At 38.5% G+C, this 144179-nt stretch overlaps 4 protein-coding genes across 14 annotated transcripts in view; 3 read left to right on the forward strand and 1 right to left on the reverse strand.

Annotated features, from left to right (window-relative positions):
- The first annotated feature begins 12928 nt into the window (after positions 1–12928).
- Positions 12929–38194, forward strand: LOC148865019 (uncharacterized protein At1g03900-like). The gene is made up of 3 exons (XM_088977511.1): positions 12929–13994; positions 35785–36072; positions 37825–38194. Exons 1-3 carry the CDS (start codon positions 13512–13514, stop codon positions 37894–37896), a joined length of 843 nt encoding a protein of 280 aa, XP_088833637.1. The 5' UTR covers positions 12929–13511; the 3' UTR covers positions 37897–38194.
- A 6323-nt stretch (positions 38195–44517) lies between these two features.
- Positions 44518–57239, reverse strand: CHR8 (chromatin remodeling 8). Of its 4 annotated transcripts, none has more exons than XM_088980607.1 (7): positions 57001–57239; positions 54564–54711; positions 50424–50978; positions 49832–50231; positions 46263–47740; positions 45700–46170; positions 44518–45575 (listed from the first exon to the last, which is right to left on the reverse strand). In XM_088980607.1, the coding sequence occupies exons 2-7, from the start codon at positions 54654–54656 to the stop codon at positions 44886–44888; spliced, it is 3687 nt and encodes a 1228-aa protein (XP_088836733.1). In that variant the 5' UTR covers positions 54657–54711; positions 57001–57239; the 3' UTR covers positions 44518–44885. The 4 variants fall into 4 exon arrangements, with proteins under 4 accessions (XP_088836733.1, XP_088836732.1, XP_088836734.1 ...); XM_088980606.1 differs by having other exon boundaries at positions 46263–47743; XM_088980608.1 differs by having other exon boundaries at positions 46263–47743; positions 54476–54711; positions 57001–57149.
- Positions 57240–57880: 641 nt separating this feature from the next.
- Positions 57881–72224, forward strand: ABCI19 (P-loop containing nucleoside triphosphate hydrolases superfamily protein). The gene is made up of 6 exons (XM_088981680.1): positions 57881–58090; positions 58932–59092; positions 69103–69154; positions 69532–69668; positions 71256–71342; positions 71434–72224. The coding sequence occupies exons 1-6, from the start codon at positions 57922–57924 to the stop codon at positions 71719–71721; spliced, it is 894 nt and encodes a 297-aa protein (XP_088837806.1). The 5' UTR covers positions 57881–57921; the 3' UTR covers positions 71722–72224.
- Positions 72225–96309: 24085 nt separating this feature from the next.
- The window catches only part of LOC148865022 (uncharacterized), a 50324-nt gene continuing 2454 nt past the window's right edge, over positions 96310–144179 (forward strand). Inside the window, exons 1-15 of one of the 8 annotated variants that reach the window (XR_016110931.1) lie at positions 96335–96529; positions 96689–97031; positions 97117–97479; positions 105728–105902; positions 128384–128467; positions 128552–128793; positions 128899–129115; positions 129655–129734; positions 129822–129906; positions 132190–132321; positions 132419–132532; positions 132631–132678; positions 138544–138581; positions 141129–141213; positions 141855–141911. Coding sequence is in view for 6 of the 8 variants with exons in the window: in XM_088981681.1 (XP_088837807.1) it covers positions 97262–97479; positions 105728–105902; positions 128384–128467; positions 128552–128793; positions 128899–129115; positions 129655–129734; positions 129822–129906; positions 132190–132321; positions 132419–132532; positions 132631–132678; positions 141129–141213; positions 141855–141911 (1537 nt within the window). In the remaining 2 variants the exon portion in view is untranslated. Of the gene's footprint in view, positions 96530–96639; positions 97480–105727; positions 105903–128383; positions 128468–128551; positions 128794–128898; positions 129116–129654; positions 129735–129821; positions 129907–132189; positions 132322–132418; positions 132533–132630; positions 132679–138543; positions 138582–141128; positions 141214–141854; positions 141912–144179 lie in introns of all 8 variants that reach the window. The other 7 variants (XM_088981682.1, XM_088981685.1, XR_016110932.1 and 4 more) reach the window with 7 other exon arrangements.

Below are 144179 nucleotides of genomic sequence, written 5' to 3' on the forward strand. Positions count from 1 at the left end.
GAATCATCAACATTTATGGTTGTATTGCCATCATACACAATGTAATTCACTAGCTCTTACACATTGTATGTTAGGATAAAAATAATATTCATAAATAATCTTGTTTGAGTTTATCTTTATGATGTGTTTTTTTTCTTAAAAATTTCATTATTTGTTGTCCATTTTTTGCCTCTTTATAATTAAAATCATGTTTATATGCTTCTTGTTTACTTAGATTTAAACTAAAGTCTTTTTGAAAATTTAGTTCATTTTGGCTTAAAATGGGGTTAAATTGTTCTTTCAATTCTCTTGTTGATTGACATTTCAAGATATGATGGAAGTGTTCTTCTATTATTGGTTATTGTAACCTAGAAAATAATAAAGTAAAATAAATTATAGAATAAATATAAAATAAATAAATATTTTTTAAATTGTATACCTATGAAATTATGAAGGAATACATTTTATATTGGACCATCTGTCAACATTAGATATATACTACACTACTTTGTATTTCCATTCATGCTCCTAACTCCTAATCGAATTTTTGCTTTAGTTATGATTAAAATAATAAAACATATATATTAATTCAAATCAAATAAATAACATGGTTCAATAAAGTGATAAATAAAATGCTTAATAGTATGAAAAGAATTACTAGAATAACTATGGGTTGTGGTTGTTGGCATTGTAAATGACTAATTCAAAATGTATACCATAACCGCATTATAATATCGGGGATATATATTTATTATAGATTCTTATGTTCAACCATCATCTACACTTATGGATATTGAGAATGTTGGTTAATAGGATATTGACACTTGATTTTTTTTTTCAGTGACCCCTCATTAGTAAATCACGTGTTGAATGTAATTTTTGAATAAGTTCAACAAAGCTGATACCCTTAACAACTTGATACACCTTACTACGTCTTGACGCATACTTAGAATTATTATTATTATCCTTCAACTCTCCAACATAATAACATATTAAAGGCATAGATGACGTATTATCTTGAACATGTCACCCTTTTTTTTTCGATATTTTTGTCTATAAGTAAAAAGAATAAAATGATTTAATCTTAGAATATAAACATTAAATTGATTTAAAAAGTATAAAGACAATATAGGATCTATACTAAGGATGACTATATATATATATATATATATATATATATATAGAGAGAGAGAGAGAGAGAGAGAGAGAGAGAGAGAGAGAGAGAGAGAGAGAGAGAGAGATGTTCATGGGCTAGGTAACCTAATGGTCCGGCCTAGCTTGGCCCCCGGACGGGCTTGACCATGAATTTTATAGCCCACATGCTTGAGTGCTTGGCCTCGGGCCTAAAAGCTCTGCTCGATTATTTTTTGGGTTGGGCTTGAGATTTGTTAAAAAAGCCCGATCTGACCCGACTTTTATAATTTCTAACTTTCTAAACCCTAAATCCCTAATCCAACTAACCACTTCCCAGTTTTCCCATCAATCTAACTTCTCATTCTCACTCTCAGAGCCTCAGTTACCACTCTCAGAGGCAAACTCACTAACTCAGGCATCAACGAACTCATGCACTGACACCATCAATGATTCCCCTCTCTCTCTGTCTCTCTCTCTCTCTCTCTCTCTCTCTCTCTCTCTCGTTATCTTTAGTTTTTGGTCTGTTTTAGTTTTCACTCTCAAAGCCTCAGTTCCCACTCTTAGAGGCGAACTCACTAACTCAGGCATCGACGAACTCACTTAGGCACCAATGCCACCAACGATTCCTTTATCTCTCCGGCAGTGACCAGGTTCTCTCTCTCTCTCTCTGTTTCTCTCTCTTGTTATCTCTAGTTTTTGGTCTATTAGTTTTAGCTCTGTTCAAATAAAGTTTTAGTTTTCATTCTCAGAGTCTTAGTTCTCACTCTTAGAGGAGAACTCAGACATTTTGTTCTATTACTTATCTTCTATTTCAATCGTAGTATTGTTACTTGATTATATAATTCGATAGTTAGAAAAACCTTTTCAACGATCAACTAAAAAACCTAATTAACAACCCAACTAAAACAATTCATACCTAATCAAGAATGTAATTTCTGCCAACTTCCTACTAAAGCTTTCTCCATCAAAACCTAATGCTTAATCTAATTCTCCTTCATATGAGCATAATTCATAAAATCCTAAAAACTATCAATGGAATCCAGGATTGGAATAATGACAAGTAAGTTTGCAGATTCACACCTAGATGACTTAATGGACATTCTTGTTAGATTCACCACCACACTATATGAACCTCAAATACAACTCCAATGGATATTCTTATTGAACATTAATTATTTCATGAATTTAACATGATTCCTATATTTGTACCCATGTTACCTTCTTTTGACTTTGAAAGGGAAAGTTAAAGAGGCTAGGTATCATGGTTAGTAAGTATGTATGATACTTCCTGATTGTGCGCGATCTAGAAGCTCCTAGTTGGAAGATGATTTGTACTTTAGTTGCGTGGTGAGTTGGACCAAGCTGCAAGGCAGAGGATCAGAGAACCCGGGGTGACTAACTCGACGAGGTCGCTCTGATGCTTAAGTTAGTACTGTATTATGGTTGTGAGCTAAAAGCTTGAGCGCTAGAATGCTAGTGAGCAAATAATTGTGCGTACCTGAGTCTTGGGGATTGATGCCTTTATATAGTTTGGGCTGCAATGAGTCTCACGAAATGTTATCGGGGTCTTCGGCCTGAGCCATAGGGGTCCGTTTTGCTCGAGAAGGCAGGAACCGGGCTAATTGATAGGGGTTACCATTTCCCTTTGATTCGGATGGGATGAAGTTAAACCTAACGGTTACGCAGCATGATCCTGAAAGGTTCAGAGACAGTTGGCAAGCTCCTAGGGATCTTCTACGTGTCGCTTGACTAGCCTCAGTCATCCGAGGTGCCCTGAGCTCGATGCCATGTGAGGTGGCTGGGATTCCAAAGTAACTAAACTTGTCGAGGTGACTGTGGTGCTGAGTCATCATTCAGTTGGTGGGCTACATTCACGTGTCCTCTATTTATCAGGTCGGGCCAAATCACCCCTCATCACTTCCATCCAGTTCTATCTCCATGCTATGAAAATAGAGGTTTTTGGAATGTCATCCCTAAATTCAAAACAAAGAAAACAAGGGTTTTGGGAATGTTTCTTGAATTGACCCTATAATAAAAACAAATATTCCACACCACTTGTACTAAGTAGTAACAAGATAAGCTCTACCCATCAAAGCAAAGGTATAAAGAACTAATACAAGGTATTATATCTAAAAATATGGATAGTTAGGCTAATAAGAAACCATTTAAGGGTCCTGTATGGTTCAAATTAGAAGGATTTTAAAATACAAAAGGTATTTTGTGTTTCTACGCTCTAAGGTGCATCCTTATTGGGGAAGCATGTAAATATATATCCAATATTTGTATTAACCCTTTAGTCTGTATTGACATATTTGAAGGTGCATTCTTAGTTGAGATTGAGTAAAGGATATCACTCATGGGTAACCAACATAGAGCTGTCAATGGGACAGGTCCACTTAAATACTTGATAAAACTAAACCAACTGGACTATACTGGTTTTGGTTTTAAGTTTTATGTCTCGGTTATAAATTTATAATTGTCTAGGTTCTAGTTTTGAGTTTTGTTTTCTAATACTGATACATCCCCTCATATTTTGAATTAGACTTGGACCTCCCCTCTCATATTGATAAATCTTGATATCTAACAATGACAAAGAAAATGACTAATATACCCCATATTAAATTTGAAATTAACTTGAATAATTATCATCATTTTCAACATCGAATAGTGAAAACTTCATCACCACTCTACTACATCCTGTTGTCATTGATGAAATTTTGGTCACACCTATAGGGGTGTATTTTCTTCTCTCTGAAAAGCATTACCATCTTTCAATCTCTTATGGTTGAAGTTGCAAGTTAGACATTGAAGTTATAGGTTTGCTTTTCTCTTAAAAGATGGTTTATTGTATTGTATTGTTATAGATGGTTTCTTTCCCCTTTTTTTTTGTATTTTATCTTTTGTTTATTGTGTCCATGATTTTGTGCTTGTTAATGAGGGACCATTCGGTTTTCGGATGATGCTACCAAAATCTTAAGTTGAAAACAATAAACAAGGTTTTACCATTTTTTATTGAATATACTTGAAATTACAATAGTTAAAAGTTTTATATGATTGTAAATAAGTTATTTAAAAGCAAAAAACTATAATTTAATGGTTTATATAAATTTCAAAATATCGAGACACACTTGGAAACTATTGACAAATGATGGTATAACTAAAATGTGAAAAAACAAAAAAAAACTAAAATGTATATGGATATACATTAATTTTAAAATAATTAATTATAACTTCTCTTAATATTTATTAATATATAAATTTTAATAATTAATTCTAACATTTATTGAAAAGCATACACTAAGAAAAAGAGAAAATTTACTTAAAAATAAAAATGCATAAACCTATAGCAAGCAAATGAGTGTGGCTTAGTGGTGAACCTTTGGTCAGTAAAAACTAATGGCTAGGTTTGAATCTTATTATTGCTAAGCTTTGTAGTTTTATAGTAGCAAAACAAATTTAATGAAAGAGAGGATATTAATTAGCAAAATTAATGAGAGAGAATTCCGATTAGGCACTAAAATTGAAATTCAAATTTAAAATTATGCATTAATTATATGAGTAATTAACTAATTAATGTGTGAGAGAGAAATTATACTTAAACATAGGAGTAAATACGGAATTAATGAGAGACAATTCAACCTTAAATATAGTTTAATGAAATTAATGAGAGAGAAGGGGACTTAATTGTATTGGACTTGTTTTGGTCCCGTATCGACCAATACAGATGTGAAACAACCCTATACAAGCCCATATTTGTTTGATACATACGAAAAGAAATGCTATAATGATTTTTATATATTTTGTGTATCGGACTTGAACGAAAATGATACATATTGGCTAATACGATCCAATGCATTGCAAAATTTTGAACCTTGCCCACACCCCTACCACACAACCCCATACCCCCACCATACACCTTAAAACCCTACACCATACACCATTTGATATATTTATATAGCTCTTCACAAGTTAAGAATTTTTTTGTCCCTTTGCATTTAGATAGTCCAAAACACATCCATAGGAAACATTCTCCAAACATTTTACCATTGCTAGATAAACCTAGTCAAGGTGCTGGTGGCCAGAAAATGGTTCAAATGAGTATGCTCACTAAGCAATGAAAGAAAATAGGATCTTTTGTTTCCTAGTATGCATTTCAGAAGGGACAATTTGGGGGATGTGATGTTTTTTTTTTTTTTCTTTATATTTGTGGACAATTCGATAAGCTTTATATTTAGGGATAATGAGGTTTTAACCATAACATATTTTCGCTATAGTGGTTCCTTTTAAAGTGTTAATTATCATTCTTGATTGTAACCAAGTTTATATATTTAGTGCTAACTATCATTATTTTCCATATTCTAAATTATTGACTAATTTCAGTGCTTGGTTCAATATTTGCATTAGGAAGAGGAAAGAACTAATTTTAGTGCATTATGTTCTAATGGTATTGGTCTATTTGCACATTAAAATCAATGTTGCAACCCTAATATGTTATCTTTAATTTAGGTACTCCCTTATGGAAATTGGCTTTGAAGCCAATTTATTGATTTTCTTGTTAAAATAATAACTGTTGCTGCCCTTTTCCCATTCATTTTTACTTTGATTGATGGAGAGACTTCAACAAACAAACTATTAGAGAATTTTTGGAACCTTAATTTAATTGTTCAATTAGTGGAACTTCTAGGACACATATCAAACTATGGAAGAAGGTGAAATAGTCATCAAAAGTCTTCCACATCTATTGCAAACTTGTATGCAGATGGTGAAGGACATTTGGAGTAAAATGGTTGACATTTTTGAAAATTTGAGTAAAAAATGGGTAGGACAAACATAAAAAACCTTCACCATTTTGTCAAAGGAAACTTGTAAAGAAACACATTCTTTAAAGTAATATTTTTTTTTTCATTTTCAATAGCATATTCTTCAAGCACTTAACAAATTGAGCTTGAAGTTGTTGCCCCACACCAGTGACGAAAATTAGCATAACGGAAACTAAATAGCCATGTGTACATATTAAATTCATGCATGTTAAACTTCGAGAACATAGAGTTTAGCCGCACATAGGGAATAGCCACGCATGTATACTAAATTCATGGGGAGATGTTCCCATTGTGCATTTGGATGCCCACGCTTGCAGAGTATGTGTAGGGTCTTTGCTTTATGGAGATCCCATCACACCCATAAGATGCTACAACAACACATTAGGAACAAATCCTGTGAATGACAACACATAAGCATGCTACAAAAGCACATTAGGAACAATTCCTGTGAATGACAACATATAAGCACGTTACAGACTTATAATAGCACATTAAAAAATTCATGTATATATATATTTTTTAATTTGGACATCCGGCTAGCACCCTTCATCATTAAAGTTATATGTAATCAGGTTTCAATATTTTAATATTAAATTAAGCTAACAATGGTTTTTGGATTAAAAATGCTTCATTAATTAATATGGGATGGTGAAAGTTAAAAACCAAATTCGTTAGAGGCTAGCATCAATCAAATGTGATTGAAGACAAACATGAAACACATATGTTATAAATAAAATTCATTGAAGACATACATCAAACATTCTTGTTACAACTCAAATTCATTTAATGCATGCATCATAAGCTTTTATTACAACTTGAATCCAATCAATAACCACATCAAACACTTGTTGGTGTAGGGCCTAGGCTTTAGGATTTAAGTTTAGGTTTAGCGTGTTAAGGTGTAGGGTGGGGGAATGCATCATCTGGGCAGGGGTGGCTCGGCTAGTGTGCTAGGTGGGTGGATTGGCGTGTATTTGTGTGCGGGCTGGGTGTGCGCGAGCGTGCACGGGCATATGGATGGGTGTGTGTGCCTATGGTCAAGGCTTTGGTTGGGTGTGCACAAGCGTGGGTGGGCATTCGGCAACGAGTGCAGGTTGGATGTATCGTGATCTTGTGCATGTGTTTGACTGGGTTCTTATTCACATTTCATTGAACATGTGGTGTTAAATTACCAACACTCCAATTTTTTCAATACATTTCATCCATGGTCATGACTAAGACATTTTCCAAAAATAATAAACAAATAAATAAAAATAATACATTTCATACATGTTAGTACTTGATTTGACATCCCAATGCAATGAATAGGTTTTTTTTGCTTGGTTAAAACTTTAAACACCAATTGTAGTGGTGGGTTGGATGTCAAGGATCAAAATTTGTTCATAGTTACCTTTTCTTGGTGAGGGGAGGTTTGTGTCCACATGTTGTAAAAAAGGGCATAGTTTGAATTTAAAAAAAAATTAATCCTCACATGATATCACATGGTAACAAACATGGATGTAAAATTAACATATTGGAGGCTTTTGTCTTCTAACGTCATCATTGAGGGGATGTCCAAGTCTAATTCCAAAAACGAGGAGATGCTTTAGTATTTAGGTGAAAAATTAGGGGAGGTTTAAATCTTTTACCCTTTTTTCCTGTTCAAACTAATTATGTGCAAAAACATATAAAGGTCTCATTGTTTTCTTGTAAATTTTGTTATACTTTATGTCTAAATGGGTTTATTTTGTTTGAATTGAATTTGCTCTTCAACATTGATTCATATTTTTTCTTACAATGTGCAGAGTTTGAGTTCATATGTGGGAAAAAAATAAGTTAGATTATTCTCTTATTTTTCTTTTAATCCCATCCAATCATGTGATTTTAGTTAGGTGCTTGTTATTTTCTTAACATTTTTCTTTTTAGGTTGATTGCTAGAATAATCATCTATCATGTGAGATATAGAAGTTAAAAATCTCCACCCTCTTTAGCTTTTGTTTTTATATATGTAAAAAATTAATGAGAGTTTAACTTGTAACTCTAATAATAGGCACCATTCAACCCAACTTTAGTGATAGACATGAGTACACATATTTTAAACATTGTCATATAGAATTAATATGAGTGATCAAATTCAAAAAACCATTAACTAAATTGGATTAGAATTCAAATTTCTATAGCAAGTAGCAACCTATGAAATAATGAGAAAGGCCACATATAAATAGACTCTACAAATCTTCTACCACAGTTAGGAAGTCATAAGAGACAAGTTAATTGCTTTTGAAATCTATCAGGCTCCCTTACAAGGGTCTGGATGTAGTTGGCATGTATATTTGTAAGGGGGGTCCGGATGTAGTAGGCACATTAGGTAAACACAATGAGTGAGCACGTAATAGTTGCGTGACACATGTCACAATTAATGTGTCTTTCATTGTTTTTATTTTTAATTATCTTGACAAAGATAATAAAATAATGAATAATTTCTGTCTAACCAAACAAAAACATTTGGATGAAAGACACATTAACTGTGACCTGTGTCACACAGCTATTACGTGCTCACTCATTGTGCTTACCTAACGTGCCTACTACATCCAGACCCCCCTTACATATATACATGCCAACTACACACAAAGTAAGAAATGAATCAAAAATATAAGAACGATATAGATACACAATTTAGTAAATGCTAGAGAATGAACAAGAGGCACTTAGAGTCTCAAGGTTATAATTCTTGACAAGTTGATTTGTTAATGAAACTTGGAAGGGGTAGTTGGATGTGTTGGGCAAGGCATTAAAGCTCCATCTTCATTGTCAACTTGAGCATGGCTTTACTTGAGTGGGTCATCATGGGTGTTTCAACCAATTTATGGAATAAGAAAGCAAGCATTCTTAAAGTTTCAATTGCCTATCCTTTTAGCGAGGGATGGATTTTAATTTACCAATGGAATTGTCAAAGAATTAAGGATGGATAAGCCCTAGAACCATTTTATTCCTACAAACCATAAAGCCCACTTAGAATTTGTATTACAATTAGTTTTAATAGAGACTAAACAAAGCATGAACAAGCTATGAAGAAGAAGCCATTGAGATTAAGATTTGAATAAGAGATTTTATTATTTGTTTAAAAATCAAAGCAGAGCATGGAACTATAGTAGATTGAACCACTAGATAGAGCATAAGAAGATATTGATGACAACAAAGAAGAAGAAGAGGAAAGTGGGGCTTACATGTTGTTCATCAGCTTCAACTTTGTTAAAGGCAAGGAGAAGAAACCTATCACTGTAACTGGCAGTAATGAAGCTCGTGGAAAGACAACCAACCAAAGAATGAAAGAAGAAAGACTTGGAATAGATAAAAAGCAAGTAGTGTATGCGAAAGTCTAGAAGACAATTCAAAAAGGAGATAGGGATACAGAGAGGGTGTGAAGAGGAATAAATGAGAAACACAATTTACCCTGTAGTGTGGATATTGTCTTCTTCCTCTTCAAATTCATCCTTGTAGTTTTAAACACCTCAAAATCTTTCTCGCAAGGGAAAAAATTGAATGCTGGAGCTGTAAAACGGGTTGTGCCGCCTACAACCCAGCACAACAAAATGCAGGCCATGGGGCTTGAGGTTTTAGGTCCATGGGTCGGCATGACCCAGCCCAACATGGCCAATATATATTTATATATATTATATATTATATAATATAATATGCATATCATATGATATATAATAATTATATAATATATATAAAATTTTGTTTCCAATTATATTATATTATATTATTTTATTATTGCATATATAAATAATTGTATACATCAAAATTCATATAAAATAAAATTTTAAGAACTTTTTTTTTCTATTTTTTAATTTATGTCAAAATTTTCATTACTTTTCTTTCAAAATTTTTAAACAACTTGGCTTTGCCCGATTCGTTGCTCTATCTAGCCCAAGACTTGGCTTGCGGACTAGCCTGGCCCGTGGCACGACATGGGCCCGTGCAAGCTTGGGCCATGGGCTGTGCCGGGCTGACCCCCCAAAGTATCCCATGGGAGGAAAGCACAACCCAACACGACCCAATTTACACCTTTACTTGGAAAAGAGGAAAATCAAGTAGAGTATGTGGGAGTCTAAAAGGGATAATTTCATCATAAAAATTAGGGGTGCAACTTTTTCGGGTTAGGGTTGGGATTTTGTCAAAATTTGAATGGACCCAGTCCAAACTCAATACATTGTAAACTGTTAACTCAGGTAAACCCCACTTGCACCCCTAATAAAAACTCAATTTGTCTATTGATCAAACTTGGTCATTTATTTTGAAAATAATCCCTTAATCCTAAAACTTCCAGGATTTTTGAAATTATTAGGGATAATGGGAAAATACTCTTCATAGCTTCTTTGGACTTATTTGTGTAAATAGTTCATATAGAGCAGAAGCCAGTGGTTCTATTACAATGCTTAAAAAATAAAATTATGTGACTAGACTGAATTAGGAGTTTGAACTTTGATTGCCATCTCACCACTCTGTTCAGGTTTACTACACACTCTTCATTGAAAATGAGATACATAAATTAACGTATATATAAATAATACATAATGCTCATAAACTCTATATACACATGCTCTTCTGCTAGTTCAAGTAAAAAAAATGGCAACTAGTTTGTTATCTCTCCAAAGTCCTCACCTAAAGTGTCCAAGTCCAACAAGTCTCCAAGAATTATTACAACTAGTGAATGACCCCATACTAAGTACATGGAATCAATAATGTTAAATTTATATTTATCAATACTTTAAATAATTATTAAAATTTTAAGAAATATTTATTTCAATAAATAGCTTTTCAATCATTATTAGAATATGGATAGTTTTCTTTTGTTATGATAAATAGATGATTAATGATTAACTGAGATTGATAAAATATAGACAGAAGTGATTGTGGATAATCACTTTTGCATTTTCTTAAATTTTTAGGAATAAATTGAAAATAGTAGTAGTGGGTTGTGCATTTTAACTGCAACTTCTGAGAAAATGCCACATGTGACATATCTATATTTTTAGAAAATAAAAAGCCACTTGTCTGAATAGTAATAGTGGACTGTGTTCTTTAAAGCCATTTCTCAAAAAATGCTGTATATAAATTTAAAAAAAAGTTTGGACGATAGCCTTAAAACCTTCCTTTAAAAAAAGTTTGGAGAGCCAATGGTCAATGTCCTTTATCGTGGGGCCGCCAACGTAGCTTCCGGTGCAAACCGCACCATGTGCCGACCGAAAATATTTGGCTGTTTACATTCCATAGCCCATGCTGTTCACAGGACTCTCTTGTTTTCACTTCCCACTCTCAGCTTGGTCAGACAACACGTTAATTAATGAGTCCATATCTTTTAATTACAAAAAAAAAAAAAAAAAATTGTTTCAAACACATTTCAATGTGATCCATTTCCACACATTACAGACATCACACGTCTTTAGTGTCGTGGTGAGATATATGGATACAGATCATGTTGGAAATGAGTTGGGACGGTTTTTTGTTATAAACATATCTCATCATGTAAACTCTGAGCTGATGGCTTATGTTATGAGCTATGATGAGTCACCACCACGTCAATGTTCAAGACTCGTGACTTACGAGCTAGAATTCAGATTTGATCCCAATGCAGGATTCCAACGGCCATTGTAGTTGTACAATGAAAACTAGTTGGGACTTGGGATGGTTACCAACAAAAGAATGATTCCAACACATTTCATACATGGTGGGTCCCAATCTATTAGATCAGTTGGTAAGTTGGTAAGGGTAGGAATGTGTTTTGTTGGCAGAAGATCCTAACTCGTCTAACACCACATGTTAGATGAGTGGAAATCTATTATTAATAAAACACTCCTAACACTGTTCCAATAGAACACTGCAGCGGCACAATGAGAACATCTCACTGTGATAATTTGTTGGGACAGTATTGGCAGCAGATCTGGACTTCATATGTTCCCAATAGAAAATTAGATTTCCTTGCAAAATTGGTCCTCACACCCACCATTCATAGCCCTTGCAGCACATTGGGAATATTTTGGTACTTGAATGTTTTTATTCATGGGAGATGTTCCTAATGCACTGCTACAAGTGATGGGAGATGGGTGTAAAGACCAATTTAGTGAGGGAATCCAAACTCCAAACATGGTGGGTCAAAGTCTTTAGGGGTTTTTATTTTTACTATACAGTCCATCCCAACAAATCTTAGTTTCACCATACAGTTGGATAGGTGTCGGTTCGGAATTGATGCCAATACACAACTGGGCATTGGTGTTATAGGCAAAGTTATTTAAAATTTTGAATTGTTGTAGATCTGCAGTTGATTTCAGAATTCTGAGATGGAGTCCAGTCTACTTATCACAAGTCTTTATAATGGATTTCAATTTTATAGTGAGATGTATAGTATCATATGACACTAGAAGGTGTTGGAAGTGTTTTTCAGTGAGAGCACATCTGATCTTCAAATATCTCCTTTGTCCATGGTGAGACGTTCTCCGGCTATCAACATACGGTGCCAATAACGTCCTAACAAGCCATTGCAGATACACCGGAAACATCTTCTATGAATGACAAGAGAGATGTTCCCATGTGTGGCTGCAGTGGCCTGTTGGGAGCGTTTTGTTGATAGTTGATCCCTGCCTATTATCGATGTACAGTTGCAATGGTCGTTGGAAACCAGATCTGAACTCTGAACTGCTGTGCTGTCAAATGTGGACAGCCAGAGATTCTTCTGTGAAATAACCCCCACTGGCTCGATGATACGAGGTTACAGTCGGGTCATCCATAACCGGCTCCTGGGTCGAGTTTCCGTTTGAGGTGAGCTGTGTTAAAGCCGACGACGATCTAATCTATTGATATGACAGTATTAAAATATTTATTGCAGTCTTAGCTGAGCATAGGCGTACGGCGTACCATATATGGGTCGGGGCATTTTCCTTTTATCTATCCGGATAGGAATTTATCGGGTCGAGACAATCCGTTCAAAATCCGGTCCGCTGGCATCATCCCTAGTCGCAACTCGCAGCTGAAAAAACAAAGGGAAACCTGGACTTGAAAATGAAAATTACAGTAGAGATGAAGGGTAATATGGTAAACAAGCTTCTGCCGCTTCCCTGTCTCTCTCCCAAATGCCAAAAGCGAAAACCAAAGATTTGACCTTCCAAAAACACGCTTCATTCCTACGTCTCTGCAACTCAATGAAAACAATAAATAATAATAGGTTTCCACCGAAACATTCTAACTCTACATCAAGATAATGTGAAAGCCACTGTAAAATTCAATTAGAATCCGCAGTTTACATTTTCCAATCCCTTCAGTCTTCAACCACCTGATCTCCCTTTCCCAATTTCCCCTTGAAAACCCTAAAAATCTATCTTTTTATCTCTTCCAGTTTTCTTCTAATTCCACAAGGGTGGCTTTTGTGTATCCCTGAATCATCAGTAATTGCTCTGCTGCTCCGTCTGATCTAAACCATCTTCTTGTTTCTTCATTTCCGTCAATACCCAGTTCTCTAAATGTTTTTTTGAAAGAGACGTTATTTCGTGAATATCTGTTCAAATTCGCTGCACATTGCACTTAAATTACTCGGGAACCATGTCGTTCGGGGAAGAGGAATCGTTCGAGCACACCCTTTTAGTTGTTCGCGAAGTGTCCGTCTACAAAATCCCCCCTCGGAGCACGAGTGGTGGTTACAAATGTGGAGAGTGGCTCCAATCTGATAAGATCTGGTCGGGGCGTCTTCGTGTTGTTTCGTGTAAAGAACGTTGTGAGATCCGGCTGGAGGATTCCAACTCCGGTGAGCTCTTCGCCGCTTGCTTTGTCCTCCCCGGGCAGAGGGAGAATTCCGTTGAAACTGTTCTCGACTCGTCACGCTACTTCGTGCTGAAGATAGAGGATGGGAGGGGCAAGCATGCCTTCATTGGGTTGGGATTTGCAGAGAGGAATGAAGCATTTGATTTCAATGTTGCACTATCGGATCACGAGAAGTATGTAAAGAGGGAGAATGAGAAGGAGTCAGGAGAGGCCAGCGAAGACTGTCAGATCGATATTCATCCTGCTGTGAATCACAGGTTGAAGGTATGATAAACAGCTGATCATCCATTTTCAGCTGAATATTCTGTTTTACATGTAAAACTTAGATTCTATAATTAGAACAAACAACCAATTACTAAGTATCAGTAGAGGGGCTCAAGAGATTGGTGTTTCATTTTTTCTTAAGGCTAAACTCCATTAAGTATGTCAGTGGAAGGTGGCTCTTGTATATGTCTTAATCTTTTCTCTTTAATGTGTAGTTTTTTTAGTGAAGGGCCATGTCAGTTATCTATATATATATTTTTTTTTTGAATTTGATTTGGCCGATTTGTCTAAGGGTGAAGTAGCAGAAGGATATTTAGAGTAGCTTGCTAGAATGTGAACTAAGTCATCATAGTAAGGGAACCGTTTATTCACAAAATTCGTCATTACCCTTGGTAGAAAGCCTAGTGGTATAAAGTTGCCATGTGCCGCATTATCTTTCTGCTTGAGCTCCTATAAGTCAGACTGCCAAAGACATCACCCAGGCGTTGCTTGCTGAATTGCAGTATGGACGGATCTATTAGGCCCCAGAGGAACATGCTATTGGTAATCCCTGAGATAGACGAGCTGCAGGGAGCACCATGAAGTACAATTCCTATTGGGTAGCTTGTAGTATCCTTTAAAGATTTGTGATCAAATGGTCTTTTGATTACTAATAATGCAGAGGCCTCTGTAATACAACTTGATCCATAGGTGTAGAGGGTCTAATTGATGCTTAAAACAACAGTACAAAAGAAAAAAGATAACCACCCAAAAAAGGTGCCTATGTTCTAGGAGATTGATATTCAGTTAGCAATCAACATCTCCATATCAAGATGCTTCCACTTTGTTTGGAACTTTGATATCCCCAAAACATATTCCTATTCATAATGGAACCTCACAAAGGATTACTGAAAAATTCAGTTATACCCAATGATAAAAAAACCATCCTATTGATAAAAATAAATAAAAAAACCATCCTAGCTCTAGGAGCCAGAGTTCAATGTGCTATTGAATGAACTTAGATAAACTGAAGCTCTGAAATTAAAGAATGGATGAGCTCTTCAGGGCAGTTGCACATGAATGGCTTAGAGGAATTCAGCTATCTATATTTTCATCAGGAAAAAAAATTCTGAGCAGTAAGTTTCTCTTGTGCAGCCATCCAAGCAATTAATTTTTTTCTTTGATTGTTAATTCATTCCAGGTATATCTTAGATCGATTTGTCCCAACTAGCTTGTAAAAATTTTGCTGTTAAAATTGTTATGATCAGTTTGATGTGCAGAGGCTGTAGTGTGGTATCTAACCAATGCCTTGATCAGATTTGTATTGTGTCATCATGGATTTCAATATTATTTCCTTCCATGGTTGATATAAAAGTAACTATTTCTGCCATCACCATCTGGTAATGAGTTTTATACCTTATAGTTGGTTGAATTCTGTTGATATGTGTTTGAGACCCAGTTATGGCCCAATCTTCCCATTAAAGCAACTCAAATGTTTTTCTAGTGCTCCATGGACAATTTGGTTTATCCATTTTTTAAATCTCCAAGTAAGATGATGTGGGGCACAAAGGAACAATAACATATTTAATTATTCTAAGATTTGGGAGGTTGGTTCATTTCTTTTATCAGAAAAAGGAAAATATTAATGTGAAATGAAGTAAATAAACAGTTGCAAAACTCAATATTAAAAATGCAATTTGTACATTACTAATTCTCTCATCTCTGAACCGCGTTCCTTTTACAGAATATATAAAAGCCCTCAACTTGGCAAAAAAAAAGTCCATAAAATTTTGTCCTTGAAATTTCTCTCATTATAATACAAGGCCTATTAGGGCTGTAAACAGATCGGATTCAGCAAAATATGAATCAGATCCAATTATTGAAAACTTACATCCGAATCCAGTCAGATTTGAAGACCTTGGATTCGAATTTGAATCCTAATGGACTTGGATCAGATTCAGATTTAATCTGACTCTGCTTTTTCAAATACAAAAAATTAAAAGTTAATTACTTTTAAACTTTTATATATAATAAATTAATGTAAATATAACATACTGAATGCATTATATATAAATCATATATAATATAATATAAAAAATTTTATTTTTTATAATTTGAAATATAATTATATAAATTTTATATATTAAAATCAATAAATATTGTAACATAATTGGATCCAGCTTTTAATCGGATTGGATGGAGTCAAATCCGAATTCATTCCGATTATTAATTGGATGCAATTTGCAAAATCTGAATCTGATCCAATTATGCAAACACATCATCTGAATCTGGGATAATCATATTGAATGTTGGATTGGGCCGTGGAGTTTCAGGCATCACTGACAGGCCTAAGGCCTATGCTGGAGAATTGGATGAAATAGCTGATCCATGAACAAAATGGCAACCCAGTACATGAGGCTCCCGCCAATGTGGGGTCTGGCGTCTGGGGAGGGACATTGTACTCTGCCTTACCCCTGCAGATACACAGAGGGGTTGTTTTCAAGATTTGAACCCTGGTCATCCTGGTCACAAGGAGCAACTCAACCAATGCACCAAGGCCCACCTTCAATAGGTGATCCATGAACCTTGTTGCAAAATGGTTTAGTTTAATCTTGAGATATGTATTAAAATGAAGGCCAGCAATTCTAAACTGTGAATCTGCTTGATTCTTCCATGTTCTGGTTGGGGATTTCCTCACTCCAAAAACCAATCCTCTCTCCTTTCAGATATGTTTATTTCCTCTGTTTTTTTCTGGCAGTTCCTGATTTAGATTGAGGCCACATTTGGAATTTGCACCGGAATTTGTGAACTGACCTGGTGATATGGATCAGAAGCAGCTCCTTTCTGAGACTTCCTGGAAGCTTTTCAAGTCTATGACTGGTTTTCCTTTTATCTCCTTTACATTTTGACCCTCAAGGATCTTTGTAAATTTGCTTAATATCAGTGGATCCAACCATTAGGAGTCAGTGTCCCGTCATTGCTTAGCCATGTTTTTTGTTTCAAAGTGATTGGATCAGACTATCAGTGTGTTTAAAATTAATTTTTATACTTTTAATTAATTTGACATTCATTTGATCTTTAAGCAGGCATCAAACTTAGGAATTGAGCCTTAGTTGTTAAACCGCATGCTGTTGGAGGCTCATTATATTAGTATATCAACTAAACTTTACATCATAATTGAAGTGTATACTTTCATCAGCAAAAAAAAAAGTATATTTTCTGGAAGAATGGAAATGCTAATTGGTGTATGGATTATCTTCGCTTATGTTTTGGAAGTATGGAAATATATATACTAGTATATCATAATTGAAGTACAACAGTAGTGGGTTCTGCATCTTAGACATGTGATCAAATTAAAATTTGATGGCTGCTCATTTTGGAATCCAGGAAGGCACCAAGTTTGTGGTGCATTCAAAAATTCAGGAGAGCTTATCTTAGGTTATCTGTTATAAAAAGATTATCCTTGCTTATTCAAGATCTGTTGGCCACTGGACTTAAGCTCTGATAACACAGTTAGCTCTTGATTTGTAGTTATGCTCGCCAGGTTGTCACGGGGATAATCTTTGGGGCCCCGTGCGGCACTCGAAATGGGCGAGTAAGCCTACGAAACAAAGCAAACACACACAGAAAGGCAACAAGAAGGCACACTAATTAGCAAAAGGCTACTTGTATTGCATTAATCAGTGGTAAGCACAAGCACACAGTACAGTGTCGAGGGGATCTCGTGCTTAACCTTTACACGCTTATGAGCTCACTCGACTACCTACCTCCCCTCTAAGAGTACGTTAAGTTTTTGGGGGAGTGACAATATGAAACATCAAAATAATGGAAAAGCATACTAAGTAATTACAATTACGCCATTGGCGGTCCCCCTTACAAAATACAAGCAAAGCCCACCCATGACACACATGTTGGCACCATGAAAGCACGTGGCTGGCACTCGGATGGCTCACTGTAGGTGCTTGATGGCGCGATGAAGGAGTCACCCGTGACATTCTCCCCCACTCAATTCGATCTACGTCCTCGGAGATCGGCTTCGGCTGGTCGCTTATAGTCACTGTTGCGGAAGGAGGGTTCTTCTGCTGCTCCCCAAACCTGCTGTCGTCCAAGGCCGATGTGTATATTTTGGTGGCATGGTCGGGTTGGCTCATTCTGTTGGGGTTTCCTATGGCTAAGTCCTTTCCTGACAGCCTCAAGGTATGTTAGTGGCTGATCCTGTTTGGCTAAGGGGTAGGTTTGGGCCAGGTAAGGATCAAAATGGTGTTTTGGATTATTAAGGTGTGGATTCCCATACATTTTTCCCCAAGGGTATCTCACAGGGCTACTACGGGAACTAGCCTTAGGGATGATGTGAATGTGGTCCCTAGATGGCTTGAGTGGCACTCGCTCTCCCCGGTGATTGTCGTAGTAGATGTGGGCAAGGTTTGACACGGCCTTGGGTCTTCTTCTGTTGGGCCCACCAGTTGCGGGCACTTGCGGCTTCTGCTGTGAAGTCGACTGCTGCTGATGTGGTTGGCATTGAAGCTGATGTTGCTGTTGGTGTTGACTTGGGCGCTGACATTGGTGTTGGCGCTGAAAATGGACCTGTCTTGGGGGTGGCTTCTTCTTGGTGACGACTTCCCAACCGGTTCCTGTGTCGATGTGAGGTACATGACAGGGGTTCTTCCTTGTTGACGCCGAGCTGTCTTCATGGTTGATAGTTTCTTGGTACAACTGCAAAGCTGAAAGCTGCTTCCCAAGTATCTGCAAGGCTGACGAGACAGGAACCATGCAAGGGAAGTGTTCATCCAGAATAAGCAAACTGTTGATGTGTGGCATAAGTGCTGCTTCCGCCTGCTTGAGGAACTCCACTCCAAGAACTACCTGAAAATCATCCAAGGGAACCACAGATAGATTGATGGGTCCTTTCCATGGTCCCACTCGGAGTTCTACTCCACGGGCCGTGCCCTCTACTGCCTTGGCCCCGGAGTTGACAGCCTTGACCCACCCAGTTTGTTTGGTGGTGGTCAAGCCGAGTCGCTTTGCCTCCGCAAGCGAAATGAAGTTATGGGTGGCCCCAGTGTCCACCAAGGCTTGGATCGGCCTCCCGCCGAGGGTGATGTCTACATAACTCAGTCCCTTGTGGGCTTTGGTGGGCCGCTTTGATGTGGCCTCTTTCTTGACCATGGCATTGATGAGTTGGAGGGCACCTACTCTGGGCGCCGCTGTGGGTTTCTCCTCATCGCTCTCTTCACTATCACTGAGTTTGGCGATGAGGGCAGTTATTTTCTTTCGAGTTGGACAGTCACTCGTCCAATGCTTCCCGTTGCAAAGGTAACACGGCGCAGGAGGAGGTCTCCTAGAGGATTGGTGGCCCTGGTAGCTTGGGCCTCCTTGTGGTTTCTTCCCTTGCTGGTAATTGTAGGGCTTGTTCACGGGCACTGGCTTCTCCTTTGTAGGGGTTGATTGTGGATCACCCTCACTCAAACTCCTGGTACCTGGGCTGGATGGTCTTTGCACATCTTCCTTAGGTGTTCTCAGATCAACAAGCTGTTCAGCTATGGCCATGGCGGTGGCAAGGTCCTCAACCCCACGTCGCTAGAGTTCAAGTTCAGCCCATGGTCTGAGACCGTCCATAAAATTGAACAGAAGATCCTTGACATAGTCGTGTAGTGATTCTTGATGTCTGAGATTCTTCATTCTTCGGCGCGCCAAGTACTCCACATTTTCTGGGTAGAACTGCCGCTTGATCTCACACTTGAATCCAACCCAAGTGTCGATGGTACGGATTCCACGTTCAATGTCTTGGCAACACCTACGCCACCATAACATCGCGATATCAGTCAAATACATAGCAGCTGTACGTACCTGAGTTTGGTTGTCAATGATGCCAGTGGCAGAGAAATATTGCTCCAATTGCCACAAGAAGTTGTCAAGCTCCCTAGCATCCCGAGCACCCGAGTAAGGTGTTGGCTCTCGGATCTTGATGTTCATGGAAGCTAGGGTGGAGGGAGTGCTTGGTGTGTTGGCCACTGCCCTTATTAGGAGAGTCATCTCATCTCTCATCTCATCCAATTGCGCTTGGAATCTGTCTAGCACGCCCTGTAGGCTGCTTTGGGAAGGCCCAACTCCCGAATTCTGTATGGTGGTGTGCATGTCTCTGAAGGTGCCATTGAAACGTCCTTCTAGTTCCACCACTGCATTCTCAACCGTCTCTAGGTTGAGGTGGAGTTCATCAACCCGATCTCGGGTTTCTCCCACTGTCACCTCGCAACGTAGGAGGCGCATGTCCACGGTAGCTAGTTGGTCGACTGATTTGTCGCGCTTGCTAGCTTTGGTTGTACGCCCCTTTGGGGCTTGTGTCTTGGTAGGGTCGTCAAGTGGCGCTTCGTCAGTGTCGTGGCCTTGAATCCGTCCATATGGTGTGTCATCGGAAACGCCCCAATTGCTCTTCATTGGGTTGATGTAGGGACGAAGACGGTCCAGAGTATTTGTAGGAGCACCTGCTCTGATACCAACTGTCACGGGGATAATCTTTGGGGCCCCGTGCGGCACTCGAAATGGGCGAGTAAGCCTACGAAACAAAGCAAACACACACAGAAAGGCAACAAGAAGGCACACTAATTAGCAAAAGGCTACTTGTATTGCATTAATCAGTGGTAAGCACAAGCACACAGTACAGTGTCGAGGGGATCTCGTGCTTAACCTTTACACGCTTATGAGCTCACTCGACTACCTACCTCCCCTCTAAGAGTACGTTAAGCTTTTGGGGGAGTGACAATATGAAACATCAAAATAATGGAAAAGCATACTAAGTAATTACAATTACGCCATTGGCGGTCCCCCTTACAAAATACAAGCAAAGCCCACCCATGACACACATGTTGGCACCATGAAAGCACGTGGCTGGCACTCGGATGGCTCACTGTAGGTGCTTGATGGCACGATGAAGGAGTCACCCGTGACAAGGTGGCATTAGACCTTTTTGTATAGCTCTTTTTGAGGGATCCTCTCCCTCCTTTTAATACATACATACATATTTTTGAAGAGGGGGAGAAGTGGAGAGAGCCGAAAATTTGGTGTTGTTCCACAGAAAAAGGATTTTGCATTCTCTAGATGCTTCATTCAGCTGAGGTGCAGGAGTACTAACAGAATCATAGCTGGTAATTGGACCATGGTTTCTGCACCACCATATCCATGAAGTTAGATCTGTGGTTTCTGCAGTGAGCATCTTGTTCAAATGGATTCCATGGATTGGTGGATGCATAATGTACTAGGAAGAGCAGGTGGTACGGGCATATGGTGGTTCCATCAGTGAATAACTGTGTTCTTTGAAGTATAAAAAAATTCTTTTTTGAACTTAATTTTGGGTGTAACTGTATGTAAGGTATTTATGAAAATAATACCCAAAACTATGACCGTGACTCTGGATTGTGGGGCAGAAGTGGAAAAGAGCATGAATTCCACAATTTGGTGGAGAAAGGAATATCTACCTCCTAGTCAATCTATCATCCACTGAATAATGGAACTTGTGGCATAAAATCTATTGCTTTCTATATTCCTTGAGGCCCATTTTTTAGAGCTGAGCACAAAGCAGATAGATATGGGGCATTGTTCTGCTGCCCCTCTTTGTCATTTCATCAATAATCCAAACACAACCCAAATGTTCTCTAAGTAAGCTGGTCAATGTGTTCCAGACAAATGCAAGACAAAATTGTGTGGTGGATGGTCATGTATATAGGTGTGCATTATGTATTGGTATATATTTATGATAAATAAATCATCCCTTCTAAAAGATCAAAACACCTTATCACAGGTAGTGATGCTTAAAAGGACATTTTTACTTACACACACAGAGCTGCAGGGGGCACATTTAACACATCCATCAATGAGTGGTGGATATGAAGCGTTGGAATGTGAGAATTGCACATTGGCTCAAAACTATGGAAGAGTTACAGAACTTCTTGTCTCCTCCATTGATAACATAATTAAGGATGGAATATGGTGGCCCTGTCTTCCTTCTCAAGAGTTATTTCTCTTTCCTCTTGGTCTCCCTTCTTCTAACGTTCATAAAGCTAAACTTTGATGGGAGCAGCTTAGATAACTTGGGTCTCTCTATTTTTAATGAAATCATTTCAGTGTTGCTGATCAAAAAAAGGAAAAAAAGGAAAAACTTAGATAGCTTGGGAAGATCGGGAATTGGAGTTGTTTCAGAAATCATGGAGGAGCTTTTTTGATAATATACTTTGGCCCTACTGGCATGGGACAGCAGTTCGGGCTAAATTGCATTCCTTACTCTAAGGGCTGACTCTGAGACTGGTTCTTTCCATGGGTTATAGCATAGTTGTCAAGGGGAAGCCTGGGTCACCTATTCTCAGGAATGCGGTAGGTAGGCCGTTGGAGATGGGAGAGTTTGTGGAGGTAGGCCGTTGGAGAAAAGCCTTGAAGATTGAAACTAAGGAGCTGCTATTTGAGGAGCTGAGATTAAATGGTCAGCTGAGCTTGAAGATCAGGGAAGCAAAGAGAGGGATGGTGCTGTTAGAAGGGCTGAGGGTGATAGAAGGGTTCAAGGAGTTTGTAGAAGGTGCAAGTAACAAAGGCAAACAAAATTGTTGGAAAGAGTTTCTCTCAGAAACTGGAAGAAGGTTTGTTGTAGAATGTAAGAGAAACCTTAAAGGTTATTTTATCTCTTTGACAGAACTTTTTGGCAAGGGAAGAAAGCAGATGGTCTGCCTACCAGAAGGAAGGAAGAGTCAGGGCTGGAAGGCAGTTCATGGGGTCTTATGTGAACTGCTGCAACGCTTGGGTGCTAAAAGAGAATAACAGTAAAAAGGAAGATAAACACTTCTACTAGTCTGGTGAGAAATAATAAGCAAGAGACTCTATTAGTGACAGCTGGGGCAGGCAAATACAGAATGGGAATTAACATACAGAGAGGAGATTGGGAAAGTAAGCTGATAATTAAAGCTTCAGCTCATATACTAGACTGGAGGAAAGTTGCAGATCTGTTAACAGCAAGTTTAAAGCTGAAGAGTACGTTTATTTTAACACCATTTGAGAAGGATAAGGCTGTGCTGGATCTGCTTGAGAATAGAGTAGAAGTTGAGGCATTAAATATCCAAGCTGATCTTGGAAACATCACAGTATCAAGATTGTGTCCGGGATCAAACTCCAAAGATTTCTTTGTTGAAGATGGAGTGCTGGTGCATCTCTTAGGCCTTCCCTTTAACTTGTGGAAGCAGGAAGTTGCTGAAGCCATTACTTTGATGTGTGGAGGATCTTTAGGAGGTGCCTTTTGGGGAAACCTTTGTTCAGCCTCCATTTTATTGAATGGTGTAAAACCTGAGGAGATTCCTCAAAAGATTGAGGTGCTAGTTGAAGGGCTTTGCTATTCAGTGTGGTTTGCCTCATCCTTTGAATCGGTGCTCTGGAAGGAGGCTCGTAGGGAGGGAGATGAGAAGGTTGAAGAAGTACTGCATGGCAAGAAGGGATTGGTTGATTCGAACAAGAGAAGAACTTTCACAAAAATGGAAAAACAAAGGCTGGAGAAACAAAAGGGTAGCATTCAGGGGGTGGGTTTTATGCGTGTGGGAGCAGTGAACAGTCTGGAGGGTGGTAGGTATTTTGCACAGGTTGTAACCGGCACCAACCTGACCTGTTTGAACAAGGAAAAGGAGCCGGTCCAAGGAAGAACTAGATCGAGACCGGATAAAACCAAACCGAGCCTGGGGTCGGATGCGTGTGACCCTTTTAAAAGTCACGTGAGGTCGTGGTGGCTTAAGAATGGGCCAAAGCCAAAGCCCATTTGAAACGTTTTGGGTGCGATTAAAGGCCCATTTGGGTCGGCGGGCCCGATCCAGTGTTTTAAGAAGGCACGTGAGCCTTTAATAACTCACGTGATTGGGAACACGACTAAGATAGACAATGCTAATGGTCTATCATCATCCCTAGTCGCGAGACAAGGTGGAACACGCGCAGCGCCAGAAAACAGAGAAGAAGCTCGACCTGTAGTGGGTTTCCCGACGAAGGCTGAAGGAGTTTAACCCCCTGCGACGCTCCTCAGAGAAGCCGAAGCCAAGTTACATTAGGGGAAGATCTAAAGAGAAGGAAGAGAAGGATGAAGGCTGGGCGCAGTGCAGTGAAGGTGAGGAAGATTCAGAGGACTGTTCAGTTGATGGTACTAGTGTGGGCAGTGCAAACGACGAAGGCAGTTGCGCTGGAGGTGACATGGATGGGTGGAATATTGCAAGTTTATTTCAGGGTTGACGATGGTAAGCGGTTCAACTCATTCCCAAGACCACAGAGTGTGCAAGGAATATCAGAAGGGGCAAACCGGGTGAACCGGAAGCAGAGCAGGAACACACCATGAAGGGGTGAACCAGGGGTAGAGTGGAAAGATCACCAGGGTGACCAAAGGACAGAAGTACTTCCCGACCAACTCAGGGAGATAAATATTAACAACCTCTGGAACAAGAGAGGGAGGTAGGGAAAAGTCCTTTTTCAGCTTGTCCATCAGTCCCAGGTAACCAAGTGATTTCGGTTTGTGCTACTAATGTGTCTCCAGTGTCTTTGGTTCCAGATTTCGTTCTTGTTCCATGTCCTGTAGCCCATGAATACCGAACCAGTAGACGGGCTCTCCGAGGAGGGAGAGACCGGAAGGAAGGAAGGAAGGAGGGAAGGTGCCAGAAGGAAGGTTTAGGAGTGAAAAAGTATGGGAAATTATTGAAAGAGTGCTTAAGGAAGTGGAAGGAGAGCTGATCTGGAGAAGGGAAGGGGAGGTAGGAAGAGGGGAGGGGTTAGTGGAGAGGAGGGAAAGGAATGAGGGTAGAGATGGAGAGGACTACGGGGAGAGAGCAGGGTTGGAGGGAGGTAATAGGAAAGGGAGGGTGGTTGGAGAACAAAGTATAGAGGTGGGACCAGAGGAGAGGAAGAAAGGGCAGGTGGATAGAGATGGAGGGGATTTTGTAGGAAGGGTAGGGCTGGTGGACCCGGTGAGAGAAGACATGATAGTAGAAGTTGTAGGGATGCTAGGTTGCAGGTTGAAAGATTTGAATGTGCTGAAAGAAAACTTACAGAAGAGGAAGGAGAAGATCAGAATAAAGAAGAGGAGATTGAGTGAAGTAGAGAGATTGAAGAGGGATATAGAAGGAGACAAGAGGCTCGGGGTAAAGGGAGACAGAAGGAAAGGGGAAAGTAGTGGTAGGTGGCAAGGGGTTTAAAAAGAAGCGGAATGAAGATTCTTAGTTGGAATGTGAGGGGAATTGGGAGTGCAAGGAAGAGGGCGACAATAAAAGAGGTAATAAGACAGTGTGACCCAGACATTGTGCTGCTACAAGAGTCTAAGAGAACTAGTTGGGTGGCTGCTCCCTCGTGGGGTGCTTCCGAGGGGATTGTAACAATGTGGAAGAAGGATATGGTGGATGGTCTGGAGGAGCTAATCGCTTTGGATTGGGAAGAACATTGGGGAACCTTGGCTTCTGGAGCTCTCCCAAGGGTGACCTCAGATCACTGGCCCATAGTATTATGTAAGGAGGAAAGAAGGTGTGGAGGTCCTACCCCCTTTAGATTTGAAAATATGTGGTTACTTCATCCAGGGTTTACTAACAAAGTGAGGGAGTGGTGGCATGATTGTAACCCACTGGTGGAATGGGAGGGGATGAGATTTCATAAGAAACTACAATTCTTGAAAGCAAGAATCAAGGAGTGGAACTTGATGGAGTTTGGGAAGATAGAAGAAAGAAAGGGAGATCTGATGGATAAGATTGAAAGCCTTGACTCTAAAGAAGAAAGGGGAGAATTTGGAGATGAAGACAGTGATCTCAGGAGAGATTTGAGAAGACAGCTAGAGGATTGTCTGCACAAGGAGGAAATTAGTTGGAGGCAAAAATCTCGGTGTAAGTGCCTGCAAGAGGGAGATAGAAACACTAGGTATTTCCATTCTCTTGCAGATGGCAAGAGAAGGAAGAACTTTATCTCCAAATTGGTAGTAGATGGAGTCAAGTTAGTACAACAAGAGGAGATTACCAGGGCCTATGTGGAGCACTTCAAATCTATTCTAAGAAGGCCTGTGAGTAGAAGGGTGTGGGTAGAAGGTTTGGACTGGCCAGATGTAGGGGTGGAGAACAGGAGAAGGTTGGAAAGAAGCTTTACTCTAGAAGAGATCAAGGAGGCTGTGTTTTCTATGGATAGAATAAAAGCTTTAGAGCCGGATGGTTCATGTTAGAAAACGTGGGGTTACTAGTGCAGATCTATATGTAGTTGTGTAAAAATAGAATTGTATATATTCCTAGGATTGTGGAAGGATTGATTTAGAAAGTTTTTCTTTCTATTCTTGTACTTTCTATTTTCTTTTCTTTCTATTTTTTTCTTCTTTCTATTTATTGCATCAACTTACTGTATAAATATGTTGATTGGCAATAGAATGAAATACACCAGTATTCTACCATTCCAAAACATGGTATTAGAGCTCTAGGTTTGTCAACCTTGAGATTTTTTTCGGCCTTCATTGCCAGTTTTTCGTGTTTTTCTCTTCTGGCCTTTAGTGTTGATCTGTAACCAGAAGTGTTCCTTTATTCTCCTTTATTCCGGCCAGTTCTTCCCTCCTTTATTCTCCTTTCCTGCTGGCATTATTTTTCCTCCATTAACAATGTCCAACATGACTGCAACAAGTGCTCCCGTCCAAACCGATGAAGGAGCAACAAATTCTCATCCTCACACTGGTGATTTGCAAAATATTCAGACAACATATAGACTGAATGGCCAGAACTACTTGAAGTGGTCACAACTAGTGCGTACCTATTTGAAGGGAAAAGGAAAAATTAGTCACCTTCTTGGAACAGGGCCAAAGTTGGGCGAGCCAAATTTTGATGCTTGGGACGAAGAGGACTCCATGATTATGTCATGGTTGTTGAGTTCAATGACACCCGAGATCAATGATAATTGTATGTTTCTTCCCTCTGCAAAGGCTATTTGGGATGCTGTCCGACAAACCTATTCCAAAGCCCATGACGCTGCTCGTGTCTATGAGGACAAAGTGAAGACAGTGGCGGCCAAACAAGGGAGCAGAAGTGTTACAGAGTATGCAAATCTGTTGCAAAATTTATGGCATGAGCTTGATCATTATCAGGTTCTTGAGACAAAGTGCCCTGATGATGCTGTGATCTTGAAGAATTTTATTGAAAGAGATAGGGTGTATGATTTTTTGGTCCGACTGAATGCTTTATTTGATCAGGTCCGAATACAAATTCTTGGCAAAGAAGAAGTGCCTCCATTGAATGAAGTCATAGCCCTTGCCAGAGCTGAGGAAAGTCGCCATGGAATCATGCTTGAGCCTAAAGATCCTGAAGGCTCAGCCATATGGCAAGGGGAGGAAGATACAGTGGTTCAAAGGGTGAGAACAATCACAACTTGGCTCGTGACACAACTACCCATGACTCTAACGATAACCTTTGGTGCACCTATTGCAAGAAGCCCAGACACACAAAAGATTGGTGCTGGAAACTTCATGGGAAACCTCCCACATCCAGCAAGGAATGGGGAAATCGAGGAGTTTCAAAAGGAGTTCAACAGGCCCATAATGTCTCCACAACCCCGCAGCAAGAACACTCAAATCAGGGACCATTTAATGATGAAGAAATTGAAAGGCTAAGGAGCTTCCTGGAATCCTTGAAACCAGGAAGTGGTTCTACCTCTCTTGCTCTCTCAGGTGAGTCTTTATCTCTAGGATTACATGCCTTGGCTAGTGTTTTTCCATGGATTCTTGATTCTGGAGCTACTGACCACATGACACCCTCTTCACTACATTTTCTCACCTATACACCTTATCCTAGTAATAGAAAAATTTTTGTTGCTGATGGTTCTTTCACCATAGTGGCAGGGATTGGGAATATTCAAATTACTCCATCCCTATTGCTTAAAAATGTGCTTCATGTTCCTAAGTTATCCACTAGCCTTATCTCTATACATAAACTCACACAGGATGTGAACTGCAATGTTGTGTTCTTTCTCTCTTACTGTGTATTTCAGGACTAGGTTTCGGGGAAGAAGATTGTACTTGCTAAGGAAAGGGATGGACTCTACTACCTTGAAGCAACCAGCAAACCATCTCACACTGTTATGCATGTCACACACGAGTCATTCTTATCTACCTCCAATAAAGATTTAATTTGGCGTCATGACTTCCGTTTCGGTCATCCTTCATTTCCTGTTTAAAAACAATGCTTCCTTCCTTGTTTAAAGGAATTGATGTTGAAACCTTTCATTGTGATGTTTGTGAACTTGCTAAGCACAAAAGGATTTCTTTCCCAATCAGCAATAAAAGATCTTCAACTCCTTTTTATTTGATTCATTCGGATATATGGGGCCCTTCTCAAATCCCAACATTACTGGTTCTAGATGGTTTGTCACCTTTATTGAGGATTGCACTAGGGTCACATGGATCTTTCTTCTCAAGTCTAAATCTGATGTGGGTACCATTCTTCCCAACTTTCATAACATGGTCCAAACTCAGTTTGGTGTGAGAATTAAAAGGTTTCGATCTGATAATGCTACAGATTATTTTAATCAGAATTTGTCCCCATTTTTTCAGAAAGAAGGCATTGTGCATGAATCCTCCTGTGTTAACACTCCCTAATAGAATGGGATTGCTGAGAGGAAAAATGGCCATCTTTTGCAAACCACCCGAGCCTTTCTCTTTCAAAACTGGGTGCCAAAACAATATTGGGGGGAAACTGTCCTTACTGCTACATACACCATAAATAGACTACCATCTAAAGTTCTTGACAACCGAAGTCCAATACAAATCCTTTCTCAATTCTACCCTAATATTCGAACCTCAAATAATCTCACACCAAGAATTTTTGGCTGCATTGCCTTTGTTCATGTCCATAATAAGGGAAAATTGGATCCACGTGCAATCAGGTGTGTCTTCTTGGGATATTCCCCAACTCAGAAAGGTTATAAATGTTATTATCCAGCCACCAGAAAATTCTACACCTCCATCGATGTCACATTTGAGGAGGGACAATCCTTTTTCACTCAACCTTATCTTCAGGGGGAGCCCTCATTAGTGGAAGATAAGGCCTCGGATCTACTCTCCTTAGATGTATTACCCTCCTCACAGTCATCCAACCGTCAAGAATCACATCCCTCTCAGTCACAATCCTTTGAGCCCCACATTCCCGAGTCTCAATAAGAGTCAAACAACCCGACCATTGAACCAAATTCAGACACTGTTAACCCCACCAATGATGTGCATGATGATGTGAGATATATGCAGGTTTACTCTAGGAGAAGATTCTCTAAATCCCATAAAAGTTTTCTAGCCAGCCTTAACACCATTCCAATTCCTAATACTCTAGCCGAGGCACTTTCTAATAAGGAGTGGAGAAAAGCCATGAGAGTGGAAATGGAGGCACTAGAAAAGAACAAAACATGGGAAGTTGTGGATATACCAAGAAACAAGAAGACTGCAAGTTGTAAATGGGTGATCACAATTAAGTACAAATCTAATGGGTCGTTAGAAAGGTACAAAGCACAACTAGTAGTCAAGGGATATACACAGACTTCTGGGATAGATTATCAGGAAACTTTTGCCCCAGTAGCTAAAATGAATACAATAAGGGTGTTGCTGTCTTTGGATGCTAACTATAATTGGGATTTGCAACAGTTTGATGTAAATAATGCATTTTTCCATGGTGATCTAGAAGAGGAGATATACATAGACATTCCATCGGGTTTTGGAGAAGGCATTAAGGGGAACAAAGTTTGTAGGTTGAAGAAAGCACTATATGGCCTCAAACAATCTTCGAGAGCATGGTTTGAAAGGTTTACAAAGGTGATTCTTAGTACAGGTTACAAGCAAAGTCAAGGTGACCACACATTGTTTATCAAACACATAGCCTCAGGGGGAGTTACTGCACTATTAGTCTATGTGGACGATATAATCGTTACTGGGAATGATAAAAAGGAGAAGGAAGCATTGAAAAATCCAGAGAATTTGGGATAAAAGACTTGTGGAGACTAAAGTATTTTCTCGGAATTGAAGTTGTACATTCTAAACAAGGCATTTTTAGATCCCAATCATAAACTTGGAGAAGCCAACGAGAATTCAAGTGTAGACAAGGAGATGTTCCAAAGATTGGTTGGAAAACTCATTTATCTTGCACATACACGATCAGATATTGCATACGCTATAAGTGTAATAAGTCAGTTTATGCATAATCCTAAAGAAGTTCATCCGCAGGCTGCTCATCGAATTCTGCACTATTTGAAAGCCAATCCAGGAAAAAGAATTTTATTTAGAAGAAATGGGGGACTGGCTCTTGAAGCATATACAGATGCCGATTATGCAGGATCTCCAGTAGATAGACGGTTCACTTCCGGTTACTGTACCTTCTTGGGAGGAAACTTAGTCACTTGGAGGAGTAAGAAGCAAAATGTAGTGGCTCGGTCAAGTGTAGAGGCAGAATTCAGGGCTATGGCACAAGGAGTGTGTGAATTACTCTGGTTGAAGATAATTTTAGAAGACCTGAAGATTCCACGAGAAGAGCCTATGAAACTATATTGTGATAACAAGTCAACCATCAATATTGCTCACAATCCTGTTCAACATGATAGGACGAAGCACATCGAAATTGACCAACACTTTATAAAAGAGAAATTGGACAGCAAGTTGATTTGCACTCCCTATGTGTCTACAAAAGGACAACTAGCCGATGTACTTACTAAAGGACTCAATAGTACAGACTTTCGAAGAATTATAACTAAGCTAGGAATGGAGGATCTCTATTCACCAGCTTGAGGGGGAGTGTTGGAAAACGTGGGGTTACTAGTGCAGATCTATATTTGATAGTTGTGTAAAAATAGACTTGTATATATTCCTAGGATTGTGGAAGGATTGATTTAGAAAGTTTTTCTTTCTATTTCTCTCTTTCTATTCTTATTCTTTCTATTTTTCTACTTTCTATTTTCTTTTCTTTCTATTTTTTTCTTCTTTCTATTTATTGTAGCAACTTACTGTATAAATATGCCGATTGGCAATAGAATGAAATACATCAGTATTCTACCATTCCAAAATAGTTCACAATGGCTTTTTGTCAGGACTGTTGGGATATCTTGAAAGATGATCTCTTGCGAGTGCTTGAGGAGTTTTTCAGGAGAGGAATTGTCAATCCGGGTGTGAACTCTACATTTATAGCCTTAATTCCAAAAAAGAAAGATGCATCCCACCCGAAGGATTTTAGGCCAATTAGCTTGCCCGATATCCACACAATGACACCGACTGTTTCACATTAGTATTCTACCATTCCAAGCGAAGAAGGTATTGCCCGATATCATTGCACACTATCAAGGAGCCTTTGTGAGTGGAAGACAAATTACTGATCAGATTTTAATTGCTAATGAGTGTGGAGAACTTTAAGAGGGATAAGAAGAATGGAGTGGTTTGTAAGTTGGACTTGGAAAAAGGCTTATGACTTGGTGGACTAGGATTTCTTGAGGAGAGTTTTGACTAAATTTGGGTTTGGGGCTGGATGGTGCAAGTGGATCATGGGTTGTGTCAGGAGTTGTCATTATTCAGTGCTAGTGAATGGGACAGTGGTAGATTTCTTTCCAGCCAGTAGGGGTATAAGACAAGGAGACCCCCTGTCTCCTTTCTTGTTCATTCTAATTGCGGAGGTTTTGGGGAAACTAATTCACAGAGCATATTCTAGGGGGCTCATTAGAGGCTGGAGAGTTGGGAGGGTGGAAAACCCCCTCACTCACTTATAGTTTGCTGATGACACGATTCTATTTTGTGAAGGCGGTAATGTGAGCTTTATCAGGAACTTGAAGTTGGTGATACAACTGTTTGAGCAAATGTCTAACTTGAAGGTTAACCTTGGGAAAAGTTGTATAGTGGGGGTGAACTTGGAGGAGGAAGAGCTCAGGGAGAGTGCTGAAGTGTTGGGGTGTGAAGTTTCGGGGTGGCCTTTGAACTACTTAGGGTTGCCATTAGGTGATAATCCCATGAGAGAGCTTTTGGAACCCGGTGGTGGAAAGATTTGAAAAAAGACTGGTATCCTGGAAAAAGAACTACCTCTCTCTCGGTGGGAGAATTACACTAATTAAGGCCACGCTTGCTAACTTACCCATCTTTTTCCTATCGGTGTTTAAAATCTCAGTGAAGGTTGCTAACAGATTAGAGAAGCTTATGAGAGATTTCCTGTGGGAGCCAGGAGAGGAGAAGAGGGATCACAGAGTTAGCTGGGAGATATTATGTGGGAGTAAGTCTTGTGGTGGCGTGGGGCTTGGGAGTATCAGGAGAAGGAATATGACTCTGTTGGGGAAGTGGATGTGGAGATTCCCTATGGAGAAGGAGAAGCTATGGGCTAGAATAGTGGCAAGTATACATGGGCTGGAGAACAATGGATGGGACGTTGGAATCAGAGCTAGGACCACAAGCAATTCTCCTTGGAAAGCCATTCATGACCTGTTACCAATTTTCTCCCCTAATATCAGGTATGACTTGAATTCCGGTAACTCCATAAAATTTTGGAAACAAATCTGGGTGGGGAGCGCCCCCTTTAAAGGATCAATTTCCTTCTTTGTATGCTCTTTCTGATTTGAAAAATGAGTCGATGTCGTCTTTCATCACCCTGTCCTCTTCCACTCTTGGGATTGGGTGGAACTTGGGTTTAAGAAGGGATTTGAGGGACTCAAACCTCGACAGTATTTCGAGCCTTATTGCACTTCTTGATAACGTTGTCTTAGACCCCACTAGGGCGGATTCTAGAATTTGGACACCTACCCCCAATGGCATCTTCTCTTGTGCTTCGTTCTTCAAAGTCTTAAGTCAGTTCACCAGTCCTACCTTCCCCCCTTTCCCTGTTGGTGAGGTTTGGTGCAGAGCAATACCTCCTAGGGTTGGTAGTTTTTGTTGGGATGCCTATCTGGAAAGAATCCTCACTGGTAATCTACTCCAAAAGAAGATACCCAATAGTTGCTTGTCACCTCAGTGGTGTGTTCTATGTAAAGCGGATGGGGAGACTGGTTTTCACCTATTGGTGTCTTGCCACTTTGCGAGGTCAATTTGGGATTGGGCTTCCTCCTTATTTGGATGCAGTTGGAATCCCCCATCAGACTTGCAGGGCCTTTTCTCCCCTACCTTTTTCAGGTGGCGGATAAAAAGGGGAAGGATAATGTGGAGTGGACTAAGGGCTGCAATATGTTGGACATTGTGGGAAGAAAGAAACTCCAGGATATTCTCAGAAACCCAAAGAGGAGCAGCAAATCTGAGGGCTATCATACATATTAGGGCGGTACAGTGGCTGAAATATTTGGAACTATGCACAGATTACACTGTGGATGACATGTTGAGGAAGTGGACTCCCCCACCTAGTGAATTGCAAATTGCACACAGACCAAGTCATTAATGAATGTGGACTCCCCCACCTAGTGGATTCTTGAAATTAAACTTTGATGGATGCAGTAGGGGAAATCCGGGGCAATCGGGGATTGGAGGTGTTTTTAGGGACGAAAATGGGGTAATCTCTGCCATGTTCTTAGGCCCAATTGGAGTGGGTGACTCCCTTAGAGCTGAGATCTTTGCAGTTATGGAAGGAGTCCGGAAAGTTAAGGAGTTGAACATCAAGAAACTCATAATTGAAGGGGATTCAGAGGTGGTGATAGGGTGGCTGACTAAAGATCAAAATGGTTTATGGAAGTACAACAATGAGAGGAGGAAATTCATGAGGCTGGTGCGGGAGATGGAAGTTAAGACATGTTGGATTGAAAGATCAGCTAATTCCCTAGCTGACGGTTTAGCTAAACAAGGGGCAGAAAGGGATTCACTATTTTGGGCTAAGCTGTAACTTTAGTGTCTTCTTTTCTCTTTTCTTCTTTTTTACCTTTTATGAGGCTCTTTGTGGCTCTTGGAAGATAAGTATGTTTGTCTTCCTCCTGTAAATTTTCTACTGATGATTTAATGAAAGTGTTATTGATCAAAAAAAAAAAAAAAGCCTGGGTCACCTATAGTGATGTTTTGGGGAGCTTTTTTGTATTTCCCATGTAGAAGTTAAAGTTAGCAAAGCTCTGGGATTACTTACCTTAGGTGGAGAGGATTATGCTGGGAAGAAATTTGAAGAATTGGAAGAGAGATACCCAATGCCTCGGAGGGAGAATGATATTGTCCCTGAAGAAAATATTTCAAGATTAAACAATGATGATGGTGAAGCTCTGGAAGCAGATTAGCTTTTTGAGAAGAATTCAGTGTTGGAATTAGAAAGGATTAACAGGGAGACCAAGGATATGTTGGAGATAAGGAGGGATAATCTCACAATCAGAAGATTGGAAAGTCAAAAAAGGCATCAACCTGTTTTGGTGTCAAATGTCTTTGCTAGATTAAAAGGAGGATTATTTGGGATTGGTCCAAAGAAGAAGGTGATGAAGTACAGGAAAATCCAAAGGAAGAATTAGAGGGATGCATGACGCTGGATGGGAGATACCTGTTCTAGCTTTGTCTTTGTTTCTATTTTGGGTGGTTTGGTTTTCCTTGAGTCTTGTAGTTGTCAGGTTGGATTGTGGGGTTGCTATTGTTTTGGTGTCATTGTTTGTTGGTTGGGGAGTTATGGTACCTGGTATCTATCTCTTGTTTTGTTGGGTTGGGCTTTGATGATAAGTTGGTGGGTTCGGAGATCTTTTGTCTTCTTTTTCTCTCTCAGGTGACTTCCGGTCACCTTCCTTGTATTTCTTCCTTCTTATTTTAGCAAAATTTATTTTATTATCAAAAAACATAATATACTTTACCTTCTCTTTCTCTCTCTCTCTCTCACAAAAAAAAAGCATAGCCTCAAGTATTTCAGAAAAGGTATAGCTCTGCTATCAGGTTCACACATAGGCGATAACATTAGCACTTTACAACATGCTCAACATAAACACGATAAATTGAATAATTATGTGAATTTTATATTGAAATTAATATATTTAATGCCTATCTTCTCAATGACTATGATAATTTTCTATGTTTTGACATGAAATTTATAGTTATTTGATGTGTTATTGCTAGTTGTCAGCACAAATGATTGTTGGTTACTATTGCAAAATAAGAAATCAACTTAGGATTCAGGGTTTTCCCCTTGCAAAACTCAAAGCCTATGTGGGTGCCTAGGCATCTAGGTGCTTCCTGGGCACCGATCTTCTGCCTTGGTGCTTTGAAAACTATGGGCCGTAGCAACTTAGAGGTTGAATACTTGCATGTGGTCATAAGTTGGATGAGGGAAGAGATGTCTCTCACCCTTTAAGGGAGACATGGCCTGTGGCTTCAAGCTTAAACCTTTTTAGATGAATCCTAAGGTCTGCAAACTCCATAACTGATTCCATTGCTTAGAAGTTGCATCAACTATGATAAGACCAGGGAAGCTTGATCGAGATGGTCTGTCAATCTTAAATGAAGATAAATGGGTGCCTAAGTGAGGAATAAGTTGTTGCAAGTGGAGAGTCTTGAAGGACAAGAGGAGGGCTGAATGATCATGAAGTTATGCTGCTGATCCCACTAGTTGGTGTGGTCTGTTGCCACTACTTAGTGCTGGCATAAATTGCTCTTTGTCTTTTGAAGCGTAAAATGTCTGTTGATGTTAATTATTTACATGTAACCTTTATGTGCTACTTGGATTGTCAAAAGGGGTATGTTTTCCTTGTACAATTAAGATTTCAATGTTAGCTACAGTTCAATTTCCACTTATTTTTTGTGTTTGCTACTTATCAATTAAGGAAGATTTTGTTCAATATGGTTCATTTATTTTTTTAGACTTAACATGCTTCTTTTTGAAGAACTGATATTGTGTTTGGATCCTAGGAAGGTGAGACCATCCGAATAAATGTGAAGAACAAACCAACTAGTGGAACTGGCATGCTTTCAGCTGCTGGTTTGTCTGGTGCTGCTTCAGGTGCTGGGAAGGCTAAAACTTTGGGCCTTGCTCCACCTCCTAGTGGGTATGGAAAAATCAGATCCCCTCTTCCACCCCCGCCGAATGACCCTGCTACAGCTCGGATGACCTCTGGAGGTCAGGGTATTGGTCTCCAGGGTTCCAAGGAAAGTGCAAGGCACACTACTGATCCTTTGTCAAATCTTTCTCAAGTTGAGGTATGCCTCTACTTATCCATCTTTGTTCTTGTTTGGGTTGTGCATCTTATGTGTACTGAACATTTACATGCATCATCACATGATTTCCTTGGTTTGATAACTGAAGTGTCGCATCACTGGCAATACTGATAAGTCTCAAGGCTGTGTTTGGTCTGACAGAAAATAAGAGAGAAATAGAAAGTTGAGGGAAAGTTTTTAAGGAATTTTTGTGAAGTTCAGTGAGAACTTTCTCGTAACTTTTTATTTCTATCTTATTTTCTACCAACCCAAACATAGCCCAAGGGAAATAGACTGGCAAAGCAGATAAATATCAATTTTTCTTGGGTGTGTAGATAAGACAATGACCTGGCTGATACTTTAGCAAAGCAAGGAATAAGCAGGGAACAATTATTTTGGGTCCCCCTTGATTTAGAATAATGTAAAATTTTGTTTCTTTGGGTCTGGGTGGCTGTTGCCAGTCTAGGTGTTTATGGGATGCTTTAGCAGTTTGTAAATAACCATTCTTTCATTATATTAATAAAGTTTGTTATTCATCAAAAAGTGTCACAATCTACCAATAGAGGGGAGAATGGAATTTATGAACAAAAATACATCCAAAGTCTTGCTGTGGTGGTAAGAAAGTATGTGGCTTTTTTGGGGGGTTTTAATTGTGTTTCTCTTGCCACTTGCTGATCTAGCATAATATGTTACCAATACATTCAAATTAGGAATTAAGCTTTTTGTCCTCATCTTGGATGCTAAAACTAATGTATGAAAGCTTCAAAGATTACACTTTTTTTTTTAACTTTTCTGCTATTTTTAATTTTATCTACATTCATAACAAAGTTCATGTCTTGTGCTTGAGAACTTGGAGATTAATACATATATAATTCGACATGTTACAGAGTCTTAATATTGCTGGCAGCAAGCAGTCACAATTTTGTTTCACCAAACGATGAAAGTCTCAGATCTAGATTGTGATTTTGGAGAATTGTGGACTTCTTTTTTTTTTATCAATATTTTTTGTGGACTTCTTGATTAGAGTTTTTTTTTTTTTTGAAAAAAGTAAAGGTAATTCTAATAAGCTGTAAAACGCATAGTACAACAGTCTTAAGGTCCACCCCACACACAGGCAGCACTTAAAGACATAAATGGCTATAGGATCACATTAGGTTTCGCCTGGTTTGCACTAAGGGCATGGTTGCTGAACTTGTTTTTTGGTCATTTTTGAAATCCATTTCAGCGTTGTCAGTGATTTCTAGTATTGAGATTAATTAATATTGGAGGAAGTGCTAGAACTCTTCATTTCAAAGTACACATTACTTGTCATTTGCTAATGGATTCACTTTTGAGAGACATCAATGTGCTTCAGTCTTTCCAGTTTTACATGTGGCCTAGTATGCCCCTTAATGCATCAGTCATGATTACACTGAGGATGGATGATTTTGATTCTTTGGTTTGTAGGATATTCTTTCTGGTCATTGGTTGTAATTTGTTTCAGACAGTGATGTTTAATTGTCAGTTGAATAGATGATGTGTGGCCATTATTTTGAAGTAAGAAAATGACAAAAGTATTGTACTTTGAAGATTGAGAGACAGGTAGTGCACTTTAATTTGATCAATAAAATTGGTGCTTCTTTTCCTGTGCATTTTTTTGCCTTGGATGTATTTTTCAGAGGAAAATGTTCTTATATCCTCTTTAATACCATGTTGGGATAATGTTTAAGGAGCTTGTCTTATGCTTTTTATATATTTGATTTCTTGGGTTCACAGAAAAGCCTACCATCCACAACATCATCTGGCCCAACAAAGAGCAGCACAGCAGCAGGGTGGGCAGCATTTTAATTGTGTGAGCATTTCTTAAATTTGATTGTTCACGGCTTTGGGGTGAGTGAAAAAAAGTACACTTTGGGACGATGAAAGAAACAAAAAAAAAAAAAGAGGGAGAGATCAAGTGAGAGTGAGGCATCTTATACTACAGATTTCTTCTATAAAAAGAACAATTTCTGATGGGATATATTAATTGTCACTATAAGCCTTTTTACAGATGTATAATGGAGACACTAGTTATTTACATTACTAGTTGTGTTGCTTTCTGTTACTTCTGGTTCGAAAGATGGTCCTATTTTCGTGCATTGAAAAATTATTTGGTCTCTTGCATGCTTGGATCAGTACTTTCAGTTTCAGGTGGTCTCTTGTATGCACATTACATGGATCTGAAAACCATCCACTCGAGATGGTCTTTTCTGTGCCCATTTGCTGCAACTAATGCATCTTCTGGTGTTAGTTGTGGCAGATCCGAACAAGCTACTGAGGGGTTCCTGGACCTTAATGCAATTGCCGGGGCTTATGCAATCGGTGGGCCTATGCCGTAGAAAGATGATTTAACCGTACTTAACTTCTTGTTATGAGGGTGCCACTTTTTCCCTAAATATTTCTGATTGGTCAAAATTCTTCCGGTATCATACCCTTCGGCATCAGAGAAAATTGCCGTGATTAATTTACCAAGTGGCTTAGGGAATAGGCTTGGCTAGCAGCCTGAATCTGATAAATCTTAACAAGTTCACACGAGCTTTTCAATTTCAACTTAAGGCTTACCTACCGTGAGTCTGCCACTCAACCCGAATAAGTTAGAGCTGTCAATGGGCCAGGTCTGGTCTGGCTAAACCCGGACCCGACCCAATAGACAAATGTGCAGAACCAGTTCCAAACAAGATCCTAATGGGTCTATAATCAGCACCATTGGGTCTGGCCTGATAAGATCTGATCATAATTGAGGGCCACACCTGTAATTTGACAACAAACCTACTTATGTGCTAAATTGACTCGTCTGAACATTATGATAATATTACAAATATATCATGGGAAGGTAATTGGTAACCGACCTTCGTATCCTGATAATAGAAACTTCGTGTTTGAATTTTCCCAAAGCTTTTAACCATATACTTGCAGCCTGACATTCTGCAAGTATCCGTTAGCAAAAGTGTTGAGACCCAAACACTCCTTCCAGAATCCACTGGGGAGTGGAGCAGGCCACCACCTATCAGCCATTCATAAGGAGATAGAGAAGACAGGCGATAGAGCCCCATAATTAGTTATACTCAGAGTTGGTTACTCTGCCGCCAGAGGATATTCCATCCATGTTATTTGCCAGAGTTAGTTACCCAGAAATCAGAGTATATTCCCTTTGATATTACACCTGTAGGCCAGTTATATAAGGCCATCATCATATAATGAAAGCAATGAATGATTCTCCTTAATTTTTCTTCTCCCTGAGTCCAATTTATTCCTTCATTCCCTTCTCTTTTCTCTCCATCTTCTGTTTCAGGAGGTCAAGCCCCCCTCAAAGAGGCTTCCGAGGTGAGTGGAAACTCACTAAGTTGGTATTAGAGCCAAGTCACAGACCAGCTATGTTGCAGACAAGATTCTCTACCATGGAAGATAGAGTCGACCAACTTGAGATTGGGTTCCACTAGGTACTGAACGAACTCAGGGATTTCAAGGTGGTCATCTCTAACCTCGCCTCTCAACAACAGTCCGGCGAGACCAGTCATCCAACAAGGGCTGACGCCTCTGCTTCTGGTAGCCAAGGAACTGGGAATTACCCCGCCGGAAAGGTCACTAAAATCAATTTTCCCAACTATTCCGGTGGAGATCCCATTCCTTGGATTTTCAAAGCAGAGAGATTCTTCGAGTACCATGAAACCCCTGCACACTAGCGCGTCACCATCGCCTCCATTCACCTATAAGGAGACGCTATTCTCTGGCTCCAGTGGTATCGACAAACCCATCCTCAGGTAACTTGGGCGGAGTTCACGGAAGCTCTGTGCATCAGTTTTGGGCTGACGGCGTTCGTGGATTACGACGAACTCCTCACTCGACTAAAATAGACTGGGACGATAGCGGACTACTAGCTCGAGTTCGAAAGAATGGCGACCAGGGTATATGGATGGCTAGAGAAGGCCTTGGTAGGGTGTTTTGTGGGAGGTCTCAGAGAAGACATCCACTTGGAAGTGAGAGCTCTTCGACCAGCGACAGTCATGGCGGTAGTGGGTATGGCTTGCCTGCAAGAAGAGAAGATCGATAGTATGCGTAGAACCAAGAAGCTATCCTACCCGAATGTGAGGGTTCCCTAGCGGGCCGAACAACAACCCATGAAACAAGTTGGGGATTCTCAGAAGCCCATTTTGCCCAGGCCCACTGTGCCCTTCAAACGCTTCTCGTCGGCTGAGATGCAGGCCCGACGTGAGAAGGGCCTCTGTTACAATTGTGATGACAAGTTTGGATCGGGCCATAAGTGCAGAGTCCAACGAGTGTTTCTCCTTCAGACAGAGGAAGAACCGGAAGGGACCGTCCCAGAACACGTAGAAGACTGTGAACTGATCTCGGATGAACCTAAACTTGTTGGAGCCGAGATCTCCTTACACGCCCTCATGGGCCTCAACCCTCTTCAGTCCATGCGAGTAGAAGGAAGGTTGGTGGGCCGATCTGTGATGATCTTGATTGACAGTGGCTCTACCCCGAATTTCATCACTTGCCGATTAGCAAGGCAACTAGGTATGACTATACAACCCACTCCACTCTTTTCGATCTATGTGGCTAATGGAAGTCAACTATTATGTGATGGTGTGTGCAAGAAGGAAAAGATCCTTATACAAGGCCACTATTTCGTGGTAGATCTCCACCCATTGGATTTCTCAGGGGTTGATATTATTCTGGGAATTCATTGGTTACATGGCTTAGGGCCTACACTTTGTGATTGGGCCAAAATGACAATGGACTTTTATCAGGATGGTCAGACTTGCCATCTACAAAGGGTGCGGCCTCCGAGTCCCCAAGGTGATACCGTAGCTTCCATGTTACGGGCCTCCAAGGATACCGGACAGCCCTTATTTATGCACTTAGGCATGCAGCCCACAGTTCCAACTTTAAATAATCAAGGCTGTGACCAACCCATGGAAGTCCAACACGAGGCACTACGATTGATACTCGATTAGTTTGGTGATGTGTTCCAAGGAACCAAGCCAATTACCTCCACCCCGGGCCCATGACCATCAGATACCCCTCTTACCAGATTCTAAACCGGCCAATGTGAAGCCATATAGATACCCCTATTTCCAGAAGCTAGAAATTGAGAATGCAGTAAGAGAGCTGATGAACAAGGGGCATATACAGACTAGCACCAGCCCATTTTCATCCCCTGTACTCCTAGTAAAAAAGAAAGATGGTAGTTGGCGGTTTTGTATAGATTACCAGGCCCTAAATCAGATTACATTGAATGATAAGCTCCCGATTCCCCTCATTGATGAATTGTTGGACGAGTTAGGAGAAGCACAGGTGTTCTCCAAATTTGACCTGTGATCCGGGTATCATCAGATCCGGGTTCACCAGGCCGACATCCACAAGACAACCTTCAGAACCCACGATGGCCATTATGAGTTTCTGGTTATGCCGTTTGGACTCACAAACGCCCCATCCACCTTCTAGGCCCTCATGAATGACATTTTCAGGCCATTCTTAAGGCAATTTATTTTAGTATTCTTCGATGACATTCTGGTTTATAGCAAGGATTGGGACACCCATATGGAACATCTGACACTTACCCTCACCACTCTGAGGGAACATCAGTTACATGCCAAAATGACCAAGTGTTATTTTGGACAAAAACAGGTACAATACTTAGGCCATGTGGTTGCAGTAGGGTGGGTCATGGCAGACCCAGAAAAGATAGATGCCATCCAAAAATGGCCCAAGCTCATTACTGTAAAGGCTATCAGGAGTTTCCTTGGGCTTACCGAGTATTATAGGCGCTTCATTAAGGGGTATGGGCTCATGGCCGCCCCTCTAACGCGTTTGTTGAAGAATGATTCTTTCGACTGGGCTGATGAGGCCCAACGGGCCTTTGAAGACAGTTTCGAGCCCTCCAGTCCTTACTCTTCTGGACTTCACCCAGCCCTTTGAGATAGAGTGCGATGCCTCAGGTGCAAGGGTAGGGGCCATCCTGATGCTGAAGGGACAACCCATTGCTTACTTCAGCAAGGCCCTATCAGTCGCTCACTAGAACCAGTCCACTTATGTCAAGGAGATGATGGCAGTGGTAATGGCAGTCTAGAAATGGCGAGCATACCTATTGGGATGCCAGTTTATCATAAGATCAGACCAACGAAGTTTGAAGTATATAGCAGAACAAAGAGTGCACACCTCGAAGTAGCAAAAGTGGTTTAGTAAGTTGATGGGCTTCGACTACCGAATAGACTTTAAACCTGGGCCCGCCAACAGGGTAGCTGATGCCTTATCGCGAGTAGAGAAGCTGGCCCAACTAACTTACTCTCAGCCCAGTTTTCCCTTGTTTGAAGCTATACGGCAAGAGGCAAGGACTGACCCGCAGCTGCAGGACATTAGGGAAAAACGGAGGCAGGACCCTTCCCAGGTTGCAGGTTACCAAATTGTAGGACCAGACCTCTTCTTTAAGGGTAGGTTCATGATTGCTCCAAATTCCAGCCACAAAACTAAACTATTGAAGTTGTTTCATGATTCCACTTTGGGGGGACATTCAGGAGTGCTAAGGACTCTAAAAGGCTCAGCAGCCACTACCATTGGGTAGGAACGCACAAGGACGTGCTACACTATGTATCCGAATGCCAAACCTGTCAACAGCAAAAATACTCCTCACTGTCTCCCGCGGGCCTTCTACAACCCCTCAAGATTCCAGAGCAAGTATGGGAAGACCTCTCCATGGACTTCATCACCGGACTTCCTTGTTCTTTAGGGAATGAGGTTATCATGGTAGTAGTTGACTGCCTCACCAAGTATAGCCATTCCTCTGCCCTGCCTTACCCTTACACCGCAGCAACAATGGCTGACATTTTCATACGGGACGTCGCAAAATTGCATGGGACACCAATATCCATTGTCTTGAACCGTGATCCTGCCTTCCTGAGTTCATTCTGGAAGGAATACTTCTGATTGCAAGTAACCCAATTGCACCCATCCACAAGTTACCACCCCCAAACGGAAGGACAGACTGAAGTTCTTACTCGGTGCTTAGAAGCCTACCTGAGATGCTCCATAGGGGAGAAGCCCAAACAGTGGGTCCACTGGCTTCCGTGGGCAAAATACTGGTACAACACGACTTATCAGTCAACGGCAGGAATGACACCCTTCAAGGCTCTATATGGCAGAGAACCTTCTCCCATATTACCTTATGAATTTGGGTCCGCTAAGGTGGCAGAAGTAGAGACTCGCCTACTGGAAAGAGACGAGATCCTTAGACTGCTCAAGGCCAATTTGATTAAAGCCCAGCAACGGATGAAGGTCTATTATGACTCTCACCACCGCCCACTAGAGTTTTAGGTAGGTGATTTTGCCTACCTTAAGCTCCAACCTTACCGCCAGGTCTCAGTGATGAGACAGGCTTGGCACAAGCTAGCTTCCAGATATTATGGGCCCTATAAGGTGCTGGGGAGAGTGGGCCTTGTTGCTTACAGATTGGACCTCCCTGCTACTTCGAAGCTTCACCCAGTGTTTCACATCTCACTTCTCCGAAAAGCTGTGGGGAATCATACCCCTATCTCACGCAACTTACCCCAATTTACAGAGGAAGGGGACATTTACACGGAGCCTATCAAGATTGTGGATTTCCGATAGGTTCGGCGAGGAAGGCAGGTTGTGCCAGAAGCCAAGGTTGAATGGGCCAGACTGCCTCCAGAAGAGGCCACTTGGGAACCTTATCTAAGGTTGAATGAGAGGTTTCCCAACCTATACCTTGAGGGCAACGCCAATGCTAAGGGGGGAGGAACTGTTGAGACCCAAACACTCATTCTAGAACCCACTAGGGGAGTGGAGCAGGCCACCACCTATCAGCCATTCACAAGGAGATAGAGAAGACAGGCGACAGAGCCTCACAATTAGTTACACTCGGAGTTGGTTACTCTGCCACCAGAGGATATTCCATCCATGTTATCTACCATAGTTAGTTACCCAGGAATCAGAGTATATTCCCTCTGATATTACACCTGTAGGCCAGTTATATAAGGCCATCATCATATAATGAAAGCAACGAATGATTCTCCTTAATTTTTCTTCTCCCTGAGTCTAGTTTATTGCTTCCTTCCCCTCTCTTTTCTCTCCATCTTCTGTTTCAGGAGGTCAAGCCCCCCTCGAAGAGGCTTCTGAGGTGAGCAGAAACTCACCAAAAAGACTCACAAGGCAAATCTTAATCATCTAGCCTCTGAAAGTTCTCAAAAGTTGACAACCATATCAAGAATAAATTCATACACATTCTGAAGCCTCTTAAATCGGTTCACATCAAGACAAGTGTAACAAGGCCCTCTTTTTTTTTTTTTTTATGAGATTATATGGGTACAGAATACAAAAATGGGAACGTAGGCATTGATCAACAGTCAGTTTCAAATTGGATAAGTGAATTTGATCTGGCCAAATTTTAAGTACCTCATGAACTCAAAATTAAAAACCTGAAGAACATTCAACACTATACAGCAGTAAGACTAAAGTGTCTGTTCAGTATTTCAAAATAAGCAGGTGCAATGGCTAAAATAATAGTAGATGAGCCATTTCTGCACCCCAAAAAAAATTACAGAAAGACCTTTTCCAGGATAACTTCCCAGACTTTCAGACTGGATCCAATCCTAAAAGAGCTACCCAACCATTAACAGCACTGCAAAACTGAACTTACAAGGAGGGAACATCTCATCCAATTGCATGAATGTGGGAACAGAAAGGAATACTCGAATAGATCCATTATTTTCATGCATAAGCTGATGGAATCAGCAGGTATTCAGCATTTATGAACCAAAGAATCCCAATTAGAAAGATCATTGTTGATATTCTGGCTTTAGAACCCACGAAGATCCATTTGGATTTTTCTCTAATGTAGCTATTTCCTTTAAAAGATTCTTAAATAGGGCTAGATCCTTGTAGGGTATCCTGTCCTTGAAATGCTCTACTATAGTGGATGAAGTGGTACTTCCACCTCTTTGCTGTATAAATGTACATATCTGGCGGATCAATATCTCAGGTTGCACTGCAGCAAGCTTGCTAGAAGGTCTAGAACTAGAAGGCCCACTATCTGATAGATGCTGTGTGTTGTTACTAGAACCAGAGACCAAACCAAACTGATGTTCCAGACCATCATTGACTGCTTTTTCTTGATTTCCTCGGATCTTAGCCAGTAGATCAACTGAAGATAAAGCCTTACCTGCAGATGATCCAGCTGCAAAACCATTTATCCTGCTTTCCCCACTGCCAGAAGTCCCTTCTGAAGATCTGGAGTTGACCAATTGGGAGTTCAAGGTTGAGCCAAACCTCTTGCGGGCTTCTGGTGGGCCACCAGCAGCACCTGATCTCCCAGTCCATGTTGGAACTGATATACTGTCTTTACTCCGGAGCATCCTTGATTTACGTAGAGCTTCAGCTGCCCTTTGTGCAACTTGGGAAGCTTTCTCTTCAAGCCTCATCTTCTCCTCATCATTGGCATTCATTATCACATCATGGTTCACAGCACTCTGAAGAAGGCAGAAGATGCAGAATGTCCTTAGTGAGCATAAAAGAAGATTATATGTATAATGAAAATACATCATAGAGTATCATTAGCTGACAAAGGAAACTATAAATGACGTGGAAACTTACATGTATCCCATGAGCATCAAAAAGACTCCTCAGCACACTTGTTTCTTCATCTACTTCACCATCACTTTGATCAATTTTTTCTTTCCCTTTTCTTGGGGATGGTCCATTTGCCGAGTTGTTTGCTCTGTCAACTGCAGCATCATCAGTAAAAGCTTCTGCTGCATTGGGAGTTCTCTGTTTATCCTGATTATCTTTATGAATGCCAAGAATATTTACATCCCCAGATAACTGACTAAAAATATTGGATGTTTCAGTGGTACCATTCTCCTCGTGATCTTGCAAAGTAAATAAATCCTTCATATCTCTTGCTTTGAAGAACCTTCTCTGCTGTGGGTTCTTCAGTATCTTATTGGTCAAAAAATGTTTGTAAATCTGCCTATGATATACCTTTTCCTCTATGGTTCCACGAGTAATCAATCTATAGACTGTTACATCTTTCGTCTGCCCAATCCGCCAAGCTCGTTCTCTTGCCTGCTTCATGCAAAAATTTCGTTAGCTTATATGCACTTGTTTCTGTGCTTGTGGGTAAATAGAACACAAAATGCACAACCAGCTTAGTATACCTGCATGTCTGTAGAAGGGTTCCAATCAGGATCAAATATGATAACCCTGTTAGCACCAGTCAGATTTGTTCCCAAACCACCAACTTTAGTTGTTAAAATGAATATAAATACACCGTTTGAGTTATTGAATTCATCTATCAAGGCCATCCTCTGTTTCACAGGAGTAAGCCCATCCATTCGACGGTAGCTATAGCCACCAGAAATCAAGAAATTCTCAAGAATGTCAAGCATTTGCTGGGTCTGGGTAAAAAGTAGAACGCGGTGACCCTGGTCCTTCCAGACTTTAAGCACTTGGGATACAACTTTCATTTTTCCACTGCGCTCTGGATTGCCATAATCCGGATTGCGGGATGAATGCTCTCTCTCAAGCAGATCAGGATGGTTGCAAATCTTGCGCATGACATCAATTCCATACAGAGAATTCCTACTGCCATCAAAAATTTGTTCAACCTCAGAACTTGCAAGAAATGCCCGGTATACAGATCGCTGCTCTGCAGTGAGGCTACAAAAGAGAACATGCTCAGTTTTCTTTGGAAGATGAGCATTAACATCAACTTTCATACGCCTGAGGAGGTAAGGCATGATCAGGTCACGTAGGACAACTGCACACCTATAAGCTGTGGATACCTGTAATGGTGTAGCATTTGCATAACCACCAACTGAAATGGGAACTGCAAATTCTGCCTCAAATACGGGTAAGACTCCCAACTTTCCAGGAAATACAAAATCAAACAATGACCACAGCTCTGCCAACTTGTTCTGGATTGGTGCACCTGTCATTATTATACGATGCACTGTTTGCAGCTGTTTGCAAACTAGAGTAATCTCTGCATTTGGGTTCCGGATCCGATGTCCTTCATCAAGTACTGCATAACCCCATTCCACATCAAGCAGTTTTTCCCCAAGCAGTCGGAGCTGTTCATAAGTGGTAATGAGCAATCCAGATTCTGACCCCAAAACACGTTCTATCAAGAAATCCCACTTTTTGGTAGATTTGGTTAGCAGAGGCATCTCATTATCACTGTCAGGTGAGCCTTCGCTTGCTTCACCAGTTTTATCAGAATTCACCCGTTTCTTTTTCTTAATAGGAACCTGAGCAGAATCATGTAGTATTTCAACACGAAAGCTTGGGTACCACTTTTTTACTTCCCTCCTCCACTGATGTAAGAGGGTAACGGGGCAGATAACAATGCTGGGTTTATACATCTTGCTGAAATGCAAAGCTCCAAGGAATGATATGACCTGAATGGTCTTTCCAAGACCCATTTCATCTCCAATAATTCCACCTGCTCTTTGGCAATGCAGTTCCCATAGCCACTGCACTCCCACTTTTTGATAGTCAAAGAGTTTGCTGAAAATAGCTTCTGGGATCTTCATCCCTCCTTCAAGCATGACAGAAGGAGGTTCTCTGTCATCATCTTCAACATCTTGATTCTCTTCCTCATAATCAGAAGTCACAAAGCTATCCCTTTGATCATCTTCTGAAAGGTCAATAATAAATGGAAATTAGAAGATTCAAGTACATAAAAAATAAGGGAAGTGATTTAATGGTTCAGTTTCAATCAAAAGATGCAGACAATGAGAGGTTTCTCTAGGAGGAGGTTACTAAAGTCAATTTCCAGAAGGATAAGATGAATCTGAAAGTGCCAACAAGATGATGGATAAATTGAAATTAGTTGCTGAGCTTTGGAATTTTCAAAATTTTCAGCTAGAGTGGTGTTACACAATAAATATATTACATATTTGAGATTTTGAAATACTATTTCATTTTTAAACTCAATCTTCTGGTCTGATGGATCCTGAAGGAGGGTGAAGACCAAGACAATATGACTTGCCAAAACCCAGGCATCCTAGCAGTGGAATCACTGCAGAGGCCATGAGCAGGTTGCTTGAGCAAACCAAGAAAATTTTAGCTTAGTCGAGTTATCAAAAAAAAAAAAAAAAAACGCTTAGTGCAAGATCTAGGCAGCTTGCCCAGATGCACCTACCTCGGCAAGAATACAAAAAATGGTGTCATATGTATTTTACAAGTAATGTGTGCCATAGATAAAAATCTCAGATAAAATCAATAAATTTTGACATCTTGCTTTTGGTTTTACATACCTTCATATCCCAATAAAACATCAATGAAGGAAATATTCTTTTTAACTGATAGATGCATTGTTAAACAATGAAGAAACAACATTTATAGTGATTACTTTAGGAAATAAAATTGCTTTCCTGTTTCTTTTTTTTTTTTTTTGAGGGGTGGGGTGGGGTGGTGGGGGTGGGTTAAGCAAAGAAGCTGTGCTTTGTAAGTGATCAGTTTAAGTTGGTGTCATGATATGGTCCTAGATCTTGAGTAAGGCAAATCTCAACAGATCAATAGTAGTAGATAGAAAGATAGTGATAGAGATAGAGAGAGAAGAGATAAAGTATATTTCATTAAAATTAACAAAAAGAAAAAGAAACCCTTGTACAACTAGAGGCTGTGGACAGGGAATTTCATGAACAAAAATACCCTGTGTTTACAAAAAGATTTTCATAAAAAGAAAATGTACTGTGATTAGTTCTATTAAAACTTCTGTATGCTGCTTCCCAGCAATGTAGTTTGACCCATATTTTCTGCCATACATGATGCATCCTCAGCTTAACAACCTTTCCTCTGAAACATCCTTGAGTTCTTCCTGCCAATGACCCAAAACACTACCCCTGGAATCACATGCTATATGATTTTTTCCTTTCTCACCCAAACCTTGCAGATAGCAACCCTTCAAGAATAACTCCACAGATTCAGGACAGCATCCCTTAAAAGCAAAGAGCATAAAAACTTTTGTCCAAATGTTATCCTGCACTGTAACAGCAAGTGGTAAAATAAAGCCACCTTAGCTGTATGAAACACAAATGTAATCCATTTTTTAAGCTCAATTCAAAACTTAAAGAAGTCATTATCCAATGGTCCCAGCTATTGGAGTCTTGGGAGGGGTGGACTGGATACAGACCTAACTTTTGGCATTTTTTGCACAAGGTTGTTGCTCTCAAACTTTAACTCATTTACTCATGCTTGTTAACCTGAAATTTTACCATTTACCATTATACCAAGTAATGGCTCCATGCTCAATTTGAAACTCAATGATTCAAGTTCCTCTGTAGTTCAGCATTGTTAACAGAGCTCTAGAAATAAAGAAGTTTCAGGGGGCAATGACTGAGATGCTCATTTCATCATTGTCAACTAAAATTGGAAATACCCTGAGGCCAAAGATCACAGTCACTGTAAAATATTACCACTAAATAAATGGTAAAATCCCATCTTGCAAAAACTTCTTCTTTTTCGATTTGCAGCTTTAAACCCTAGGATTCAGAATAGGAAATTCTATTAACTATTTAGAATTAAGGAAAAAATACTTCTGTGCCGATTAAAATCCATCATACGGAAACTGAACGGTAATAATTTTTAAAAAGATTGAAATTAAAGAAACCACCGAAATGCCTAATACTTTGGCTAAGAGATTTTAATTTGTAAAAAGCAGAAAATTAAATAAATTTCTGAAATGCCTAATGCTTTAGATAAAGAGATGAATTAAGAATACCGCTTCCTTCATAAAGTTTTTCCTCACGAGAAATGACCTTCCTCCATTTCTTGTCAGGTAAAGGCCTCTTTTGTTTCTTTCTCTTGTCATTGTTCTTTTCTGAGTTGGTGTCAGGGGAAAGTTTCAAAGGTTTTTTTAGTCTGTAAAAAGGACGAGTTGGTGCATCAAGTTTAGGTAAATCTTTTGCATCAAGCAGCTTGGTTGTTGGACGAGTTTGGGCTGCCTCTGATATTGATTGAGCAACTCTAGCAACACTAGCCAAAGCAAGGTTCTGAGAATTTTCTTCTTCTGGAGGCAAATTTTGTGCATCTGATGGTCCAGGTTGTTGAAGACGACGTTCAAATCCTTTAAGCTTATGAAAAGGAGTCAAAATGCCCTTCCGGACCAACTTGTCTCTTTCCTAGGTACAGAATATAAAAATGAGTTAACATCAATGGCATGCTTTTTTTCTGGTCAAACATAATCATTAGTCAATATTCCTACAATGAGTACATTATAGTTTTTTATTCCTTGTCATTTTATTTTCCCCCCTTCTCATTAGGAGTACAATAATGGGAATAAACATATAATAAATTAATCATATGCAACTCACTGTTTCAACAAGTCCGGCAGAAGCAGCATCCAACACTGCATCAAAGTCAACATCCTCGCTGAACATAACTGTTTTTTGCCGTTTCTTTGAATCTTTACTGGAGTTTTTGACTTCTTTCAACTTTCGTTTAGGTCTTGGATCTTCCTTAATCAGATCATGAATCAACTTATCATGTGCAATGCTTGTTGTAGTGTCATTCTTATCCAACTCTGAAAGTTGTTTCTCGAGCTGAGCTTTTGTTTTCTTGAGGCTGTTCAGACGATCAGCAGCTAGGGCACGATGAAGGGTTAATCCATTTGGAGAAGCCTGAACAACATTTCCATCATCCTGAAAGTCTTCTTTCTCCTCATTATCAATACTATCTAAGACACTAGCGGCATTCCTTGCATGTTCGACACTAGCTGCAACAGCATTGATCTCAACTTCTACTGCCCGCAATTTGTTATAAAGTTTGGCTCGGCGAGTAGATGATGGGCCAATGTCTTTTTCTTCTTGGAGAAGTTGTTCCTCAGTGCTCTCTTCAGCTTCACTCCCATTTCCAACATCATTTTTCACCTGCCATGAAAGAACGGCCTTTGTGAAAATGTTCTTTATACCTGTTTTACTTTTACTGAACCTGGAGCCTTTACTAAACTGGCCAATACTTCTCTTCATCTTTCTTTTTCCTTTTGGTTTATTTCTTTGTTGAAACAGGTGTAATTGTAAAATCTAGGCTGACAAGTGTGAGAATGTGGGTTCATGTCTGAGAGTGGGTACTTAGTTAAAAAATGACAAAGGTTAGTTCTGTATCCAGTTTACCCCTCCCAAGACCTAGATAACTGGGAGTCTGGGACCAACAATGGCCTTTTATGTAGGTGCAGAAAAAAAAGGAAAGAAAGCATGGTAGAAGAGTTGTGTAGTGGGGATCAATTCTCCGAGTAGATGTCAAATCTAAAAATCAATTTTAATAAGAATTATATAGTGGGGATCAATATGGATGAAAGGGAGATGTCAGATTGTGCAACTATTTTGGGTTGTGAAGTTTCCCAATGGCCGATGAATTACTTGGGCTTACTCTTGGGAAATAATCTAAGAAAGGTAAGTTTCTGGAACCCTGTGGTGGACAAATTTACAAAGAGACTAGCTTCTTGGTAGAAGAATTATTTATCTTTGGGTGGCAGAATTACTTTAATAAAATCAACCTTTGCCAACTTGCTTGTTTACTTCCTCTTGGTGTTCAAAATTCCAGTAAGGGTTCGTAGAAGTCTAGAGAAACTGATCAGAGATTTTTTGTGGGAACCAGGAGAGGAAAGAAAGGACCATAAGGTTAGATAGGAAGTTGTAAGTAGAAGCAGGAACTTTGGTGGCTTAGGAATTAGGAACATTTAGAAGAGGAATATGGCACTGTTAGGGAAATGGCTATGGAGATTGCAGTAGATAAGGACAAAATTTGGGCAAAGGTGATTTTAAGCATTCACGGGCTGGTGGCTGAGGGTTGGGATGCGGGAGTATTGGCTCAAGCTACTAGTGCTGCTGCTTGGAAATCTATACACGTCATCCTTCCTTTATTCCTACCTTTTATCAGGTATAATATGTGCTCTGAAAATTTAGTTAAGTTTTGGGAACATGTTTGGGTGGGGAGTTCACCACTAAAAGATCAATTCCCATCTTTATTGTCCATCTCTAACTATAAAAATATGCTTGTGGCCACCTTCTTGTCTTGTTCTGTAGTGGGTTCTGAGCTTGAATGGGACTTGGGTTTTAGGAGGGGAATCAGAGACTCGAATATGGACAATGTCTTGGCATTGCTTCAAATTCTACAAATGGTGTTCTTGGATCTTTCTAATTGGATTCCCAGATTTAGACTCTATCCTCTTCTAGTATTTTTTACTTGTGCCTCTTTTTTCCGTTAAGGAAGTTCGGGGTAAACCAATTCCTACAAGGATTGGGGTGTTCTGTTGGGAAGTATTCTTGGGAAGAATCAACACTTCAAACAAAAAGACTTTTTGGTGCTTATCTCCTAACTAGTGCATTTTCTATAAAGCTAATGGTGAGTCTTTTTTTTTTGGTAATTCTAATGGTGAGTCTTGTTACCACTTATTAATCTCATTTCCTTTTTGTTTTTTCTATATGGGATTGGTTTCTCTCTTTGTTTGGTTGTAGGTGGACTCCTCCACCAAATGTGCAAAGCCTCATTGACTTTATTTCTGGTAACTAAACAAAGAAGAGGGAAAGATTGCTATGGAGATGCTCAAGAGCTGTGATTTGTTGAACAGTTTGGGAGGAAAGGAACCAAAGAATTTTTGCTGATAAGGAGAGGAGTAGAGGGGCAATTATTGAGGTAATCACTACTAGGGTGGTTCGTTGGGTGAAATCTTTGGCTTTATTTGATGATACTCGTACAATGGTTTTGCTAAATAACCGGAAGTGGCAGCCTCAGCCCCTAGTAGAATTGTTTCCTATCCTTTGTGGATTCCACTAGTTTCAGGTTTCACTAAGTTGAAATTTGATGGCAGCAGTGAAGCTAACCCCGGGCCTTTAGGGATTGGAGGAATTTTTAAGAGTGAGAAAGGTGTGGTAACTGCTCTGTTTTCATGCCCAATTGGAGTAGGGGACTTGCTCTCAGCTAAAATTATGGTTGTTTTGGAGGGTGCAAAAGGGCTAAAGATCTAAATATTAGTAGGTTAATCATTGAAGGAGACTCAAAAGTGGTAATAGGATGGCTAAAGGAGGATGATAGCATGTAGCCTTACATTAATGAATGAAGAAATTTCTAGTGGTTGACTCAGGGTATGGAAGCGAAACTGCAACGGGTCCATAGATGTGCTAATTCCTTTGTAGATGCACTTGCCAAACAAGGGGTGGGAAGGAATCATCTGTTTTTGGGCTATGTTGTAATTTTACTATTCTTTTTGGGGAGAGTTAAGAGGGTTTACCTCTCCCTGCTTCTATAATTGTTTCATCTATTTCTTCTTTAATGAAATGGTTCTATTATTGATAAAAAACATGGTAGAAGAAATCAAGTTCTTTCAAATTGTTACACCAATGGCAATATTGTAACATTTTGGTTATTTTAATTTTTTATTTTTTATTCTTATTAGATGGCTTTTAGAATTTTAAAGAGATGTGGTTGTAATTAAACTGCTTTTCTTTTGACCTAATTTTAGGGGCCAAATGGTATCAGTAGATAGGTTATAAAGCTATCTGTCCAATGGGATCAAAATTTTATACATCTGACATGTTTTGAGAGAGTCATGACAATTTTAACAATAGGGTGTAAACCTATGACACAATTAGCATGTTCCTATTTTGGGTTTATTTTGGAGTTCTCTTTGACTTTTTAGTTTTAGACTTTTTGTAGAATTAGTAAAGGATATTTCGAATTTTAGAATTGATTTAAGAGTTAGAATATGGGTATAACTTAATTGAAATGGAATTAAATCAAGTCTGGTCAGTTTCGTAGTTGGATTTGGGGTTAGTAAAGACACATACAAGCCCTTGTGTTCAGTCTATAAATATTGTCATTGTAATTGAAAATAAGAAGAGTTATTTATGAGCAAAAGTTTGGTTTAGTGAATTTTGGTTGTAAACAGGTTTAATATTTTTTTAATATTTTCTTCTCTTCATAATTCATTAGTATGTTGTCTAGTTAATACAGTAACATCTTCTTCTATATCTTGGCCTTTCTTAAAATTTCTTATTTCTAAAATCTCTACTCAGCACCAGTCATACAGTTTTGCCAACTGTATTCTATTTTCATCATAAATTTTTCATCTTGTTCACATATTCCAATGCATAGGAATGGGTCCTTCATCATTGTTCTTAATTAGTGGATCAACTAGTAATTCTAAGTGGCTCTGTTCGTAACACATAAGAAAGCTAAAAGAAGAAAGTTCATCAATGCAGATAAAATTGATTAATGGGTATCATGATTCAGCAATAAAAAATTAAAAGAAATAAACTAGCAGAAAGACATGAAAAGTTAATGAAGTTGTTCAAATTATAATACAAAGACAGATGAAATAAGTTCCATTTACTCCTCTGTTGTAGAAGTAGCAGCACAATAATCATACATGCCAAGATGCAGCTATCTGAGCATCATTTGCTGTGAAGATTCATAAAGGAATCAGGAAGAACCAAATAAGAAATCAAATGTGAGACCTCTGTAAATATGCCACGTTCAATATCTTCAGGATTGGCAGATGTTACACCTAAACTGCTTAACAGAATCCTATCCTCCTCTTCTTCCTCCATGAAATTAGATTAGTTAGTGCACTCTATAAATCATGATGCAGACAAGAAGAGCCACCTATCAGAAACAGAAGGATGTGTTATTCATTTTTCAAATGCATTCTCAAGTAAAATAATTCAATAATAGCTTTTCTTTGGGTTTAGAGTTATGATACCAATTTTGCGGCAGAAGTTTATTTTCTAGATCAACCTTATGTTTAGGTTAGGGAGTGTGAATTATAAAAGTTATACATGCATTGATCTCCTGAATGCACAAAAACTTGTTATTACAGAATCCCTTTATTTTCAGAAAAGATAGAATACAAGCATGATTAAAGAAATATTGAATATTTTCTCTTTCATAGTGAATTCATTTGAAATATGGAAAATTTAAAATGGGAAGTCTAAATATGAACTAAACCCAATAACCTAATTAATTAAGATGCACATAAGCAACCCATCAATTAATTTGTAATGGGGAAATAGAAAGATGGACACTGGTTCACGCAGATAAGCTTTCCATACTAAAAATAATTAGACATCCTACTTCATGACATGAAGTTTGATACATTGTCCTTGCCCGATTGATGAGCCATTTAACAGTATTTCCTTAACTGATGGTGGAGTCAAAGTTATCATTAAGCTCATAAAGCACTGGACAATAATACCACACCATGGGATGCCAGAACAAGCTAACATGGAGCTCAATTGAATTATCTGATAAGTCCCATGTCAGCATTTACAGAGGAAAACATCTCAAATATTAATTTTTCCCTTATAACTTCAGTGTAATACATTGATCACTTTGCAAGAATACAACTCATGCCGTAACAATATGATATCAATTACAATTTGTATTCTACCAGAGTGAGCAGAGTTCCAGTTGAAGTATCTGCTTGCTTTTCTTATTCTTGTTCATTTATTGAAATATTTTAAATTTCAAAAGGATTTATACTTTTATTGAGACTCAAACCTTAAAATTTTCCTGCTTTATAAAACACTGCTTACTGTTTTTCACATTGTTCCATTTTTTTTGTGAAAATCTTTTTACTTTGCCCCACATTCCCTAAGAAAGGAAACTTTCCAAGCTAATAAGAAGAAGATTCTGAGGTGGTTGTGGGCTGGTTAAAGGAAGATGAGAATGGGCTGTGGAACTACAGTAATAAAAGAAGAAGCTCAAATGGTTGACAAAGGACATTGATGTAAAATGTACATGGGTGAAGAGAAGTGCAAATCCTTTAGCTGATGGGTTAGCTAAACAAGGGGTGAATAGGGATTATTTATTTTGGGCTCATCTGTAACTGTATTTTTCTTTTTGGGTGGCCTTCAGTTTTCCATGGAGAGTTAAGATAGCTTATCTCCCCTTTCATGTGCTTAAGGCTTAATTTTTTAATGAAACGTTATTTGTTATCCAAAAAGATGACAAGAAGAAGAAATAAAAAGGTTCTACACATTTCTTTATGCTTGTTTATGTGGGTGGGGTGACTAATAAAGAGTTAAGCACCAGGACTGCATGTGCAAGGGCTTGTTTGTGCAGAGTACCCTGGTTTCTGCCTACCTCTTCCACCCATAGAGGAGGTGATCCAAAGAAACGAAGACCTATTGAGCAACAATTCTCTAAAGCATTCTCTTTATGGACTACCACCTGGTATCTGCTCACCTCTTCCACCCATGGAAGAGGTTCAACCAAAGGAGCTTATTTGAAGAGGACTAGGTCTCTCCTTTTTCTTCGTCTTTCACTCGAGACCTTCATGTTCTAACCATTCTCTTGAACTTCACCTTAAGTTCTGCCCTTGAGTTGACTTAAATCCTTGTTTGATTTCTCTAAGCAGAATCTCTGGCAATTCGGATGCATGGAGATAATTTTCTTTGAACTTGGAAACGTGCAATTTCCAAAAAGACAAAAAGGTAAGCACGAGTCCGGCTTGGTTGAATCCCGGAATAGCTTAGCGAAATCCCTGGCACATTTGTGCCACACTTTTAGCCTATTTCCAAGAACTGGCGCAACAACAGGCTTGATCAAAGCGTAATTAATCCGGCCTTAAATATGAACTAAATCCGGCATCTTCTTCTTCTTTAATGACTTCTCTTTGTTCCGCCAGAAGAAAATTAGATGAAATAAATAGAAAAACGCAGTATGACATTTTAAAAAATTATATACACACGAGAATGGAAATAAAAAAATCAATAAAACAAAAGGAAATCTACAATCAGAAGAATTTAGATGTAGATACAACGGAAAACACCAAAATTAAACGAAAAAATCTCTTAAAACAGCCAAAGAAATGGACAATGAAGAACAAATGGATCGGATAGATGAAATCGACTTGGAGATTACAATTATAGATGACTGAGACCGACTCCTTACCAAAACCTCTGATTAAATAACTATGGGAAACTTCGTTCGAATCTCAGGCTTTCTTTATTTCAAAGAGCAAGTACGCTTCAAAATCCCATTAAAGAAACCCTAGATTCACGGATGACAGAGTACGCTCAGGAAACTTGAAAGGGGATTCTTCGTCTTCCTTCTCTGGTTCTCAGTTTTATAACTTTCGCGGGTGCGATGACGGTCTAGTCTTTCTTACTCTCGGAACGTTCCTCTATGGTGAGCATTTGGGTCATGTTACTTAACCTGCGCATCTTGGGTAGCACGGCATGACTGTCATGGGGCTAATCGCGGCAAAATGGTCCCTTGTGACATGACGGCATTCTTCGGTAGTTCGGTGTGAGAACAATCCACGGATGGAGAGACTGCGAGAGGCGAGGGAATGCTCCTTCCACCGTTAAAAGTAGCGTTTCCTTCTTTCTGAAAGGAGCGAAAAGACCTATTCTTAAAGCTGTGTTTGGTTGAAGTAAAAATCTATTTGCATTGATGTAAAATTATGGAGTAAAAATGTTTTGAGTGTAAATTTTAATTTATTTTTATTTTAAAATTTACCTTATTTTGTTTTGTTATGCAGTATAAATGGAGTAAACTAAGACGTAAAGCACAATAAAGTAAAACCTAAAATAAAATTGAACCAAATTTTACATGCACTCCTATACTTTTATATTAATGTAAAATTATATTGCAATCAAACACAGCCTTACGAATATACCTTGAGTGCCTTGTTGCGACACGTCCCTCCAGTAACGACGTTCACCTTGTCGACCCATATAATGACGTCGACCACACCAATAATTGACACGTGTCAAAGGCAGGCGGTAGTTAGGTAGACAGCGCAAAGATTATAAATGGCCAAAAGTGGAGAAGGGCAGTCGTTGTAGCGGGAAACAGAAAAAACAGAATATGGGGATGGGGAAGGAAGAGCTGCAGTCAAGAGAAGTAGAGGAATCAAGTTGTATCGAAGTCTCTGCTTTGCATTTCGCCTACGACGGGCAGCCTCCGCTCTTCGCCAATTTCAATATCTGGATCTCTCGTGGATCTCGATGTCTTCTTGTTGGTGCTAATGGGTCAGGTATATGAATCATTTTTTTCTTTGATTCTAGCGATTACCGTAATTGAGTTATGGGTGCATGGGATTTTTCCCTAATTAGAAGAAAATTCTTGGCTTCTCTGGTTTTCTACAAGATTTTCCTTGTAGTCAGCTGTGATTATCTTAACATACAACCATGGGAAATTGTGCTGTTCCCTACAGTCTACTGATAACAAAGCCTCCTATATGTTTGAAACCGCAGTTACTCAACGCTTATAGGATAGATATTTTATGTTTTTTTTTCCCTTCTCTTTCTTTAGCTACTGACCTTAAGGCAGGCATGTTTGATTTTCGATTTCTGCCCCCTATTTCGTACTTGTGGAGAGATTTCTCTGGATGCCATGTACCTGAGAATTGGGAAGGTCCTTTTCTTCCAATCTGTGAAATGTATCTCAGATTTCTTTATCTTGTTTGTTTTGAATATGTCCTGTTGTTTGTTTATTACATTCTATTAGCTTGGATCCTTCAGATGAATTCTGTTCATGATTTCTTCTCGTCATATTTGTTAGGTTATCGGTGGGGATCCTTTTGAGCTGCATATATGCTAGTTTATTTATGAAGCATAGATGATAAGGACATTGTATATACATTAGTGCAACAAATTTAACTGTGCAAACCCCTTGACGTTGACACGGATGTAAAATATTAAAATCTTACTACCTCATACTGAAGTTGGGCATAAGATTCAAACACTGCTTTCTAGTTGACAGTTTTTATGACCTTTTATGTGTGGGTGATAAGCTGGATTGAATTTTTTGGATAAAGCTATGATGTCCTTTCCCCTTTTCTCCTGTAAACCTAATGTTATTCAGTGCTCATGTAGGGAAGACTACTTTGCTAAAGATTCTGGCTGGCAAGCATATGGTTGGAGGAAGAGATGTAGTGCGGGTGCTAAATTGTTCTGCTTTTCATGATACACATCTGGTCTGCAGTGGTGACTTAGCCTACTTGGGCGGATCTTGGAGTAAAAACATTGGATCTGCTGTGAGTATTTATTTTCTTGTATCATTATGAACATTCTCAAGGATTAAACTTGAATTTCTTTTATATCTTGTCAAGACATGATATGCACATATAGAAAATCAGATAAGATTTTGTGAATGTCCTTTGCAAGAATTAGTAGCCAATATGACTTGTTTGTCTAGCCTTAAAAAGTGAAAACCAACAGAGATCGTTCCAAGAAGTTGAATCTATTATAGACATAGTAGTCGATCTAGACTACAATCAGTCTTGAATTAAAAAGAAAAAAGTATGAAAATTTGAAGAGAAGAAGACTAGAAGAGAGGAAGAAAAGAAGTACACGAAGAGAGTTTCAGAAAAGAGAGAGAGTAGGTCATAATTTTTGCCGATCCTCTCTTAGTATTTATAACTATTGGCTAACTGTAAAAGGGCTGAATTGCCCTTGTTGTTTACATGGAAAATAGAATAAGAAATAACTAATAATAAAGCTGAAATAACTAACTGAAATAACTACCAACTAACACTGTCATATCTAACAGAAATATTGTTGCCATACGAACATTGTGGGGACCACATCAGTGGGGTTCACATTAGTGTTCTTTACACTCCCCCTCAAGTTGGGAATAGATATTTGTCATTCCCAATTTGCATAGATCTACCTCTAACTTCTTCCTTGGAACAGCCTTGGTGAGAAGATCTACAAGCTGCATGCTGGAGGTGATATACGGAAGACACACTTCTTGAGATTAAATCCTTTCTCTGACAAAATGTTGGTCTACTTCAATATGCTTAGTTCTGTCATGTTGTACCAGATTATGAGCTATATTAATAGCAGTCTGATTATCACAATACAACATTAAGGGCTTCTCATAAGTGATACCCAACTCCTCAAATAGTGATTTCAACCATAGGATTTCAGTCACACCATTAGCCATGGACCTGTATTTAGCTTTTGCACTAAAACGAGAAACAACACTTTGCTTCTTACTCCTCCAGGAGACCAGGTTACCTCCTACAAAAGCACAATATCCAGAGGTAGACCTTCTATCATCAATACTCCCAACCCAATCAGCATCTGTATAAAACTCTATCTTCATGTGATTATTATTCTTGAATAGTATACCTCTACCTGGGCACCTCTTCAAATATGTTAATATCCTCTCAACTGCAAGTAAGTGAGTAGTCCTAGGAGAGTGAATATACTGACTGACAACGCTGACCGCATAACTGATGTCTGGTCGTATGAGACAAAGATAGAGGAGTTTTCCAACTAACCGCTGGAACATAGCTTTATCTTCAAGTGGCTCTCCACCCTCTGCATTGATCTTGTGATTCTGTTCAATAGGTGTATCTGCAGACTTAACACCTAACTTTTCAGTTTCTTCCAACAAATCTAGAACATGCTTTTTTTGGGAAACAAAAATCCCATGTTTAGATCTAGCTGCCTCAATACCCAAGAAGTATTGTAACTCTCTCAGATCTTTCACCTCAAATTCTTGATGAATGAGTTGTTTGAGAGACTTAATCTCACCATTATCATTCCCTGTCACTACAATATCATCCACGTATACAGCAAGCAAGGTCAAGGAAGAGTCCACTCTCTTAATGAACAATGTATGGTCTGACTGGGCCTGTACATAGTCGAACCTTTCAAGGGCTTGTCTGAATCTATCAAACCAAGCTCTGGGGGACTATTTTAGTCCATACAAAGCTTTATTCAACCGGAAAACCTTCTTTCCTGTGTCTGCATCATAAAATCCAGGAGGCAACTGCATGTAGACTTCTTCCTGCAAGTCTCCATTGAGGAAGGCATTTTTGACATCCATCTGGAACAAAGGCCAAGAGTATATGGCTACAATGGACAATAAAACTCTAATAGTGATCATCTTTGCTACTAGAGCAAAAGTCTCCAAGTAGTCTATACCATAAATCTGAGTAAATTCCTTTGCAACTAACCGAACCTTATACCTTTCAATGGAACCATCAGCATTATGTTTCACAGTAAATGTTCATCTACATCCAACCTGTTTCTTCCCTTTAGGCTGGTCAACTAGCTCCCAAGTATTATTCCTCAAAAGAGCATCCATTTCAACCTTCATTGCATCTTTCCACTTAGGAACTGACAAGGCCTCTTGCATTGTTCTGGGGATAGGAATATCAGCAATAGATGTGAAGAAGGACTTGTAAGAAGGGGACAAGTGATCATAGGACAAGAATTGGGAAATGCAGTGGGCTGTGGATGTGGTGCAACGCCCTTTGCCTTTATAGATTGCAATGGGGAGGTCAAAGTCATCCAAAGGATGTAAGGGCTCAACGGTGGAAGGTATCTCAATGGAACTCGTAATACCTGGATCTGGATCCACAGAAGGAACTGGGGCTGGCCTGGACTACTAATGACCGAAATCAACATGCCTCCACCGCCTGTGATAGACTCTCAAATCCTGGCACCTTTGACACCCCTCCCCATTACATCCCTCATCACTTAATGGAACAGGTAAAGGAACTTCTGATGAGTTAACCCTGCACTCACTACTCTCCCCCTGAGGAGAAACCCTAAGATAATAGGGTACATTCTCGAAGAAACTAACATCCATAGAGACAAATCTTTTCCCAAAAGTGAGTTCATAGCAGCAATATCCCTTTTGAGTTTGTGCATAACCGAGAAAAATACATTTGGAGGCCTTAGGATCAAATTTGGAACATTGAGGTCTAAGAATCTGAACAAAGCAAGTACAACAAAGGTTTTAAGGGGAACGGTAAACAAGTCTTTATCAGGGTATAGGAGGGTAAATGGAGGCTTCATGTCAAGAACCCGTGAAGGAACTCGGTTAATGAGATACACTACTATAAGAATAGCATCTCCCCAAAAACGAATAGGCACATTGGAGTTGAACATGATGCTTCTGGCCACCTCCAATATGTGCCTATTCTTCCTCTCAGCAACCCCATTCTGTTGTGGTGTATGAGGACAAATACTTTGGTGGATAATCCCATGGTCAAGCAAATAGGAGGCTAATTGGTTGGCAAAGTATTTTTTCGCATTATCGGATCTGAAGATCTTGATTTTGACCCCAAATTGGGTTAAAATCATCTTATGAAAGATCTAGGTCAAAGTAGGAACTTCATCTCGAGAACGCATAAGGTAAGCCCAAGAAAAATGGGTTTAGTCATCAACAAACAACAAGAAATATTTGTACCCCCCCCCCATAGCAGTGATGTGATAAGAACCCCAAACATCGGTATGCACAATATCAAAAGGATTATTACTTCTTTTATTACTTAATGAATAAGATGTTCTACAATGCTTTGCAAGCTCACAACTCTCACATCTCAAATTGGACATCTGAACAGACTCAAATAAATCAGGAAACAAACTCTTAAAAGACCAAAAAGATAAATGGCCCAACCGATTATGCCAAAGCATAGCCTGACTAACAGGCTAAGAAACAAAAGACTTCCTATCTTCACTATCTTCCCAATGTGAACTCTCTCCAAGCAGATAGATTCCATTCGTCTCACGGCCAGTCCCAATCACTTTCCTTGTCTCCAAGTCCTGAAAAACACATCGGTCAGGGAAAAGGTTACTAAACAATTCTGACGTTTTGTAATGCTACTGACTGAAAGCAAATTAGTATTAAGCTTAGGAACATGCAAAATTGAAGATAAGGATATGGCATTAGGCAACTTGATGTCTTCCTTGCCAGAAATGGGAACAAGGGAACCATCAGCAATGGACACCTTATCTTTGCCAGAAGGTAAGTGATAGGTAGTGAACAGTGATGGCAAGCCAGTCATATGGTCAGATGCACCTGAGTCTATTAGCCAACAATGTTCAGTGTTACCTGGAGCTGAAGCATGATAAGTTGAGGCCCGAGTACCTAAATGAGCAAAAGCTGATGTGGGAGTTGATGGTGGCTGAGATGATTGAGCTGAATTGCCAACTTCCTTTTCCAATTGAGTCAGGGTGTCTAGGGGTGTGCCTTTTGTGCCCGATGAGGAGGCACAATCAGTATTACCCCTTTTGTTCCTGAGTTTTGTTGGGACTAAATGAGGGTGCAACTTCCAACAGGTGTCTTTAGTATGCTTGGGTTTCTTGCAATGTTCACATTACTAGATCCCGCTTGTCTTCCTTCTTTACATCCCTCTCCGTATCACCTCCGGACTTAGGTTTGACTGCTGCCAAGGCTGGTGGGAAGGGTTGATGCTGCATCATAACCTTTCTCCTATTCTCTTCACTATGCACTAAGGAGTAGGCTTGTGATAGGGTCACACTGTCTCTTGTCAGTAGCTGTTGTCTCACAATATCATACTCAGGATTCAGACCAGCTAAGAACTCAAAAACCCTATTAGTCTCAACCTGCTTTCTATGAGTCTGTGCATCCTTCTGGCTTTCCCACTTAAGTGTTTCTAGGTGGTCAATTTCATGCTACAAAGATTTCAGCGTAGAGAAGCAAACCGAGACTGGTTTCACTCCTTGCTTAAGGTTGTTAACTTCACATTTCAATTCATAAGCCCTAGCAACATTAAGGGGTTGGGAGTAGGTTTCTTTCATGACACCCTAGATTTCCTTGGCTTTTTTGCCCACAAATAGTTCCGGCTGATATGTGGCTGCATAGAGTTGCACAGCCATGTCATAACCAAATAGTTCTCCTGAACCCATTTGGTATAGGTTTGGTCCTCCTTAGTTGGTTCTTTCACATCTCTCAACAAGTAGCTCAGTTTTCCCCTACCCCCAATGGCCATCATGGCCGATTAAGCCCATTCTAGGTAGTTTGATCCATCAAACTTAACTGTTGTAATCTGAAAGGTATTCTCAGACATGTTACCAGAATTGCTAGTCCGAAAAACACCTTCCCCTTGACTCTTGAACTCTATTCTTGATCAAGAATTAATAAAAGAAACTTTTTTAATTACTGTAATAGGAGAAACAACACCCAAACAACTTATAACAGCCGGCCTAGTTCTTCCAAAGAACACAGAAAACAGAATTCTGAATGAAACCAGTTCAAATTCTGATCTGAAACAAATAACAGTTCTGAATTTTAGGGTTTTCTCTCAAAACCCTAAAGAAAACACAAAAATTCTGAAGCACCTCTCAGACTAAACCAAGATTATCTTTTCTGAACAGAATCACAAGAAAAAGCTTACTTTATGAAAAAATCTCTGGCCACCACCTTCTGGTTGATGCGAAACCCAAATCTTGAGGATCCGAAGCTTCTTCTGATTCTTCCTGACTACTGGAACTCTCCCAGACTTCTACAATCTCTTCAATAGTAGCCGCACACTACCAGTAACCTCCAAGAATCAGCCGATCCTCCTCCCTTGTTGAAAAACTTCCAAACCTAGGTGGTTCTCATGCAATCAGCCTAATCATACTAGCATAAGAGCTCCTAGGTCGGCTCTGATACCAAGTAGTCGATCTAGACTACAATCAGTCTTGAATTAAAAAGAAAAAATGATGAAAAATTGAAGAGAAGAAGAAGAGAAGAGAGGAAGAAAAGAAGTACACGAAGAGAGTTTCAGAAAAGAGAGAGAGTAGGTCATAATTTCTGCCGACCCTCTCTTAGTATTTATAACTATTGGCTAACTGTAAAAGGGCTGAATTGCCCTTATTGCTTACATGGAAAATAGAATAAGAAATAACTAATAATAAAGCTGAAATAGCTAACTGAAATAACTACCAACTAACAGTATCATATCTAACAGAAATATTGCTGCCATACGAACACTGTGGGGACCACATCAGTGTTCTTTACAGACATCGTGTGTTCATTGTTTATACCTTAACAACAGTGCTTTATTGATATTTTTTGATAGGTAACTGAAAATCTTTATTGTGTTATATCAACGAATAGAATGTACGCAACATGCTAGACAGCCTGATGTTTTGGGATAGGGAAAAGGGACAGAAAATATGTAGGGAGATTAAAGAGAGTACTTTCTAGAAGGATCATTCTACCACCAAAAGAGAAGTATTTAGCCTTCCAAGATGACAACTTCTTTTCCAATCTTTCAATAATTGGATCCTTTATGGCAACAGAGGAACCTTTAACTCCCAATGGAAGGCCCAAACACTTTACCGGAAGCTGCTCTACCTGGCTAGACAAAACAGTAGCACAATCTTCAAAGTTAGGGACATCAGCCACTGGTATGACTTGACTTTTGTTAAGGTTGACTTTCAGCCCTGTGACAACTTCAAACCAACTGAGGATCCCAAGCAGATTATCCAGTTGAGCAAGAGAAGCATCTAAAAAACATAAGGTGTCATCCGCAAACTGAAGGATGTTCACTTTTTCACCCCCTGGGGAAATTGCAAACCCTTCCCACAGACCAGAAGCTGCTGCCTTCTAACTAAATAGAGTAAGGATCCCTGCAATACAAATAAAGAGAAGGGGAGAAAGGGGGTCTCCCTGCCTTAACCCTCTAGAGCTCTCAAAAAAGCCTGCAGATTGACCATTAATCGGAATAGAAAATTTGGGGGAAGAAACACAAACTTTCATCCAATTCCTCCACTTTTGCCCAAAGTTCATCTTTTCCAGGACTTTGTCTAAACAATTCCAATTAACATGGTCATAGGCTTTTTCAATATCCAGTTTATTAACCAAACCTGGACATCCCTCTCTCATCCTTGAATCCAACAACTCATTTGCAATAAGAATTGAGTCAATCATTTGCCTACCCGGCACAAAAGCACTTTGATTTTTTTAGATCACACTGTCCAAAACTCCTTTCATCCTTTCGGCTAAGACCTTGGCCAAAATCATGTAAAAGATATTCAGAAGGCTAATTGGTCTGAAATCTTTGACATGTACAGCCCCTTCAATCTTAGGAATGAGAGTGATAAAGACATTATTCAAGCTCTTTTGAAGGGATCATTAGAATGGAATGACTGGAAGGCATTTAAGATATCTTGCTTCACAAAATCCCAGCACATAACATAAAACAAGTTGGAGAATCCATCCGGGCCAGGGGATTTCTCATTGTCCAAGCTGCTGATAGCCATCTTAATCTCCTCTTCAGAAAAAGGTTTTTCAAGATAAATCCATTGATCTTCACTAAGCCTTTTAAAAGGTGGTACCACCACTTTAGAATCCCCTTCTATCTCTATATTATCAATGTTCATTGACCTGGCCAGCCTCATCCCTTGTTGTAATGCTGATAGCTCAGCTCTTATAGAGTCCCCATTACTAATTGGGCCTGAGAACATTGCTGTGACAGCTCCATTTTCATCTCTAAAATCTCCACCTACTCCAAAAGGTGGTGTGCTGCCAATGCTGCAATCATTGGAATTAAGCTTTATAATGTTGTTCTGGGTGGTTCCCATTTCCTTTGAGGCACTATTTGTGATCTGATAAGCTAGCAACCTCTCTCAACTTCCTTAGAATGTTGTCCATTGATATCAAATTAAAAATATCCATTGTTTTTACCTAATCTGCTACTTCCGCTATAGTGTTCTTAATTGTTGCTTTCTTGGAATGACTTTTCCCATTGAAATGCTTCATCAGTATTCCTATGATGTAATAAAGGCAGTTTACCCTGATGATAGTTTGTGATAATATATTGTAGTTCAAGCAACTTGTAAAGGATGGTTTGAATTACTTAACCATAGTACTCCATGTAACTCATTGCATTGGTCTGTTCCCCAAATAATCTTGCTCGTATGATGCAATGAAAATGGTAGAAAACCAAACTATGTGATAGGAACTGATCAGCACCCTTGAAGACTTATTCTGGAAAGAAGAAGGCCTTACAACAGGTCCTGATATGGCATAGTGATGGTACTTGGGATTTGGACTGAATTGAATATCAAGGGTATTTTTGTCATTTTTTGTGCAGTCCAATGATAGGGTTTAAATTGTCTAGTTATAGTTTGTTTATGTTTAAAATTTCAGAGTCATTGCATAAGTGGGATTAGAGCTATTGAGTCTTCTTTGAATTGAAATAGGATATGACAACTTAGTTTGAATCCTACTAGGATTATTGAGTCTAACAGTTTTACTCCTAAGACTATTACAAGTCTAACAGTTTGACTCCTAGGATTATTATGAGTTTAGACTCTATAAATATGTATGGACGTTTTACACAAAGGCAATGAAATATATTGAGTTTTCTTCAGCTTATGCTAGCTATGGAGAGTGATTCCCATGCCCTAGAGTAATTCTAGGCACCCTGTGAGTGACTCCATGTATTTTCTCTCTTCTCTCTCTCCATATTTTCTCTTTTATTCCTTCAAGAAGTCTTTACAATCATCAACAGCCATAAAACTTTGATCAAGAAGATTATTCAACATTCTCTAAGGACTAGAATTGAGCTGGTCCAACATCACTATGTGAAACGGATCATAAACCTCTCAAGGGTCAATGGATAACCAACAACAATACGTGCTAATTGATGGTTCTCTAATAAAAGTAACCTATCTACTCCTTTAGCCAGTCTGTTTTCTTAAGGAGTTAGCTGTTCATCTGGTTGCCAAGGATCTAGCCTACCTGACAAAATGTTGAGGAGTCTTTGAGCTAGTAAATGATGAAAGCATCCACACATATGTTGTTCTGGGAGTCAACTTCAACACTTGGTCCAAAAGTAACACAATCATTCCTTACTACATTTTTTTTCTCTTTGAGGAAACAAGTTGAAAGTTAAAAAGTTGGGGACTAAAGAATCATAGGTAGAAACCATGCTTTGTCTAAACATCTCATGCCTCTCTAAGGGATTTGGATACTAGATAATAGATTACTTTATTAAAGAAATAGTTTTAAACAAGGTTTTAAAAGGCATAGTTGAGGCATAATGGCCCAAAAAGGTGAGGCGTAAGCCTCAAGGCGTTGCAAGGTGTAAGCCTCAAAGTTTAAGGAAAAAATTAATTGAAGTTTGTAAATTGATGAAAATAAAATAATAATTAATCAACTAACAATTATAAATATTTCAATTTTATGTAAAAAAACCAATTTAGAAGAAAGGAAACAACTTAGTTGATTTGATCTAATAATAATATAGGGCCAGTATTGTAGATCTTGTTGTCTATCCCAAAAGGCAAGTATTATTGCTATTGCTATTGTTATTGTTATTAAAAAGAAAAAAGATCCATTAGTAGAAGAAATAAGAAATATAACAAATTTGGGACATTACATTTAGAATTAATGAGAAAAATCTCACTTGATTTATCCGAAAGAAACTAAGTACTTGATTAGTCCTTTTTGCATTGAACTCTCTTAAAACACTAAGAAAAACTAATAGAATTTGGTTTGCCTTATTGGTTTTTCTTTTTTAATTTTTTATTTGGCCTATAATTATTGAAGTGTTTTTCCTATGTGTTTTAAATTATAAAAATTTATATTTTTTTTGCATTAAATCACCAAGTAATCATTAATACTTGAGGCTTTCGCCTTTTTATGCCTCAGGCTACACCTCATGCCTGGAGGCTTGAGGCTTATGCCTCATTCTGACAAAGGCTTTAAAGCCTCACATCAAAGTTTTGAGGCTTAGGCCTCGAGGCAAAATTTATGTGCCTCGCCTCAAGGCTTGAGCCTTTTAAAACAATGGTTTTAAATTCCTGAGGTCAGGTCCTAGAATACATCATATATGGCAAGATTTTGTTGACAAGATGAGTTTTTTTTTCTTTTTTTGGCAAAGACTTCTTATGTGGACAACTGATAGTAGAGTTAAAATTGGAAGGACATCGAGACTGTTTAATGTTGCCCCTTTAGATACGTAATATGTAAGGATATACAAAATAAACCATAAGGACAGTCTCGCTATTTTAAGTTTTGTGGGGGTTGGTATGATGGTATGTCATGTTTGATATATATTTTGGACATAGCATATGTGTTTATGTCCAAATTTATTTAGTTGCAATTCAGTATCTAGATGGTGACTCAACAGTTAATATTGAATCAATTTTATGTGAAATGCTTGCATTTATAGAACCTTAATTAAATCTATCTAATGATTCTTTTAATGCCATTTAGTCTAAACCCCCATATCATGGTGTTTTCTGACACCAATTCATTCTAAGCAAATTTCTTGCATTCTTTTAGGGGGAAGTTCCACTCCAGGGAGATTTTTCTGCTGAGCACATGATATTTGGAGGTAGGCTATTAATGATTTTCTCATTCTTATTGTTCTTCTTGCATTTACTTTATGTAGTTTTGGCATTGTTATTTATTTCATTCTGTAGCAAGGTCGCTCTACTGTTTGCTCAACTTTCTGCACGTGCTTAGTGCTGACAATGGTATTTCATGACATAGAGACATGGAGATCTTATACACCCAAACAAAAGTGAAATGATTTTTCAAAATGGCATGCCGATGGCAATTAATCAGGCATTTGAAAAAAAAAAAATGATTTTGCATATACCTTCCACTCCAAAATTTCAGTGACCATTTTGAGTGTAAGAGAAGAATGAATGCATTGCCGAATTTCACATTGCTTTTCCTTTGTTTTGCTTTACTTTGGGTTGTTGGCAGTTGAAGGGACTGATCCTGTTAGGAGACAGAAATTGATCGAACTACTTGACATTGATCTGCAGTGGCGGATGCATAAAGTATCTGATGGGCAGCGACGCCGTGTCCAAATCTGCATGGGTCTTCTTCATCCGTTCCAGGTATTTTCACCTTCTGTGGTTTATTCTATTGGTACACGTTAATGTACAAGTTGCATCTATTGTTGTGCCAGGCTAGGCTAGCCTGATGGACATCTGTAGTCATTGCAATTTTAGATGCCTTTTGGGATAGACAGCAAGATCTACAGTACTGGCCCTGTACATGAGAAACACTTAATATACAAATGAATTTGTTTGGGCCATAACTTGGAACTATCTTAGGCCCAAGGTTTCAAACTTCATATTTGGTTTGAAGTTCAGACCAAATGAAATGCAATTGATTTGTGAAAGCTTATGCAAACTAGCAGTAACATTGCTAAGATGATAATAATCTGGGTGAGACTTTAAAAGATGATGACAGAATGATATTGATACTTATGCAGCATACATTACATTGCCATAGCAACCATTTAAAGCTAGAAAATATAGGGCATGCCAACTTACACAAGTTCTCACATTCGACATTCAGATTGAATCTGACATCCTTTATCTTGAGTATGCAACATTTAGGTAGGACCAATCAACATATGCTGAAGTTAAACTATAACCTTTTTTTTATTGTTAAATTTAAGTAGAGCTTTTTGGACTTGATCAACATTTTATAATGCTCATATTCCAGCAAGGTTTCATGTTGAGTCCATCAAACTGAAATACTCCTGTAGAGATATTTTGGTTTTATGGAAGTTCAGAACAATGTCTAGGTCAACTTAAACTTGAGCTGTTAAATTACCCAGTATTAGGTCACACTTGAGTTCATGTCTACAAAATCTGTTCCACGAAAGGCTATGGGTTTAACTGGGGCCTATCAGGTATCAAAGCCAAAAAACTTTCCTATATTAATATTCTTGATATATGGTTTCTGTTTTATTAGGGAAGTATGAAAACCTCACTTGCTCTTGACCTTTTTTTTTATTTTTGATAAGTTTGCTCTTGACCAATTTGCCACTATGATTCAACCTAAAGGAGACTGGCAACTTCAGAATTTGTTCTTTGCTGTATGTCTCCCCCCTCTTGCTTTCATGGCTAAAACATGTGCATGCACATGATAATGATCAATGTTATAAAATCTGGGTGGTCTGACCATTCTGTTCAAGAACTGGTGGCTTCATCTTCTGGTTGGTTCTTCATTTACCAAAATCAAATTGAGTATAAGATGTAGAACCTTGGCCATGCATTTCTTTGAAAAACATGTTAGATTTTTGTAGATGTGGATCCACACACAATGTAGATTTTATTCACATGACCATGTTTCTTGGTTGGTGTACTTGGATGTCGGATGCATATGTTGGTAGAGTCTGTCATGCATCCTTGCACAGAGGATCTAGTTGCTTCTTAAGAGTAACCACGAGGCTGTGTTTTCTTGTAGTGCTACATTTACACCCTACACATAGTGGGATTCAAGTTTAAGCTTGTTTGAACGTGCACAAAACATTTTTGATCAAATCAGTGCTGTTGTATATGATGTTGAGTATGTAATTATGTATCTTTATCACTTTATATACTTGCTTTCATCTACAAGCTATGCATGGCTCTAAGCCATTCAGGACCAAATTTGATATGAACCATGACCATCATTGAGGTTGTTAACAGGTACTGCTACTAGATGAGGTTACAGTTGATCTAGATGTTGTTGCAAGACTTGATTTACTTGAGTTTTTGAAGGAAGAATGTGATCAAGTAAGGACTTCGTATAATCCATTTTAACATCAATTATATTACTTTGTTTGTCATAGAACCATAGCATAATTTAGACATTTACATATTGTAGAGAGGAGCAACAATTGTGTATGCAACCCATATTTTTGATGGTTTGGAGACATGGGCTACAGATGTGGCATATGTCCAAGATGGCGACTTGAAGAAGGCAGAGAAGTTGTCTGAGCTGCAAGAGTTGAAGAATGCTTCCAACTTGCTTGCAGTGGTTGAGTCATGGCTCCGTTCTGAAACTAAATGTGAGTGCAAGAAGGTCCTCAATCCTCCAGCCGAGACCAGGAAGGCATCTCCCTTTGATAACTCTCCTTTTAGATCATCTAGGCACATGGCCTACTACCGTTGAATCTAACTCCTATTCAACCTCTGTGGGTGGTGCCCCAAATCGAGGATTTTTACCCTGTATCAGTAAAGGAAAAATAAGCAAGGGCCAGATGATACTAGTACAATACCCCCAATATATCAAAAAGCAATCCTAGAGCTACCCAATATCCACACTCCTTTAAGTTAGAAAAGGGAAAGGAGGGACTATTCTTATAAAGAATGCCGCTTTATTGGCTTTACTGTTGTGGCACGGTTGTCAGATTAAGCAACTTTGATTTTGGTCATAGATGATCTATAATTTCTGTTCAATAGATTGGCATTGGTGAATCCTATTACCTAGATTCTGCTTGATGTTATTTTATTCAACCGTGCAATGCTTCCCCATGGCGTTTAGAAGGCCAAGCTGCTATGTTCCTAGCAATGTTTTGAGTCGAAACACCATTTATACTTGAACTACATACATCACTGTTTGTACCTGAATGCTATTTGGTGAGAAATGTATTTCCTATTCATGTCAGCATCCAATCAACGTACATCAGGCAAGGTGTTAAGATTTTGTTTCCCAAAGCAGAAAACATCAAATTGATGTTTCTTGAAACACCCCTCTAGCATGGATTTTCATGCAGTGTTTTATGACTGTTGGCTCAAAACACACCTATATGGTACCTATGCGGTGGTGTTTACGATGGCATTAAAGTCATTTTCTCTACGTGGTGTAGCAGGTTTCCATTGGTTGGTGCAGAAAATTTTTTGATGTGAAATCCCCTCAGAAAAACATATGATGCAAAGTTGCAATGAAGCAGCACGTATAAAACTTAAACCTCTCTTGGAATTTTCTCCTAAATACTTAAGCATTTCTTCTCTTTTCAAATTGGACTAAAAATTCCCCTGTCAAGCGATGTTATCAGACAAAAATCTCCCCCCTTTGCAAGTGATATCATGTGCGGGTTATTTTTTAACCCAAATTTGCCCTCTATTGCCCCTTCTGTCTACCATAAGAACCCTTCGGCAAACGTTAAAATGAATACAAAATCTTTTTGCTTTTTTATGAATCAATAAGAATTGTTTTTCTCGTATAAAATGAGAACCAACCTCCCACATTTATCTCATTTTCCTATGTTTCTCTTTCAAGCTATTAAACAAAGGAAACAAGGAATTAGTTCAAAGAACAAAGGACATGAGATGCAATCTGAACTATTTCAAACAATAGAACTATAGAGCAGAGGGTGTGATGCCAATAGGAACCTTGGTATAACTTATATAGGTTTAAGGGTCTGTTTGGTTCGTGATCTGAATCGGATTCTGATCGATGCTTCTTGGTTCATAAAGAGGCTGGAATTGGAATCAACTATGATTTTCAATTTTGCCCCTTATAAAAATTAAAAAGAAGAAAATGCATGAAAATATCAAAAAATGTAGAAATTGCAGAAATTTTGCAGGAAAATGGAGAAATTACAATAATTTTGTAGAAAATTCAAAAAAAATGCACGAAAATACTCAAAACTTACAGAAATTGCAAAAAAAATGTAGAAATTTTGTGGGAAAATACAGAAATTACAACGATTTCTATTCTCTGTTTTTTCTGATATTTTAAAAGTGCATGAAACGAGTAGAACATAGGCCCACTTGGTGGGGAAGCTCGGGATGCATGTATAAAACTAGACATAGGGATTTGGGTGGACGATCTCACTAAAAAAGAAGAAAGGGGGAGTGCAGGTGGATATTGAAGCAATGAAGAGAGAGAGAGAGAGAGAGAGAGAGAGAGAGACGCTATCACATACGAACGAAAAACCAGGAGAATCAGAGGGGTTTAGAGAGAGAGAGTGAGAAAGAGCATAGAGTACCGTATGTATTGTATGTGTACGTAGTAGACAACGACCAGAGAGAAGAGCCAAAATGACAAGAATAGCCTTCTTAGAAGAGCAAGCTTTTCTTCGTGCACATTAACACATAAAGCACGCTCATCGTACATAGCTTCTCTCTCTCTCTGATATATGTTTCTTCTAATACCTATGCTGCATTGCATCTGTTTGGAATGGGAAGGGAGATGATGCAGACAACAAGAAAAGCTAATGAGTTGTAATTGCAGAGGGAGCAGATCAGAAGCAGAAGCAATGACGTAAATCAATGCCGTTAATTCATTTATTGGCAGAGAGAGTGGGTTCAGACTCTATCAGCCCAAGAAGGCCAGATGAGGAGGAGCAAGAAGAGTGGTAGCTGATTTGGAGGAAGAACAAGGAGGAGGAGAATGATGGTTGGCAGTGGTCTTACCTCACCGGAGATGGGGTTGACAGTGGCAATGACAACAAATAATATGGAGGTTGGAGGGATTCTTCCTTTTCACAACAACTCAATCTAGGTTGGATTGGAGGGGATTTTTGTCCAAAAAGAAAAAAAAAAGGAAACTAAATAACGAAATGAGAATCGCTTTCCGGAGTAGGGGATTGGGATTGGCCATTCCCCATCCACCTACTCATTCCCATTCCGGTCGACCAAACATCCAGAAATGGAATGACACATTCTGATTCCGATTCGAGGGTCCTATCCCTTGAACCAAACAGACCCTAAGTCTTGTAGAAAGGAGGTTTAAGCCCCCGAAAAAACAAAATTAAGTAATATAAAAGTAAAATTCAAATGTATTTTCCTCTTCTCTTTTCGCTAGGTAAAATAAATGGCAATATGCTTATGTGGGTAGATGTGTTTTTCTTGGTGTATTTTAGAAAAAAAAAAAAAAAAGAGGAAAAGAAAAGAAAACTTGCGAATTGCATCTCTTTCTCTGTGTTCAACTCAGATTGATCTGACTTAGCATTTTATGCTTTGGGTTTGAGCCTTCAGAACTGACCCATTCAAATTTTGACACAACCCAACCTGAGCCCTCTCTTCAGGCTTCCCTGGAAGTGCAGACCAAGAAAATGGTAAAAAACAATGAAAACGACAAAGATGTTTTTAGGGGCCATAGCAAGTTATGGCTCAAAAAACATCTATACTATATATATAAAAGTGTGGATGCAATGTGAAACTTTTTTGGAGTAAAATTATCCTATTTCTTTGTTTGAGAAAGAGAAAGTATAAAAGTCATTTTATTATAGCTTTAATGCTTATTTGAATGGCTACTAAAATGCCCATTTTTATGTATTTAGTCGATCTCTAATTGTAAGGGTTGAAAATGTAATTTCAATTATTATTTTCCACCTCATTTGATTCTCTCTTATTAAATCTTATACTTAAGGTATTAAATTTCATTTTCTCTTATTAAATTCTATATTTAAGTTATTTTTACTAATAAATGCTACTAATTAGATCCATATCAATATTTTTAACAATATCAACCCATATGTTTTAAAAATGACTCAAAAACAAGACCATTCTTTATCCAAGTGGTGGCTAAGCAATTCAACCATCCAAATCAAATTGATCAACCTATGAAGTCATTGTTAGGTAATAAAAATTTTAAAATACAAATAAATATAGAAAATTACAAAAAAAATAGAAAAAATTAGACACATTTATGATATTTTTATTAATCAAATTAAGAAAAAATACATGTAATAAACAAGAAATACTTTTATGATAATGAAAATAAAATATAAAGTTAATAATAAATAGTTCAACTTTTGGGTTGAATTTGTTAACCTTTAATATCATAAATAAATAATAAAAATTAATAAAATATAAAAAGAAAAAGTGCATAAATTTTGCAAAAAAAAAGCATTTGGGCGCATGTATAATATCACATATTTATCATATTAAACAAAAAGTAAGTGTGACATATCAAACTTATTTTTACAGACAAAAAACCAAAAAAAAAAATATTGAAAAGATCAAACACATCTATAGTTTTATATTTACACTACTATTAAAAATATGAATAAGATTGTAGAACTTTATTTTGACTGAAATACTCATTTTTGAATTTAGTCTCTATATTTAAATCTTATATTTTTTTTGATAAATGAACAAAAGAAAAGAGATACACCAAAAAGATAAACATTACAAAAAGAAGAGTCTAGCCAAGCAAGTAGGCCTGTCAATAATACTTGAAACTTCACAACTTAATACAATTATCACATATTTGAATGGAGTGTTTATGGAATCAGATTTGGATCCTTCAATCTGCATCCGATTAATAATAAAAAATAAAAATAAAATACATAAAATTTATAAATAAATTTGGACATATTATTACTATCATTAATATAATTTAGTATTGTCATGTACAAAACACGTGCATACTTGCTAATAATAAAAAAAGTATATATCATATATGATAAGATTGATAATTTTCCTATTTTTTTATTAGTAATAGAAATTTCCATTAAACTACAAAAGGGAGAAAGAAAAAAACAGGCTAGATTAAGGAGAAAGAAAAACCAGCCAAGACAACCAACAAAACACAGAAACGGAAACAAACAAACACAGAGGTTAAGGATCAGATAGCACAATCTAACTAGGACCATCTGTCCTCTCCTTGGGACAAGCTTTCTACTCGTTCAGAATCTCACACAACCATGGGATAAAGAGACTAGGTTCCTTTAGATGCTACTCTTTCAATGTTATCATATGTGCTGCTTCATTGCAACTTTGCATCAACTAAGCGGAAATGCCACTTGACATTCCACATCAAATGGATCACATCCTTCAAAGTAAACTGCACCTTCATCAAGCAATTTCAGTATGTTGCTGTTTAGGTCCTTGACCAACTATATTGTTAGGATTGAATTGGGAATCTCCGGGATTAGGAGACTCCGCTGAGTTAGGATTGAATTAGGAGTTCGTTTTCAGTTTGAGTTCCTGTAAATTTAGGAGATTCGATGTTCGATGGCTATGTATGGTTGTGTATATATATCTAAATCTTCAATGAATGAAAATAAGAAAAGCAAACCAGAAAAGCTCTGGTTTTACATGGTATCAGAGCCACGAGAGATCTGTGTTCCAAGACCTCTGGAAATCAGTGGTGGAAGCGACGATATTCGGTGCCGGGAAAGGAGAAGCTCTGCACTCCAAATTCCAGTCAAGACTCTGGATTTCATAGAGTTAGATCTTCGTCTTCGTCCTACCAAGACTGCAACCGATTGTGGAAGCGACGATCTGTTACCAATGGTGCGAACACTGAGAGGCGGGAATCGTTCCAGCGGCGGCGATCCATTACCAGTGGTCGTGTTTCGTTCCAGTGGCGGCGATCCATTACCAGTGGTCGTGTTTCGTTCCAGTGGCGGCGATCCCTTACCAGCGGTGGTGATCTGTTACCAGTGGTCATGTTTCGTTCCTGTGGCGGTGATCTCTTACCAGCGGCAGCGATCTCTTAACAATGGTGGCATTCATGTTTCGTTCCGATGGCAGCAATCTCTCAGAAACGATGTCGATAGCACTGCTTCTGCTTCATATTGCTTCCACATCCGAACAAGGGAAGAAGCATGCAGTTTTGGGATATCAACGGAACTTTCCGTTGGAGTTGGTGAAGCCCCTCTTAGAAACGCTAACTACCTTGTTGACACAGGTTGTGACATGGAGAGAGTCAAGAGTTTAGCATCACGGTTCTGTCTCTCGGTCGTGGTAACCACATCCTGGGCCTGAATAGAAGCCCACCGATCAAGTATCCGTGAGCGCCTGTGTCGAACGTCTGAAGATTCTACACTGACTCAAGAACCCTTTGACTGGATCAGGACGGTCCCGGAGGAATTGTGCATTGAGGCTGTCGGAAGATCGGTCTCAGATTCCATGGCTTTGAAATCAGTGCCTCTTTAGGGAGTTTCGGATAAGACTCACGAACGTCTGGATCTTTAACGGGTTTTCGATGAGTCGAAGTTTTGCAGAAGGTTTTAGGGAGATCCGGTTTTCTGTTTTTGTGACGATTCTGTCGCCAATTGAGGGTTTTCAGACACGGTGGTCGATATGGCTGAAAATAGAGAAAAAGAACACGGTGGGCGTGGTGGACGGAAACAAGGAACAGGGGCAGGAGGAAAAGGTCGTGGCGGCCAAGTCAAGGCCAATATAGCCAAAGTCTCTACACAAGGCAATGCGTCTCAAGGAAAATCAATCGATGCAGTCAAGATTGGGTTAAATGTACTAAGTAGTGAGCAGTAGAACATGTTACTCAACCTTTTGAACACACAGAAAGAGGGGAGTCAACAACTAAGTGGTAAGCGAAAATTGTCAGAGTGGATAATAGACACAAGGGATTTTCATCATATGACAGGAAGCCTCGAGTTGATGAGAGACATAAAGAACATCATTCCGTGCTCTATCGGGCTGCCAGATGGGAAAGCGACAATAGCAGAGAAAGAAGGCATAGCTGCACTAGACGATCATCTGAAACTGAGTAATGTTTTATATATGCCTAGTTTGAATTGCAATCTAATTTCTGTGTCGCAATTGATTGAGGAGTCTAATTGTGTTGTTCAGTTCACTAATAAATTCTGTGTGATATAGGATCGAACTATAAGGATGCTAATTGGAGCGGGTGAGCAGCGAGAGGGACTCTATTATTTCCGGAGCATTGCATCAGCAAGAGCAATGAAGACTACAGAGAGCAAGACGTGTGATATTTGGCATCAAAGTTTAGGGCATTATTCTCATAAAATTGTTAAGTTGTTGCCTTTTGTTAGTACTAAAAATAATAATGATTACAGTATTAAGGGTTGTGATGTATGCTTCCGAGCTAAACAATGTCGAGAATAGTTTGTTTCTAGTAATAACAAAGCATCCGATATTTTTGAGTTAATTCATTGTGATTTATGGGGTCCTTATAGAACTGCAGCTTCTTGTGGTGCTCATTATTTCTTGACAATAGTAGATGATTTTTCTAGAGGTGTTTGGATTTATCTTCTGATTGATAAGACAGAAGTGGGACAAGTTCTTCGAAATTTTTTTGCTATGGTTCAAAGGCAATTTAACAAACCTGTCAAAGTGGTTCGTACTGATAATGGGACTGAGTTTGTCTGATTGGTTAGTTATTTTGCTCAGCATGGTATTATTTATCAAACCACTTGTGTCGGGACCTCTCAACAAAATAGGAGGGTTGAATGCAAACAACGGAACATACTCAATGTTGCCCGAGCATTGCGTTTTCAAGCTAGCATGCCTATTAATTTTTGGGGGGAATGTGTATTGACCGCATGTTATTTGATCAATTGGACACCGTCCATTTTGTTGAAGGGAAAGACTCCCTGTGAAGTTTTATTTGGGCGACCTCCTTATGATAATGTGCCAGTTTTTGGTTGCTTGGCATATGCGCACAATCATGGACATGGAGGAGATAAATTTATCAGTCGAAGTAGACAGTGTGTTTTTGTTGGGTATCATTTTGGAAAGAAATGATGGAGCTTGTATGATTTAGAGTCCAACACGTTCTTTGCATCAAGAGATGTTACCTTTTAGAGGATGAATTTCCTTATGCACGCAAGGAGGATAAACAACCAAACAAAGCACAAGGCCAATTTCATTGTGGAATAGGTGGGACAGATGAGGTGTTGGTGCCGTACACTTATTTACCAGGACAAGCAAATGGCGAGATGGAGACTAACCAGCGAGGTGAACTTGCAGAAGAAGGAGTCAGTGTAGAAGAAGGAACCCACATAGACCCAAATGCCAATACTAGTGAACCCATGCATTCTTCTGACGTCACCACAGAAAATACAAGCGAAGACAATCCTGACGTCAAGGGGGTGGCAATGTTGAGCAACAACAGCACTCTGATTCTCATTTAGGGCGTAGGCATCGATAGAAACAGCAGTCCACAAGATTAAGAGACTATGTGCTTCACACCACACAACGCTTGAGTCCCTCTCCACGTCCCTTTGCAAGCTCATTCAGCCAATCACATCCTGCAGGTAGTCCTTATCCCATAGATAACTATGTGAATTGTAACAATTTTTCTTGTCGACATCGTGCTTTCTTGGCAGCTATTACTGCAAGAGTTGAACCTACTTCTTTTGCTGAGGCCGTAAAGGATGAAAAATGGAGGGATGCAATGCAGAAAGAAATACATGCACTTGAGAATAATCAGACATGGACTATAGAGCCTTTGCCATCTGGAAAACAATCCATAGGATGCAAATGGTTATATCGAATCAAGTACAACGTTGATGGGACAGTGGAAAGATACAAAGCCCGTCTCGTGATCTTTGGGAACAAGCAGGTTGAGGGAATTGATTATAATGAAACTTTTGCCCCAATTGCAAAAATGGTTATTATCCGTACCTTTCTTGCAGTCGCAACAACTAGAAATTGGGAGCTTCATCAAATGGACGTACATAATGCATTCTTGCACGGTGACCTTCATGAGGAAGTCTACATGCGAATGCCTCCTAGTTTTCAGTCAGATAAACTAGGTATGGTGTGTCGGTTGCAAAAATATCTGTATGGCTTGAAACAAGCGCCGAGATGTTGGTTTGTTAAATTAACTACAACCTTGAAGACATATGGGTTTCAACAATCAGGTTCAGATTACTCCCTATTCACCTTTCGTCGAGACATGGTACATGTGCTTGTTCTCGTGTATGTGGACGGCATTATCGTGTCAGGTAATGATCATATGGCAATTCAAGTCTTCAAGAAATATTTGAGTGACTGCTTCCATATGAAAGACTTGGGACCATTGAAATATTTTCTAGGCATTGAAGTTGCCCGAAACTCAACAGGAATTTTTCTGTCTCAACGAAAGTATGCTCTGGATATTATCGCTAAAGTTGGATTACTTGGTGCAAAACCTGCTCATTTTTCTATGGAGCAGAATCACAATCTGGCCTTGACAAATGGACCTCTCTTATCTGATCCTGAGCGATACAGGCACTTGGTGGGCAGGCTTATTTATCTCTCAGCAACTCGTCCTGAGTTGTCTTATTGTGTGCATGTTCTGTCCCAATTCATGCAACAACCGTAAAAACGACATTGGGAGGCTGCATTGCGAGTGGTGTGCTACTTAAAAGGAAATCCTGGTCAAGGAATTCTCTTGCATTCAGATTATGACTTGTAGTTATATGCATGGTGTGATTCAAACTGGGCGAGCCATCCTTTGTCCCGACATTCCCTATCTGGGTGGTTTGTTTTACTTAGGAAATCGCCGATTTCCTGGAAAACTAAGAAATAACACACTGTGGCTCGTTCTTCAGCGGAAGCAGAGTATTGATCTATGGCCACGACCACGTGTGAATTAAAATGGCTGAAGGGATTGTTATTGGCCCTTGGAGTGACGCATTTGAACCCAATGCGATTATATTGCGATAGTCAGGCAACCTTGCATATTGCAGCAAACCCAATGTTTCATGAGCGTACGAAACATATTGAAGTTGATTACCATTTTGTTCATGATGAGATTCACAATGGTTGCATTTGTCCTGCTTATGTGTCGACTACCATTTAGCTGGCAGACATTTTTATAAAGGCACTAGGTCACAGAGAATTTGAGTATTTTCTCCGCAAGTTGGGCATTCACAATCTGCATGCTCCAACTTGAGGGGGGTGTTAGGATTGAATTGGGAGTCTTCAGGATTAGGAGTTCGTTTTGAGTTTGAGTTCCTATAAATTTAGGATATTCGGTGTTCGATGGTTGTGTATATATATCTAAATCTTCAATGAATGAAAATAAGAAAAGCAAACCAGAAAAGCTCTAGTTTTACATATATGACATTACTTTGAAGCCACCATCCTAGCTGCTCATTGAAGGCTACCAAAAAGAATAATATTTCTTTGGTTGTCATTAGCGTGCAACCTAAACTGTTCAGGTTGAGCTTTTGTTAAATTTTAATGGCCCGATACAAAAGTCTAGTGCCCAAAATGTAAAATCTTCAACTTGAGTATCCAAGTTGCACCCCTCGGTGATTGGTTCATTTCTCCACAGCTTACAAATCCAATTGCAATGAATTTTTTTAGGATTAGGCATGGTACAATTAAAAAACATGTTATTATTGGTTGATAGAACCAAGTTTTTAAAATCAAACCGGACAATGAACCGGTCAGGGGTCCGGTTCTCGGGTTGAACGGTCTAACTATTCGAATCCAACGGATGGCCCGTTCTAACAAAAAAATAAAAAAGTTCAAAAAAATAAAAACAGGTCAAACCATTGAACGGTTCGACCACCTGGGTCAGTGGTTTACTGACCAAATCAATGGTTTTTGGGAAAATAACGGTTCTGGGGTAAAATGAAACCGGTCACCTAACCGGTTCCTGATTTTCTGGTCTGGTTAAAACCATGGATAGAACGTCAACTTAAACTTGCACCAAACAATATAATAAACAATAATAATTGTAATTGCATTGCCCTTCACCATGAACCATTATCTTCATACTCCAAGCTTGATTGAATGTTTCTTAAGAGTTGGATTGATCAGCTATTTAATATGATCATCTTCAAATTGCTCATTGCACTTAAAGGCTCTTTCTATATACATTAATAGTATTGCAAGATTCAACAAATTTTCTATTCTCTCTTTTAAATTGGTTAAATAACGATAAGGAGGTTGAGAGATTTTAGAGCCTAATAACTTGGACTTAATCAAATGGGAGTTCTTAAATGAGAAACCCCAATGACCATAATGTTGGGCCACAACTTTATGAGTCCCACACACTAATAGTCATTGCATTCGAATCAACGTTCAAAGTACTGATACACAAAATAGGCACAAATTTGAGTATCAGGTGTTTCAAACACATGCCCCTCCTTTTATATATATTTCAAAATTTTATAGGGGATCAGTCTTCTACCCATGAATGTGGTCAAACAATGGGTATTTAGAGTATTAATGGGCCAAAAATATCAAACAATGCACCCAATATTGTAAACCTTGGTTCTAAGCATGCTATGCTGTCAATGAAGTGTAGCGAATTTTCTTTTCACTTCAAGCTATGATTTTTCAACCAGGCTTTGAACCATCCACTAAAGTTTGTCACATTTTGATCATCAACTTAGCTCCAAAAGAGCCCCAAAGTCCAAACTACACTGGCTTGCATAATTCACATCTTCATCATAGTAATAGTTTTAGTTGAGGGTGCAACTTGGGCGGATTTAGGTTGACTTTTGTCAAAATTTGAATGGATCAGGCCCAAAGGCCCAAGCGTGAAACAACGTAAAATGCTAACTAACGCCAACATGAATTACACCGCCGGTTTCAGTTTCTTTTTTAGATAATTCATAATTGAACAAATGGGCTCATTGGCAACTCTTCTTTCCTTGGTTATTGATTGTAGAATTGTTTGAAGTCGTAGCCATTTTTCGTGATGAACTGATTTTAATCATAAATCTATTTTATTATTATTATTATTATTATTATTTGGTTTGACAGCAAATAAGAAAACTGAGGAAAAGTTCATAAGGAATCTCGGAAATTTTGCTAAGAACTTTCCCTTAATTTTTCTGTCTCACTTGTTTTCTATGAAAGCAAAAATAGTCTTGGGTCAGGTATACAACAAAATTTATCCTACTAAGGGAATCGAGCAAGTCCAATCTTAGAAATCAGAACTTCATTTACAAAGGCAGTAGAGAAATGATCATGAACAAGATCCCTCTTTCAATTGATGACCAACCTGATCTATCAGCTCAAGACACTGTCAAGGGCATCTGGGTTTGATTTTGGCTCAATTTATTCTAAACCTTTCAATAGAATGGTCATTCTAGATTTTGGAATCATCTCTAAATACTTTTTGGAAAATTATGGATAGGCCCAATGCAGATTTCTGAATTCCATTGTAAATGTATAAGCATTTAAAATGTAAAAAACCCTCACTCTATACATCAATGCCTGCTTGTGGATTGACATCAATTCCGACCTGGCACATACCCCAACTGTATTTTGGGCCTAAAAATTCTAACCCTGGACTGAACGTCATTCTCCCAATATTTTTCCACCCTAAGATTCATTATTTAGCAAATATGAGGATAAAAGAAAAAGTTGTTTTTGATGGTCTAGAATTTAGAATCATTGTAGGTGTTTGGCACCGGTGGTGGGAATACAGCACCATTTTTTCATAAAAAAGTGTTGGGTATATCGAGTTGTAATGGTGTTGAGAAAACGATGCTTATTTTTTGTTTGAAAATGATGCTGTTACATAAGTTGTTTTCTGGGAAAATATCACTGACTTTATTTGTTACCAGTGCTATAGAACCATTTTCAGCATTAGTCTATACTATCTAACATCTACGATGATGCCATATCATTGCACAGCTGGCAGAGCAAACTGCTTTTGAAGAAAACATTGAATTTAACATTTCTTCAGACTATACTTTCCCGTTTTTTAAAACATTGAGTTTTTTATATGGTGCTTACGTGGCAACGTCATCATGCTAAACACCCACATTCTCATAACTTTTTTGTTTTAAAAAACTAGAATTGAAATTTACCAAACACCCCCCTAGTCAAGTGCTTACCCATATTTGTTTTATTTGAGACAAGGCAAAACGCTACTGAAAATTAGATGTGGGTCCCATTATAAGGTTTTACCTACACCTATTAGTCTATTACTCTCACATATAAGTTCCACATGTAGGCCTCACGCTCTCATCAATACGTGGGGCCCTCGTTTGTTGATCCCCCATGTATTGTGGGTTCCTATGTGAGCAACTTGGATGTGTGGACCTTACATGTTGGTCTCACGTGTAGGTCCCAGCCCCACGACCATGAGCCCCAAATGTTAGTGAACAACTCAACATGTGATAGGTCACAATCCATATGTGGGCCCCAATCATTTGTGCTGTGGGTCTCATCTATTGTCCGATATGGGGTCCCCCACATATTCTAAATCAAATAAGAGTTTTCTTATCATAGTAAAACTTTTTCAGTTTTTCATATAAAATTTTACTTGCTAATTTGAGTAAATAGGCTATTTACTGAATAAAATTTTACTTACTAACCAAGTATAAAATTTTACTTACTAACCAAGTAAGTTAAACAATCAACTAAACAAATGAAAACTTTTGTTTTTTATGAAAGGATAAAAAAACTTTTTCTTTTCCTATTTATACATTACAAGGAATAGTGTTAGAGCATGTATCATAGATAAAAAAAAAAAAAAAAAAAAAAAAAACAAAAACCAAAAAACCTTTTATATATATATATATATATATATATATATATATATATATATATATATTGACTAGTATAAATTAAATGATTTAATTTTTATTGTCTCTATAGAAGAGAAAGTGATTATCCCCTTTATATAGTATAGATCAAAGGGGTAGATAAAGACTAGGATGCACGTAAAATTCGTTAACCTTTTCATGAAACCATTTTTTAAAATAACTATAAGAGAGAGCTTTTAACTATGCAAATTTGATATCTACCTTCATTTTTTGAGGGACACCAAATGAACAATAGAATTAGGTAAAGCTTTATTTAATATATTGGTTTTATCTAGGGTTGTTTATGGGTCAGGTTGAGTCTGTTTGAGTCATTTTTTTCAACTAATCCCATGTAGCCAGATTATTTCATTGACTAAACCGAAACCGATTAACCTTGAAGCAAAATCAACCCAAATATGAAGGGTCGGTTTATCGGTTTAGTCAGTTTCTATATACATTTTAAAGTAAAATATCTATTTATATTTAAGTTTATTTCTTTTTAGTTTTTATGCAAAACCAAAATATATATTTAAATTGATTAATTTGTATTCAAAACTGATTTTTTGTCAATATATATTTAAATTTATACAAAACTGAATTAAATATTGTACCATTGTATTATATTTGTATTGGTTTATGTTTTTTAGTTTTTATCATAAATAATCATTTTTTTTAAGTTCAAACAAAACACAAATAAAATATATCAACATTTAACATATAGGGTAGGACTAATTAATAATTATTTAAAAATATAGGATTAGTTCGGTTCGGTTTGGCTTCGATTTTCATACCGAATCGAGTTGTCGGTTTATTTTTTTCATACAAATCGAAACCGACCAGTGATTTTGAAAAACCAACCAACTCGAGTTGGGTCGGTTTGACATTTAATGTGAACACCCCTACTTTTACCCTTAGGCCACGTTCATTTGTAGGTAAATATGTATGGGAAAGTTACCCAACCAATTTTCCTATGTTCTTTTTGCATTAAGCAATGAGCCCCACAATAAAGTTATTCATACTTTCCTAGGTAAAACTTACCCATCTTTTAGGTGGGTAAGTAACTTTCCTAGCTATGAGAATTTTTTACAAAACCTGATGAGACTATTTTACTCATTTTAATAGTTACTTTTGTGGGTAGAATCCTGAAAAGCAAAAGAACATGTGCACTTACCCAGATAAACTGCACTATCACAAATGAATAAGGCCTTAAGGGGGTGTTATTTTTTTGGATTCTAAGAGGAGGAATGTTAGTCAATGGGAAAAATCCCATTGACCAAGAATCTCATGTTCTTTTTTTAGATTTATGTGGGGACTACGGTAAATTTATTTTCTTGGGTATCACTTAACGGGGTATGCATGTGATACTCATCTCCTATGTGGGTAAATAACTTTTCCACGTAGGGGGAAGTTACCAACACTTGAATGGGGTAAAAATGCCCTTTTTGATAATAGGTTTTTATGGTTAAAATGGTTATTGCCTTATTCACACAAGAAATAAAGGAAAATGGATAAATGCACTTACCCAAATAAATATTTTTCAAAAAAAACCTATACAAATAACTATATTTACTCAAATAAATATCTTACCAAAAAAACGAATGGGGCCTAAACAAAAAGTCTTACTTTGATAAACGCTTTCTCTAAAAACATATTTCTTTTCTTTTTTTCCCTTGTACACAAAGCGTTAGGCATCAAAGCTTGTTCTCCTTTTTTAAAAAGGAAAAATGGTTCTTCTAGAGTCAGTCACCTCACCGAAAGTGGATGCACCTTCCTCCTTGACTTAGCGTGGTTGAAAATGCAGCCACACAAATATGGGTGCCCATTGGAGAGTCTTTAATCTTTATGGCCTCATGTTCTCATCGGTACAGCTCACATTCATGATTCATACATTCTCTGCCTATCCTTTTCATTTTTTTTTTCTAATATCTAGAAGGTAACCATAAATATGAATGTCTTTGGAGTAAATAATATTTTGTGTGCTCAGAGAAATGATACCATTTCTTTATAAAAATCAAGCTGAAGATACCCAAGAGAGTTGTAACTGTCTTTCATGGGATATAACATCATGAAGTTAAACAAACTGTATTAACTGTTTCCTCTAAACAAAGGGCCTGTTTGCTGAGGATTCAGCCAAGGTTTTTTTTTTTTTTTTTTTTTTTGAGAGAGAGAAAGATTCTGGATAAGCTATTTTAAGAGGTTTAAGCAGACAGTCCTTCAAATGACCAACTGACAAGTTCAAGGAGACAGCTTATATGCTGTACATGTGGGGCTTACCTGAAACCCTAGAAAGCCAGAAGCCAAGTGCATTGACCGATCCATTTCTCAGAAGCTATCCATGATAGTTTTACCGAAAAGTCGATTTTATACAGTTCATGGAAGCCATTTTTTCAGTTTTTCGAATATTTACCAAACAAGTCTTAGGGTTTCTTTTCTTAGCTCTTGCAATGTTGAAGCCGCAGAATGAAAGCCCTTTTTCCGTTGTCATAGAGTGGGGCCCACCTCGTAAAGCCAAAAGCCACCGCATAAAAGCCCTCCCAAAAGGGCACGAAGTATCATAAACTTTATTTTTTACCTTTTAGAAAGCCAAAAGCATCACAAACTTCGATAAAAAAGCATAGGACCTACTAAATGCATCTCACGCCACCATTAACGCCACCTAAAAAAAAATCTTTATTTGCTTTTCAATTTCTTCCCAAAAGCATCTCCCTGAATTTCCCTAAGGCATGTTGGTGGTTTCATCAATGGCTTTGTAGTAGTGGTCCTTCCAAAGGAATGCTTTATTTCCTTGTCAAAGTTCTCAACTACCCCCAGCACATAAAAATCAATAGGCTTGGGATTCGCTTCATGTGGAAGGCCAAGATATGGCCATTCACAGACTTATCTTCCAAGATTCTTGTAATAAGACATAGCTCAGAGAATCAGTTGAGGTTGTTGGGGCAAATACAAGTGGCCCATTAACGCATCTTTACGAGTAAAGAGAATATGGCAAATACCAGATGCAGTGCAAATATCTGGTCATATTTCTTTTTATCTGTAACTTGTTTCTTAGATTTCTTTTTGGCTTGAGAGATTGAGTGGAATTTAGGATTTGAGAGAACCAATTGTAGTTATATATATATATATATATATATTATATTGATGCCTTTGGCATTTGTCCTTATCATTGTATCCATTTCTATTTCCATTATTACTGAATGACTGCTTGAATCTTAAACTTCAATCAATCATCATTTCAAAAGCATTGGTAGCTTCATTGTTTCTTTATCCAACTACTGTGCTGTACAATATTTTTGAATAGTGGTTGATCCCAACGGTTGGACTGTTCGGCCTGGGAATCAGGCAATCGGTTTTGTTTTATCTTAAATTTAGTCTTTGATGAAAATTTATTGAATTGGTCAATGACCTATTAAGCGGGCAGTCAAACCACTGACCTATTTAATGATTTTTGGTCATTTTTATTTTAATTATTTTTTATTCTTTTGTTAGAATGAATTGTCCATTTAAATCGGATGGTTGAACTGTCAACTTAGAAATTGATGACCAAAACAGTTCTGATTTTAATTCCAGATCGATTTTAAAAACATTGGTGCTGTATTTGTTTCATGGCCAAAATGGAATTTGGGGGGATCCACAGGCTCCGGGATACTTCTGGTTTGGGCTCAAATCTGAAACAGAGTGGGATTTGGAAACAGGTGGATTTTAAGCTTTCAGTTTTGTAGTTTGAGGATTTTGAAATTCTGCACAATTAAGCTGAACTTTTGTTTGTTTTAGCTTGGGGTTACAGACAAATAGATGGACTAAGGCCATGTTTGCTCTACTTGTTAAAGTAAATACCCACAATTAGGTTCATTCAATCCTGAATTTTGAAACATATGTAGTCCAGAAGCCAAGGCCCATGGACATGACCATCACTAACTGAGAAAATGAAAATTAAAAATAAATTATATTACTTATATTTATTATATCAGAAATATTAGTTATTACTAGTAAGCCTTTATTATGACCCTTTTACTTAAAGATTTATCCATAAAATTAAATCAAAGTTATTAAATGATAAACAAATGTGAAGCAAAAAGAGTGAATATATATATAGAGAGAGATGCACATTCCAAATGTATTTTGTACTTGTATGTTGTTATTGATGGGATGATACTTTTGATATCGCAATCATGTTTGAGATGTGCGGCTATAGATTATATTGGGAACTGTATTTGTAGCAGATACAAAAGTTTCAACAGAACCGTTTTACAATGCTTCATAAAATTTATGAACTGCATGTTGGAAATTGATTCTTTAGAACATGTGAGGAATGTATCCCAGTAATTGTCTACTATTTCCTTTCCTCTAGCACCATTCTTGATGGTGCTGCTCATAATTGCCAAAAACTCATAGGGCTGGGGAGTGGGGTTTTCATGACTATTTAAAGCTTCTAGAAACCCTAAACTGAGTCTAGACTTTCATTTTTGGTAATGGCAAAAGAGTTGCAATGGGATTCCATGCAAGCAAAATCTTTGCATACACTTTGAAATTATGGAAATCTAATCGTACATTGGGAATATTTCATATATGTATGGAGATATTCTCAATCTGTGGTTGTATACTATGTGAGCAGAGTTTTACTTGTTCAAAAGTTATGGTATGATGCCTTCAAAAGCCAAATATTTTAGGTATTCCTTAAGAATAATTAATTTCCTTAATAAGTATTGTAGTCTATGGGGTCGTTTCATAACAGCTAAAGATGCTGAACTGAGAAGTTTATTAATTTGTCTTTTAGTGAATAAATTTTTAAGGCTCCTTAATGGCTGGAACTGAATACTATTGAAAGTTTTATCATTTATTTATTTTATCAACTAGAAACAAAGCAATAAATCTTTAAGCTTCAGCCATTATCAAACAGCCCCTATGTGATTATTTTTAGTTGATTAATCAATCCAATCTTCTTAACAAAATAATAACAAATTTGCATAGATAATGATAATTTACTAAATAAAATGAATAATAATAATTAGAGCAATGTTACCAAGTGAATGAATTAGCATAATAATATGATACCATCTGATTTTCTAGTGTATGATACCATCTTACAGATCATCCGATACGGTAAGATACCATCAATACGTATTGATTATTTAACTAGGTTTTTGGCATAGGTGTTGGGAACATCGCACCGTTTTTTGAGAAAAACGGTACTGAGCATGTGGAGTTGTAAATGCATTTTTGTTTGGAACTGGTGCTGTCACATAGGCTGTTTTCTCATAATACAACACTAATTTTGTTTGGTACAAGTGCTGCATAGCTACGTTTTCAACATGATCTATATCATCCAATGTCCAAGATGATGCCACATCATTGCACTGTTGGCAGTAATACACCGTTTTCCCAACGTCTGTTTGGCATCGATGTCATTGCTCTAGAAAATGGTGACACATCAGTGCCACGTCGGAAAAAAACGATGCTCTAGGAAACGCCTGTTTGTTTGGAACAGTTTTTCCATAAAAAACGGTGCTCCAAGCCACGCCTTGGGAATCGAAAAGGCATGGTTTGGAGCAATGCTGAATTTGGCATTTTCTCAAATTGCAGCTCGTTGCTATCAATCAGGACGTGATGTGGACTTCCTATAATTGGTATCAGTGCTGAAAACAAACGTGGAGCACTGATACCAAACAGAAAGTGTTGTTGTTGGTTCAGGAAACGTCCTACCTGGTAGCAATGTTTCCAAACAGAAAAAAAAAGAAGAGAAAATGGTGCTTCCAACCCATACATCAACAACACCGTTTTCTATTTGCAGCATCGATGCCAAACATATACTAAAAAAACATTGAATTTGACATTACTTTAGACTTCATTTTTCCAATTTTCAATACGTAGTTTGAAGCAACATATTTTCTGGAAAAATTGTATCAAACAAGAGGATATTGTTTGAAGTACTGTTTTTGGTGTGACACCTACATGGCGCCATTTTCTCAAAAAAAATGGCATCGATGCCAAACACCCACATTGTGATGGAAAATCCATATAGGCCATCATTTTCATTGTGTGGAAGTTGAAAAAACTCCCCTTAATATTGGTACAAGTCTTAGATCACCAAATTCGAAGGCTAATAAAACTGTCTTGATACCAAGGACCCGTTGATGGGTTTTGGCCCCATTGTTTCGTATCGGAACCCACCATTAAATGGGTCCTTAGATGGAACCAATTTATACAGATTTTGATGTTAATGCCTTTACCTTACAGTGACAAGGAAAAAAAAAAGGAAAAGGAAAAGTCATTAACGGCTTCCCTGTGGCCCTATATGTTTTTTAGCCTTGTCTATTTGATGATGTCTGATATTGAGCATTAAGACCAAGCTTCATGGGTACCCATATCCAACCTGCCAACTAAATGGGTGGATTTTGGGTCGGTGGGTGGGTTGCATGGGGTTAGAAATTGCCACCTCTACCCACAGCACATGCAATGTTACTCTAATTCGATCCTTGTGGTAGCATCAATTGGGCCTCTTATTGCATCTTGACCCAATAATTTTGATATTTTTTCTTTCTGTGATTAATTAGGGCCTCTTGTTCCTTATACAACCAAACTTTCTATGGTCACATTATCCAGTTGAACTGATCCTGTTTCTCTACTATTGTGTTATCATGGGGTTTGGCTTTACTACCCATTAAAGTGACCATTGAAGTGAGGACATATGGGACCGAATAGAGCCACCAAGAAACCCATATGTCTGCAAGTAAACCCTGACCAGATAGGCCAAAACGCCTTTATGTTTCTCTGTTGCATAAATTTAAGCCTTGATATCCTTATCTATAGTTTTTAATATATGTCCCGATCAACAGGGCTACCCATGTGCTCTTTGAGAGGGGAACAATATTAATATGGATTTAAGGGCAAGGTTTTAAATATCGATACGTGTCAAGGTTCTAAATATAGGTCCGATGTGATAGAACGGGCGTATCACAGACTTTTGAACAGCACGTCTTATATTTAGTTTTTTTTCAAACTTGTCAAGGGGTCAGTATAAGGTCTGTTTATCCCCTGAAATAGGGCTAAATCCCAAAAATATAAGGTTTATGTATTGGTAACTCATTGGTACGTATGTATGGACCAATACAGGCAAATATATTGTGAAATATTGATCCTTGCCTAGTGCAATTATGTATTTAGAAGTCCTTAAGGGATGTTGATGAGTCAGGCTAAGTAGTAAACCCACACTAACCTTCAGAGTTTAGGTTGAGGTAAATGGAATTCACATGTATGTCTCACAGAGGCGCCCCACAATACATCCCAATTATGTATTGGGAACATTTCCCAATGACAAATATGAAAAATGTTTTCAATGCAATCTGAGATGTGCATGTAGCATATTGTGGGGGTACATATTTGAACTCATTTCTGCGTTGAACTCAATTCATGGACATTGCAGCATTCGAACATTTGTATATGTAAGTTTGGTTGAGTATAATTGTCTTATACATGGACCGGTTGGGTCAAAGTCGATAATTTCTCATTTAGGTGTTGCTTCCTTTAATGACATTCCTTTGATGATGATTCCTTTGATGAGATTACGGATGTGTTGCTTCATGTTAAATTAAGGATGTACTGCTTCAGGTTAAATTAAGGATGTGTTTGGGATGGATGATAATTCCTTTGATGAGATTTTAAATTATTGACGTTTTAGAAATTAGAAAAATTATTTGTTTGGTACTATTGCTGTTATGTCAATTGATCTCTCAAAAATGGGATATGAATTTGTTTGGTAGTGATTATTAGTAGGGGCGTCAACGGTATTCGAAAATATGATTTCGAATTCGATATTCGATATAATTGAATAAAATTTAGATAATTTGAATATCTAATCGGTCGAATTCGGATATCCTATTCATACCGAATAGTTAATCGGATTCGAATTCGGATAAGACCTGATCGATTCGATAAATATCCGAATTTGACCGACTATTTAATTCTTATATATAATATATAAAATATTTTACATAATTTATATATAATAATTAAATTATATAAATAATTTATATATTTATATACTTTATATCAATAAAATATTTATTTTATATATTTATTAATGATCTAAAATAATTAATTAATCGAATCGAATCAAATATTTGAATATTCAAATATTCAATCAGATTCGAATCGGGTATTAATTTTCAATATCCGTTTGATATTGAATCGGATTCAAATATTGAAATTTCTAATCGAATTCAAATTTGGATATTGCCTAATTTGATTCGAATCTAGTCCATTTACACTCCTAATTATTAATAGTGAATTTTGTTTCAGAGGAACTATCTCTCCTATCCACACCACAAGCACAAAAATATAGAACCGGCCAACCCAAGTTTAATAATCGGTTTTGACCGATTTGCTGATTTCTCAATAATTAACCAATTAAACCATGGTTTTCAAAATCGGACCAGACCGGACGAGCGGACCGAAAAAACTGGGAACCGATCACCTGACCTGTTCTATTTTTCCTCAAAACCATTGATTTTGGTCAACAAACCGTTGAACCGACCAGTTAATTGTTCGAACTGTTTGAATGGTTTTGACTATTTTTCAAAATTTTCAATTTTTTTATTTTTTTATTAGAACGGGCCAACCGTTTACATTGTTGCTCAACCCGATAAGCGGACCCCTGATCGGTTTGGTCACCGAGTCAGTTTTAAAAACCATGAATTAAACAGAAAAATAATCAACGATTTTTTTAATCTCTGATGTGACACCGATTTTCGATAATTAGATATGGGTTCCAAACGCCACTTCATGGTAGGATGAAGTGCCCAACAATTTGGGGTGGATTCAAGCCGAGCTGAGCTGAATAGTACCAAGCTCGAGATCGATTTTGAGAAAAAATTACTTTATAAAAAAATTATCTCTCTCTCTCTCTCTCTCTCTCTCTCTCTCTCTCTCTCTCTATATATATATATATATATATATATATATATATATATATATTCGAGCCAACTTGCGAGCCTTATGAGTCGAGCTCTAATAGGCTTGAGCTTGGGTCATTTAATAATCGAACCACTGAATTAGGCTCGAATTCGATTGAAACCGAGCTGAGCCAAGCTCGATAGCTCATGAAAAGCTTGGCTCGTTGCCACCCCTGCCAGTAATGCTGTTTAATGGTACCACCCCTGCCATCAATGCTGTTTGATGGTAAAATGCAAATTACATTGGTCATTTGTACTTACATGCCAATCGTGAAAGTTCCATCTTTCTTTATGCTGAGTTTGAAAGAAGTATAAATACAAATTTGTAGAGTAAAGCCTTATATTTTATATTATTTTGTATATATTTGTATTATACACATTTGCACTTATAAGCCTTATTTGAAAAATGATAGGATGAAGAAAGTGGCAATTTTGACATGTGGCAAGGCCATAAAGACAATTAATCCATCATTGCCACGTGGACAAGAAGGGGGGTTGTAAATTTTGACCTGACAAGTATGAGGATGTAAGCAGTTGTAGCCTCGACTCTAAGGGTGTCCACTTTGTCCTTAAAGGCCGAAGGTTAAATCATTATCCATCTAACCTCTGTGATAGCTCAAACCAACATGGGTTGTATAGTGAAAATACATAGGCCTTTTAGGCTGCCAACTGAGGCACCATGTGAAAGATTCTGAGCTAGTCTAGATCTTTTTGCCAGATAATTTATCTAACAACTCGTTCCCTTTTAGCCTGTTTGGTCACCATGGAAGAGTAATGGTTTCATTTCAAATTCTTTATGCATTTAATCCCAACCTCTATCATCAACATCTAAACCTTACTTGAATCTTATTTTATCATTTGGTTCTGACCCATCCCTCTATCATTTGATTAAATCAATTCATTTCAGGTTGTTTGGTAAAACAGCAAAAGATATCTCCTCCAGGAAAATTTTAAGTAATCTCATTCCAATGTTTCATTGCCAAGCAAGATTGGATCCATTTTAGATGGCAGACTTGTGTTACAAGGTGTAAAGGTGGTATTACCTAATTAAGGTTGTGTTTGGGTAACCCCAATTTTATGTTCTGTGCCTTGAGCCTTGAAAATGTTCAGGCTTTTAGCTTTAGGATGTTATGTTTTCAAAAGCAACCCTTACCAAAAGATCAAAACACCTTTTTGCTCATAATTGTTCCCATAGCCCATAGATCAAAAGCAAAGAAGCCATCCAAACGGAGCCTAATTTAAAAAAGTTTGGATTTGTTTTCTGAACATAATTAAATAATTAGCCGTGCTGTATTAAAAAAAATTCGCACCATATGACCTAGTTTATATTAACCTTAATCTGGACCGAGTAATAAAAAAAAAGAACAATATAATGTGTATTGAGTCAAAGAATGTGATATAATTTAATGCCTTTTGACATCTTTACAAACCCTAGTTGCTCTTCTTTCATATTTATGTCCACGCAAGTGGATTAACAATGAACCCCATGATTCCCCAATTGAAGGGGAAGCAAGGAACCTTCTCGGCCCCACCCACCCTCTCTGTGAATGGTCAAGATCTACTGCCAAGGCCCTAGGATCAAACCTAATCCAACGATCAAAGACAAAAAATTCCAATCCAACAACACTTGCCAAAAAGTATGAAAAAGAAGGATTAAATGACCAAAATAACCTTGTTGCCACCACTCGTCTATGAGGGTATTCCCGGGATTGAGAAAATAGCCGTATAAAAAAGGACCAATATCTTACAATCTTCCAAATAAATTCGTCTTCCTCATTAGGTTTAGAAGGCTACTGCCTACTAGGCTACTAGTACTGGTCCTTTATTTCATAAATTACTGAAACAATTAAATGACAAAATTAACCCTTTCTCTGTTTCCCTTTCATCAGTCTTACTGTCTTGTCATATGAGGGTGGTTTTGGTCATTTCGATTGTTATCGCATGTATTAAATGAGAGCTGTCATGGACTTTGGCGAACTGCCATTAGTACTGTTCCAACCGTGCTAAAATAAGGAAATAAATCGATAATTAAAAGGGAGAATGAGATTGCGCCACGTGTCAAGCATGCTCGACTCCGAGCCTGGCGGACATCAAGGCTATTTAAACGGGAAAGGATTCGTTGAGGCAATTATAGTGGTCCAGCTCAGCACCAGATATGCGTTTGCCGCGTTTTTCTTCGCGTCGATTTGTCGTCTCACTCACAGCTTCTGGGTTCGTCAAATCCCCAGCTAGCCGAGTGAACTACTGACTGAGCTGCTTCTGCTTCCCTAAGCGCTAACTTACGCTTCTGGTGTCCGCGTCATCCAACTGCTTAGTTTGACTTGATTTTGCTAGAAATCAACTGGGCGTCTAAGATCGGATCTTCTAGTCAGTCCAAATTGGTCAAACAAATCAATAATGGCCCACACAAAATCTGAACTCATGGAGATCTTGTTGGTTGATTGCTCGATTGTTTGTTCCTCTGATTATAATCTGGAGTTCTGAAAGCTCGTGTAGTCACGTTTGTACGGGATCACTGATTTGTAAAAGGAATGCGCATTACGCATATGGTGCGTTTTAGAATGGTGCTACGAGTGTATCCAAATTATCGCGAGAAGACAGGAAAATGGATAAGGAAAAATAAAAAAAATTAAATTTAGGATAATAAATATGGTTAACTATGGAGTGTGAAGACAGGAAAACCTATTTAAAATCTGAGTTTGATTTGAGTGGGGAATCCTGCGGACAAAGAGGTCTTAGTTGTTTCCATGCAGCGAAAATGGCGGGGCTGTTCGATTCCCATGTTTACTAGGTTCTCGGATCAATGTTCTTCTCGGACAATTACGCGGTAATCCAGTTCCTCTCCTGATTTCTCTGCCTCCAACCAACTTCACTCTTTTCTTTTCGGATTACAGTTTGGTTCTGTTTTGTCTGAATTTCCTGTTTTCGGGTTTTTAGGGTTTGAGTGAATATTTTTCTCGTGTTTCTTGGCCCAAACTTTTGGCAGATTTGGTTCCCTAAGGCTCTGGATCGGTGGATTTGGAGCGTTGAACTGAATTGTGGTGATTTGCTTATAGAGCTGTGAAATGCTGGTTTCGGAATTTTCAGTCTTTGATTGATCGGGTCTTCGTTCTGTGATTGAATTTCGACAGACAAAGAAGTCGGTTTTTAGTGGAATCTAAGGTTGCCTTCACTTGGCATTGAGTCATCAACTGACGATCTTTGTCGCGTCGGCTGCTCTCGGTGGAATTTGAATTTCTTTTTGGATTTTTAATTGGTTTGCTGTTGAAGTGGGATAGTTACAGCCTGTAGTGAAAATTTGTTGGAAGTAAGTGGAAACCTTGATCAACGTAAGTGATATATGTGATTTTAAATCTTCTTCTGCCAAACTGCAAAATTTTCTTTACCTAGTTGATCTCGATACTACGAATGCAGAACGAATGAAGCTGGTGTTTTTTTCTGGAGTTGAGGGCCCAGAGGAATTGAGATTGTTATTATATTTGGATAGAAAGAAGGATGAAAAGTTGAATGGATGCTAGTTTTGACTTGTTAAGGTACTTGTTAATCTTAAACTAGAGAAATGGATTCGGCAAGGAATTGGTTCCATAAGTTTCAATCTCGAGATAAATTGAAGTCTTCAACTAAAAAGAAGGAATCGCCTGGTAAAGAAGGGTCAAAGCCTCCTATCAGTGAAGAAGCACCTTCCAATGTCACAAAGCAGAAGGTTGCAGCAGCAAAGCAGTACATAGAAAACCATTACAAGGAGCAGATGAAGAACCTGCAGGAGAGGAAGGAGCGGTATGGCTTCCAAAATTTTCAATTTTTTCCCCTTGAGATAAATTTACTACTATTCATTGATTTTGATCAATCAAATTAGAAAAAAAAAACCAGTATTCTTGAAAAACTTTAGTTTTCATTTGTTTATTTTTTTCCTTTTTTTGTTGATAACTATTTCAACTGGGTATGTCTACCCTATCCATCTTTCTCTGTCATCTAGTTGTTTTTTTTTTTCGTTTTTCTTTTGCATGGAAGATGGCGGGTTTTCTTTTAATTGACTGAGAAAAATTTATTGAAGCTGCAAACATAAAGGTTAGAATAGAAATTTTAAACTCACGAAGAGTATCAAGTCTGTCATTGATCTTTTATTTACTTATTTGTGGATTATGCTATCATTGATTCTTTATATATTCCGATTATTGTGTATAGCTTTACTATGCATACTTTACGGGCAAGAAAATCTATATGTTTTACCTACTTCTTATGGTTCGTCATGGCCCTTTTATGTTATACATGCTTAGTGCCACGAGGAAAGCTAAACAGAGAGTGCCATAACTAATTCTGGACTACATTTTCATGATTAAATCTGGAGGATATCTACTCATGAATTCAGCAAGCAGTGCATCTACTGTTTTTTTTAATGCTTCACCATCGTGCTTTATTTGGGTTTTGAGTAGTTAATCAGGTCTAACTTCTCTTTGATCTTATTGCTTACATGATGAGGTTTAACTTATCTTTGGTATTTGAGGCATTATTTTCTGATATTGTTTTGGTAATAAATAAAAAAGAAAATCTATTGAAATAATATAGGAAGAATGCATCAATGTGACAGGATAGATAATAATGGGACTGTCTACTTTGATGGCTTATTTTGTCCCATTTAAATACCAACGTGAGTAGCATTGTAGTTCCTACAAATGTGATAAGCCAAAAATACTCCATTTTATTCAAAGGATTAATAAGAAAACATTTGATGGAGTCTTTTTTCTTTTGTGTGGGGTAGTATTGGGGTGATAAGTAAGTAGTAATTGTATTGATTATAAAGAAAGTCGGAAAATCTCCTATGTGAATTGTACGAGTTTAGCCTGCTAGTATAATCATCGAACCATAGAGGCTATACAGAAAAATACAATAAAAATGTACTTTGGTACTTTTCTAACTTAAAGGTGGAGAACCAAAATTTTATCTCAACTGAAATATAAGACTGAAAAGTATATTATGATGAAGACTTTGGCCACAATGGCACCCAGAAAACTAACTCTTATTGTAAAAAACTATTCTGGTTGGTCTCTTTCTATACTATCCAACAAGTTGTGGAGGGAAGGAAATTCCAAATTATATGGCCTTTTCTACTGAATCTGTGAACTGTGTGAGCTATTGTCAGTTCAGTGAGGATACAGTGGATGGCCCAACTCAGCCTAGGAAGCCTCACATGATAGGACCAGATTTTTTGAGACAAGGGGCAAAAAAGAAGGGAACTGACTCCTTGCTCTCCTTACACATAAGTCACTCGATTTGAATTGTGAGAGTGCTGGGATATGAGATGGTTCATTGTTAGAGCTTTGACCAATAAGGGGTCCACATTAAGAAAGTCACTGTTGTTGGAACTATGAGGGCTCTAAACAATTCCAGCTGGAAACTTGATCTGCCTTCACCCCTTAAAGCAAGTGCATATGATTTACTTGAGTTGTAATGCAGAAAAAAAATAAGAAAAGTGATGGCACTAAGGAAGAGAATGAAAGAAATGAAGGAAGAAGAGAAGAAGAGAAGAAGAGAAGAGAATGATGGGAGAGAACAATCAAATTATGGGGGCTGTTATGCTTCCCATTGCTATTTATATAAGTTGTTGGAAACAAAAGACAAATTACAAATATGCCCCTAACTAGGTTACAACACGAAAAGTAATAAAGTCAACATAGCTATCGAAGACCTCAAGAGAAGTCAGAAGTCAATAACTAAGCCCAAGAAAAACAAGCTATTATAGCCCATTTCTCAACACTCCCTTGTCAAGTTGAGCATAGAGATTTATCATGCCCAGCTCTCGTGAAGCCACAAAAGGAAGGCACACCTCTCTAGACAATATTCTTTCTCTGGTGAAATGTCTGTCTACTTCAATATGCTTTGTTATGTCTTGTTGAAGTGGGTTATGGGCTATGTTAATTGCTCTGATTATCATAGTAGATCATCATTGTTTTTTCATAAACAGCACCTAGTTCCTTTATAGTGATTTCACTTAAAGTATTACGCATCTTAAAAGCATTATGAGCCATAGCTATGTACTTTGCTTCTGCATAGGATCGAGCTGCAGCTAATTGTTTCTTGTTTCGCCACAACACCAAATTTCCTCCAACCAATTTATAGTATCTTGATGTGGACCTCTTGTCATCCAAACATCCAGCCCAAAGAGCATTCATGAATGCCTCAATCTTTTTTTTTATTGATAAGTAATAAGAAAAGTATTGTATTAATAGAAAAGAGGAGGGCAAGTAGCCCTCAATCATATACAAAAAGAAGTGTGCCTTAAACTATGCACAGATCATATACAAAGAGAGCTTTTTAAAAGAAAACTCAAAAAATGATGGACCACCAATGATCAGAGAAAGAGCTGCTAGGCACATCCACAAAAAGCTTCAAGCAACCTTTCCACCTTCCCTAGGACCACCTCCACTGCATTGGAGCTGCTAGGCACACCCAAAAGACTGCAAAAGGCAGGCTATTCCACAAGAAACGGTCTTTGTCCAAGAACCAATTTAACCTCCAGTCTGAGATTTAATTGGCCACAGAGGCAGGGGGAACCCAGACTAGGTGGAACAACCTAATGAATGACACCAAACCTGATAGGTATAGGAACAGTGAATCAATAGATGATGGATGGATTCAGATCCTTCCCCACATAGGCTACAGGTGGTATCCAGCTCCATTCCACGCCTGAACGGATATTCAGCAGACTGGACCTTATCCCTAGCAGGCAACCAGACAAAGAACTTGATCTTCGAAGGAGCCTGAACCTTCCATAACCAGAATCATGGGACCTGTTCGCCTTCACCAAAAGAAACCTTGTAGCAACAACTGACTGAAAACCGACCCTCCCTCCCTTTCGACCACAGCTTGACATCCCTGGAATTAGGATTGGGTTGGATAACAATCAAACTGCATAACAGCCCTCCCAAGAGATCCACTTCCCAGTCATTTAAAATTCTATGAAATCTGGGAACCCACACTACCTGTCCATCTCAAAGAACTCTTTAACAGGCTGTCCTCAATCTTCATTTGGTCATGTTTTACAAATAAAATTTCCCTACTAAACTGTCCTTTTGGATATGCGACAATCCTCTTAGGAGCTACTAAATGTGAGTTTCTAGGAGCATGCAGGTACTGCCTAATAATATTGATAACGTATGAAATATCAGGTCTAGTTTACAAAGTTATAAATATAATTACTTTCTAACCAAAATTGGTACCATCCCCTGTCTTCTAGTATCTGTCCTACTAAAAGCTTGCAGTTTGGATCAATGAGAGTATTGGCTGTGGTTTAACGCTCAATTGTCCTGTCTCTTTTAACAAATTCAGCACATACTTCGTGAAATAAATGTTCCATTCCTTGACCTGGCAACTTCTATTTCCAGAAAATATCACAGATGACCAAGGTCCTTAATCTCAAATTCACTATGAAGAAAGGCCTTCAATTCGTCAATTTTTGGTACATCATTCCCTGTTACTACTATATCATCAAGATACACAATTAAGTCAGTTAATCTGGAGTCTTTCTTCTCGATGAACAGTGTGTGATAAGATTGAGCTTGAGTAAACTCTAAACACACCAAATCACTCTTAAGCCGATCAAATCAAGCTCTCAAGGATTGCTTGAATCCATAAAGGGACTAATTAAGTTTGTATACTTTTGTCCTCGCTACATCACTATAGAACCTAGGAGGAAGTTCCATGTATACTTTTTCATGGAGGACCCATCTAGTTGATACGCCCATGGAGCTTAATCATTAATTAGAGGAGAGTAGTGGAGAAATATTTTCAGATGTTAAGCAGTTCCAAAGGTTGATTTGGAGACGACTCTTATATTTGTCCATGGCCATGGCAAACATTACCATGCTTAGAGATTTCTTAGTGAGTATACACATGCCTTTAGAGGTAGAGACATGCAACGATGTTGATTAGGTAGACTCAATCGATGACAGTGGATCTATTATTGACTATTGATCATTTGTATGTGGAAACTTGGTAACACGGCAAAGTGAAAAACTAAAAATAAGGTGGTTGTGGCCAGATCAAGTGCAGAGGCAGAGTATTGTGCTATGGCACATGGCGTATGAAGTTCTATGGATAAGGAATTTGTTGAACAAGTTGGGGTTCCCTATAACCAGCTTTGTGTAACTCTGTTGTTCAACAAGGCTGCGATAAGTATAGTTCACATTCTGCTTTGGTTAGTGTTTTAAAGGCACAAGTTGCAAGAAAAATGCAAGGGCCTTCTAGTGCCTGAAACTTTGAGTATGGATTATACCAAAGCACTTTAGGCATTCAACAATTCAAGCTTGTGAAACTTTGAGTATGTTTATTTTTCTCCTACTTGCATTACTTCAAGTAGCTAGGATGTTAAACATCTTGCATTCCTAGTCCTAGGAGATTGTCCCTCTGCCTGTATAAAAGCCCCTTGAGGCAAGCCCAAACAAGTACATGTGGGGGTTTGGGGCAGCACCCTAACCTAAATCGTTGGTCTATATATGTAAAAGGGTTGGTTTTGTGTCATAGTTCATGCTATTTTAGGATTAGGAATCAGATATCAGTTGTATTGTTGTTGCTTTTTTAGTGGAAATTTTGCTATTTGGGATCCTGTGTGCAAGAACTAAGGCTTCAAGTATTTAAACAGTCTTTGTTTTTATTTATTCTATAAGTTAATTGACCAACTAGTGTATAAACAGCAATAAAATGCAATTTGGAAGCTGATAAACCATTAGAAAGGTGTAAAACACATAAAAGCATATTTATAAAAGGCGTTTGCCTAGGCTTAGATGCAAGACACACAATGCGTGTGCCTTTTGAAAGGGGTCGTTCCTGAGTTCAGGCAACACACGCCTTAATACATGCCTTTCCTATGCATAGACACATATTTTAAAAATACTGGGTTCAGTCTGATTGAACCAAGCACATCAATGTAGATGCGCACTCCATTAGAAAGTGGAAATGTCTACCTTATGTAAGCTCCAAAGTTTAACTTGTTAATGTATACACAAAAAGTATTCATACCCTGTGTTACAGTGAGCTTTGTAACAAGTTGGGCATGTATGGCATATATGGCCCAACGTGATGGGGAGTGTTGTATTTGTATGTATTGTCAGATGCTTTGGTCAAGTTGGGCATGTATGACATATATGACCCAACGTGAGGGGGAGTGTTGTAACTGTATGTATTGTCAGATGCTTTGGTCTTTGCACCTATCTTTTTTTTTATCAGCAACACAAAAATTGATTCATTAATTTTAAAATGAAGATATACAAGAAGTTGTGCGCAGAGATAACAAGCCCAATCTCTTTGTACTCATCTTTATGTCCACCCTAATAAAATAGTAGAGTGGGTGCCACCACTCCCACTTGATCCTTCTCCCAAACTTTTTTATCTCTCTCATTTCTTTCTCTCTTCTCTTTTCTCTTATGGCTGACATTACCATCTTATTTTATGATGCACATATAAGGGTTTGTAATAAAAAAAGACGAGTCAGGTACTCCCTTCAGTTCATTGGACTTTTTTAGGGTAAAAACAAGGTTTAAAATGTCGATGTCGATGGAATGTCGCTTACCAAAATATAGGACAAATGTCGGAAATTTCAGAAATGTCGAGGGGAAATATTGTAAAAATTAGAGACATTGTGGAAATATTATGAAATATGTGGCAATATGCAATGCTATTTTGTAAAGTGATAAAAGAAGCATTAATACATATTTCTAGACTATTATCTTATTCCCAACCATTATATAAAGCTAAGAAACTAAGATCAATAACAAATTAGTAAATGATGATTTACCAATTTATTATGCATTTTGATGTTTTTACAAGGTTATCTGATATTTTCTTTTCATATTTTTAATTCTGATTTGTTATAAATTCTAATGTATTTATTTCACACTAGTAAATAGAAATACATTTCTTTTGATTTTTTAAATATTAAAGTTATAATACATTATGTTTCATTATAAATTTAATAAACCGATTCTCCTTTTTGTAGTATTAAGATTATGATAAATTCTGATTTCTTATAAAACTTTATGAATTCATTATGATTTTTAATACTAAGCTTATAATAAATTATAATTTAGTATACAATTTAATAAATTTATTCTGATTTTTTTATATTAAATGTAGAATATGATTTATTATAAAATTTAGTAAACATTTACTGATTTTAATAAATATTTTAAAAAATACTAACTAATTAATATTTTATTACTTGAAAAATATTTTATGTTTTATATTATAAAGTAATTAATTTATTCTTTTGTTTTTATATTTTGTTAATTATTTTTTTGAATATTTTATTTGAAATATTAAATAGAAATTATTAATGGAATAATTTATATTAATATACTGTATTATAATAATATAATATAATACTATATTATATTATTAATGTACATTAGTCGACATCCTGTCGACATAAAAGGAAAAACTGTCTTTTTTTTGGTTATTTGGACCGATTTGGTCGATATTTCCAAAATATAGGAAATGTCAACCGAAATAATGTAATTTTTATATTACCATCCATTTTCATGTCGGTGAGCCTCGACATCGACATATGTTGGGCGACATTAGCGACATTTCGCAACATTTGAAACCATGGGTAGAAAGCCATGAAAGGACTGTACTCTATTTTTCTGTTTTTTTTTTTTTTTTTTTCCAAGTAAATGAGCTAGATTATGGTGGGTACCTTTCCCCCAAAACCCTATCTCCTCCACCCTGATGAAGGCAGGATTCGATCCCAGATTGCTGCCACAACCAGCAAGAGACTTTACCAGCAAAGCAGCTGACACCTTCAAAAGCACTGTGTTTGTGTCTATTTGTCTTTTTAGAACTTCAATGGCTTATTAGTTTTGAAATATCTGGACTTTTCTTTTGTTCCATATTGCCTGTATGATAGAAAAATATAAATCCTATGAATTTTTAGGTTTTTACAGAAAGCCAGTTGACTTGTTAGGTTTCCTCAAGTACTTGCACTTTTATGCATCTTTATTGATCAATCATTATAACGAAAAAAACCTTTTCTGGAAGATCTATATTGCCATAGTTTTCAAGGTGCCAAGGTGAGGCTAGGTGATCATGGGGCGCCCAGACGCCTAGCCCTTGCCTAGGTGATGGAATTTAAAAATAAGAAGCCAATGAATTTCTATCCCTTCTGAACTAGTTTTTTTGGTTTTATGTATTCTGCACTTTTGTGCTTGTGTTTCTTGCAGTGTTGCTTCAAGTAGGCAAAACAATATATTAGAGTTGCAACTTACAAGTTAGATGTTAGAACATAAAAGAACTTAAGGGCGCGGAGCCCCTATTTTAGATCAACAAAACATAGGGAACAAATACTAAAATAAAAGAAGAAAATGAAGAAGAAAAGTAGGGGGCGGAGCCCCTGTTCTTGACCCAGAAAGCCTGGTGAAAAAAATATTAAAATAAAAGAAGAAAAGAAGGGACGGAGCCCCTGTTCTAGACCCAGAAAAGCTGGTGAAAAAAAATACTAAAATAAAAGAAGAATATGAAGAATAAAAGAAGGGGTGGAGCCCCTATTCCGCTCCTGTTTCAGACACCAATAATGAGAAAAAAACAGCTGAAAACATGCAAGAAATTTAAGAACAAAAGAGGGACTGTGTGGGAACGATGGAGGGCTGTTGTTCTCTCCTCTTCCTCGGTTCGATTCATTTATCAAAGTGAAGCCCTTGAAGATTAATTTTGTTTTTTACTTTCCTCGCAACAAAAACATGATAACATGCAACAGGTTCTATTATAAAAACTAAAACCAACCAATAAAATATTATATATTTTATATTTATTTTATTTAATAAATATTATATATTATATATTAGTTTCAGTCCCCTAAGCATGCGCCTAACATATTTTTTCCTGGCGTTTGGGCGAGGCTCTCTTTGAAAAGTTCCTAGTTGCCTAGGTGTCGCCTTGACAACCTTGTATGTTGCATAATGCTTGTTGATTTTCTTTCCTGATTTATTAGATCTTTGAGTAATTAAGTACTTAACCATGCTTTGCCTTTAATCAGACGCAATATATTAGAGAAGACATTAGCTGATGCTGATGTTTCTGAGGAAGAGCAAAGTAGTCTATTAAAACATTTGGAGAAGAAGGAAACAGAATACATGCGCCTTCAGAGGCATAAAATGGGTGCTGATGATTTTGAGTTGTTGACAATGATAGGAAAGGGTGCATTTGGAGAGGTATGCCATTTGTTGCATGATATCTGATGATCTCCTTAGCTAAGATACTGAGTTTCTTTCATTTGTATTGCATGTTTTTGCCAGACTAGCTATTCTGTTGTAGTTGCTTTCTCTAAGCCCATTAACTCATCCCTCAGCTCCCACTTTTACAAGTGCTTTTTCTATTTCATCCTAATAATTATTTAGAACTGTTGAAGCATTGATAGAACAGCCCATCACTAAATACAAATGTTATTAATATATGATAGTAAATGAAGTTGATAAAAACTCTCCAAGTTAGGCTTACAAACCTAGCACATTATAAATAAACATTGAGAAAAATTAGCTCTACAAAATTAAGCCCATCACTACAAAATAATAAAAAAGATAAAAATCATATAGTCAAGATGCATCAAATGATAACTAATTTATCTTTTCGATATAGGACTGGATACAAGTTTGAAGCCAAAAAGAAACTAAGAGAGATAAATTGAAGCAATAGGTTCTTGTTTTGGATAGTAGTAGGTAGATTCCATGGTTTGCTAATTCCTCATTCAATAAATGAAAAAAAAAATCTTGGGAACTGCATGCACTTCATAAAATAAAGCTCAATTTCAATGAATGCCGCCATGGTAACCCTGGAAACTCAGACATTGAATAGGCTTTCAGAAATTCGACAACTCTTTAGCATTTGCTATAAACTTATCAGTTACCAATCAAAAAAAGAAGAGGAAAAGGTGTGGAGGAAGAATAGATGCAAGATCTTGACCTCCCTCATCATAGTTTGATACAACAGACAGCACTTTAAAGATCGAAACTGGATTGGTGTGCTCCTCTGTGTAAAAATATACTCTTTGCAAAGTACATGAATCCATGGGACCATCTCTAGTATTTATGTCCATAATATGTTGTTTCCCATCTATTTAGGACAGCAAATGTGTCCAAAACAAAAGCCACCTTAGACAGGGAAACCTCCTCTCCCTTTCCTTTTCATTTTGGTGGTAGAGGTTCTGAGTAGGTTGATCTCTTCAGGCTAGCTAGTTGCATCTCTTTAAAGGATGAGTGGTGGGAAGGAATAGAGTGTGGTTTCCCATCTCCAGTTTGCAGATGATTCTTTTGTGATGGGGAAAATACAAATGGGGTCGGAACAAGAGTGCAGTGGTGGGTATGAATGTTTTTGAAGAGGAGTTGGGTGCATTTGCAGAGATTTTGAGGTGTGAGAGCGGTGTGTGACCTTTATAATATTTTGGTTTACCTCTTGGCGACAATCTGAGGTCTGTCAGCTTTTGGAACCCTGTGGTGGAGAGAATTGAGAAAAGGCTTGCTGGATGGAAAAGGATTTACATCTCTTTAGGGGGGAGAATTACATGCATCAAATCCACCTTGGCTAACCTCCTTGTCTATTTTATGTTTTCTTTTGATCAATAACTTTGAAAAATTTTCATTAATTAGAAAACTTCAGGATACAACAAGAAGTTGTGAAAGAAATTAGCTTTAGTAAGATGACCCAGGACAGAGTTACAAATGTGCCCAAAACATGTGTTCTTTGAACCACCACTTGCTTTGCTAAACTATCTGCCAAACTGTTGGCAGATCTCCAAACCCATCCCACCTGGATTGACATGTTCCTTAACATCCATTTAAATCTTCGGAAATCATTCTTCAACTTCCATGTCACCTCTTCCCCTTTCTGCAACCATTTTATCACAGTTTTTGAGTCTCCCTCGATGATCAGTCTATTAATACCCAATTCTTTAGCCTTCTCAACCCCATATGCTGCAGCTAGAAACTCTGCCCTTTCCACATTACCATCCTTCACAGGACCGGAGTACAGAGCAATAATGAGCCCATTTTCATCTCTAATGGCCCCCCCGATGCCTGAAGGACCTGGGTTACCCACACAACTCCCATCAAAGTTCAGCTTCTTCCAACCATCTGTTGGAGGAGACCAAGCCTCAAAAAATTGTTGTCTCATAGATGATGAGGCAACAATAAGTCCCCAAACCCTGAAAAAGTCTTTGACCTTAAAAGCTGATAACAACTTTAAGCTTTTTACCCAATGTGCCACCATCAATGTTATTGTTTCAACAAAAGCTTCCTTGCATTTTTCTTTTCCTTTAAATATTCTATCATTTTTTTCCTTCAAAACGGTCCAAAGTATTGTTGCTCTAGTACACCCCCATAGAATCCTACCCCTCCTTTTCATGCCATTGATACCATTAGGGCTGAATAAACCTTCCACCCTGTCAGGAGAAGACCACCTGCACCCAAAAAAGGAAGTAAACCAATTCCAAATAAAACTGACAAAAGGGCAAGATATTAAAAGGTGGAAAGCAGTCTCACCACTCTACTTACACAGGACACACTAGTTAGGGGACAAGCACCAATTTGGTCTTTTCCTTTAAAGTACATCAAAGGTATTAATACAACCATGAAATACTTCCCAACAAAAAGCACTGATTTTAGGGGGAGTAGGAGGGCATCAAAACTGGGAAAGGAAGAGAAGATTGTGTGGCAACCAACGAATGTAGATGGGTTTTACAATAAAATGACCCGTCAGAATTAGGACCCCAAATCCTAGAATCTGACCCACCTTCTCCCAAGATTACTGAATTCAGCAATCCTAAAAGTTCGGACACTGCAAGAAATTCAGACTCTCTAAGGTTCCTGTTAAAGCTAAAGTTCCAATTTAACTCTGGAAGGTGAGATGGTTGACTTAGGAAATCTGAAATGGGCTTACCCTTGAACCTGGACAGATCACAAAGAGAAGGAATTTTCTCACCCAAAGGAGTATCCCCAACCCACACATCCTCCCAAAATTTGATTTTACTACTAGAAGACAAGTTGTACCTGATATGATTTAGGAAGGTAGGGAGAATATCATGGATGGCCTTCTAGGGAGCAGCCAAGGTAGCCCTACGGAGACATCCAACATCACAAAGAGAAGGAAATTTCTCACCCAAAGGAGTATTCCCAACCCATACATCCTCCCAAAATCTGATTTTACTACTAGAAGACAAGTTGTACCTGATATGATTTAGGAAGGTAGGGAGAATATCGTGGATGGCCTTCCAGGGAGCAGCCAAGGTAGCCCTACGGAGACATCCAACATCCGTTCCGTTGCTTGACATGCCATGAATGCTTGCAACCACTTTGTGCCATAATTTCTCATTTTCATTTGGAAACCTCCAAAGCCATTTGCAAAGCAAAGCCTGATTCTTCAGTTTAACATTACCTATTTTCAAACCCCCTTCCCCCTTCAACTTCCTCACCTTTTCCCATCCAACCAAATGATCATTTTTTTTTTTCTCTTGGCTCCCAAAGAAAATTCCTCATGATTTTTTCAATTTTCCTCACTATCTCTTGTGTCATCCTAAACATTGACATGTAGTAAATTGGAAGGTTTGCTAAAGTAGACTTAATTAGGGCTATTCTCCCCTCTCCCCCCAATGAGATATGGTTCCTTTTCCACGTTGCCAAGCGTTTCTCGATCCTTTCCACCACCAGAGACCAAAAACTAGCAGATCTAGGGTTGTCTCCAAGGGGTAAACCCAAGTATTCCATTGGCCACTCACACCTTTCTCACATCCTAGGGAATCCTCTTCAATGTTGGTTCCAACCAATAAGCTCTTTGACAAATTAATCCTCAAATTAGACATCCTCTCAAAAAGTTTCACAACCAGCCTCAGATTTTCTACTCCCTCCCTACTTTTCCATCACAAAAAATAAGAATATCATTTGCAACTGTGAGTGACCAAAACATTATCCCTCCCAACTGATCAACCCCTAAAAGTTGCATGCAATTTGCTCTTGAAATCAATTTACTTAGGGCTTCAGCAATCAAAGTTGTTAGCGTAGGGGTATTTCTGTCTTTATACCTAGATTAATGTTGTTGATTTGTAATGTTGTGTTAGAACCAGATTTTCTCCTCTCTTTTTTTCTCTCTTTCTTCCACCTTTCTACCTCTTTCTACATAACCGATCTCAGACAGATAGAACTCCAAGGCAGGCTGAATCATAACATGGTATCAGAGCCTGGTTGAATCTGCCTAGATTTCTATTCTCTGCGCACCCTATCTAGGGTTTCCCTTGTTTTTTCTGTATTCGATTGGAGATAAGGGAAAGGGCTGAAAAGGAGTGATCACCCTCTTCCCTTGGAGGTTTCTATGCCTCTAGTCAAGTCTTGTGTGGTCGGTTACTGTGGTTTCTAAGATTGCCCTTCCCTAATCGATGAAGAATAGAGGGCCGATCTGTGTGGTGTAGTGGCTGTCTTGTGTGGACTGATTTCCTACTCGTGTGGTTGTTCCTTCAGTGATAAGGTAAGAGATTTCTATGCATGATATTTGTTATGGATCAAATAGGAAGTGTGTTTCAGACCATATGCTAGGGTTTCAGACAGTAGTGTGCTAGGGTTTATGCTGTTTTTTTGTGTATTTCAAAGGAAGAGTTGTGATCATATAGTGGTGAGATTTCAGGTAGCCGTAGGAGTAGGGTTTGTGGTGTAAAGAGCACACTTTTCAACAACAAGTGCTGAAATCAGTGTGACGAGTGTGATCTAGTTGTGTGCAGTGTGCAGAATTCAGTGGTAATAGAATTCAGCAAGTGTGCAGAATTGGTGATAATAGAATGGGAGATAGCAGTGATTGTAAACCTAATGTGATGGTGCCTACAAACTACCTGAATGTTTAGATGGCCTCCATTAAACTAAATGGAGAGAATTATGTGCCTTGGGCTAAATCCGTCGAAGTCTTTCTGAAGGCAAAGAAGAAGGTAAAACACATAAGAGAGGAGAAACCCTCCACTGACTCTCACGAGTATGAAGACTGGGAGCAAGAGGATGCTTAGATCATCACATTGTTGTGGAATAGTATGGAACCCAGGATTTGTGTAAACTTCATGTTTCTTGACACTGCCAAAGATGTGTGGGACCATGCGAAGAAATTGTATTCGGGTCAGGACAATACAATCAGAGTGTATCAGTTGTATGAAGAGTACTTTAATTTGCAATAGGGCAATCAGAGTCTTGAGGAGTATTATGCCAGCATGAGAAACATACGTAATGAGTTGAATGTCTATCACCCTCTCATTTCTGATGTCAAGATTCAACAACAACAGAGAGAACAACTTGATGTGACTAGATTTTTGGTGGGATTGAAGTCTGAATATGAACCAGTACGGGCTCAGATATTAGGAGGATCAGCTCTCCCCTCCTTAGAAGAGGTATTTTCTCGACTCCGGAGGATTTCTATCGGATCTACTAATATCTCAGATAGATCTGCCTTTGCTGTATCGAGAGGCCGTGGTGCTAGAGGTGGAGCTCGGGGAGCTCAGTCTGGCCGTGGTGGTAGTAGTGGTTCTGTGTATGGCCGAAGTGGCAATGGTGGGCCTACTTATAATCAGGTGGTGGTCGTACTGGGGGCAGAGATTCAGGGGGAGCCTGTGGTAGAGGATGTGGCTCAGGCCCGAGGAAGTGCACTCATTGTGGTATGGATGGACATACCATTAACTATTGTTATGATCTACATTGTCCACCCTCAACCTGGGCCAATCATGCTGCGACCAGTGACTCCAGTTCCAGCTTTAGACAGGAGAATCATTCATTTGATCAGATACCTCCTACATCCACAAATGGTTCCGTGAAGGAGATGGTGAGTGTTCCCCATGATGAATATGAGGTTTATCCAATCATAGCAGAACAAGGCGACTTTCGCTCACTCAGGTATGGCTTGTCTGGCATCCACACCCAACCCCTGGATCATTGACTCTGGAGCCTCTGATCACATGACTGGAACTCCAGGTGTGTTTTCTTCCTTATCTCATTGCTCAACATCACAATCTGTCACCCTTGCTAATGGTTCCACATCCTCAATTTGTGGTGTTGGTAATGTTGACCTAGACCCTGTATCCCTCATCAGTTTTGTATGTTCCTAAATTGCCTTTTAATCTTATGTTTGTTAGTAAGCTGACCAAATCACTTAACTGCTCCATTACTTTTTATCTTTCTATGTGTGTTTTTCTGGATCTCAAACGGGGATGAAGATTGGTGGAGGGCATGAAGCTGGTGGACTGTATTATCTTGACGGTTGTGGCATAACTTCAACAGCTCTCCAGTCATTCCTTTCTCCTCTCCAGTGGCACTGCCGATTTGGTCATCCGTCGCTAAAAGTTTTGAAGTCTTTGGTTCCTTCTTTGAGTCAGCTTTCTGTTTTGGATTGTGAGTCGTGTCAGTTTGGGAAACATCATCGTGTTCCTTTTAGTTCTAGGGTTGATAACCGTGTGTCAAGTCCTTTTTTTTAATTCATTTAGATGTTTGGCTCTATCTAATGAAAGAAAGAAGTGAATTGTATACCATTTTTCAGAAATTTTATGTCGAGATTCGTAATCAATTTGGTACCCACATCAAAGTTTTCCATTTTGATAATGGCCGTGAATATTTATCCTCATCATTTCAAGAATACCTGGACCAACACGGCATTATACTTCAGACCTCATGTACCTACACCCCACAACAAAACGGGGTGGCTGAGAGAAAGAATCGCCATCTCCTGGAAACAACACGATCCCTAATGCATCACATGCATGTTCCCAAACCCTTTTGGGGTGATGCAGTGCTTACCTCTTGCTTTCTGATTAATCGGATGCCCACGTTCATCCTTGATGGTCATTCTCCGTTTACGGTCTTGTTTCCCACTTTGTCTTCGTTTCCTCTTACGCCTAGGGTATTTGGGTGTGTCTGCTTCATCCATAATCTGGGTCCCGGGAATGACAAGTTCGATGCCCGTTCTCTTAAGTGCGTCTTCCTTGGCTATTCTCGGACCCAGAAAGGGTATAGGTGTTACCATCCTAGTTCTCAACGGTCCTTTGTGTGTGCTGATGTCACATTCTTTGAGTCTACTCCGTTCTTTTTGGGGTTCGGTGATGCTTCTTCCTCTTCATCACCTCCTCCTCTTCCACTTCCCGTTGCTGACCTTCTTCCCCTTGTTCCAGCCGTGACAAAACCCTTGCCTTCGGTGCCACAACCTGTTGAACGCCCACCTATCCGTCATGTGTATATACACATCGCCCACGTGTACCAGCTACTACTCCTCCGGCTACATCTCCGTCGACAGATCTGGCACTAGACCCGCACTCAGCATCTGAGCTTGATCTCCCCATTGCCTTGTGGAAAGGTAAACACACTTGCACCCTTCATCCTATTTCTAATTATGTTTCACTTACTCACCTTTCCGCCTCCCATCGCTAGTTTGTCACCTTGTTATCATCAGTTGTTGTCCCTAAGGATGTCCAGGAAGCCCTTGCCTCTCCAGGGTGGTGCGAAGCGATGGAGGAAGAACTCTCTGCCCTTCATCATAATTATACTTGGGACCTCACTGCTCTTCCTCCTAGGAAGCAAACTGTTGGTTGTAAATGGGTTTATACGGTTAAGTATCTGCCTGATGGTAGTGTTGAACGCCTGAAGGCGCTATTGGTTGCAAAAGGGTACTCCCAAACCTATGGTATTGACTACACAGAGACCTTCTCACCGGTTGCTAAGATAGGGTTAGTTCGTGTTGTGATCTCTCTTGCAACCATGTATGATTGGCCGCTATATCAGCTTGATATTAAGAATGCCTTTTTGCATGGTGACTTACTCGAAGAGGTCTACATGGAGCAACCTCCAAGGTTTGTTGGGGGAGGATGGTAAGGTTTGCAGACTAAGGAAGGCTGTATATGGGCTTAAACAGTCTCCTCGGGCATGGTTTGATAGGTTCAATGAGGTAGTAAAGAAGTTTGGTATGAAACAATGCAAACTTGATCATTCTGTATTTAGTCATGTCTCTCCGGGAGGAAAAATACTGTTGGTGGTGTATGTAGATGATATTGTTATTACTGGGAATGATAACATGGGTATTGACAGGCTGAAGACTTATCTGCAGGATCATTTTTAGACAAAGGATCTTGGTAAACTGAAATATTTCTTGGGGATAGAGGTAGAAAGATCAAAGTATGGTATTAATCTGTGCCAGAGGAAATATGTGCTTGATTTGCTGGAAGAAAAATGCTTGTTGGGTGCTAAACCAACTGAAACACCTATGGACACAAATACCAGGCTAAGCAGTGATATGGGTGAAGTGTTTGAAGATCCTGGCAGATACCGATGACTTGTGGGTAAACTGAACTACCTAACCATTACTAGACGAGACATCTCATTTGCAGTTAGTGTGGTAAGCCAGTTCATGCAAAAACCTTTGATTTCTCATTGGAATGCAGTTTTGAGAATTGTGAGGTATTTAAAAGGGGCTCCGGGTTGTGGTCTGATTTACAAGAGTGGCAGAAGACTTGAAATAGAAGGGTATTTTGGTGCTGACTGGGCTGGTTCTATGTCTGATAGGCAGTCTACACAGGTTATTGCACTTTCCTGGGAGGTAACCTGGTGACATGGAAAAGTAAGAAGTAGATGGTTGTGGCAAGAAGTAGTGCAGAAGCAGAATATAGGGCTATGGTGCACACCGCTTGTGAATTAGTGTGGCGAAGGAACCTTCTACAGGAAGTAGGATACAACATCAACACTCCAATGAAGCTCTATTGTGACAGTCAGGCTACAATTCATATTTCCTCTAATCCGGTGTTTCATGAAAGAACAAAGCACATTGAAGTTGACTGTCACTTTGTGAGGGAGAAGGTGCTGAATGGAGAGCTAGACACTACATATGTTAATACAGGAAACCAGTGGGCTGACTTATTTACAAAAGGCTTGAGTCGGGGAAGAGTGGACTACATATGTAACATGCTGGGAGTATATGATATATACTCACCAGCTTGAGGGGGAGTGTTAGCGTAGCGGTATTTCTGTCTTTATACCTAGATTAATGTTGCTGATTTGTAATGTTGTGTTAGATCCAGTGCTCCTTACTTAAATAAGGGCACATATGTCTTTTCAATTATTTTTAATAATAAAAGTACTGTCTGGCTGACTGGGAGTAAGATTCTTGAGGTTCGAACCAGATTTTCTCCTTTCTCTCTTTTCTTCCACCTTTCTACCTCTTTCTACATAACCGATCTCAGACTGATAGAACTCCAAGGCAGGCTGAATCATAACAATAGTAAATAGAAAGGGACAAAGGGGGTCACCCTGCCTGAGCTCACAAAATCCTTCAAAGAAATCATACACTGTCCCATTAACTATTATTGAATAGTGACTAGTTTGTAAGCATCCCTTGATCCATTTACACCACAAATTTCTAATGTCACACCTCCTCATAATATCAATCAAGAAGTTCCAATCCACTAAATCATAGGCTTTTTCCAAATCCAGTTTGATAGTCGCTGCTTTCCTCTTTAATCTCTTTTGAGTCTCCAGACATTCATTGGCAATTAATATTTGATCAATAATCTGTCTATCCTGCACAAAGGCCCCTTGAGCTTGAGAAATTCCTTGGTGATTAGACTTATTGGCCTGGAAGCCCCTGGTTGGTTGGCATTCTTCTTCTAGGGGATTAGTGCTAAAAAAGTAGAGTTCATTCTCGGACTTATCACCCCTCTTCTATAGAATTCGTTGAACACTCCGATCAGATCTCCTTTAATTATGTCCCAATAGTCTTGATAGAATGCCATTGTGAAACCATCGGGTCTTGGTGATTTTGATCTATTCATAAAAAAGACTGCTTCCTTAATCTCTCCCTCTTCAAATCTTTTTTCCAGAAATTGGACTTGAGTCTCCCTTAATGTCTCCCAATCAATGCCTTCAATCCTCCATCTCTCAATTAGGGGTCTTCTATAAATTGACCTAAACTGCTCTGAGAATGCTTTAGCAATCTCACCTTGGTCCGTGATATCACTTTCCCCCACCACTAAAGAAGTAATCATGCACTTCCTTCTCCTTCCATTTGCAATGGCATGGAAAAATTTTGTATTTCCATCACCTTCTTTGATCCATCTCTCTCTTGATTTTAGCTTCCAACATATTTCCTCTCTCAATAATGACTCCCCTAGCTCTTTCTTTAAATACCATCTCAATTCCTTTTCACCTTCACTTAAAGTTCCTTCTTCCTCTTTATCATCCATTGCCTCAATTTGAGAAATCAACTCATCTTTCTTTTCCTCCTATCTTCCAAACATCTCTCTATTCCACTCCTTGATCTTCTTTTTCAACAATTGGAGCTTCTTTAGGCACTTTTGGCCTTCTCACATTGAAGGCGTGGCCAAACTATTCCACGAAACCTTGACTTTCTCTTTAAAATCTGGGTGAGTGAGCCACATATTTTCAAATCTGAATGGAGTTGGGCCACCATCGCTGATTCTCTCAAACAAACAAATGGGCCAATGGTCTGAGGTGATTCTAGGTAGATTTCTCCCAACTAACCCTGGCCAATACTCTTCCCAATCAGGTGAAACTAAAAATCTATCAAGCTTGGATAGAATAGGGGTTGTTTGAAGGTTTGACCAAGTATAGCAAGATTGCCCTAGAGGAATATCTCTCAGCTCAAAAGCTTCAATAAAGGAATGAACTTTCTCATGCTCGATGTAGTTTTTTGCTTACCCCCAGTTATCTCACGCACAAACCTTACTACATTGAAATATCCCCCTATACACCAAGGTCCTCCTAGAGTCCCCTAATATCCCCAAGCTCCTCCCACAATTTCTTCCTTTCTCTATATGAGTTTGGCCCATAGACATTTGTGAGAACCCATTCAAATCTGTCCTGCACACCCTTCAACTTAATAGAAACTGAGAATCTGCCTACTAGTTCTTCCGAACATTGGACTGCTTCTTCTCTCCACATTGTTATAATGCCCCCCAATGCACCCCAAGAGGGAGCAAAGCTCCAATTAATATTCCTCTCTCCCCACATGCTTCTTATCCACTTCTTGCCTACTTCCTGAATTTTGGATTCTTGAATTAGAACAAAATCCGGTCTCTCCTTCCTCAATACCTCTTTGCTTACTCCTTTTTTTGTGGCACTTCCTAATCCCCTTACATTCCAACTAATAATCTTCATGATCACATCAAGTACTGACCCCAGCTCTCATCTAGCTTATAGGCCCCCTCTCCTTCTCCCTCCCCTAGCACTGAACTCCTTATCCCCCTCCACATCACTAATGAGTTTTTCAACTTCATTTAGCTTCCTTCTCCTCTTGCCCCCCTTTTCTTTACTTACTTTTGTTTTGAGGTTTCATTTCTTTGATTTTTTCCACTTTCAACCCCATTTTATCAGCCAAGTCCACCACCGAGTCCCTTGCACTCTGATCTTCTTGTTTTCTTTTACTCTCTCCCGCCTCCTTTTCTTTCTTCCCCTTAACTAAGACCCTCCCAGCCTCCTTGTCACTCGATCCTTCTTGGGATTGAATCCTTTTGGTGATTCTTTTTCCCCATCGGTAGCCAACCCCCTATCAGTCACTACTCCTTCCTTAGTTTTCTGCATCCTTTCACCCCTAGCATCAGACACACCCACCCCTCCTTTATCTCCAATTATCTCTCTCTCACCAACTTCATCTCCTAATCCCCTATTCGTCTCTCCTTCTGCTGGCAGATTCATGGGCAAATCGTGACCAAGGATGGGAGTTGAAGAGTTTGTAGGACCAATAAAACACATATTAATATCAAAAACTAAACCAACAGAGTTGTCGAGGTTACCAGAAGGCTGAGAAGAAAATACGACAAGCGTTTTAGTAACAAAATCTTTGGTGCCCTTTTCCTTTTGGTGCCTCTCCAAACCCCCAACTTCAGTTCTAATTTGTTGGGAAGGCATCGAAGGAGTATTTGACTTGGCCATCTCAGTTCTTGTACCCCTATCCAGAATATCCTTTGTAACCTCCCGGTTCCCCTGCTGAAACACCAAACTTGTCATGTTGCTCTTGTCTCTCGTCTGGAATGAGTTCCTTACCCCCTTGGATACCTTTATTCCCCTCCTAATAATTTGAAAGATCCTTGAAGCCACTAACCGGTGTCAGCCGTAGATCACCAACTCTGTTCTTAGTTGAATGAGATACATCTCCACCTTGTGATCTCCTCTTGTTAACTCTCCATGCTGACCTGAACTATATCTCCGAAACTTCTAATGCTAGAATCGTCTTCAGAAGAGAAGCTGTCGTCTGAGTCTTCACAGTCGACCCACTGATCCTCTACATCGTCATCCATCCAATCCACGATAGTCCTTTCATAGAGAGGATTAGGTCTGTTGTGAATTGCCCATTGTGACTGAAGATTTCGTGCCTGTTCGACTGTCTTGGGTCGATGGGGATGATGATAGAGCATGAATAGCATCCCCCATCGCCTTACTAAAGCCCTTGCACGTGCCATTAAGTCATCACGTGGGTGGGAATTAGAATCTGGTTCGACTTGCCGGTTCGGCCCAGGTTCAGTGGCCCATCCTTTTTGACTCCGTTTCTTAAGACTTCCACAAAAGATGGTTTAGTCTTCAGGCCGACCGACCGGTGAAATTCAAAAACATTTGAATAACCCATTTTTAATGGCAAATTGGAGCCAAACAGCTTAATGTTCAACAGTCCACCTTCTAAAACAGAGCTGACAGGGAGCAACTGGTCTTCCATAACTTCATGTCCACCTGGCAACCTTCTGGACATGTCACCATCGTCTCCTTCCTCATTACCTTTCTCTCACAACATTGTTTTAACTTCCAGCGCCAACCAGACTCTCCACCACCACCAGTCAGAAGATCTCGGCTGATCTTGGGACCCGCTGCGGATTAGAGCCCTTCACCTTGATTTTTGCCGCTTGAAGAGAAGACAAATTCACTGCTGCAAGCGACCCTCCACAAAGTACTGCCACTTGGGAGAAAATCTCCTGCTTCCATAGATTGAACGGAAGCCCAATCATTTTTATTTGAGTAGCCTCCACTTCCTCCAACTCAAACTCATTGCAGGAAGGGTTCCATTTCTGCGACAAGGCCCAACCCTCCCATGTTCGTATTCTTGCTGTGACCTCGAGAGAGCGACCAAAATCCAAAATGGCTGCCTTATTCTCGAACAGAATCAGGAATGCTTGTTCTATCACCAGAAGCGTCTCCGTGACATTAACTAAAACTCCATTCCAGTCTACCACTTCCTCTTCGAATCTTTTCACCTTTCTCTTTTCCCAATCTTCCAAGGTTCCATCTAATACCAGCTTTGGACACACAGTGGCTCCACTTACACCTTTGATCTTTTCTTTCTCCTCCTCTCCAGTCTGTGAGATTGATAGGCTCTTATCTGCTGCAATTTCCTGTGCTGACATTTCTGGTACTTGGGTAGGGATGCTTGTTTTTCTTTCCAGTTCCCACCTCCTTTGCTCAAAATCATCTATAGCTCCTGCAACCATTGTAGAAAACACTAATGTGGACCCCACATTACTGTGTTCGTATGACAGCAATAAGTTATGATTAGGACTAGTCTTTTAATTATGTTTATCTTATCTTATCTTATCTTGCCATGTAAGCAATTTAGTCCTTTTACAATTATAACACTATGTATATAAATTTAAAGAGTGGGGCGGCTGTTTCAATACACCAACCACTCTCTCCTTTCTCAAGCCTCTCTACGAGTTCTCCCTCTCCATCTGTCTTCTTCTCACCTCCTCTCTTCTCCTCCTTTTCTTTTATTTTTCTGTTCAAAACCTAAAGCTATTTGTAGTCTTGTACGGATACTTGGTATCAGAGCAAGATCTAGGGCTTCTCATGTGAGTCTGATACAGCTGACCACATGAGAATTGCCTAGGGATGGAAGAATAGAAAGATCTTTCTTCGGCTGATTCTTGGAGGTTATCTACAGCAGCAGTCCAAAGATTGGATCGTACCCTTGATAACAAGGAAGAATCAGAGAAAGATAAGAGGTTCAAGATCAGTTTTGATCAAAACTGGAGGTGGCGATCAGAATTTCAGAGGATTTCTGGTTCAAGATCAGTTTTTTTTTTTTTTTTTTTTAATCAAGATTGAAAGAGATGATCAGAATTTCAGAAGATTTTTTATCAAGTACGGTGTTTTTTCAGAATTTCCTAATAAGATTTTATTCTTTCTTGAGATCGGCAGCAAGAATAACTTGATCTAAGAGGTGCAGTTATAAAAATATCTCCTTTCTATATTCTTTTTGGGCTTTAAGAGAAAAACCTCAAGATTCAGGACTGTTATTGTTTCAGGGAGGTGATCAGATTTGTCTCCCTTGATTTAAAGTTTATTTTTTGCTCTCTAGAAGACCCAGTAGAGCTGTTTCAGCTGGACTGCTACAGCTGAATCTGATTTCTACTGCTATCAGTCTCAATAGGCCGACTGTCATAGTAATTAGAAAATTTTCTTTTAATGAATCTGAATTCTGCATCTAGACCCACTATTACTAGTTACAGACCCAATAGGCCGACTGTTACAGTAATTAGGAAGTGCTTTTTAATTAACACCTAATCAATAATGGAGTTTAAGAGCCAAGGGGAGGGTGTTTTTGGGATTGGTTCAGGTAACATGACTGAGAACACTTTCCAGATTAGAACTGTTAAGTTTGATGGGTCAAATTACTTAGAATGGGCCCAATCAGCCATGATGTTCATTGGGGGTAGAGGAAAGCTGAACTATTTGTTGGGGGATATGAAGGAACCAACTAAGGAGGCCCACTTATGCTAAGTGGGTTCAGGAAAAGTATTTGGTGATGACATGGCTGTGCAACTCCATGCAGCCACACATCAGTCAAAATTACTTATGGGCAAAAACAACTAAGGAAATATGGGATGTTGTGAAAGAAATCTACTCTTAGCCCCTTAATGTTGCTAGGGCTTGTGAGATGAAATGTGAGGTTAAAAATCTCTAGCAATGAGGGAAACATGTCTTTGTTTATTTTTCAACCTTGAAGTCCTTGTGGCATGAAATTGACCACCTTGAAACAATTTAATGAAAAAGTCAGAAAGATGCACTGACTTATAGAAAGCAAGTTGAAACTAACAGAGTATTTGAGTTCCTGGCTAGTTTGGATTCTGAGTATGATATTGTGAGATAACAGTTGTTGACAAGAGATAGTGCGACTCTATCTCAAGCCTATTCCCTAGTGCATAGTGAAGAGACTAGGAGAACAGTTATGTTACAACAACAGTCTTTCGAATCAGCCCTAGCAGCAGTTAAACCCAAGTCTGGGGGTGATAAGGAAAGGGATATGGAGAAAGAAGCTTAGAAGGACCTAGTGTGTGGACATTGCAAGAAACCTAAACACACTAAAGACACTTGTTGAAAGTTGCATCCACATCTAGTTCCAGCAAAACGCAGAAACAAAAGGAGAATGCCAATATGGCTATTAACACTGATAGTACAACTTCATTGGCCTTAAGAGGCACTCCTCTAGACACCCTAACTACTGTCCAAACTGCTTTGACACAATTGGAAAGTGAAGTTAGTAATTTAGTACCATCTCCTCAGCCATCACCAGCGCCTCCAACTTCATCCTTTCCTCATTCAGGTAATCGGGCCTCAACTTATCATGCTTCAACTTAAAGTAATACAAAACATTATTGGATAATGGATTCAGGAGCATTTAACCATATGACTGGCTTGCCATTACTATTTTCTATCTATCATTTATCTTCCGACAGAGATAAAGTGCCCATTGTTAATGGCTCCCTTGTTCCTATTTCTGGAAAGGGAGACATCAAGTTGTCTAATTCCATTTCCTTATCGATGTGTTTTTCAAAAAACCAGAATTGTTCAATAACCTTTTTCCCTGATCGATGTGTTTTTCAGGATCTGGAGACAAGGAATGTGATTGGGACTGGCTGTGAGACGAATGGAATCTATCTGCTTGGAGGGAGTTCTCATCGGGAAGATAGTGAAACTAAGAGGTCTTTTGTTTCTTAGTTTGTTGATTAGGTGATGCTTTGGCATAATAGGATGGGTCATTTATCCTTTCAAGCTTTGAAGAGTTTGTTTCCTAGTTTATTTGAATCTATCTAGATGTCTAGTTTGAAATGTGAGAGTTGTGAGCTTGCAAAACATTGTAGGACAACCTATTCATTGAGTAATAATAGAAGCAATATTCCTTTTGAAATTGTGCGTAATGGTGTTTGGGGACCTTTTTCATACTACTGCCATGGGGGGGGTATAGATATTTCTTGCTATTTGTTGATGCTTACACTCATTTTTCTTGGGTTTACTTTATGTGTTTTCGAGATGAGGTTCCAACATTGACCCAGATATTTCATTAGATGATTTTAACCCAATTTGGGGTCAAAGTCAAAATTTTTAGATCCGATCATGCGAAAGAATATTTTCAAACCCATTAGCCTCTTACTTGGTTGACCATGGGATTATCCATCAGAGTATCTGTCATCGTACACCACAACATAATGGGGTTGTTGAAAGAAAGAATAGACACATATTGAAGGTGGTCAGAAGCATTATGTTTACCTCCAATGTGCCTATACGTTTTTGGGGGGATGCTATTCTTACAATAGTATATCTCATCAATTGGATTCCTTAACGGGTTTTTAACATGAAACCTCCATTTACCCTTTTATATCATGATAAAGAGTTGTTTACCATTCCCTTTAAAACCTTTGGTTGCACATGCTTTGTTCAGATCCTTGGCCCTCATTGTTCCAAATTTGATCCTAAGGCCTCAAAATGTATTTTCCTTGGCTATGGACAAACTCAAAAGGGATATTGTTGTTATGAACTCACTTCTGGGAAGAGATTTGTCTCAATTGATGTCACTTTCTTTGAGGATGTACCTTATTATCCAAGGGTTTCTCCTTAAGGGGAGAGTAGTGAGGTTGGGATTAGCTCATCAGAAGTTCCTTTACTTATCCCATTAAGTGAAGAGGGGTGTAGTGGGGAAGGTTGTCAAAGGTGTAGGGATGTGAGAGTCTATCACAAACAGTGGAGGCAGGTTGATTTTGGTAATCAACAGTCTAGGCCAGCTCTAGTTCCTTCTGTAGATCCGGATCCAGGTACCACAGTCTCTTCACCAGATACTACAGATGAGAGACTTCCCACCATGGAGCCTTCACCTTCGTTGAGTGACCTTGACCTCCCCATAGCAGTTCGTAAAGGCAAACACCATTGCCCCACATGCACAACTCATTGCATTTCTCAGTTCTTGTTCTATGATCATTTGTCTCCCTCCTACAAGTCTTTTCTTGCATCCATTGCTGATATTTCCATTCCCAGGACAGTACAGGAAGCGTTGTCAGTTCCTAAGTGGAAAGATGCAATAAAAGTAGAAATGGATGCCCTCATCAGAAACAATACCTAGGAAATAGTTGATTGGCCTAAAGGGAAGAAACCGGTTGGATGTAGATGGGTGTTCACTGTGAAACATAATGCTGATGGTTCTATTGGAAGGTATAAGTCTCGATTAGTTGCAAAGGGATTTACTCAAACATATGGTATTGACTACTTGGAAACTTTTGCACCAGTAGCAAAGATGACCACTATCAAAGTCCTATTATCTCTTGCAGCCAGTTACTCTTGGCCGTTGTATCAGATGGATGTTAAAAATGCCTTTCTCAACGGAGACTTGCAGGAAGAAATTTACATGTAATTGCCTCCTAGATTTTATGGTACAAAGACAGGAAAGAAGGTTTGTCGGTTGAACAACGCTTTGTATGGACTAAAACAGTCCCCCAGAGCTTGGTTTGATAGATTCAAACGAGCCTTTGAAAGGTTTGGATATGTGCAGGCCCAATCAGACCACACCTTGTTTATTAAGAGAGTGGATTCTTCCTCAACCTTGCTTGTTGTATATGTGGACAATATTGTAGTAACAGGGAGTGATACTAGTGAGGTTGAGTCCCTTAAGCAACTCTTTCATCAAGAGTTTGAGGTAAAGGATCTGGGAGAACTACGATACTTCTTACGCATTGAGGTAGCTAGATCCAAGCATGAGATTTTTTTTTTCTCAAAGAAGTATGTTCTTGGAAGAAACAAGAAAGTTGGGTGTTAAAGCCTGCTGACACACCTATTGAACAGAACCACAAGATCAGTGCAGAGGGTGGAGAGCCTCTTGAAGATAAAGCTATGTTCCAACGGTTAGTTGGAAAACTTATCCATCTTTGTCTCACAAGACTCGACATTAGTTATGCAGTCAGTGTAGTTAGTTAGTATATGCACTCTCCTAGAACTACTCACCTCATTGCAGTTGAGAGGATATTAGCGTATTTGAAGAGGTGCCCAGGCAGAGGCATTTTGTTCAAGAATAATGACCACATGAAGATGGAAGTTTACATGGATGCTGAATGGGCTGGGTGTGTTGATGATCGAAGATCTACCTCAGGATATTGTGTTTTTGTAGGAGGTAATCTTGTCTCTTGGAGGAGTAAGAAACAAAGTGTTGTTTCTCGTTCCAGTGCTAAAGCTGAATATAGGTCCATGGCAAATGGTGTTGCTGAGATTCTATGGTTGAGATCGTTATTTGAGGAGTTGGGTATTATTTATGAGAAACCCCTAATGTTGTACTGTGATAATTAGGTTGCCATTAATATAGCCCATAATCCAGTACCACATGGCAGAACTAAGCATATTGAAGTGGACCGACATTTTATCAGAGAGAGGGTTACATCTCAAGAAGTATTCCTTCCGTACATCACCTCCGACATGCAGTTTGCAGACCTTCTCACTTGGGCTGTTTCAAGAAAGAAGTTAGAGGAAGATCCATGCAGGTTGGGAATGACAAACATCTATTCCCAACTTGAGGGGGAGTGTAGAAAACACTAATGTGGACCCCACATTACTGTGTCTGTATGGAAGCAATAAGTTATGATTAGGATTAGTCTTTTAATTATGTTTATCTTATCTTATCTTATCTTGCCATGTAAGCAATTTAGTCCTTTTACAATTATAACACTATGTATATAAATTTAAAGAGTGGGGTGGCTGTTTCAATACACCAACCACTCTCTCCTTTCTCAAACTTCTCTACAAGTTCTCCCTCTCATCTCTCTTCTTCTCCTCTCCTCTTCTCTCCTCCTTTTCTTTTATTTTTCTGTTGAAAACCTAAAGCTATTTGTAGTCTTGTGCTGACATTTCTGGTACATGGGTACAGATGCTTGTTTTTCTTTCCAGTTCCCACCTCCTTTGCTCAAAATCATCTAGAGCTCCTGCAACCATAATCCAACCTTGCTTTTTTTTTTCGCTTCTGGTATACAGGTCACTTGCTTCTTTCCATTTCTAAATGCCTCAGTTAGCTGAATGAAGGTACCCTTGTTATTGCTTTTCTTCTCCACCAATTATCTTTTCCTACCACATGCCAACTCTCCTTTCCATCCAGGCTCTGTGATGGCAAGTATTGTTCCATCAAAGAAACCTTTGAACCAGCAAATTGCCTCCCTCCCCAAAACTACTAAAGCTCTCTTATCTTCTCTGATTTTAATAGCTGAACCTCCACCGATTTCTTCCATAAGAAATCTTTTCTTTTCCACAACCATTATCTTCCTCCACTTTGTTTCTGGCAGGAACCTTTCCTTCGTCATCATGTTCGCACTTCTTTCCTTCGTCGTCAGCAGTCACCAATTTCTTCCAGAATCCGTTCTTTTCACCCTTCTCACCCATCCAGAAGGCTGAGAACACTTTGCTGCCCATTCATTCTTCTCCTCTCTTCTCTCCTCTTTTCTTCACTTCTTGCATGCTCCTTCTTTGCAAGTGATCTGTATACCAGAAGCGAAAAAGGAAATAAGAGGGTGGGTTGGGTCTAGGAAACATTAGGAAGAAAAACCTTGCTCTTTTAAGTAAATGGTTGTGGCACTTCCCCTTGGAGAAGGAGAGATTGTGGCATAAAGTGGTGTCAAGTATTCCTGGGCTTTCTAGGAACAGTTGGGATGCTGGTATTCTACAAAGAGCCAACCAAACTACACCATGGAAAGCAGAGCATGGTATTCTTCCTCAACCATGCTGGGGATCTCCCTTTGAAAGTTGTGTTCCCTTCTTTGCATGCTCTATCAAGCCTTAAAGAAAAGTTGTGTTCCCTTCTTTGCATGCTCTAGGGAGGGTTGGAACTTGGGGTTTGTGAGAAACCTGAGAGAGTCTGAAATCCCTTAAGTGTCTAACCATTTCAATATCTTTGATAACCTGGTTTTTAATGAGCTTGGGGAAGATAAACAGGAGTGGAATCTCAGTCCCTTTTTTTCTTTTTTTTTGATCAATAACACTTTCATTAACTCATCAAAAGAAGATTTACAATAGGAAGACAAACACACTTATCTTCCAAGAGCAACAAAGAACCTCAAGAAAAGAAAAGAAAAGAAAAGAAAAGAAAGAAAACACACTATAGTTACAGCTTAGCCCAAAAAAGTGAATCCCTTTCTGCCCCTTGTTTAGCTAAACTGTCAGTTAGGGAATTAGCCTATCTTTTAACCCAAAGTATCTTAACTTCCATCTCCCGCACCGGTCACTTGAATTTCCTCCTCTCATTATTGTACTTCCATAAGCCATTGTGATCTTTAATCAGCCACCCTATCACCACCTCTGAATCCCCTTCAATTAAGAGTTTCCTGATGTTCAACTCCTTAGCTTTCTGTACTCCTTCCATAACCACAAATATCTCAGCTCTAAGGGAGTCACCCACTCCAATTGGGCAAACACCATTGCACCAACCTAAAAATCAGTCCCTTTGGGTAGTTTACTTGTAAATCCTTTTTCTCTTCATTAGTGGCATCTACCCCATCCCATCCTTCCCTGTAAAAGAAGTTTGGTGTGGCCGGGCCCTATCCCCGCCAAAGTCAGTGCTTTCTGTTGGGAAGCAGGAAGCTTATCATGAGAGCATCAACTCCTTAGCTTTCTGTACTCCTTCCATAACTGCAAAGATCTCAGCTCTAAGGGAGTCACCCACTCCAACTGGGCCTGAGAACATAGCAGAAATGACCCCATTTTCATCCCTAAAAATCAGTCCCTTTGGGTAGTTTACTTGTAAATCCTTTTTCTCTTCATTAGTGGCATCTACCCCATCCCATCCTTCCCTGTAAAAGAAGTTTGGTGTGGCCGGGCCCTATCCCTGCCAAAAGTCAGTGCTTTCTGTTGGGAAGCAGGAAGCTTATCATGAGAGCATCAACATGGTTGATTTGTTGCAAAAGAAAAGCCCAAATTGGTGTTTGTCTCCCAATTAGTGCATTTTATGCAAGTTGAATGGTGAGAGTGCTTTCCATCTCTTAATTTCCTGTCCTTTTTCTTCTTGTATTTGAGTATGGTTCTACTCTCTTTGGTTGCAGGTGGATCCCTCCTGTTAGTTTGTGTAGAGAACACTGATGTGGGCCCCACAGCTATGGTCCCACTGTGTTCGTAGGGTAGAATGTGTACTAGTCATCCTAGGGTTAGCTGGTGGTCAGTTGGTTATTTCAGTTGTTATTTATTTCAGTTTTATTTTGTTCTATTTGTTATGTAAATACTAAGGGCAGATCTGTCCTTTCCATGTAATGAGCATAACCTATAAATACTAAATAAGAGTGGCGGCGGCAGAACATTCAGATTCTGTCCCTCCTTTCAACCCTTTGTGTTCTACAGTTCTCTCTTCTCTTTCTCTTCTCTTCACTACATTTTCCTTCTTTTTTCGAACCTGAAATCTATTAGGGTTCAAGGCTGATAGCAGTCTTGAACTTCTACTGTTTGAAAAAGACTCTTTAGCTCATCCTTTTTGAGAAGCACAAAATGAAGAGGCAGAATTTTGTGGAATTGTGCTAGAGCAGCAATTGTGTGGACTGTTTGGGAGGAAAGGAACTTAAGAATCTTTGAGGGTAAGGAAAGAAACAAGTAATCTTGGAGACTGTTACAGTTAGAGTTGCTAATTGGGTGAAGATTTTGAAACTATTATCTGAGTTGGTAATTGTGTGGACTGTTTTTGAAACTGGAGATTGGTTGCCCTTTCTTCTTCTAGAAATCAAAAGGTATTGGATGTTTGGTCTCCCCCAAGTGAAGATTGGATGAAACTTTGACAGTTTTGGTAATCCGGGTCCCTGTGGAATTGGAGTGATTAGTGATGGGAGTGCGAACATTTGTGGCTTATTTTCGGGGCCTATTGAGCAGGGTGATTCAGTGAAAGCTGAGTTTAGGCAGCAATTGGTGGGGTGAAAAAAGCCAAGGAAATAGGGATTTCAAGATTGATGGTGGAAGGGGACTCAAAAATAGTCATTAGCTGGCTGAAAAAAGGAGAAGGGGTATAATGGCACTTCAGAAATGAATTCAGGTGGTTCAAGATGCTGTCAAGACATGCAAATTCAGTTAAGATGGGTTAGGAGGTCTGCTAATGGTTTGGAAGATGGATTAACTAAAAAGTGGATTTGTTAGTGAATTTTATTTTACTATCAAAATAGTGTACCCATAAAAGAAAAGAGGACTGTCACATGTCCAAGTGTTCTCTTCTTCACTTGTAAATCTCTCTCAACTTTCGTCTTTGATCGTGTTCTCTCATCTTCTTCTACTCATTATTTGTTTATTACTTTAAAGTTGTAAATTACAAGTTCCTTCATTTCAACTTATCATGTATAATATCCAAGTATTTCATCACTCTTACAAATTTTTGATAGTCAATAACTTAATTGACTGTTTTTACATTTTTTAATATTGTGATTCAGGTCAGAGTCTGTAGGGAGAAGTCAACGGGCCATGTATATGCAATGAAGAAACTTAAAAAATCAGAGATGCTTCGTAGAGGGCAGGTATATGATTATCTGACATGCGGGGAGTTGTTTTAGTTTCTTTGTTATTGTGCTTATTTTCAATTTTCTTTTGAACCTGTTTAGGTTGAGCATGTTAAGGCTGAGAGGAATCTTCTTGCGGAGGTTGATAGTAATTGCATTGTCAAACTTTATTGTTCTTTCCAAGATGAAGATTATCTGTATCTCATTATGGAGTATCTACCTGGTGGAGATATGATGACTCTACTTATGCGGAAAGATACATTAACTGAAGATGAGACTAGATTTTATGTAGGAGAAACAGTTTTAGCTATTGAATCTATTCATAAACATAATTACATCCACAGGTTTGATTTTTTATTTTTATTTTTTGGTCAACGTCATGTTTCTGAGATCCCAAATAGTCTTTTTACTAAATCAGAATACTTAATCTTTTCTGACACGTTTAACAGAGATATCAAGCCTGACAATTTGTTGCTCGACCGATATGGTCATATGAAGCTGTCAGATTTTGGACTTTGCAAGCCATTAGACTGCAGTACCCTCCATGAAAAGGATTTTTCTGTTGGACACAATCTTAATGGAGCATTGAGTGATGAACGGCCTGGTGTACCGAAGCGCACACAACAGGAACAACTACAACATTGGCAAAGAAATAGAAGGATGCTGGTATTTCCTCAGTATCTTGTTCCTTATGTTTGTGTTATTGTTCAGGGTCTACAGTTTCCTTATTTATATAAAAAAACAATGTGGTATCATAATTATGATTCTTGCAATCATATGAGAACTGTGTACATCTGTCCCTTCCAGACCCAGCAACGGCGGGAGCTTCATTCACTGGGCTGCCCATACAATCAAATGAAAACTGGATTTGTCTTGTTTATATTTTTATATTCTTTAATGCTTCCCATATGTTCATTGTGCATAGAATTTTCATGCTTAATATGGCATGGAAGCCTTTGGAGATTTTCATGTGACTGTTTGTTGGAGCTTCACTAGAGAAGTAATATCAAGATTTTAAAAGACTACATCTAAGATGATCTCCCCCAAGGTGAGGTGGATGAACAGGAAAAAGGGGCGGAACAGGTCCAGCAGGAGAAGTGGAACAATGTGATTGTGTGGTGGTGTTGAGTTTGAGGATTCTGTTTCTTGCTGTTGAGTATGTGGCTGTGTACATTGTATGAACTGTTGATGTTGAAATGCTGCAGGCTTATTCTACTGTTGGCACACCTGACTATATTGCTCCAGAAGTTTTGCTGAAGAAAGGCTATGGAATGGAATGTGATTGGTATATACATGCTTGCAAGTTTTTCATATTGCACATACTTTTATAGTTTTGTATAATGTGATTTTTTTTGTTTAAACTTTTCCACAGGTGGTCACTTGGAGCCATCATGTATGAAATGCTTGTGGGGTATCCTCCTTTTTATTCGGATGAGCCTATGTCAACATGCAGGAAAGTAAGATTGATAATTCTACTAAATTACCACATTATTTTTATTTGATTTCTCTGCATTTGTAAGACTAAGTTTACAGGACATTGTACATTTTTATTGTGTTTACCCCTGAACAATGTGTCAGCACATAAAGTTTTTTTATCTGGTTGAAAACTCTGTTAAATCTCTCTACATCTTTCCGAAGATGTGCCTCCTAGTATACTTTTTTCTATAGGAATAACACAAATATAAGATTCTGTAGTTATACCTTGGACGTGTTTTGCATTTGTAAGTTTCTAAAATGAGTTTATGCTATTCCGGATAAAGTTTTGGTGAGCTCATTACAAGATGATCCTTCACCAGCACTTGGTATAAATCATGTCTAGGTCCTTAACTTCCCATAATCTCATTGTTTAGTGTAGTAGTGGCGGAGGGAGATGCACAGACCCCTTATTGGATACATGCAAGAGGGAGATGACTAAGGTGAAAATTTTGCTTTTGTTGTGCTATGATTAGTCAACATCTTAGCAGATGTCCTGACTTGCATCCTGGGGTTAGGGAGGAATGAAGTGTGATGCTGTGCTTCTATTTTACTTTATTGGTGGTTGTTGCTTCCATTGACAGGATGCAATCAAATTGGATCTACCTCCATCAAAGTGCAATTCAATTAGGAAATGACCTGTCCAATTTGATTAAAAAATTGATTGCACTTAGGGGTTTCAAATTGAATTTGGATCTGGTTGATTCCTTGGATTTTGGATCCGATCCCAGTAGATTAGATATTCTTGGGGATATTAAAATTCCAATTCAAAATGCTGTGTAACCTAAACAGAAGCAATTAAATCTTTCCAAAAGCATCTGAAACCTACAAAATTTTTCTTGCCACAAACAAGGTTTAAAATATTGATATACCTTCCCCTTCCATATGGCAGAAGGGGTGTGTCAATGTTTTGAACCTAACACATTTTTTTCTTTTAGTTTTTTTTTTTTTTTTAAATTCGGGAAGAGGTGGGAATATCATTTATTAACAATTAGAATAAAGTTTTACTTGTCAAAACAAAAAAAAAAGCATTTGGAATAAAGTTTTTTTTAAACCTTCGAAGCAATGTATTGGTGACTGGCTGATATGATAGGTATCAGCCAATATGGGCCAATATGTTGCAGAATTTTGATCCTCGGCTAGGACATTCGGACAAAGTTGGTGTTATCCCCTAAGAGAAGCCCTGATTTCCTGTTTTTGGAAATCAGTCTGCTTTCAAGCTTGAATTCTCAAGTGAAATCCAACTTAAATCCTTTTTCAAAAAATAAAAAAAAATAAAAATCTAAAAACCAAAGGTGACCCACCTGAACAATAGCTGTATATGAAATTCTCTAAATCCACAACTCATTAGATACAGAAATGATCATATCAAGAGTATCAGTATAAGATATGTGTATAGATAGACTTACTTGTTTTGAAGTTTTTTGTTTGTTAAGTCTTTTCCTCCATGTAGCTAAATGGTTGGATCTTGGCCTCTTGGAGAGTTTTGAACAGTGAACATTTGAAAAAATCACTCTTATCAGATCAATCGACTTTTGTTCATTAAATGATTGGAGCGATAGAGCTTGAAATCTTGCAATGCCAACCATTGATTCTCCCTTCTGTGTTCTGAACAGTCTCTAGCACAAGGCCATATGCACTATGATTCATTTTAGGGTTTGGATTGTAGAAAGAACATATATATAATATGAAAATGGAAGTTTATATGCACCAAAACCAGTATATATAGTATACATATAAAATTCAAATGGACTTGGATTTTAATCGGATTAAATATGGTTAAATACATATTCAATCCTATTATTAAATGGATCTAATCTGTAAAGCTCAATTTCAATCCATTTAGAATGGACCATTGGAATACAAAGTAATTGGTTTGGGTCTCATATTCGATTTTGAATTTCTAGACTGTTGACAGCCCTATCAATAGAGGTTCTTGGTTTGGGGATCTCCATTAGGATCCCCAGATGATTGTATTCTTTCCTTTTTCCTGCTTTTCTTTGCAGTGATAATTTTCTGGTTATCAGTACAAGAATACTGGCTTGTTGAGGTGTGTGAATTGAGGCTCTGCAGTTTCATCATCTAAATAGTGGATCATCTATCTTTAAATTCTGTGTTTTTTCTTTCAAATATTTGTTGAAGTTTTAGTCAGATCAAATATTACTGTCATTGGTTGTATTATGGCATGGAGATACGACATTTTTTGGATACTTTTCATCAGTCCCTTACTGTCACTGTCTCATTGTCGTCATTGTCGCCATAAACAGATAGTAAATTGGAGAACTCATTTGAAGTTTCCTGAAGAGGCAAAGCTTTCTGTAGAAGCAAAAGATCTTATTAGTAAACTCTTGTGCAATGTTGAGCAGAGGCTTGGAACGAAAGGCGCAGATGAAATAAAGGTGTTGTGGTTTGTTCAATGCTAGAATTCTTGGGTTTGTGCCAGAGTGGAATTTAAAATTGAGGAAATTATGTGGTTGAATTATCTGCCAATTTCAGGCCCATCCATGGTTTAGAGGTGTTGAATGGGATAAACTATATAAGATGGAAGCTGCATTTATTCCAGAGGTAAAGGACGAACTTGACACACAGAACTTTGAGAAGTTCGAAGAGGTACAAATATATCTTCATTGTGTTGGACTCATCCCATATAGCAAAGTGTTTAGAGTACTATATGTTACTAATAGTGTCTTATTCTTGTGTTTCTCCAGTCTGACAACCAGGCACAGACTTCATCAAAGTCAGGCCCCTGGAGAAAGGTAAGGGTATTGATAGCAAGTGCGGAGGTTCCATTTATGTGCATTCTGAGCATTGATATCTATGTATATTCTCGTAGATACTCATGTAATTGATAGTTGTTTTCATTTAGCTTCATATTTGATCAACTTCCATTGTTCATTATGTGCCATCCCTTCTTTTTCTGAACTACTTGAAAATAAAACTTTTGTCCATCTTACTCTGTTTGTACATGTATATTTCTCTTGCTGATCTGGAAAGTTAAATGGATTTGTTTAATTGAGCCACTAAAAGGATCCATAGGAGTATTCCAGATTCAACATGGAATTTCCTTGACAAAGGTTCTGTTTGCACAAGAGCTGGTTATTCCATCAGCAGATACATGGGGTCAAAATTCTTCATCTAACATGGTCATCCACCTGATCAAAACCATTTGAGAAAAAGGAACTTGATATGGAAAATCTAATTGAGTTGATTTAAGTAAGAGTTGCACATTGGGTGCCAGTATGTGAAGAGTTTTATGGTGTGAGGATGGATGGTCTTCTAAGAGGTTGGCACATCATTGCTAGTGAGCCACTTAAAAGGTCACCAAGGTTGATTAATTGGCATCCCCCGAGGCTGGCAGGTTCAAACTCAGTTTTGATGCTTGTTGTTTAGGAAACCCTGGTGAGTCTGGTATGGGAGAGGTGGTAAGGGATGAATCAGGAACCATAATGTTAAGTTATTCATGAGTGTTGTAAATTCTCTAAGAACGGAGATGCTGTCACATATTCAAGGTCTGAAGTCTCTGGTGCAACTGAGATGGTGTAATGTGACCATTGAAGGAGATAGCTAAGTGGTTATTAATTGGCTTATCTTTGAAGATGAATCTCCTTGGAAGTTTAGAGCTTTGGTAAGGGAAGCCAAATCCTAAGGAAGTATTCTGAATACCCTCTGAACTGTTCGTTCAGGTGGAATACTAGGTTGGCTAATTCCCTAGCTGATAGCTTTGCAAAGATCTGGTGTAACTAGACAAGGGTGTTTTGGGGAATGCCAGGTCCTAGGTCTCAATTCTTCTTCTTAGTGTTTGGATTAGAGAAGAAGGTTGGAGAGAAATGGGGTGGCAGCAGTTCTAGCAAGCCCTAATCTTATTATTTCTAGTAGGGTTTAAGGAGGGATTACAATGGAAAATCCGCCCCTGATTTAGTAGGCAAGACAGGAAAAGAAGGAAAAAGATATTAGTACAGTAGAGGCCCAGGCCCATTAAGCCTAAGAAAGAAACATTAAAGATAACCACATAACATAAACACATAGAGGCTCAACCTCACAAGCTAGGTCTCACAATACTCCTCTTCAAGCTGAGCATAGATATTTTTCATGCTCAACTGGGATAACAACTCCATAAATCTTACCTTGGTGGTGAACCATTTGGTAAAAGCATCAGCCAGCTGTCTTGTAGATGGCAAATAAGGAATAAAGAGGTGCCCAGGAACAATTCTTTCTTGCACAAAGTGTCTATCAATCTCAATATGTTTTGTCCTATCATGTTGGACTAGGTTGTTAATAATGTTGATTGTAGCTTGATTATCACAATACAACTTAAGAGGCTCAGTCACATCTATCCCCTACTCCTTTAGAAGAATCCAAAGCCAAAGAAATTCAACAACTCCATGAGTCATAGCCCTATGTTTAGCCTTGACACTTGGTCTTGCTACAACTGTTTGTATCTTGCTACTCCAAGTAACAAGATTACCACATATGAAGGTACAATATCCAGATGTAGACTTTCTATCACCAAGAGAACCTGCCCAATCAGCATCAGTATAAGCTTCCACCTCTATTTTGTCATATTTCTTAAATAGTAATCCCTTCTTCGGACATGTCTTCAAGTATTTCAAAGATCCTTTCTGCCTTTATGTGTAGCTCATGGAGCATGCATAAATTGTTTGACCACATGGATTGCATATGCACTGTTAGGTCTAGTGATTTAAAAAGCGTACCTAGTGTGCTTGGTGTGCTTTGTGCTTCAGCTCAAGTGTGTGCCTTTTTTATTTTTTGCACCTTTTGTTCTTTTTGAACCTAACAGTTGGGTTGGGGCTCCGCCCCCAGGCCCCCAACCAAGCTGTTCAAACTTCAAAGGCAAACAAGTCCATGTTCAGGTCTTAAATTCTTAATCCTTAGGCAAAAAAAATTATAATTTTAATTGACTTTTAAAAAGATATTTTACTAGGATGAATGAATGAACAACATTAGCAAATAGGGGGTTCTTGGAGAATCAAGAATGCAAGATGTTTTACATCACATTAGCTATTTGAAGTAATGCAATTGAGAAAAAAAAAGAAATTGTGGATTTTACATGCTTGGAAATGTTTTATATGTTTGATTTTATTTTTAAATTTTCATTTGAATACATTTTACATGTTATGTTTATGCATTTTAATTTTAGATAATAGGTTTTTAAAAATATTTATTTTAAAATTTGTCTATATTTTTATTAATGTTATGTTTAACATTTTTTTTGTGCCTTGCTTCGAAAAGGCGCGCTCATCGCCTTGCACCGTGTGCCTCAGGTGCAAATTGTCCCTTATGCTTGTTTTCTTGCGCCTTGCATTTTTAAAACACTGGTTAGGTCTAGTAAGGGATAAATAAAGTGGTTTACCAACTAATATTTGATATCTTTCCTTGTCAGGATACAACCCCCCGTGGGAGTATTTGCTGGTTTGGTTCCCAGCTTTCCTATCTCCTTCAGAAGGTCCACCACATACTTACTTTGGCAAATGTAGATTCCCTCACTAGACCTATCCACCTCTACTCCTAAGAAGTATTTTAGTTGTCCCAAATCCTTGATTTCAATCACCAAGGTTGAAAAAAAGCCTTTCAACTTTTGAATCTCATCTAAACCATCTTTAGCAACAACCATATGATCAACATAAACAATCAACCTTGTTAGTTTTCCTTCATTTCTTTTATAGAACAAAGTGTGATCAGCATTGCTTTGCTTGTACCCAACAACGTTCATTTCCTTGCATAATCTTTCGAACCAAGCCCTTAGAGATTGTTTGAGGCCATATAAGGTCCTCCTTAGCTTGCGCACCTTTCCTCTCATGTCATACCCTGGAGGAGGATCCATGTAGACATCTTGTAGATCTCCATTTAAGAAAGCATTCTTGGCATCCAACTGGTGTAATTCCCAGGAAAAATTTGTTGCAAGAGAGAGTAACACATATAGTATTCAATTTGGCAATCGGGGCAAAGGTCTCCTTATAATCAATACCTTTTTTTGGGTGGATCGCTTTACAACTAATCTGGCTTTATACCTCTTGATAGAACCATCAGCCTTGTGTTTGATTGTATACATCCACTTGTACTCCGTAGTGTTCTTCTTGACCTGTAAATCCACTAGCTTCCAAGTATTTTCCTTAAACACGGCTTTCGTTTCCTCATCCATAGCTTCCCCCCATTTGGGATCAACAATAGCCTCTTGAGTACTTGGAACTTGGAAGGGGTAGAAACAATGGACAACTCGGAGACAAAAGTGTGATGGACAAGAGACAAATGAGAGTATGAACCAAATTTATTTATAGGATGAAGAGTGCATGAGCAAATAGGCTTTCATCAGGCAACGAGATCTAAATCAGGACTTGAGGAGGCAATAGGAAGCACAATACATTGGTTGGAATATGAAGTTCCCGATTGGTTGTAGTCATTAACTAGTGGCTCTTTCCTTCTCTTCTTTCGATAAACACTTAGTTACCTTTCATCATCAAGGTTAGGAGCAATTGCCTCGATTCAAGGAGTAGCACCACAAGGATCTTCATCATTCGTAGTCTTAGTTGGACAAGTAGATTCAACATGAGGAGAGTTTGGGGAGAGAGAATCAGAGGGAAGAGTTGGAAGAGAGGAAGTAGGAGTTGAGACAAAAGGGTTAGTCTATGAGGAAGTCTCTTCCACTCCACTAGTCTCTCCCTGAAGAGAATTCTAGGGAGGCTCAAAGAAAGACAATGACTCACAAAAGGTGACATTTTGGGTGATGAACTTCCTTCTAGTAGTTGGATCAAGACATTTATATCCTTTTTGTGTAGGAGAATAACCCAAGAACACCCCACAGATTGTTTTGGGATTTGGCTGTCCTTTTAGGATCATTAACATGAATGAAACATACATAACCAAACTATGTCTCAATCATTTTACAGAAAACCATAGTGGTTCTAGCTACTTACTACTTCTCGTTCTTTCATCAAGTAAATCCAAGTGATCTTGTAAAATGATCAAAATGAAATTAATGATATCCATCCATGGAAATAATGGTTAAGGGACCTCAAATATCCGAATGAATTAAATCAGAGCATTGACTTTATTATTGGAACTTGGATAGCTTGTTTTACAATGTTTATACATTTGGCACACATTACAAAAAAGACTTTAAAAGGACACTTTTTCAAACAACTTTGGAAACAAGACTCTTAACAATGAAAAAGACAAATGACCTAATCTGGCATGCTAGAGATAGACCAAAGTACCAGACTCCTTGCATTCACTGATATTGGTAGACATTAGACAATGCATTAAGAACTGAACTGATGTCTTCATTGAGATAGTAGAGACCTCTAGACTCACGACCACTCCCAATCATTTGCTTTGTCAACTGGTCCTCGAAAATACAGTGAGTGGGAAAGAAGGTTACAATACAATGCAAAGTCTTTTTTTTTTTTTTTTTTCATTCTAGAAACTGAAAGCAAGTTGGCGGTAAAATTAGGAACATGCAAGGTAGACTTAAGAGAAAAGCTTTTCCAAGTTGGATATCCCCTTTCTCGTGAAATAAGCTTGAACCTCATGTAGTTAAGTGTGTTTTCTTGGGATGTTCCAAAACTCAAAAAGGGTATAAATGCTATTGTCCATCTCCTTGTCGTCACTGTATTAGTGTAGATGCCACTTTTCATGAATCAACTCCATATTTTCCTTCTAATGATCGTTCTCAATCTTCTATGTATGATATCCCTCTTTCTGTTCCTCTTTGTAATTCTTCTCCACAGGTTTCTAAGTCTGCACATCCCAAGCCACCTATTCAATAAGTTTACAAGAAGAGGTCGCTGGCTTAGGATCCTACACTTCATGCCTTGCCATCTATAGGTCTTGGTGGTCCTCCTACCACATTCGTTACTATAGAGAGTCCTCCCATTACTAAGCCACCTTTGGATTTAGATGTTCCCATTGCTCTCCTGAAGGGTAAATGTTCATGTATTTCACACCCTATTAGCCATTTTATTTGTTAGAAGTTCTTGTCTCCCTTAGCCCATGCATTTGTTGCCTCTCTTTCTACTGTTTCTCTACCTAAGTCCTTGCAAGAAACCTTATATGATCCTGGATGGAGGACAACTATGGAAGAAGAAATGTTAGCACTGCATCAAAGTGGTACTTGGGACTTAGTTCCCTTCCTTTTGGTAAGAAGCTTGTTTGTTGTCGTTGGGTGTATTAGTGAAATTTCAACCTGATGGTACGGTTGAAAGGCTTAAGGCTCGACTGGTTGCAAAGGGATTTACTCAAACATATGGTGTTGATTTTGATGAAACCTTTTCTTTAATTGCTAAGATTACTTCAGTGCATTTGTCATTTCTTTAGCTGCTATTAACCATTGGCCTCTATTTTAGCTTGGTGTTAAAAATGCTTTTCTACATGGTGATTTGGTGGAAGAAGTTTACATGGAACAACCACCCGGGTTTGTTGCTTAGGGGTAGTATTTGGGAGTGGTGTGTAGATTGAAGAAAGCCTTATATGGCCTTAAACAATCACCTTGTTTGGGAAATTTAGTGAGGCAATTGTTGAATTTGGTCTCCTTCGGTATCAATCTAACTATTCTGTGTTTTACAAGACCTTTGACGTTGGTATTTTTGTTCTTGTTGTCTATGTAGATGATATTGCGATTAAGGAAGTGATTCACAAGGCCTTGGTAAGCTGAAACTGTTTTTACAAGAGAAATTTCATACTAAAGACCTAGGTAATCTCTGTTATTTTCTTGAATAGAATTCATGAGATCTGCCACTGAAATTTCATTATCACATTGCAAGTATACATTGGAATTACTTGAGGGGACAAGTATGTTGGGGTGTAAATTGGTAGCTACACCAATGGATCCAAACACTTAACTTGCATCAGAGTAGGAGCTAGTTGAAGATCTTGGACAATATGGGAGACTGGTTGGGAAGCTGAATTTGTTGACTTTTACTCGTCTTGATATTGGTTTTGCTGTTGGGGTGGTAAGCTCTCCATGCATTCCTCACCTTGAAGTAGTGTTTAGAATCATGAGATATCTCAAGGGTTCATCTGGTATAGGAATTGTTTACAAAGATAATGGTCGCTTGACTGTATCGAGCTTCATAGATGCAGACTGGGCTGGATCACCTATTGATAGGAGATCAACAACATGGTGTTGTACATTCCTAGGTGGAAATTTAATCTCCTGGAAAAGCAAGAAACGAGATATTGTTGCAAAGTCAAGTGCTGAAGCTGAGTATAGGGCTATGAGTCAAGCATATGGGGAGTTGGTGTGGCTTAAAAGCCTTCTTCATGAATTGGGATACCCATTAAACTACCCATGCATTTTCATTGTGATAATCAGCAGCAATTCATACTGCCTCAAACACTATTTTCCGTGAGGACAAAGCATATAGAAGTAGATTGCCATCTTGTTAAAGAGAAGGTTCAAAATAGTGATATCAACACCCCTTTTGTGAAAACTGGAAACCAGCTTGTTGATTTGTGGACTAAAATTTTACACTGACTTCACATTGATTTCATTACTAGCAAGTTGGGCCTATATGACATATACACACCAGCTTGAGGGGGAGTGTTGAGGAGAATAGATTCCTTGTATTTGGGGCAATAGAGTAGCTTTGTCTTTCCTTTCTTTTATTAAGGATACTCCTGTCCAAAATTTATCATAAACAGGGGTATTTTTGTAAAAACCTTTTATTTACATTAATATAAGTAGTGGGCCTACTGGTTAAGAGGGTTAGAGGCTATTCTCTAATCAGTTCGACTGTGTTCTCTTCTCTCAGCCCTTTTTTTCCTTCTCTTTCCTCATTCTCTTCATTCTCAGCTCTCTTCTCCTTATTTTCTTTCTAGGTTTATGCCTTTCTTTTCCATTACCTTGGTTATAATTCATAACAAAGGAGAAACTGTGGAGGCTGTTGCCCATAGAATTAAGTAGGATGGGCAGAATGGAGGGGTGCATCCAGAGTCTTGTGTGATAGGCGAATACCACTTTGGCTAAATGGAAAATTCGAACAGTTGTAAATCCAGCTATGTTGTAAGGAGCAATGTGTTGGACAGTTAAGAAACATGTCAAAAAATGAGTGGCGGAAATGCAAATGCTTAGATGGATGAGTGGTAAAACTAGAAAGGAAGTTAGAAATGAAGTCATACAAAGGAACCTAGGAGTAGCTGCAATAGGTGATAAAATGAGAGAAAGTAGATTGAGATGGTTTGCTCATGTGCATAGAAGACATCTATAGCACCTATTAGAAAAAGTGATATGTTAAAGTTGAAGGGGCTAGAAGAGCTAGGGGCAGACCAAAAAGGACTTGGGTGGAAGTAATAGGAAATGATTTAAGCACAGATAATTTAATGATGGATATGATAGTGGACAGAACGGAATTGTGAAACAGGATTATGTAGCCAACCCCATATAGTTGGGGCAAGGCTTAGAAGATGATGGTGATATTCTTAATTTGTTTTTATTTTCTTCTTTTTTTTTCTCCTGGGCCGAATGGGCCCTAGTACTTGTTTATGTTTTAAGTGGCATTATGTTTACATTTTATGTGTTAATGGACTTTTTTAATTATGGGCCTTTATTGTTTTGTGTTTCTTTTGAGTTATTTAAGTGCTGGCCGCCCACTTAAGGGCAGAGATGTAATTAGTCATAGTTAAGTGAGTTCAATAAAAGATTAAGAGAGAGGAGGAAACTATTGAACTCTCTTCTCCTTTCTCTTCTTCTCCATCTTCTTCTTCCTTCTGTTGTAATCACCTCTTTTTCTCCTTCTTTTTACTGCTGTAATCAGGTTTAATTATCAGATTTGAAGGACAGTTTTACATCTTCATCCATAGGAATGCTGCTCCTATCTTGATGGATAACACTAACATGTTTATAATTTAATGACCATTAACAATGCACCATTCCCATGAAGCAAGATCACTAGCATATGAACTCTGCTGAGTGGGCATTTGCTTCCAAATGATGATGTTAATGATTTAACAATTTTGTTTTGAATTTACCGGTTCAAGTGGTCACTTTGTGCAAAAATTGCCAAAGGTTAGGTTCATATCCAATCCACCCCTCCCTAAATGCTGCATCCAATACTTGATAATGGGCCTATGCATTATGTTGTATGATGAAGCATGTAATTCTAGATTACTGAATCATCTGCTCATATGTTGTTATTAAAGTTCTGAATTTACTGACCAAGTGCTGCAATTGGTGCCTTTTCCTTGGCTACAGATGCTCTCATCCAAGGACATCAACTTTGTGGGTTACACATACAAGAACTTTGAAATTGTGAATGATCATGAATTGCCTGGGATTGGTCTCTCTCTCTCTCTCTCATGTCATTTATCATTTTCATATTCATGTTTGATATGTTCATTGTGAAACATAGGGAAATGTAAATTTTCGTATTTTACTACACTTTAATTTTTTTCTTTTGGTTGTTAACTGACAATATTTTATTAGTGCTGTTATGAGGAGTACAAACAGCAGTCTTACACCCCAATCAGTGGTTAGCGTTGGTTAACTCCCTCCAGGATACAGAAAACATTTATCTTTCACATGGTCCCAAAAGACCCCCTTGATGTTTTCCTGAATAATTTAACAAAAATACCAATACAATCGTGTAGGACAATCCACCAAAGAGAATAGGTGGTGGATTTAAGTCCAAAGAAAGTGATACCCATTGCATTACCATCAAGACATGAAGTTTGTCTCCATGGAATATGTCCAACCCTGAGAAATATTGCTGCTTTCTTACGGCTAAGATCAGATCTTCCCTTCAATTTAGGTTTCTAAAAATAATAATATCATTTTAATTATTTTTTGTATTTATTTTAAAAGTTAGTAATCTTCTGAAAAACATTCCATTTACTTAATTTTTATTCCTTGCTATCTGATGCACAATTTCCAGTATGTCAATGACCCTTGACTGGATTTCCTTTGAATTCCTGTTTGCAGCTGAACTAAAGAAGAAGACCACCAAAACAAAGCGGCCATCCATCAAATCCCTTTTTGGTAAGTTATCCTTTTTCATATACTGCCTTGAAACATCCTTTCCGTTTCTTCTTACCAATAGATTCCTATTGGTAGTAACAAAATACTTCTTTTTTTGGAAAGGTAAGGTATAATTTATTATTAGGAAACAGTATACAAGGCATATACATCAAGAGACAGAGACAGCACTGCCTCAGTCAATTAAAAGCACAAACCTGTCCACCCAAAAGGGCCTAGACCAAATCCCTAAAATGGTAATGGCTCTAGTCCCAAAACAGAAACCCAAATTGCAGAAAAAGAACCCAATTCCACAACAGAGATAACTCACACCACCCTAAAAATGGGGATGGGCCCAAAAGAGAACTGAACAGCCATAGCAAACATATCAAACCAAAAGCACAGACTCAAGGCTAGTCTCCCACCCAGGGGGGAAACTGAGCACAGGAACCACGATCTGCAGTGGTGATTGGTGAATCCTCCAAGAAAAGCCCAGAGTTTGAGGGGGAGGGATAGTGGAGGTAGAGGAACTAGGGAGAAGGATAGAAGAGGTAGAGGATGATTGGAGTCCTTGGTTAGGTTGCTATGGTAGTAACAAATAATTAAATTAGTTACTACTTTAATTCATAAACTGATTAATAACTTGATTGAATCAATCAATATTGTCAATTGTCAAATAGGAAAATCCTAAAAAAATGGGATTCAAGTTGAATCAGGATTCAAATCATAAACCATAAGAATCAATCTGAAGCTTATAAGGAAATACTCAAAAAATTATGAAAATCATAAAAGAAATCAATAGATGGTATAATCAATTATACAACAAGTTTCACTAACTACTGTTCATGCCATACTTTGTCAAGGAAATGTTAAAATAATGTAATTTTCAACTCAAATAATCATCATTCGTATCAAAATGTAAATCATAGTTCATAGATTATAACACGACTCTCCAGAAAAGAAGACTAGTTGTGAGTTGACCATATTTCCTAGCCCCCAAAACCAACTTAATTTTAAAAGATAATTCTTGACTACAAAAAAAAAAAAAACTGTGTTCTCCACATTGTCCCAATACTCAAAACCAACCCAAGCTTTACAAACTTGTTGAAAAAAAACAAATAAAAAAACAGTATTCATAAGTTATTTTCTTTTTTTGATAAGCAACACGGAGAATATTCATTAAAATCAATCTACACACAAAAGGTACAGCCAAAGAAGCATGCAAAGCTGGGCCTCCCAAGAGGCCATCCACATCTGACAACAGAGAAAAAGAAATACAACAAAGCAGAAGCAGCACCAATTACAAACTACTAGTAGCCAGTCCTGGGCATCCCTAATCTAAACAAGATTTCCCAACCCCAGCCTTAGCCAGAGAATCAACCAATATATTGGCATTCCTAGGCACCCACTTGAATGAGACGTTCAAGTCAGCACATAGAGCTTGAGCCATTCTGACTAAAGGTCTGAACTCTGAACTTCGAAGGAGTTTGGTCTTGCTTTGTCATCCAACCTATAGCCATTTGACAGTTACCTTCAACTTCCACATTCCTTAGTTCCTGCCTAACCAATAACTTCAAGCCCTGACAAAGCCATGTTTTGTTCTCGAATCCTACCAATTCCTAAACCACCCTGCTCTTTAGAACAGAAATAAGAAATGGAAATGAAATTCATCAAATAATGAAGATGTACTGATCAAAAAAATAATGAAGCTGATGTGAGGATTTCTTTGTTACACATTTGAGATGACAGAAAACCCTAATAGAAAGTTTCTAATTACTTTTCACTCTTGAATCTAAATAAATGTATTTCGATGTAATTATGTCAAGGAGCCTATTTATCTGTATTTTCTAAACTCTGTTAAAATCCCATAGCATTTGATTCATCATGCAACCTTTTGTGATTCAATGGGATTCAATCATGATTCTGGCCAAAATGGAATTGAGGGGAACTATCTGAATCTGTAGGGGTTTGAATCTATTCAGATTTTATGATTTGAATTGTAAATCATACTGATTACATTATCAGTGTCAATTATTGAGTTGTCTTCAAAGTCAATGGTAAATCTTGGTGACACCTTAAACAGTAAACACCACATTAATGTTAGTTTTTGAAGAATTATGCATTCTGGATAAACTTTATGGAAAGAATGAGTAATTCTATCATTCCAGCAATAGGAAAGAGTAGCTTTGGCAACAATTAAATGGCTCAGATGGTTTACTATAAAACTACAAATCTTATTTTTCTGTTACTTACGGAAACTAATTGCTTTTTCGATGTCAAACCTATCTATTT

This window comes from Nelumbo lutea, chromosome 3 (genome assembly GCF_056320005.1).
Source record: "Nelumbo lutea isolate HS-2025 chromosome 3, American lotus-T2T, whole genome shotgun sequence".
Taxonomy (NCBI): domain Eukaryota; kingdom Viridiplantae; phylum Streptophyta; class Magnoliopsida; order Proteales; family Nelumbonaceae; genus Nelumbo; species Nelumbo lutea.

Excerpts from the sequence above, each read along its gene's own strand:
- LOC148865019 (XM_088977511.1), top strand. The coding sequence starts at position 13,512 with ATGTCGTTCGGGGAAGAGGAATCGTTCGAGCACACCCTTTTAGTTGTT. Across the intron at positions 13,995-35,784 it reads CTGTGAATCACAGGTTGAAG|GAAGGTGAGACCATCCGAAT; the intron begins GTATGATAAACA and ends TTTGGATCCTAG. Across the intron at positions 36,073-37,824 it reads CAAATCTTTCTCAAGTTGAG|AAAAGCCTACCATCCACAAC; the intron begins GTATGCCTCTAC and ends TTGGGTTCACAG.
- CHR8 (XM_088980605.1), bottom strand. The coding sequence starts at position 51,077 with ATGAAGAGAAGTATTGGCCAGTTTAGTAAAGGCTCCAGGTTCAGTAAA. Across the intron at positions 47,744-49,831 it reads AAAACTTTATGAAGGAAGCG|AAGATGATCAAAGGGATAGC; the intron begins GTATTCTTAATT and ends TTGACCTTTCAG. Across the intron at positions 45,576-45,699 it reads TTGATGCTCATGGGATACAT|AGTGCTGTGAACCATGATGT; the intron begins GTAAGTTTCCAC and ends TGCCTTCTTCAG.
- ABCI19 (XM_088981680.1), top strand. The coding sequence starts at position 57,922 with ATGGGGATGGGGAAGGAAGAGCTGCAGTCAAGAGAAGTAGAGGAATCA. Across the intron at positions 59,093-69,102 it reads GTAAAAACATTGGATCTGCT|GGGGAAGTTCCACTCCAGGG; the intron begins GTGAGTATTTAT and ends GCATTCTTTTAG. Across the intron at positions 71,343-71,433 it reads TGAAGGAAGAATGTGATCAA|AGAGGAGCAACAATTGTGTA; the intron begins GTAAGGACTTCG and ends TACATATTGTAG.